Below are 144,179 nucleotides of genomic sequence, written 5' to 3' on the forward strand. Positions count from 1 at the left end.
TTTCCTCTGAGATTTATTGAAGCCCTATTACATACGGGGCGCTTTCTCGTTAGCCCATGGGAAATGTCATGAATTGTCCTATTCTTTTTTCTGAATGCTTCTGTGCTCACAGTTATAAGTAAAATGTCGAGTTTCTCCAAGTGGTAGGCTAATCTCAGAGCAAGCACCCAGCAGGGGAGGTTTGTGAAGGTCACAGCAGAGGAATGCAAGCAGGTAGCTGCCTTCTCAAAACAACTCACTTTGCAATTCTTCCAGGGTAGGCTGTGACTGGGGCGATGGGAAGTCACTGAGGGCAGACTCCCCAGGGCCGGGTAGGTGATGTGAATGGATTAAGCGGCTTGGGTGCACAGTATGCTTCAGTTCATGACCATCACGCTTAGCACTTGCCAAAACTGATACCAGGGACTCCCTCTTTAATATAGGTGATAAATTCTGCCCAAACTCAGTCATTTCTCCTGTGACTTAAAAAAAATCAAACTCTAGATTTTGAAAATACTTGTTTGTCACAATTCGGGGGAAGGGGCCAGGGCGCTACTTCTGTCTGGTGGGTAGAAGTCAGGAATGCTTGAACATCCTACAATGCACAGGACAGACCCACAACAAAGGGTTATCCAGCCCCAAATGTCGAGAGCACTGAGGTTAAAAAAACCCTGATCTAGAACAATATTCTCACTTCATTTGTAATTTTTCTTCCCTCCATAATGAAGCATGGGCTTCCATAGTTGAGGCACGCAGACTCAGTTGTGGCACATGGGCTTAGTTGCTCCGCAGAATGTGGAATCTTCCTGGACCAGGGATCGAACCCATGTCCCTTGCACTGGCAGGTGGATTCTTAACCACTGCACCACCAGGGTAGTCCCCAGGTGTTCTACAATTTTAACTTCTACCTTTACAGAGTTGTGATATAACCTAGTCAATATAAATACAATCAAATACACACCTCTGTAATATCCAATAATTCCCAGAAGGTCCTTTAAATCATGCCCCTCACTCCACTGAAAAGATGCCCAGTCATCTCCTTTGCCCATTGCCAAGTTTTGGACAATTTCCTTTGCAGAGCAGAAGTCAGAATATATCCAGCTTCTTCGGCCTCTCTGGCTTGGAGCCTTACAAATCCTTAGGACATATTATGTAAATATTTATGGGATGAATATTTAGCTTGTGGACCCAATAGCCCTACACCCTAATTTATGAAATTGGAAATAAATATGGGGGGTAGGGGTGAAAGGGAGTTTGACAGAGAAATAGTAAGAGCAGAAATAATAGCTGCTATTCAGCATACCTACAGGTATGTTACATATATCATCTCATTTAATCTTTGCAAAACCTGTGGTTTGTATGTGAGGAAACTGAAGCTCAGAGATATCAAGTACTTACTGAAGGGTGTACAGTGAACATACTTATTGATTTGTTGGCTTGTGTGTCTCCTTTACGAGGGGGTTGGCTCTGAGAGGCCAAGGGTGTCCTTTGTTATTCTCTGCCCTATCTCTTTGCTCAGTCTGGCCCACAGAAGGTGGTCAATCACCATTTGTCAAACGCATGTGTAAGTGAATGAATAAAGGAGAAAAATGAATGAATGAGTGAGTGAATGGAGTAACAGAGCTAGGGCTCATTTCCAGTTCTGTTCAAGCTCCATCTTCCAGGTTTTCCACACTATTCCACAAAATATAGTTCCACCTTTCACTCTCTGACATGAGTAAGTGTTTGGGACTATAATTTAACACCTTGATTGCTCTGGCAAAAGTGAATAGTGTTTTAATTAGCAGAAATTTTAGTGGATTTAAAATAAATATTTTAAATATTTATTTAAAATAAATATCTGATGATCGCTTAGGTGGCACATCAAATATGAAGCAAAAGAGAATTTTGCAGAGAATGCTTTTTTAGAAAGTCTCACAATGAGGGTAAATACGAGGAAAAGATAGTGTTTGATAAAAGAATTTTTTGTCATAAGTTTCACTTGAAACAGTTGCCAGAAGACAGATTCAGCACACACAATATAAAACTTCCCCACACCTGCCCCTGTTACAGTGTGACTGACTTTTCATAAGTATGTTCTGGGTCAGGGTAACTAGAATCTCTAGCTCCTGACGAGTAGCAGTGTTACTGAACTCAGATTCAGCTGCTTGTTGCTCAAGAATCCAATACTGAGAGACAAGTGTTAGGTGAAAGAAAGATAGCTTTATTGAGGAAGCTGGCAATCCTGGGGAGAAGGTGGACTCATGTCCCAAAGAACCAACTCCCAACTCCCCAGGTTTTGCTTGGAGATTATATAGGGAAAATAGGAAGGGGCTACATGCTAGGGAGGAGGTAATCTTCTATTTTCAGAGATGATTGTCTTGATTACATGGTTCCAAATAGCCATCAGGTCTCTCTTGTGGTTGGAACATTATCTGAGCCATAAATCTTTGGTTAGCTGGGAGGACTCCTCAGGGTCCTGCTTGGTTTCAGGTGCTGAGTAAATGTTACTGAATGAATGAATGTATGAATAATTAACAGATGCTTAATAAGTGCTTTCAGATGATGCAGAAGATAAATGCAAATTAATAGTTCTTTAGAGGAAAGTAATAATAGTAAGTATTCCCAGAGGGGCAAAACACTGCATGCATAGATGTAAGTTTTGTGTTGTATAAATAAAAGTTCCTGGGTGAATCTCTTTTGGGATATAATAAAAACTGAAAACTATAGAATCAGAAATTGTAGAATTTTCCTGTCTACCTCCTTCTGCAATCTCGCAATAACATTTAGCTGGAAAGAACCTTGCTTTCCTCAAGAAAATAAGAGCAAGTATCCTAACACTTTATAATTCTCTGACGTTCTGCTGCTCTCATTTTTTCCGTACTGTTACTGAAGAGAGATTATGAAGCCCCATCTGAGTTAGTGCATGTTAAAAATGATGTCAGGGGGAAAGCCACAGATGAAAGCCAGCCCTAGAGATGCGGCATTTATTTGAAACAGTTCCCGAAAGACAGATACAACACATAAAATATAAAACTACCCAATACCTGTCTCATTAAATTGTGACTGAGTTTTCCAAGTTCTCCCCAGGTTTGGAATCCAGGCTCTGAGGTACTGTCCTTGGCCTGGCCCCTTCTCTCTCTTTCCTCCTCTTGGGCCAAACTAGATTGAAGTTTTTTTTCCTCTGAATTAGTAAGCAGTGGGCTTGATGGATGAGTTACAAATCTTAGCTGAATGTACTCAAAGTACAAGAAGAATATATTCTTGGCTTTTTGTTATTAAACACCAGCAATGCTATTTTTTGGCATCTAAGTCCAGAGGCAAGTGGAAAAAAGCAAGATTAACAGGAAATCATGAGGTAAAACATTTATAGGAGAACCTTGTCTTGCATGAAGTCATTCCCTTCAAAACTAGTGGAATTTCTATTTAGAATATTTTCTCTTTCCCTCTCACTGGCTCTCTGTCTCTCTCTCCTTTTCCCTCTCTCCCTAGCTGTCTCTTACACAAATTTCAGTCTTAAGAAGACAAGGCAGTGGATGTTGAGATTGCATAAACCCATTTTTCTAAAGCATCACATGCTGCAACGTCTGTTGGTCATACAAATACATTATTTGGGGGGAACATAGTTATTTATAGAAATTTTCAGGTTAATTAGAACAATATACTCACTAACCTATTTTGTTTTAGTCTTAGTGACTCAGGGAAAAATATTCAGTGTTCTTCATAAGGAACATCTTGTCAAAGATCGAGGATTGTTGAATGACCAAGTATTGTGTACTCTGAGAATAACTGATTTCAATCAACACTTCATTTCTAATGTTACATAACCCTGATCACTTTTCTTGAAACTTAAGTTTGTTATTGTAGTCCTGTTGTAATTTTCCCTTTATTATGGTTCAATATTTAACCCAGCACTGTCCAATAGACCTGTCTGTGATGATGGAAATGTGCTGTCTGCATTGTCCAAGATGGTAGCCTTTAGCCCTATGTGGTCATTGAGCATGGCTATTGACCAGTGAGGAATGTGAAGCCCAGGGGGGTTACATGACTTACCAGGGAACACACTGGCTGTTCGTGACTGAAACTGAATGAATCTTCTGGATCCTTCTAGGATGCCCTGCTGCCTCCTGTTTAGATTTCATTTGGGCAGGCAAAGTGAGGAGCAATTTCAGAAAGGGGGACAATTTATGCATCTAATGACTCAGTGTGTGTATGGGAATAACATCACCCCCTCTGGCCTTGCATAGAACATATGGCATAGAAATTCAGTTGCACTAAATCAAAACCACAATGAGGTATCACCTCACACTGGTCAGAATGGCCATCCGCAAAATGTCTACAAATATTAAATGCTGGAGAGGGTGTGGAGAAAAGGGAGCCTTCCTACACTGTTGGTGGGAATGTAAATTGGTGCAGCCACTATGGAGAACCGTACAGAAGTTCCTTAAAAAACTAAACATAAAGCTGCCGTATGATCCACTCCTGGGTACATATCTGGAAAAAAAATGAAAACTCTAATTCAAAAAGATATATGCACCCCAATGTTCATAGCAGCGCTATTTACAATATCCAAGACATGGAAACAACCCAAGTGCCCATCAACAGATGACTGGCTTAAGAAGATGTTTTATACACACACACACACACACACACACACACACACACACAATGGAATATTACTCAGCCATAAAAAACAATGGAATATTGCCATTTGCCGCAACATGGATGGACCTAGAGAGTATTATGCTTAGAGAAGTAACTCAGAGAAAGACAAATACTACATGATATCACTTACATGTGGAATCTAAAAAATAATACAAATGAATCATATACAAAACAGAAAGAGACTCACAGACATAGAAAACAAACTTATGGTTACCAAAGAGGAGAGGGTGGGGAGTGACAAATTAGGAGTATGGGATTAACAGTTACAAACTATGATACATAAAAGACAGAAGCAGCAAGGATAGCACAGGGAATTATATTGAATATCTTTTAACAACCTATAATGGAATATAATCTGCAAAAAACAAATTGAATTACTGTGTTGTACACCTATAACTAACACAATATTGTAAATCAACTATATCTCAATTTAAAAAAAAAAAGAGAAAAGAAATTCAGTTGTGCTGAATAGTGGGACTGTAGGATTAGAACTCCAAGCCAAGCTGAACAGAATAAATCATTAGTTCCTGTTATAGTCTGCCTAAGGCTGCTCAGAACACATCTTAATATTGTGTTCTATGTTTACTATTTATTCATTCATTTATTAAACACCTACGATGGCCCAGGTAGAGTAGGTGTTGGGGGTATGAAATGGATAAAAACAGCTGAAGCATTCAGTGCCTGCAGGAAGACTGATAGCCAACCGTTTCAATCCACACTACATTATCTGTCGGGAGAGTACAGGCCCCAGAGGGTTTTATGTTATCTTTGGGGCACTGGTATGTTAGGATAATCATGGGCTCTGGAGGCCACATCTGGGTAGTGCGTCACTTACTAGCTCTGTGACCTTGGGCAAATTACTGAAACTCTTTTAGCCTTATCTTTTTTTTGTTTTTTTTTGCGGTACGCGGGCCTCTCACTGTTGTGGCCTCTCCCATTGCAGAGCACAGGCTCCGGACGCGCAGGCTCAGCGGCCGTGGCTCACGGGCCCAGCCGCTCCGCGGCATGTGGGATCCTCCCGGACCGGGGCACGAACCCGCGTCCCCTGCATGGACAGGCGGACTCTCAACCACTGCGCCACCAGGGAAGCCCCTAGCCTTATCTCTAAGATGGAGATAATACTATGCTGTTGTTGTTGCTAAGATTACATGAAATAATGCACACAAAGCACTTGGCATACTGCCTCATTTGTAGTGAGCATTCATTAAGTTTTAGCTATCACCACTGTTACTGTTGTCATTATTATTATCATCATCATCATCATCATTATTAGGAGTAAAAATGAGCTTCCTGAGGCATAATTATTTTTACTTTGCAGACAAGGAAACAGGCTCAGTGAGATTAAGCAGACGAAGTCACAGTGATGAAAAGGGACAGAGCCAAAATTTGAGGCAGGGCAGAGCTGGCTGCCCTCAGGAGGGAAGAACTCCCCTCTGGGCCCCACCCAGAGAGGGCTGCCCTTGAGCAGAAGTGCTGGGGCCTCTGGAGGTGTTCAAGCAGAGGCCCTGACCACTTTCAGACGGAGAAACAGCAGGCCTGTTTAGATGTCTCAGGGCACCATCTAACTTTGCATGCCTATAGTGCAGTTTTCAGAAGTTTCCTGAACTAGCATTTATCCAGGAAATATGCACATTCAAGATCAGTTTAAATTTCAATCAAACAAAAATAATGCTCTTTCGAGCACCTGTTTTATGCTAGATTCTGGGGTAAGTGAAAGAGCTGTTGAATTAACCTTCCTGTCCATCATTCAATTGTCAGTCTGTCCATCCTTCCATGAATCCATCAATCCATCCATATCACAAACATTAAACACCTACTGTATGCTAAACACCGTCCGGAAGGTGCTTTTCTTCCATTAGTCTTATTTTTCTTACCAGAGAGTACTCTCCACTCAAGATAGGAAGTAGTGAGTGAGGAGTGACGTGAGCACAGTTAGAAGACGGAGTGGTTGCTTCTGGCAGAAGGTCCCCACCCCTCAGCTTGAGGGGATGGCAGGCAACGCACAGCAAAGAGACCGATATGAAACGAGTAATGAAAGCTCCGTGTGCTTGGAGCCATAGCAGATGCCTGTGTACGTACATGGGAGCAAGGGCTGCTTTTTGCCGGTTTTAGAGCTCCAGCCACTAGCATTACGATTGGTACACGCTAAGGAACCAAATGATTGGGGTTTTGTTTTATTTGAGTAATTTTTTTTTAAGTCTTGGAAACTGGCAATAGAAGCGTCTAAAGCGGTAGAGGGAGTCAACCAAGGCAGGTCTGAGGTGGAACCAGAGAGATGCGAAGTTTTTAGAAGAGGAGCGGCGTTCCAACTAAACCGCTCAGCCTGCCTCAAGGAGGCGTGGGTCCTGTGGGAGGGACGTGCTCGGTTGAGCGGGGCTCTAGCCTCAGGAAATGGTTGCAGCTAGGTCCCAGTGTGTGCCCCGGGGTATCGTGGCGAAGCTGCTCAGCTGGTCCAACCGGGAGCGCGCGGGCCGAACTCCAGGATTAGCTATCTCTAAAGTACCGAGCCAGTCCCCACCCGCCACCTGGCTGCGCGCTCAGCTCTCCCGCCGCGCGCGGGTGAGTACATTTCTGGAAGCAGTGCATTGCGGCAGCCTCATCTGCGAGTCCCGCCCGGGAGCTGCGGAGGCCGCAACAGGTCCCCAAGGGTACCCTGGGCCTCTCCGGCGCGCCTCGAAGGCAGGCGCCTTTCCGGACCCGCCCCGTCCCGGGGTCTGGCCGGCGCGCGGGGCAGCGGGACAGCGGAGCGGCCTCTCCGGAAGCCATCCCGGTGGTCCCCGAAGCCGAGTCATAAATCATTCATGAGCGGGGGCCGGGCGAGCAGGGCTGGGAGGAAAGAGGGGGGCGGCAGCGGCGGCGAGGGCTGACCGGTAGCTGGACCGGGCGCACGGTGAGTAGCCGCGTCCTCACGCCGGAGCTCGGAAGGTGTCTGCGGTCCCGACCCGGGGGCTGAGTGCACCCCTTTCCAGAAAGCTGGGGGCGGGGAATGGGGAATGGAGGGGCTTGCTCTGCTCCCTTCTCCTCCCAACCCTCGGCACCCCCTCCCCGGGCCGCGGCAGGTGGTGCGAGCCCGGGAGCGTCGGGGGAACCAGAGGGGCTGCAGGGCCGGCGAGGTGGACCCTGCGAGAGTTCCGGGCAGGGCGCAGACGCACGCAAACTTTGCGGGCTGCGTGGTGGGTCTTATTTCCGCCCACTGGAGGGGAGCTGGCGGCTGTGGCCAGGTTCCGGGGCGCGAGCAGGCGGTGGTAACGCGAGTGGGACCCCAGACCCCGAGGCTACCGGCTCGTTCTCTGAGAGGGCGGCGGACGAGGCGAGGTTGGTCCGGGGCTTGGGAACTGTTCGGGGGTGAGGGGAGTCCTGGGGAGTGGAACGAGGGGTGCGGGACACTGACCTTCCCCAGCTGGGTATGGAAAGGGGTCACCTTCCTCTGGTTTGCTAAAAGAAGTACGCGGTGCAACCGACCATCACAGGAGGGGGGCTCTGAGGGTGCCATGGGAGGCCTTATCGCCTTGCCCATCTGGCAGCGCACGCACCCCTGGCTTGATGCATCCCCCGGTCTGCTTTGGGTGCACAGCACGGGGACCTTTGGCGATTGCCTGATGGAGAACTGGGTGATGGAGGCGCACCCCGCTGGGTAAGGCGCCGGCCAGGACAACAAAGGGAAGCGTGGACAGAGGAGGAGTTTCGCGGTGCGGGAGAGTCTGGGGCCCGAGGTCAGTTTCCTCGAAAGCCCTCGCCGAGAGCGGCGGGGGATGCGACCAGGGGGCCCTGGGGCACACGGCTTAGGACGGCGACCCCAGTCCACGCCAATCCGCGCCTCGGCGGGGAACCGGCGCCGACTCTCTCGCGGCAGCCAAGTTACTCCGGCAACCCCCTCCCCCAGGGCGACGGCGGATTCCTCGAGTCTCCTGGTTTCCCGCGCCCGCCTTGCCGCCTATCCTTTGTCCCGCAGCCGGAGAGAGGTTCCTGCGCGGAGGGAGCGAGGGCAAGAGCGGCCCCGGCCTGGCGGTGGGTTGGAGGGGAAGGCTGGGGGAGCGGCGCCACCAGCTTTCTGTAGCAACAGGTTGCGCCTGTAGCCCGCGGCGGCTGCTGACCTTGCTCCTGCCCGGGCTGGAGGAAGGTTTTCCCGGGTTTCTGAGAGAGGAGGCTGATCTTTGTTAACACAAGCAGGTGTGATTGAGGTCCTTGAACGTCCCCTCCCCCCATCCCAACAGAGACCCTCTGGAGACCCAAACAGCTGCTGTTCTTTGGTTGCTTGGACCGTATGAAATTGCCGTTTTCGAAAGACTTGAATAGTAGCAACTTCCTATTATTCAATGTGTGTGGAGTTACTACTTAGGCTTTTCTCACTCTTTTGTGAGTTTCCTCCTTCAATGTTCTGGAAGCTGTTCTGCCTGTCAGGGCGAGCCTGGCGGCCGAGTTGAGAATATTGCCGTTCGCAGGGGCAGTCCAGACCCTCAATCGACGGCCAGCCGTGTGTGTGCCAGGCGTCGTACCTATTCTATTTCCAACCCTCCCACACTATTTAAAACACCATTTTACAGACTAGCAAAAAGGAAAGCGTGGAGATTGTAAGCAACTGCTGTCACAGAGCTCATCAGCGGGGCTAGAGACTCCCAGTCTCGAAAGCCAGGGCTCTGGTCGCTGCAGCAGTGCCCTTTAGTTTAGTTTTGTTTTCTTAATGTATCCCATAATTTTTTAATGAACTTCCTTATGAGTTCCACCCTGGACTATTTCTGTGTATCTAGTAAGGTGAAGCAAAGTGCATCAAAGGATAGGTCGAAAATAATAAAACTTTAAACCAAATATTTTTTCGTTGGGACTTTAAAATATGAAGGAAAGCAGTTTTGCAGGGGCAGGAGTTCGCTCTGAGATTTGATCAAGGTCAGGATGCATTGTTAAAAATGACAGAAGCCAATTCTGGGTAATTTTAGCAAAAAAGGGACTGGATACTGGGTGGCTTAGCGAAGTGACAGAAAGGCTGGCTAGCCAGGCTTGGGAGCCCGGAGGAGTGGGACTCAGGACATGCAACAGGACCCCTGATGGGTGTACGGCCATGGCTGCCACCATTAGACTCCGGCTGTGGCTGCTGGCATGTTTCCATCATTGCTAGGATGAAGTGGAAACTGCCTCTGCCTCAGTGTGTCTCATGCACAAGCCCAGGAGTAAGCATCTGATTGGCTGAGCCTGGGCTCAGTTTGGGCACCTCAGCTGGCCTCACCATGGGAGGCAGGGCTGCCACCCCCTGAACTCACAAAGGTGGGCTCAGAAGTTGGGCAGCTCCCATCCGCCCTCCCACCCACCAAAAACCCTAGATGACACCTACACAGATCCTTTTAAAAGAAATTCCTTCAAAAATTCCATCAAAAAGAAAAAGTAGAGAAGAAATGAAGCTGGATGGTCATCGTATTTGCTTTTAAACCAGTGCTCATGGAAGTGCCGATCTCTGGACCCCAGGCTCAGAATCATGTGAGGTATTTGCTTAAAATTCGTGTTCTTGGGTCCCTTTCCCAGTTTGAACTCAGTGTATTTGGATGGAATCCAGGAATCTTCATCCCATAAACCAGAAAATGGTGAATCTACCTTAGTGATTAGTCTAGTGCCTGTTTGAGGAGAGAGGCCCCAAAGGAGCGATTTCCAAAGCCTGCTAAGTCGAGGATTGCAGCTGAAAGTATGCCCCCCCACCCCAGAGTGGTAGACCAGTTGTTCCGCCATGGATGAATCCGGTGAGGGGACAGTCTGCTCCCTGGGTTGGAGGAAACAGCTACAAGCAATCCAACACCTCCCTCCCGTGGGCTGAAGACTGCTCATAAACAGGTGCTTGACCAATTCTGAAATAGGTCAACACGACCATTTTGTGTCAGTCTTCTCTCTACCTGCGACCGTTTGATGTCAGCCATCCTTACTGAGTGCCTGCTGTGCGCCAGACTCCAAGGGTACGCAGAAGATGAGGAAGTCGGGGACCCCACCAAGCTGTTGGGCTAGATCAGTTCAATGCGATACAAGAAGGGCGTTTGGGTGCTTTTGCCTCACGTCTGTTGTTCTGCAGTTGTGCTTGGGAAGATGGAGGTGTCTTTGGAAAGCAGCATGGATTAGCCAGGAGGGAACTCAGGAACAGTGCTGGCTCTCAAACCTTAGTTGTCTAAGAATCTGTCACCAGGGGAGCATGTTAAAAATGCAGATTAATGGGCCACATCTCCAGAACTGAGGTCCTATAATTTCATTTGAAACACAGACTCCGTTTTACGCTGATGCGGCTGTTGGGTCGGGAGCCGTCTTGTGTTTTCTGCTGGCAGTTCCCTGAGCTGCTCTCAGTGGCTCTTGCTACCTCGTGTGCTTTCCCAGGGAAGTACCCAGACCTTCTTTTTTGGAACAACGATTCAGACTGAGATGAAAACTTCTTCCTTTTTGCCTTGACTTTTATCCATTGTCTAGTGCTTCATAAGTAGTGAGATGTTCCTAAAAGTGGTCTAAACTGTAAGAGGGACCTACCCTCTGGAGCAAGATGCACGTGCCGCTCAGGTGCTGCCCTAACTCAGTGGAACACCCCATCTTTGCATTTCCGTTGGGATTTCTTTTCCCCTGCTTCTTCACTGAGGATGTCTGGAAGTCTGTTTATTCATAGCTCTCCCGGGGGCCTTCTGCCATTTCCCTCCCGCTGTGTTTCTCTCTGTCCTCAGCTGAGGCTTGGTGGCATTACCAGGAAGTCAGCCTTTCTTAGCAGCTGAGCCTCTAATCCGTCAGCTGCTGTGCTCCTGCCTGCCCTTTAACAGATAAGATAAGATGTGAATGTGGTGTGTGCCTGTGTGTGTCAGTGTGTGGAGTGTACGTTCCTGGTGTGTGTTTCGTCTCTGTGAGTTGTGTGTCATTGTGAGCGCATGCATGGTGTGTGTGACGTGTGTGTGCATGCCCACCTGCCTGCCTGAAGCAGCACGGTCCTATTCTACCTGAATAACCACACGCCGCCTCTTCTTTCGCATCTTCCTCCTGCCCTGTGCAGCCCTGCAGGCTTCAGAGAGAAATCTTGCAAAAGCCAACTTGCTTTGTTTCCTTCTTATCTGTTCTCTCTGGAAAAGACTTGAAGTCTGAGCAGGGTGCTGATTCCTGGTAGAACCAGTGAAAGGCTAGAGCACTTCAGAGCCTGAGGACAGGTTGTTGGCAGCAGCCATGCCTGGCAGGGATTGCCCTTTGGAAACAGTCACCAGGGTCCTGGTGCGTCTGTGTCTGTGGGTGAGATGGACCTGGAAGCTAGGGGTTCCATGAGGTCGGCACTAGGTGTCACTGGGGATCTGAGTAGCCCATGATGTGATAATGGGAGAGTCGAGGGTCATTCCATTGGCAGACCTGTGCAGAAGTAATAGGAGTGGTTATGAGGCTTAGAAGATGAGGCAGTATCTAAGGGGACCTGATATGAATGAACGTCTTCATTCAAATAGCTCATTAAATCCTACCTCTTGTGTGGAGCTCTCTTCAACTTGGTGGAATATAGGTAGCGGGTCCTCTAGCCTTTTGTGCAGTGTGTCACTTTCTTGGTAGTCCCTCGCCTCCATCTTGCATTGTGTGTTTCAGGAGCACCCTGTCTTTATTTTGAAAGTTCCTGAGTGTGTATCTGATGTAGGAAAGAAAATCAGGGTGTTCCTGACCCCAGAAAAGAATGGGCAAGCAGAGTATCCCCGTTGTTTTTGATTCATCTAGCCTGTTGCAGTGGTACACGCAAAGCAGCTGTTTTGGCTTATTTGGTTTTATATTCAGCAGCTCTTACTGATAGCCAACTGTATGCCTGCCTTGTGTTCAGTTCTGGGGAGAGAAACTCGAGGAGGACAGGTCCACGCTGCCCTCACTAGACACTGGGCTGGTAGCCGATTATAGGTTCCTGATCTTTCTCCCTTTCCCCAGGGGACGGCGAGAGTCTCGCTCTGATCTGCTTCTCATCGCCTGGACCCCGAGTCATCCAGGTGGTGACTTGGGACAGAGATTTCCATCAGGGCTACCTGATGAGCGTGTTAGAAACCAATGTCACCCGGCCTTAAAGAGCTTGTTCCCTGCCCTTGAGGCCATGCTTGTCTAGTTTGGGCTGGGGGTGAGTGAAGATGGGATGAAATGAGATCAGTGAGCACATTAATAAAATAAAAGGTGGAGTAAGACATATCTCCAGAAATGGGGAGGATAACCCAAAATTGGAGGAAAGTTAAGCATCTCATCTATTGCTGGGGGCCTCTGCTTCTCTGACTGAAAGGGAGGGTTCTGTAGGGAGAGTGTCTTGGAGTTGGGAGAGTCCAAACTTGGGCTTCAAAAGCAAACTACTGGGTTTGGATTCTACCCCACCATGAATCAACCATGGCCTCGGGCAAGTTGCTGGAATTCGGAGTCAGTTTCCTCTTCTGTAAAATGGGATAATGCCTTAACCGAGGTTCTACCTGCAAAGCATGTAGAACCTGTCTGGAATGTGGTAAGTGCTTAATGAATGTCAGTTTCCAAGACCACACACTCGTTACACTAGCTGGTATTTCTGGGTCTGGCCCCTAGCATGGAACCTTCCAGCTTTCCTGCCCCTGTGCTCTGAAGCAGGCTCTGTGTTTGCTTCCTCCGCCGCGGATTAGGCTGAGGGCTTGCTCTAAAGCCTTGCAGCCTCTTCTCCAGGGGAGCTGCCGGTGCAGGCGGGCTGCAGGCATTAGTGACCCCGCCCCTTCTCTCCCTGCCAGGGATGGTGCTTTGATCGACTGACCGTCCCCCCCCACCACAGCCGAGAAGGTTCTCTGCCACCCTTCACCGCATGCCAACCCAGCCAGAAAGCCAAGGATTCCGCAGACTCAGACCTCGCCACGCCTCTACTGCACAGAAACGCACTCCTGTCTTCCCCAAGGCTTCCAGAACCTCTGAAGAGGGAGGTCCCCAGTTCTGCCTCATGTTTGGGGCATCTTGCTAGCTATGGCCCTTCTCCTCCGCTTCCTGCTGCTGCTGGGGCTTTATGGGGACACCATGTCAGAGGGGCCGCCGCCATCATCCGCATACATTGCTGATGGTTTGGAATTTGAATTTCCTCCAACGAGCTATGAGACCAGAGATTCTTATGAAGCTGGACCTACTGGCATCCTCTTTCAAATTGTGCACATCTTCCTCCACATGGTGCAGCCGAATGCCTTCCCTGAAGGTAAGTGCCAATGGCGGGACAAGATACAGTATGTCTCCAAACATACTCACGGGCGCACACACAATATTGTTTGTTAATGACAACACGATCAGTGCAGAATATATTCCGTATATTAAAGTATGAGATTCAAAGTGATTGAATTGCACAGGAGCAGAAAGTATTTAGCCAGAAGTTAAGAAAAATAAATAGGTTGTTAGGAATGTGATGATAAGAAAATGAAATCAAACTGTGTTGCCATGTTGTTTTTCCAATTCTTTATCCTTCTTCCCCTCTTCTTTTGTTTTGTTTTGTTTTGTTTTTTGGTTAGAGTATTGAATTGTTCTCAAGTTCATACCAAAGGTGGAAGTTAGGGTAAAAATGCAAATTCTCTGTCATCAAACGAGAAGTTAATAATGACCTCTCATGGCCATTGAAAGTTACAAATTTAACTCTCCTCCACCCACCGCAAAATGCAGTTTTGACACTGCTTAGGGTAAGGCCAGGGCAGACCATACCTGTTACCTGGGTAACTTGTTTGCTTCAGGTCTAAGAGTTTGAGTGTGAAGCCAGGAGGGAACATTCATGGCATCGTGCTGTTGTTTTGTGTGCGTACTCTCTGGCCTCACCACTGCGGCTCATCTGTACTCGGAAGTCTTCGGGGTATGTGTTTTCAGGAGTGGGATTATGAAAATTCAAATGGTCTGTGGGAATTGTCTGCTATTAAGGTTTGGCAGTCTAAATTTTTATTGATGTAATGTTAGATCTAGCTTAAGCTTGTTCTTTAAACTACAAAGATTTGAATATTATCATTGACTACTAAACATTATAAAATTTGTAGTAATCTTTATCATCTTCCTTAGCTGGCCAGCCATCGTTCATAAGCAGATTATTTGTGTGTGTGTGAGAGAGAGAGAGAGAGAGAGAGAGAGAGAGAGAGAATGTATTTAGTGAACTTCAGCACCTGTTTATATTACGGGCAGTTTACAGATTTTCTTAATATATATTTACATAGAACTTTTTACATTTATTTGTCTCAGATTAAGCAATTGAAACAGTCTGAAGTGTAGTTTTCAATTTTTTGTTAGTTTAAATTTCGATTCAATGAAGTAAATCTCCCTGAGCCCTACTGTCACAGAAGAGAGTCCTGAACAAGTACTGCTTACTGTTTATGTCGCTGCTTAAAAGACTAAATTTGGAAATCCAAAGGACAGAAGTAGAAAACAAACTGAGTTTATTTATTCATGTTGAATACAAATTCACTATTCTCAATATCTTTTTGTTTACTTTTGGACTTGATGTAAATATAATTGAATAAATAAACACCTACTAGTGTTTTTAGTCTTGGTTTCTTTGTCTTTTTATGTAAAAAGCATAGAATTCAGTTGTTTAATACGAATTTACAGTGACTTCTTTAAAAAGATTGTGAAGTCTCCTGTGTCATTCTAAGGCAGATCATGTAATTAATCCTGTAATCTCTTTCCATATGTCGTTTTATTTTTCTCCCTCTAGATTTCATATGAAGGCTTCCTCACACTTGTTTCACAAGGGAAAACAGTATCTTTAAAGGTCTTCATTCAAATGATCAGGTTAAAAGACATCCTGCTTCCGATGCATTCTAGGGTTTTCACCTCCAACATCATGATTAGTCTAGAATTTAAATCCTAATGTAATCTGAGGGTGTTAGCCTTGCTTGTCCCTTGACCTTCGTCAATACTTACTACTTCGGAGAAAGAAATTTCCAGAAACAGACCAGCACTACCCCTTTCAGAAAAAATTGTCAGGTTGCTAAGAGAATATAATACTGAATTTAGCAGGTGACGTCTTGGTGTGTTGGTTTTCTTCCACCATCCCATTATTCATATTCTTTCACCCAGTTACTAGGTTTCGTAATAGCCTCAAAGTGCTCAAGAGGTGCTTTGCAACATAAAGGACACTATGAGGCAATCATGTTTTTCGTGTTTTTTTTTTTCCCCTTGGCACGTGACTTTTTTTAAAAAAATTGAAGTATAGTTGATTTACAATGTCCTGTTGGTTTCAGGTATACATCACAGTGATTCAGTTATACATATATATATATATTCTTTTCCCATATAGGTTATTACAAAATATGGAGTATAGTTCCCTACGCTATACAGTAGGTCCATGTTGGTTATCTATTTTATGCATAGTAATGTGCATCTGTTAATCCCATCCTCCTAATTTATCCCTCCCCTCCCCTTTCCCCTTAGGTAACCATAAGTTTGTTTTCTATGTCTGTGGGTCTATTTCTGTTTTGTAAATAAGTTCATTTGTATCTTTTTTCTTTTTTTGAGCCCACATGTAAGTGATATCATATGATATTTGTCATTCTCTGTCTGGCTTATGTCACTTAGTATAATCTCTAGGTCCATCCATGTTGCTGCAAGTGGCATTGTTTCATTCTTTTTAATGGCTGAGTAATATTCCATTGTATATATGTACCACATCTTCTTTATCCATTCATCTGTCAATGGACATTTAGGTTGCTTCCAGGTCTTGGCTTTTGTAAGTAGTGCTGCTGTGAACTTTGGGGCCACTGCATTTCATGAGCACCAAAACAGAGGCCGATGTCTTGATAATTGAAGATGCAAGAGAGAGAGAGAGAGAGAGAAAGAGATAGATTTATATGTATTAGCTTAACTAAATACATCAACCAAAGCAGGTGACTTCAGGATGAGTCCTCTGTGGAGTAACATCTTCACAGAAGATAATATCCCACAGGTCTGTTCTTTCATGTGAGAGAGAAGTTTTGAGTGCACAGTCCCGGTGCAGGAACAGAAGAAGAAGGGACGGCCCTGGAGCCTCGGCTCCTTCTTTTCATGCTATCATTGGGGAGCTTTCCACATTTACATCCTGTTTCCAACCAAAATGGAATACCCAGTTTTGCATTTGGAACTCTCTAAAGAGAAGCCCATCCTGGTAAATACAAGATGGAAAGGTTTTGTTTAGCTGTGGCTTGAGACAAAGGCCTATTCCTGGATAGAAGAAAAGATTAGCTTAGATTAGACCAGGCAGACAGGTAACTACAGCTCGGCAGAGTGTGCTCTAGTACCTGGTGGGTATTTCATAAATCCTGCCCCGATCTGAAACTGCAAGGGAGATGTGGTGTCCTGGGCTTGGCTCACTAAGAAGACAGTGATGGCTTACATTAGGGGGGAATCGTCTGTCCATGCATTAACCTAGAAAGGGTGTTGAGGGCAGGATGTGTGTGTGTATGTGGCGGGGGTGGGGGGCCATGGGGGGAGCTGGGGAAAGAGCATTCCAGGCAGAGGAAACGGCATGTCCGTGGAGTGGAGGAGACCGTGGTTCATGGTGGACCTGTGAAGTGCGTATTCGTGGAGTAAGTCTGCCAGGGTTGGGGAGCCAGAGCTAGAGGACCCTGACTGGCAGGCCAGAGAGTTCTGTAGCGGGAAGGAAGCTAAGGCAGCATGAGCACAAGTTTCATTCACTTGACAAGCATTATTGAAAGCACTGCCTTCTGTGGTGCACCTTGCTGGGTGCTATGAGCCAGTGTGGTAGTGGACTTGGGTTTTGGGAAAAGAATCTGACAGCAGCTGATAGGATAGGTCACAGGGAGGGTGAGGTTCCTGCAGTGGTCCAGAGGGTGGTAATAATGAACTCATGTGGGTTGAGGCAAAAGTAATGGGGGAAACAGAGGCAGAGTCCATTCTGTGTCCAAAAGACTTGGTTTAAGTCCTAGCTCTTGCCTATTACCTGCAAGGTGATCTAGGCCAACTTAATTTTCAGAGCCTCTGCTCTCATAGATGTAATGTGACTCTAATCATAACCCACTCTATAGCTTTTATCTGTGAGGCTTAAATAAAATGATGCATGTAAAGACGATGTTTAAAACCATGCCTGAAAGGCACAGAGAAAAATCCTCAGTAAACGTGGCTGCTCTTAGTATTATTACTCAAGAGGAAGAATTGACCAAATTTGACGCCGAAATTGGTGTCTCGAGGGATATAGGAAAGAAAAGGTGTCTCCAGGAGGGATCTTTACAATGTCCTTGCTGCTGCTTCCTCAGCAACACTACATGGAGTTGCCTTGTAAGAAGCGACTGTGTTGCTTTTGAAGGTAAGTGGGTTGTGTCTCCCCAGCAAGCCCCACAGCAGCAGAACTGGCTCTAGAAGCCAGGATTGGGATGTAGCGCTACTTTACCAAGTAGTCTTTACTCCCACAAATATATCTGCATCTCGTGGGTTCTTGTTTCTTCTCTGTTCTCTCCTCCCCTCCCCAGCATCTGCTGTAAGGCACCCTGTGCAAAGTGTTAGCTCATTTGAATCTCCCAGCAACTTTGAGAGGTAGATGATGGAGGTAGATGGCGGTCTTATTTCTATTTATTACATCCCCCTTTACAGATTGGAAAACTAAGTCAGGACAAGATTACATGTTCAAAGCACACAACTAGCCACTGGCAGATTGAGAACCCCCGTCTCCAGGACTATTTTCCCTGTGTTCTACAGCTTACTTTGTGGGTAATTGATTTCCTTTTTATTTTATCATACTGCTTTTAAAATGATTGTGAGTTACCATGAAAAATAGTAATTTTTGCACATTGAAAGCGTACATTGCAGAAGATTATCTGGTGTGAATGGTGAGCAGTGCCTTTTCCAATTTGGGGTGTCTATGATGAATTTGGCATAAATCACGACCCAGGTCCGAGCCTTTTTAATGGAACAAGTGAAAAAAAGGTCTCCTCAGCTTTTATTTTTTTATAAATTTATTTATTTTATTTATTTTTGGCTGCGTTGGGTCTTTGTTGCTGTGTGCGGGCTTTCTCTAGTTGTGGCGGGTGGGGGCTACTCTTCGTTGCGGTGCACGGGCTTCTCACTGTGGTGGCTTCTCTTGTTGCAGAGCATGGGCTCTAGGCACACAGGCTTCAGTAGTTGTGGCACGTGGGCTCTAGGCACACAGGCTTCAGTGGCTGTGGCACGCAGGCTCAGTAGTTATAGCTTGCGGGCTCTAGAGTGCAGGCTCAGTGGTTGTGGCGCACGGGCTTAGTTGCTCCGCGACATGTGAGATATTCCCGGACCAGGGCTCGAACCCGCGTCCACTGCATTGGCAGGTGGATTCGTAACCACTGTGCCACCAGGGAAGCCCTGCTTTTATTGCTACAGAAAATTTCTAAAATCATTTTCCACTCTGTTTTGGCATATTTTTAAATTAGATTTTAGGATGGTTGACCTATTTGTAACAACATTTTCTGCTAATTTGATTTGATCCCGGGAGTTGGTGGGTCTGGGGGCGGAGCTGGGGAAGTGGTAGAAGTGGGGAAGAGGGAAGAGTTCAGCTTGGTTTCCTCAGACTTTGAGATGCCACCAGGATGTGATATTAACTGAGAGTCCTTCTGTTGCAGGTAACAGAAACCTATCAGCAAAGGCAATCAGAAAAGGGGTTTATCAACAGCAAGGTCCTACGGTATAGCACAGGGAACTATATTCAATATCTTGTAATAAACCATAATAGAAAAGAATATGAAAAAGAATATATGTATATATTCTTTTATATATATGTGTGTGTGTGTGTGTGTGTGTGTGTATGTATAACCGAATCACTTTGCTGTACACCAGAAACTAACACAACATTGTAAATCAACGATACTTCAATAAAAAAAACTTTAAAAAAAAGGGGTTTATCATGAGGACTCTGGGTTACTTCATGACGCTCAAGGGGGTTGGGGAGGGGATCAAGCCAGCAGGGACTCGACCTGGCTCCCATCTTGGCCCCTCTCTGCCCCATGGCCTCTTCATTCCTCCTCCTTCCCATCCCCCTTTCTGGGTTCTCCCATCCTGTAATCCTCCTCGTGGAGAGCTAGGCTGCCAACGTCATAGGTTTCAGGCCAGCTTCCTGGAGAGCAAGTGGCTGGGCATTCTCTCTCTTTTTGTCCCAAGTCTCAGTTCTAGTCCTGCCCGGGGCCAGTCGCCAGCCACGGGCCCTTCAGGTAACCGTGGCTACAGTCACACCTCATGCCTGGGCCGGGTGCTGTGAGCCTGGCACTGTGAGGCACTGCTGGCCCTGTGGCATCACAGGCAGGGAGGTGGTTTCCAGAAAAGGGGTTGTTGGACGGACAGTCCAATAGGTGTGTCTGTGCCAATGTCCACCTAGAATTAGGATGTTTTATTATATCCAGCACCTGTGTGTTCTTCCTTAACCAGACGGAGCCAGCACTTGTCTTCTTTACATCACGTGACTCAGGTTGGCAATGGGCCTGGACATAAATAAGGTCATGGAGGGAAAGGACTAACATTAGTTGATCCTGTCTCCCCAGTGTCACTCACTGTGCTGGGCAGTCTACGGCTGTCATCTCTATGCATCCGAACAATTAGAACAGCAAACAGCTGGTGTGTGCCGGCTCTCAGAGATTGGAACAACTCAGCAACTCTGTGAGCTTGGGGCTATTAATCTTGTTTTACAGAAGAGGAAGCTGGGGTTCAGAGAGCTAACTGACTTGACCAGGGTCACAGAACTAGCCAGGGGCAGAGCCAGGGTTTGAATTCAGGCAGGCTGGGTTGATTGTCCAGGCTCATAGTTGCCCCTTGTATTTTGCTGATAAGGGAAGTGAGACTCAGGGAAGCTAAGGGAGTGTTCCACAGTCACACACGCTGATGGCTAAGGGACCAAGCCAAGGTTTGACCCAGAGCCCTGTGATGCCCACGCCTGGGCTTGTCTCCCCTTGTGCTCCCTGGAAGGGGGTGTGTCTGGAGACTGTAACAGGCACTCCTTTAATCCATCTGATGTGTCTTCTGCTTCATAGTACAGCTTCCAGTGCTAAACTGAAAAATGAGTCCTGTTGACTGTATTTTCATAAACTTGTCCACAAAGTACTGAAACGTGCCCCTGCCTTCCCGTAAGTGAGCAGTAGAGGTAGGCTGTGCCCTTCTGGAAAATAAACATGCGCCAGTGCCGTGAAAGACACAAGAAGGAAAGCTTCCTGGTCTCCAGTGATGATGTCCTTTTTGAGGTCTTCAAATACATGCAGGAAATGAGAGATTAAGTATGAATGTAAATAAAGAGAGGCCACCCCAGCAGCTGCTGGATGAAGCCCATGTGGTATTAGACATTGCTGTCTACTGGATGGAAGTTCCAAAATGTACACTTGGAGAAGCAGCTGTCCAGTGTGGTCTGGATGGGGCAATGCTGGGGCAGAAGCATACAGCAGGAGGGACATTACAGGAGGGGTGGCCTGAGGCAGGCTTGCCACGTGCCCTCTGCTTGGCTGGGGTCTAGATTCGGAAATGAGTCCAACACTTGAGTGGTAGTGATGAGCCTGCACTCTGGAGCCTCTGCCTGGGTGTGATTCCTGGCTTCTATGTTGACAAGCTTTGTGACCTCGGGCAAGTGACTTAAACTCTCTGTTCCTGAGTTTTCCCTCTGTAAAATGAAGATAATTATAATATTGGGGATCATCATAATATTTAAATAATATTTATAAAGCAACGAAGACCTTGTCTGATAAACTAAGTGCTATATAAGTGTTAAGTAAAATATGAATGTATAAAACCCATATTCATTATAAGCTTTTAAATTCATCTTACGTCTTGATGATCACATGGACAGAAGAGCAAGTATTTTTGTGACTCCCACCGCACTGGTTTCTTAGGGATGCTGTAACAAATCATCACAAACTGAGTGGCTGAAAACATCAGAAATTTATTCTGTCATAGTTCTGAGAACCACAAAATCAAGATATTGGCACTGAGGGAGGCTGAAGGCTCTAGGGGAGAATCCTTCCTTGCTTCCTCCAGCTTCTGGTGTCTCCAGGTGTTCCTTGGCTTGTGGCTGCATCATTCCAATCTCTGCCCATCTTCACATCTGCCTTCTGTGTCTCTGGCTCACATCTCCCTTTGTTTTCTTTTATAAAGGCATCTGTCACTGGATTTAGAGCCCATCCTATATCCAGTATGATCTTATCTCGAGATCCTTAACTTAATTATATCTTCAAAGACCCTTTTTCCAAATAAGGTCACATTCATAGATTCCCGGGGTCAGGACTTGGACATATCTTTTGGGGGGCAACCATTCAGCCCATGACACCTATTACACACTTCTTTAGTTCTTCCAGAGAATAGCTCAGAGATATTAAGTGATGTGTCCAAGGTCATATTTCTGAAAAATTATGGAACCAGATTCAAAGCTGACTTGTCTGATTCCAAGTTCTTGAATTTCCATCCTATAAGTATGTAGTGAGCTAGACCTGTTGCTGTTTGGCAGAGATGGTGTCGACTGGGTTCCCCTGCTCTCAAAAGGCTGACCTTGAGCACAGAGACCTCCACCTCCACAGTCAGCTATGATGCAGGAGGGCTGGTCCATGCTGACTGTCCGGCATGAATAGTGTGCTCATGGCTGTCGAGAGGAGGGATTAGTCATGATGGGGAAATTGCAGAAGACTTCCTGGAGGAAGGAACATTTGAACTGAACTTTACGGGTGTGGAAGAGTTCAGGAAGCAGAGGAGAGCATTCCAGGTGCACAAGCAGAGGCCTGAGTGATGCAAGTTGAGACAGGAGCTTGTAGGATGTGGCCTGGTGAGCAGTGAGGCCAGAGACCTGCATGTCCGGGAGGTTGTCAGACCGTGAACTTGGGGAGTAGCTTGTGGGCAGATGGCAGACAGGCTCTGGAATGTCAGACCAATGTGTGCATGGGGTTCAGCAGACAGTGGAAAGTGGGCATCACTCAGTAAACCTGTAACCCCAATCAAAGCTACAGGAAGGAGGCAGTGGAGGGGTGGGGAGTGGGGTATGCATTGTCTGCTGTTTCTGGAAATTCTCATGTACACTTGGGCACTAGTGACCTAGCTCAGTGTTACTCCAGGTGTGGCCTTTGGACCAAAAGCATCAGGCATCACATGGGAGTTTGTTACAAATGCAGATTCTTGGACCCTACCTACTAAATCAGAATTTCCTATTTTTTTAATTTAAAAATATTAAAAAAAATTTTATGCATACAGAAAAGTGCACCTAAACCTACAGCATGATGGCTTTTCATAAACTGCACACATCTGTGCAACTAGGCCCCAGATCAAGAAAAAGAACAGGCCCCCAGAAGAGCCCTCTTTGTTTCCTGGTTACCGTCCCCAACTCATCCCAAGGATAACCCTCTCCTGATTGTTAATAGTGTAGATTTGTTATACCTGGTAGAACACAGTAGTATGGAATTCTTCACATATTTTGTAACTTGACTTGCTCACTTAACATTTTATTGTGGACATCTCTTCATTTCTGTACCTGTAAGTGTGTTGCCTAAAATAAAATTTAAAAGCAAGGAACATAAAACATTCGTTCACCAATCTTTTGATGTACGGCCAAGGCTTACATTTTTTTACTATGAGTTGTTTGAAGTTTAACATCAATTAGATATATAATTGATATAAATAGCACCCATGATGCATTCTCTATAATTTTTGGTTCTTTATTTTGATTTCTTTGAAGTGAAGCAAAACAGAGTTCAGAGCTCTGGATTTTTTTTTTTTTTTTTTTTTGCGGTACGCGGGCCTCTCACTGTTGTGGCCTCTCCCGTTGCGGAGCACAGGCTCTGGACGCGCAGGCTCAGCGGCCATGGCTCACGGGCCCAGCCGCTCCGCGGCATGTGGGATCTTCCCAGACCGGGGCACGAACCCGTGTTCCCTGCATCGGCAGGCGGACTCTCAACCACTGCACCACCAGGGAAGCCCAGAGCTCTGGATTTTTAGTTTGATTTTTTTCTCCCCAGACTTTTACAGCTTTCTCACATGTACTTCATCCAATGGACTGGCCTTTTCTAAGTCTTTATAGAACATTAGACTTAGTTTTCAATGCTCATTCTTTTTATGTTCATATTTCCTCCGTTTGTGTAATATTTAATTACACATTTGTATAATATTTAATTACTTATTATAGATAAGGAGGCAGAAAGAAGCTTGGGAGCAAACCCAGTATTATGGGTTGAATTGTTTCCCCCTGAAATTCATATGTTGAAGTTCTAACACCCAGTACTGCAGAATGTGAACTTCTTTGGGGGTAGGCTTGTTGTAGATGCAATTAGTTAAGTTGAGGTTAGACTGGGGTAGAGTGGGCTCCTAATCCACTTGGACTAGTGTCCTTATAAAAGGGGAAATTTGGAGACAGATCTGGACACAGGGAGGATGCCACGTGAAGATTGGAGTCATGCTGCCACAAGTGAAGAAAGTACTGGAGGCCAGGAGAGATCTAGGACACATCCTCTCCTAGAGTCTTCAGGGGAGCACCTTTCACACCCCGATTTTGAACTTCCGGCCCCCAGAACTGTGAGACAATAAATTTCTGTTGTTTAAGCCATTTGGGGTAACAGCTCTAGCACACTAATCCACCCCGGAAGTGAACAGGTGAACTGGTGTTTGCAGAGGGCCAAGGGTACCCAACAGAGGTGGTGATGGTGACTTCATGGTGAGGGCTGGTATACAGCCATGTTCTCTGAGGAAAGGAGTTGATGGCTGGGTCATCTGATCAGCTGCAAAGTGGGGTTTACCTCCCACAGCCTCCACTGTACGTTTGAATAGTCACACTGTCCTAGCCTTTAATTCATGAAGATTCAACTCTATGTGCTGAAGAGTAAAAAAGAGAGAAATAACTTGAATAGTACAAATATTTCTTTCTACTGTTGTACAAGCATTATGTAGTGTGAAGCCACCTCCTCTGTCAGAGCTTAAAAGTTGTCACTGCTTGCTTGAGACAAGAGATTTAAGGGACTTCCATGAATAATTCTTTTTTGCCTGCTTTCTGTTCACTGCATTTCCTGCTTGACCTGAGGACCTAACCCCCTAGAGATCAAACACCTCATTCTGTTGCTTTCTTCCTTCCACTTGCCTTTTGGCAAACTCCCTTTGTTTCTTTAAAAGTTTCTTCATGTGGTACCTATTCTGGAGATCTGGTGGCTCTCATCGCATCATTTTGTCTGTGCTATCTGTGTCATTTATACACTTTTACTGTTGCGTGTTTAACACTGCCTTTTAATAGTTTGCTGTCTTAGATTGTACACTTATTGATGCCAGTAGTGCCTGGCACATTGGAGATCCTTCATAATCTCTTGCTTTTGTTTTGGTATTTTTGAACTTTTAAAACTATTGTACTTTCTCCCCTAACCACTACAAATTTCTTTCTCTATTTACTTAACAAAGGTTGAACATTTGCTATGTGTACTTTCTTGAAATACTAGTGTCACGATGATATCACCGAACTATCATACAGTAAAACCTGCAGGGCAGTGAGCCCTTCTGAAAGAGCATGTTGCTCTGCTTTTAATTTTTTTTTCTAGAATTTCCCTTACTGTCAGATTTTTGAATTTTTTTTTGTTTCTTTATTGTCAGCTGTTAATTTATCTCCGCTTTCTTCAAATCCTAATACTTCACTTTGTACACTTCAGCTTATACAACTATCTCGGTGAGTTGCAGTGGGTGGCTTCACTTTTTCCTGTAGAATTCAAAGTGTATTCACTTTGCGACAGCTATTTATATTTCAGAAACTTAAACTTTATTACCAAGATTGCTGCTTTTTTTACTTGCATGGGAAAACTCAAGTTTATAATTCTTTAGCCAACAAGATTACCAAATTTAACAGTAATTAAATATCTATGAAAAGCTCAAGGGCGAGAAATAGCTGTGACGTGAGGAACATCTTGTGTGATTCAGACTAAAGGTGACAAGGGCTTCTGGGGATACCTGAACAGAGAAGGAATAAGTATTGGATTAAATCTGAATCATCAAGGGACTTCCCTGGTGGTCCAGTGGGTAAGACTCCATGCTCCCAATGCAGAGGCCCTGGTTCGATCCCTGGTCGGGGAACTAGATCCCACATGCAGGAACTGTGTCCGCATGCCACAACTAAGAAGTCCACATGCCGCAACTAAAGGATCCCATGTGCTGTAGCTAAGACCCAGCGCAGCCTAAATAAATAAATAAAATAAATAAATATTAAAAAAAAAAATCTGAATCAGCAAATGAGTCCGATTGTATACATTGGTTTCTTGCTCATTATTTATTAAAATAAAACTACATTTATTTTTAATATAAAAGCAATATACATACATACAAAGCAAATAACATTTTTTCTCGCTTTTTTTTTTTTTAAATTTATTTATTTGGGCTGCATTGGGTCTTTGTTGCTGCGCGCAGGCTTTCTCTTGTTGCGGCCACCAGGGGCTACTCTTCGTTGTGGTGCGCAGGCTTCTCATTGTGGTGGCTTCTCTTGTTGCAGAGCACGGGCTCTAGGCGTGCGGGCTTCAGTAGTTGTGACTCATGGGCTCTAGAGCGCAGGCTCAGTAGTTGTGGTGCAGGGGCTTAGCTGCTCGCAGCATGTGGGATCTTCCCGGACCAGGACTTGAACCCGTGTCCCCAACATTGGCAGGCGGATTCTTAACCACTGTGCCACCAGGAAGGCCCTGCATGTTGATTTAAATCTGCAGTCTCCTCCAGAAAGAACAGCCTGGACCTGTTAGCTGGTGCTCACAACCCATTTTACCAGCCACCCTGTGCACATAACTCTTGGAGAGGGTACCGAGATCTTACATCCACTTAGTCTTAACTCCTTATCTGATGCACGTTTCCCTGAGAGTAGTTTACGTAAATAGTTTAGCACTAGAGACATGCTTGAATTCGTGGTTTAAACTGATTATGAACATATGTTTTGTAGATGAGGAAAATTCAGTTGGTAGTGAAGCTTTTGAAAGGCTTATGAACCTATCAGCTAAGCCTATTAATGACTACCAGGGCTTTATAGACCCATGGATGAAGAGCAGGCAGCAAGGGTGTTTATCTGAGCTATATTGCATTGCATTTTGTAGTGATTTTTCTGGGTTCAAATGCCATTTTATGCATCCTTTTATGAATACAGAAATTCTTTTAAAAAAATAATTTTTTAAATTGAAGTATAATTGATTTACAATGTCATGTTATATATATATATATATATATCTGAACATATATATTGTTTTTCAGATTCTTTTCCCTTATAGATATTACAAAATATTGAGTACAGTTCCCTGTGCTATACAGTAGGTCCTTGTGGTTATCTATTTTGTATAGAGTTGTGTATATATGTTAATCCCATCCTCCTAAATTATCCCTCCCCCCTCTTCCTTTTCAGTAACCATAAATTTGTTTTCTATATCTGTGGGTCTATTTCTGTTTTGTCAATAAGTTCATTTGTATCTTTTTTTTCTGATTCCACATATAAGCGATATCATACGATTTTTGTCTTTGACTTACCTCACTTAGTATGATCATCTCTAGGTCCACCTATGTTGCTGTAAATGGCATTATTTCATTCTCTTTTGTGGCTGAGTGATATTCTGTTGTATATATCTACCACATCTTCTTTCTCCGTTCATCTGTCGATGGACATTTAGGTTGTTTCCATGTATTGGCTACTGTAAACAGTGCTGCAATGAACACTGGGGTGCATGTATCTTTTTAAATTATACTTTTCTCCGGATATATGCCCAGGAGTGGGATTGCTGGATCATGAATAGAGAAATTCTGATCTTTGAATGAAGATGTCTTTTAAAATCCTGGTTTATGTTAGTGCCATCCTGTTGGCTTCAGTAAGTCTTAGTCTGCTATGTTATTTATGTGTATACTTGCTCCCAAGAAAAGTGAGTTTGCCTTTGTTTGGTCAAAGCTAGCAGGTTAGGCTATTTGTAGAGGAGGCTTGCAATGGAAAATGTTGGGGGTCTTAACTGGCTAAGGCTTTTTTAGTTAGTGTAAGTGACACCATTTGCTATAACAAACAAGCCCAAATTTCGGTGAAAAACATTTCTAACAGCTCAGTCCAATGTAGAAGTGATGGAGTAGTGAGGGCTGGGCACTCTGTAATGGTTCCGTCATCCTATTGGGCTTTGGATTTCACCACTGGCTCCTCCAGTGGGTGATAGGTAGATGGGTCAAGTGAGCGACCATCAAGGGTCTTACAGGAGGCTGTAAAGGCCAGGAGTGGAAGTGATGTGCACACCTGTCTACCCACATTCCACTGGCCAGAACTCAAGTCACGGGGCCCCACCTAACTGCAGGGGGGCTGGGGAATGAAGCCGTGGGCCAAGGAAACCGAGGCCACACGTGGTTCTGCTGAGCACTCATTTGGTGCCACAGGCTGAAGAACTGGAGAGGGCAGAGCAGTGAAGCGTGTGCGGTACAAGGGTGGAGGTGAAGGACAGACGCCAACATTTTCAGGTTAGTGTAACATACTGAGCACTGCCCTAAACGCCCTTCTCAGGTCAAAATGCCACTAGCTCTTCCACACCCGGTGTCATGCCAGCACATCCAAGAAGTTCACACTTTTCAAACTGTCTAAGTTTGTGTTTTATCAGGACTTGTCAGGCATTCCACTTGGTTTGCCTACCTGCCCCTCATCCTCTCAGGAATTTGGTGTAGACGGAAGTCTTTTGTGCCTGGAAAGAAACAATTAAAGTTATGTTTTAAGTAATGTTTAATTTACTAAAGTTATGTATTTAGAAGCCCAGTGTTGGTAGGACTTTAAATTGAACTTGAATATTGTTTTATTCTACTTATAAAACTAATAGCTTTAGTAAAAATGTGAATAATCTCTTTCACTTTGACCAGTGTTGATTTAATGCACAAATTAACAGATTAAGTCATTCTTAGTACAGAGACCCCCAGACCCTGTGAGTATAAAAGAGTGCCACTGGGGGTCAATGGGGGACACTGTGGGCATCTCCACAGGGGGACACTTAACACTATTTATGCTCTTAGTTAATCACATTTCCAGGTAAACACTTTAAGTGTCCAAGAGGGCTAACTCTGTGTGTGGGTAATTTTTTATTAATAAGAGTTCTAAGTACAATAACAAATTTAACCTGACATTTAGGAAAAAATAATGATTCACCTTCTAACATTTGTTCATATAGAAAAACCTGTTCTGAACATTTTACTCTCTAATTTTAATGCTTACACCATAATACTTCTAAGTCTATAACTTAATTTTAGGTTTAATGTTAATAATCCTATAGTGTTGCATCTGGTCAAAGAAACCAGAAAACATCAGGTAGAAATTAAAATAACCTGAATATAAGACTTGACTAAAAGGTTTTTCTAAAGCCTTTTAAAACAAACCAACCTAAAATTCGAATACTTTTGGCAGAAAAATTAACAACTATGAACAAAATTAACATTACATAATATTTTAGCAAGAACTGCATTATAATAATATTGTTTTACATATAGTAGAGTGATTTACAACATACTAAATGCCTATTTTATATCAGAAATAAAAATATCTTTATCAAAAATACTTTTTAATATAGTTTCGCACTTTGGGGAGATTCTGTCCCCAGTAAATGGCAGGAACACAATTTAGAAGATGAAAGGTGTGATACATTTTTTTTTGGCTGTGTTGGGTCTTCTTCACTGCACGTGGACCCTCTCTAGTTGCAGTGAACGGGGGCTACTCTTAGTTGCAGTGCGTGGGCTTCTCGTTGCGGTGGCTTCTCTTGTTGCGGAGCACGGGCTCTAGGTGCGTGGGCTTCAGTAGTTGTGGAGCATGGGCTCTAGAGCGCAGGCTCGGTAGTTGTGGCACACAGGCTTAGTTGCTCTGCATCAGGTGGATCTTCCCGGACTAGGGATCAAAGCCGTGTCCCCTGCACTGGCAGGCAGATTCTTAACCACTGCGCCACCAGAGAAGCCCGTGGTACATTTTTTAATTAAGAGACCTAACTTAATTGAGTTGTCAAATAGATATTATCAGCAAAATCTTTCCAGGAGCACTTAAATTTGTCACAGATCTGATAAATCACCTGCCAACAACTGGGGTTTTTAAGTTCTCTATCCATTTTATGAGAGAACATTCCAAAAGTGAACTTGCACTTTGCCTGGCTTGGTTCAGAACCTACATATGTATTAAAAGAAACCAGTTAGGAACAAATAGCTTGTCGAAGATGAGGAAGATGAGTCTGTTATAGATGGATCCTGCACAAGGCACTTTTCTTATTTTATGTTGCTTGTGTAGCTTCAGACATCAAAAAACTCATAGAGAAGTTACACACACACACACACATACACACAAACACACACACACACACACACACACACACACACACACACGAAGAACCAAAAACAAAACCAAACTACTTTGTAACCTGGTGGTATAACCAAGGGGTCAGAATTCGCTCTTGCTGCAACATTTCTTAATTTCCATCATCACATGAAATTTAAAGTAAGTCCCAGATAAGAAGACACTGTAAGGTCTAGGGGCTGAGCACAGAGAGGCTGACAGACAGTCCCTGTCATTCCAGGAAGACCCACAGAGTCAGATGCTGAGAAACAGTCTTCTGCCATGAAAATAACTTTCTCATCTGCCTGCTTACATATTTCCCTCCCACTGCTGTACCTTAAGAGGCAACTATTATGTTATGGAACAGAGCATGGAAAGATACAGTGAGAAATGGAGCAGGGCATGAAAAAGGTGGCCGGACCACCCTCCGAGCTCAGGGCAAGGAGAACTCACCGGCCTCCTGGAGCTGTCCAATCCAGTGCTCGGTGCCTTTCAGGCCCCATCTCAGCAGATCCTCCCTCAGTTCTGGAAGGACAAAGGGGTCACTATTGTCCACACTGAAGTCTCATGGAGGGCAGGAGAAGACCGTGGTTTCTCAAGCAAGAGGTCTTACTCCTTTCTATCATGATCACAGCACCTGGCACCCTGTAGGCGCTTAACATGGTGGTTGAATATTGTTGAATGACCCGAAGACTAGGTCAGGTTTAAGTCACCAGGATTCGTGCAACAAACAGAACCCACTGCCATCATGACATCATTTTACAACCTGCTTTGAGCTGTGCACGCCTTCAGGGCTGAGAAGAAGCAGGTAGACACAATGGAGAATGTTAGGGTAGAATCTGTTCGTTTGGAAGCTCTCAGAGCTGGTGTTGGTCACGGTACGGTCATCTTTGGTGAGCACCAAGGCTGAGCCGAGGTTTCCAGTTTGCGTGTTCTCTGTTCGGGGCTCTGTGCCACCTGCGTGCTGATGGCTAATACCCACCAGGCAATACGAGGAACTAGTCACAGTACTCAGGGGTCCTGTCTGATCTATGGAGTGGAAGCAGCATTTTTTCTTTTTTCTTTTTTTTTTTTGGTAAAGAAGTATTGTGTTTGTGCAGCATCCGTACCACAGACAGCTCTGGAGCCCTGGAACTTGCTGAGGGATTGCTTCGCAGCCTTAGGAGGGACCCAAGTGATATCTGAAACTTGGGGGCAAGGAGGGACTGAGAAAGAGGCGGAGCCCTCCAGATGGGACGGTGGCAGGTTTAAGAAGGAAGAAACTTACGAGGCTTGTCTTGAGCAGCTGCAAGATGAGTAGATCTCCGCACCCACCTGCCTGAATCTTAAAAGTTTATGTAGTGGTCTCAACTAGATTCAGTTATGTAGCCCATTCAGATGGTCTCAACTACACATTACTCTCTCAAGATTGCATCCTTGAACCCAGTCATAGTGTGGGATGGGTGGGCAGAACGGATGTTCCACGGGCAGGGGAGGAGTGAGCAGCTTCTGAGTGCCTGGGTCCAGCTCGCAAGCCAACCAGTGGTCACATCCTGTCCACGGCCCCCTCCACCATGAGGATGCAGGCGACCCAGAGGCTGAGACGGTTTCCACCAGAAGCCTTCTATGAGCTGGCCAGGAAAGACAAAGGCAAAGGACTGGGATGCAGTAGAACGAGTGTGACACTTGGGAACCATGAAAAGTGTGGGGCAGAAGTGAGACCCCGGTTCTTCCACGTGCTTTCTGAGATGGACCGTAATGGATTCAAAGTTCTCACCAGCAGTGAACCTATTAGATCTGAGATAGAATTTCCTAGTGTGGGGTCCCATGGGCTCCCAGATGAGGTGTGAGCAGCAGAAGGTTAATGTCGGGGCTTGTCAAATAAAGATGCTTAGGTTGTGCTGTACAGGCATTTGTGATGTTCACTCACCCTGATTAAGAGCCGCTTAATTAGAGATACACAGGGAAGCCAAGGGAAAAATGGATATTGTGGTCCTGAGCGTGAAGGACGCCCATTCTGTGTTTTTGTGACAGGGGATGCTGGGAAGGAGGGGGCATTAAGGAAACAGATAGAGGCCTTGAGGCTTTGGGGGAAATGGAATTGCTCCGGGGTGAGAGTGGGCAGGGTTATCTGCCGCCTCTGGGCCTGTGCTGTCCAGTGCGGGAGCCACTAACCACGTGTGTCCATGGAGCACTTGAACTGTAGCTTGTCTGAACTAAAGGGCGTTGACACCGGCTTCTGAACTCTTAGTATGAAAATAAGACTGTAAATAGCTCATTAATATTTACACTGATGATACCTTGAAATGATACTACTTTGCATATATTCGGAGTAAGTAAAACATATTAAAATTAATTTTAAACTAATCATGTTTTTAAATGGAACTACTAGAAAATTTGAAATTACTTATGTGGCTTGAGATAGATTTCTGTAAGACAGTGCTACTGTAAACCACGGGAAGGGAGATCATCTCTGCTCCAAAGTCTTGGGATGGGTTTTTAGCCAGTACAGCAAGGATCAGCTTCGCCAGAGGGTCAGGGCCAACTGGCAGCCAAAGGACAGGGATCACCTGCCAGTGAGTGTTGTCGTTGGATGTAGTTGGGACCATGCCTGGGACACCCAGGACCACCAGCATCACAGAAGGACTCAGGAGGGGCTGGGTCTTCAAGCAAACTGATGGGGGCATCTGTTTGACAGAGAGGAATGTCACTGTTTCCCAGAGGTTGCCATGGGTACACAAGCCATGTTCTCTGGCATTGGCTCACCTCCACAGAGCTCTACTAGAGCAGCGCCTGTTACGTGTGTGCAGCAGACTAAAGCAAAGAGACTGGTTCAAGGCCGGAGAACACCTGTGATCCTGGGTTGCCCCCAAGGTACCTTGGAGAAACTCTAGGGTTCCCAGGGTTCCCTACCAGTTTGAAAATCTCTGTTCCTGCAGCACATCCTTTACAGGTCTGATCCACGTATCTATCTGCTCCGTGCAGGTGGGAAGTTGTTTTCCAGAAGACCCTGTGGGGAAGTGGCTTGCTTTGTTTCCTGGCCTGTACATGTGAATGTCTTTGCTTTAAAGAAGGGTTCACCGTGGGGTTTCATTTGCGACCCCCAGTAGTATACTTTGGAAGTGCTTATAGCGGATACAGTCCTAGCATTCCAGAAGCTCATTCCTGGGGCAGAAGACAATGTGCAGTGTGGGAAGGACCTCGCACCAGGGGAAGGAAGACCTGGGCCTGGGTCTGGCCTCACAAATCACTGATTTTAGACAAGTCACCCTCCCTATCCGGCCATCAGCTCTGCTATATCATTACTAGATGGGGGAATCAGGATACGAGGTGGCTCCTGAGCTATGTGAGAATTTTAAAATGCCCCAAATGAGCATGCCCAGAAAAAGTCAGTTTTGCTTAGCATTTTGGGTTTTTCTTGCACTGCTTGGAGAACGGAGAGGGACGTCTCATGTTCAGAGCTCTCGGATTAGGTTAATTGTAAGATTCCTTTCATTTGTAAAATATTATGTAGTAGAAGTATTAAAGAATAAATTGCATTTGTGGTTCCAAATAATTAAGAAAGCAATTTCATGGGCTATGGGGCAAAAAACAGTAGAGATAAATGGAGTCAATTCCCTAAGGAAATCTGATGTTCCTAATCTGCGTGCAAATGTTAATGCATTTTCCAACTTAAAAGAAACATCACATTTAGAGTTTAGAGATTCATTATCTCCTGTGGCTGGTGGTGCTGTCAGTCCAACTTGGCTTACGTATATTAACCAACAAAAATCATGCGCCCTGGTCACATTAAAACTTTAAACCTTGTGATTCAGTGTCCTGTCAACATGTTCATATAGACCAGGAGGGCAGCCTTTTTCTGTGAAGGGCCAGATAATAAAGCTTTGAGGCTTTGGAGACCGTATGGTTTCTGTCGCTCTGCTCTTGTAGTTTGTACGGCTGAGCAGGCAGAATCAACATATGGGTGGGGCGGTGTTGGAAATTTAATAAATAATAATTAATTAAACTCGATTTATTGACAAAAAAAGAATCAGCAATATCAATGTAACATTTTATTAGTGACTGTTAATGAGGTGTATGTAGTTTGCTGGTAAATATTAAGGTGTTCTGTGAGAAATTGAAAACTCTTAAAGATGGCAGCCCTCTAATTTTGCCACTGGCAAAATCGTAGGTCGAAAATATTTGTTCTCCATTCTTTGCTTCTGGTTAGAGCCTCATTAGGTCAATTATTTACTTGCGCTAAGAAAGAGGAATAAAAGTATAAGAATACTCTATTGAGGTTCAATCATTTGTGAGCACATATAGACCTTTATTTTCTAAATATGCATTTTATATTTTTACTGAAAAGGTAATCGTGCCATTGTTTTGTGGCTTTTTTCCCCCAGATATTTTAAGAAAAGTTGTACAGAAGGAGTTTGACCTGTCAACGGATTATGAGAAGGTAATTTTGATGGATGAATTTGTTAGCAGAAAATAAATATGAGCAAAACTTTGGCTGATTTGAAAGTAAATCTTTAAACAACCAGTTGTTTTACCTGTGAATTTAGTAACCTTTCTTGACTAATGGAGTATTGAAATGCCTTATAAATCCCATTTGAACTACACCAGAAATTTCAAAAGTAGCATTTGAAGAAACATTCGCCTTTCAAGCTGTATGTTATTGAAAAACTAAAATTTCCTTAAAGGAAGTCTTATGCTACGTTTTTTAGACAAGGGATGAGAACCCCTTAACTAAATGGAATGGTTTGAACGTCCCTAGAAGCAGGCATGCGTACTTTTCACATACACATGCATACTTGTAGAAGAAAAAGAACTAATTCTTACCAGAGCTCTTCCACAAGGAAGTGATGTGGGAGCTTGTTGTTAAAAAGATAAGCAGGGCTGAACAGGTGGGGAGGCGGCTTTGCTGGCGTTCCAAGCTGTGGGGACCACGTGAGCAGAGGATGAGGTGTGAGGGGAAGAAGCACGGGGATGGAGACGGTGGGTGAGAGGAAGGGGAAGGACAGGTGAGCTGGGGCCAGATCAGGGGAGGGCCTTGGAGGCCTCACTCAGATGAGTGGACAACAGTATTGTCAGAAAGTATCCAGGCACCTTTCATGTCTCTACTTAATACCAAGGTTAGGGTTAGGGTGAGGGCTAAGGTGCTGTTAATTCACTCTGTTTGCATCCACGAGATTAACTTACCTAAACAGAAGAGTGTGTTATTTCGATTTTGGCCTATGATGAATGTCGGCTGCCAATGAAATAAACAGACGAATGTTTTTGCATTGAATGTTAGGATAATAAAAATTAGTTGAATCTGTTTGTCAAGCTATTAGTCCTGCAGGGTCAGACGATTCGTTCCATCCTTTCCTGGTACAAAGGTGGTTGTCAAGACAACAATAAAGGTACCAGTGGACTTTTATTTATTTAATGGCCAGCACAACAAAGGTGAATGACAGTGTCTCCAGCGGGTGTGACAGCCGTGAACTCTTGCCCAGTGGTGGGAACAGTGGCTGCATATTCTCAATTTGCAATAAAATGATACTTAAGGGAAAAATGAATGCAGAAGCCAAAGAGGAAGTCCTCATCTCAAGGCCATTTATGTGTATAAAAGAGGATGAGCCAGATACACACTAGTGCCTACACCTTCCCTCCTACCACAGAAAGCATTTTCATTCTTCAATGCCACTGGCTTCATTTATATCTTCCAAACATGATTGCCCATGTGTGCCTGCTTCCCTGGGCAGAATAAAACGACCTTTGCTTTTATATTTATATTGAAAATTTGCATGCCGTTAGCACCTGAATGCCGGTTAGCTCTGGCAAGGAACGAGTTGGGCGTGAGAGGCTGGGCCCAAGCCTTAGAGGACCAGGTCCTCAGACTCTGAGGTCACTCTCAGCAGCCTGACAAGTATGAGCCGGAGTTGGCTGCCACCGTCCATGGCAGGACTCTCGGTTGGACGAGTCCTTTATGGTTGGCTCGATATTAGACTTGGAGTTCCTGTAAGCTGGGGGACCCCCTACTTCCTGATCTCCTCTCCACCTCAGGTGTCTTTACAAATGGATAAAAACCGTTTGGGTGGAGCTGGTGTAGAGAAAGGAGCCAGAACTGGGCCCACATGAATGAACGGAATCCTACCCTAGGTGTGGAATTGGGTCATGTTTCCAGTTATCCAAGGTAGAGGGATTTGGTTAAGCAAAGACACCAAAGAAGCCAGGGCTCCTTGGGAAGAGAGCTTTCTGATTGGCTTTAGGGAGATAAATGCTGGGTGTGTTTGGTCAGAGTCCCCGAAGCAGACCCGACCCTGAGTCAGGGACTCCAGGGCAAGTCACTTATTTGGGAGGTGCAGGGAACCCTGGCTGTGAAGTGGGAGGTGACACAGTGGAGGGAGGGCCGCCTGGAGAGGGTGTATCATTCCGCCACCCGCCACTGGGGGCAACAGAGCTCCATCCTGTTAGAGGAGCTGTGCTAGACACCGAAGACACTGGTGTGGGAATAAGCCCGTGGGAAGGTGAAAGAGTTGAGGTATTTATACACCAAGACTGAAGAGGCACTTAATCATAATTACGACACAGGACTTGTTTTAAAGACAGATTCCTGGTCTTACCCAAATCCCCTGACACTTCTCCAGGGGAGGGGCCTGAAGTGAGTGTTTTTAACACACACTGTGAGGGGTTTATGATTGGTGAGGTTGGGAGGTAACAAGCCCGTGGGGCCCGGACCCAGGAAGGGAGGCTGGGGTCACTCAAGATGCCCTGTGGGTCCCCAGGGGCCTGTTACATGAACTGCCCATCCCAACATTTCAGATGATGCCGCCTTTAAAGGTTATTACCATCACAAACATTGTTCTTCCGCACCTGTGAAAATCTACCAGCTAAGGCAATGGCTTCCAAACTTGGATTTCCTGGACCAGACAATTTGAGAAACGTCATCCGGGGAACACCATGGAGCCACATAATTCTATTTAACCACATGAGGACATTCTAAGTCAACTATAACAACAATAATGACTCTGTCCCTCTTCATACGTATGTCACCTCCCTCTTCCAAAAAGAAGGATAGTCTTATAAATTGAGCAAATGAGGTGAGCACTGTGAAAGAACAAGTGTAGGACTCCATGGCATCATGCAGGAGGGATGTACAGCAAACCCAGACGTTGTTATCAAGACAGACTTCCTGGAGAAAGCAACATCCAAACTCAGACTTGAGTTTCATCGGCGGGAGAGTGGTGGGAATAAGGTTCAAGCAAGAGGGAGCCCAAAGTGAGGAAAGGGAGAGAGACCATGATGCTTTCTGGGGACTCGAGTGCTCAAGAAGAATGGGGACGTGAAGCCAGCATTAAATAACATAGGACCACGTGGAGGAGTTTGAATTAAACATGGTGGGACTCCATGGAATGCTGTTAAACAAGGGAATGGTACCGTAAGACTGTCATTTTAAAAAGAACACTTGGAAGTTGGTGCCTTGGTCTCTGGGGTTCTAGGCAGCCACTGATTCTCTGTTTCATGGAGACCATGTGGTTGTGGTTAGTGTGTTAAGCATTTATAAATTTCCCTCTGGTTCCCCTTGTCCATAACTAATTAGCATACTGATTAAGAACCTTTCAAGAAATCCAGTGTAAATCCAAATGTGAGCCCTAGAGCGTGACTGTACCCAAAACCCTGTTTGTCTAATAAATGCTCCCTTTATGCTCCGGTCTTGTGTCATCCTCCCCGCCCTTGATCTCCTCTGTGTGGGATATTAATGGTCTCAGTTGCGGTTAATGACTCCAGTAATGTTTTCTGTTTTCTTGATGCACGCTGCCTCTGCTTGCACAAACTCTGCGACGGCTTTGACTTCCTCAGCCAGAAAATGTAGTCTTGATTCTGAAGGTAAAGTCCTCACTTGTTGTTTCATGTTGCTCCGTCTAAAGCCCGCGAGTGGTGTGACGCTTTTGCCAGAACTTTCTGTTCACTGTCATCTCCACTGTGATGACTTTTAAATTGTTTCCTTTTTGTTTCTGCCATCATCTTCCATCTTCTCTTTCAGCTTTTGTAGCCCATGAAAGAAGAGCAACCCATCTGCAAATTTAAACCTTGAGCTTCTCTTCAACACAGTCCATCCACAAAGCACTCCGGAGATCTTGGTATATCAGGAAATAATTTAGGTTCTTGCCAGATCTTGGCCAGACTTTGGGGTTCAGTGTTACAACTTTTTTTCTGGCTGCGCCATGCAGCTTGCAGGATCTTAGTTTCCCGACCAGGGATCAAACCCATGCCCCCTGCAGTGGAAGCGTGGAGTCCTAACCACTGGACCACCAGGAAATTCCCAGAAACAATTTCTAAAAATAGTAACAATTTAGACTATTTGCTGAGAAAGATAGCAAAGTAAGTAAGAATTTGGAGTGTCTGGAGCTGGCTTCTCAGTTGGCCAGTGATGTGAGTCTTCAAGGGTGGGTTACACACCAGCAAATAACGACTTTTCATGGCCAACTTACCTTAAGAAGACTGCATCAAAATTGCAATCACTTTTTTTCTTTTTAGCATTTTAACCTTAATATGGAAGTAGATAATATTCAAGTGCCATGTGCACCTTGCTTAATACGCATAAGCGTTTGCCCACGAGTTAGCTAATACTGACTGAACATTTGCTGTGTGCTGGGCACTTTGCTAGTTGTTTACACATTAACTCATTTAATTATCTGTCCCTCACAATATGCTGATGACATTAATGCTAATGTCACATTTCCTAGTTTAGAGAATTAAAAGCCGCCCCTGCTGGGATTTAAAGCAGGTCCTCTGACTCCAAGTTCACTGCTCTCTCCTAAGACATCACATTTGCTTCAAGGAACAAGGCTTGGGTTTCGTTTTCCTTTGCTCAGCTTGGCTTCAGAATGTATTGTTATCTAGCTGGTCCATTACAAACCATTACAGGTTGCAAACCGCCAACCTGTAATTTTCTGCCATTCTTTTAAAGTGTCTTGCTTTATGGAAATGTGAGTAACTGCACACATGAATTGGAACGAGAACGAGTTTTATCATCCTGTTGCATTAATTTTTATTTAGCCTGGAATAAAGCCATCAGTGATTATGAAAATAGGTTTAGGTCACTTGATTGTGTCTAGCTATTGTGCTAGTACCTAGGAACCTAGGAGCTATCTGAGACTTAGCTAGTGAGGCTGGGCTCAGCAGCCTGAAAGGGGCACTTAGCAAGTGTCTGCTCCACGCCAGGTACTTTCCATAGCACCTCATCACTAATCATACATTATCTGCAGTGTTCACAAGGTACGTATAAGGTACCTATTTTATTATATGTACCTTATAAGGTACGTATTTTATTCCCAGTACATGGGTGGGGAAACTGAGTGGCCTGTGAGTAACATGTCTGATCTGGAAAGTCTGAGCCTTTTTTTCTAAATTTAGATATATTCCAGATTCTTTCATAACAAAATATGAATTTGTCATTAATCGATCCAATCCAAACTACTTTGAATCCTTAATAACTATTACTAGTTCTATCTTTCTGGTGAAAAACATCCTTGGTATAGATTATTCATTATGCAAGGACTTCTGCCAAAATTTGTCATGCCGTTTAAAAACAAACAAAATACCTTTGGGGTTGAAATGACACCATTTGCAACTTGACCCTGAATTTGGCTATTTTCCCAAAGTTGAAAGAAGGTAGTAAGTGCTTGATCCCATATTCTGGTAACTCAGATCTCTGCTTCCTTTGTTTCAAGAAGGATCTTCAAAATGGACACACACACACACACACACACACACACACACACCCCTCAAGATTTAACTCATGATGGCAAATAGCTTAAAAAGCATGGAATGTGTACACTGTGGAATGTTCTACGTGTAATTTTATGTTACAGTATGTGCTGTTTCTTTTGTTTGACTTGCAGATTATCTACTATGAGATCGGGATTATTATCTGTGCTGTCCTGGGATTGCTGTTCATTATTCTGATGCCTCTGGTGGGGTTTGTCTTTAGTTTGTGTCGTTGCTGTAACAAGTGTGGTGGAGAAATGCACCAGCGACAGAAGAAAAATGGGGCCGCCCTCAAGAGCTACTTCACACTCTCCCTCTTGGTGATTTGTATATTTATAAGGCAAGTAGCATCTTGGACAACAGCTGATTGTGTTTTAGGTTGATGAGAAATCTCTTGTGTTTTAACTGTTGAGCATGAGTTGGAAACAACAACAAAATACAAAAAACAGAAAACAGAAAAGAGAACAAAAATGCTTGCCCAGCACATCACTATAAGCAGAAATTAGTGCTGTAACCAGGCTGCTCTAGTTTATGTGATAAGCCAACCCCGTGGTTTTTTTCATTTTGAAGCCATCCTGATAAATCTGGGACTGAAGAAAGCATTCACCTCCCAGGACAGCGCCTCCTTCCTCTTAAATAGCTCTCTCGAAACAGGCAGCATGCAGGAAGGCAGAGCAAGTATTTCTAGTTGATTTGTACGTCCGAAGGGATCTTTTGCAAGGAAATTTTTTTTTAATTGAAGTATCGTTGATTTACAATATTATGTTAGTTTCAGGTGTACAGCACAGTGATTCAGTTATTTATATATATATGTATGTATTTGTTTTCAGATTCTTTTCCCTTATAGGTTATTACAAAATACTGAGTATAGTTCCCTGTGCCATACAGATGGGTAGAGTCCCTGAATTGGGGAATTGGAGAATATTGTTGGATGGAGTTAACTTTCTAATTATATGCCCAGTTTTTTTTGTTTTTTATTTTTCTCATTTTTATTAGGAACTTAAAAAACAATCTTTATTTTTAAACAGCAGGTTCTTATTAGTTATCTATTTTACACATATTAGTGTATACATGTCAATCCCAATCTCCCAATTCTAGAGTTGCTGATACGAAACAGTCCGCAGGTGAGATGCAGTGAGAAAAGCAGTTTGTAGACCACGTGTAGAACACAACACCAGTGATTAAAAACAAAAAAGGAGGGGGATGTGAACACTTGGTTATGTTCGCATAGAGACCATGTGAAAGGATTGCCGAGACCCTGGCCAGGCGAGTTGCCTCTGAGAAGGAAATTGGTGGCTGTGAAGGGGAGGGAAGCGAACTCGCTTCTTACTGCAACCAGACTTCTTGTTTCTTTTGAATTATCTACCACACTCAAGTATTACTTACTGAATTAAGTACACCAAAAATTAAATTTAGAAAACCAAAAATTCCCCACAAAAAGCAAAAGCCAGTGCACTGCTACTGATTCCAAAGCAGTCAGTTTTTTTGAACAGATATCCTTCTGCTGAAAATAGTGAAATAATAGACCTTAACACAGACGTAGAGAATGGACTTCAGGACATGGGGAGGGGGAAGGGTAAGCTGGGACGGAGTGAGAGAGTGGCATGGACATATATACACTACCAAATGTAAAGTAGATAGCTAGTGGGAAGCAGCCGCATAGCACAGGGAGATCAGCTCGGTGCTTTGTGACCACCTAGAGGGGTGGGATATGGAGGGTGGGAGGGAGGGAGACACAAGAGGGAGGGGATATGGGGATATATGTATATGTATAGCTGATTCACTTTGTTATATAGCAGAAACGAACACACCATTGTAAAGCAATTATACTCCAATAAAGATGTTGAAAAGAAAAAAAAATAGACCTTAACAGTATACTTATAAACAGGATCCAAGTGAATGTGTTAGCTAATTTCATGCACCCTTGTTTAACCACTAGGTAGTTTTTGTGGGTGTGTTTCATCTGCAAGACGGGGGTGTGGGTTTCTCTGTCTCTCTCTCTCCTGTTTCCCTCTGTGTCCCTGTTCTCTCTGTCCATAATTTGAATTTAACTTCTTCTTCACATTGAATTCTGAAAGGCAGCTTAGGATGGGGGCAGTGGTAATTACAGATTTCCCCTGTCTCTCTGCTTTGTGTTTGAAGGATTTTCAGGAATGTACAGACCCTACAGCTGTGGGAGTAGTGACCTCCCCCCAGCTACCAGAAGAATGTCCGTTATAGCCCAAAGACCATTCAGACCTTTGTGCATGTCCTTTAAGCCTGAAACTTACATCCTTCATTCATCCAAAGACTTGGACAGCCGTGTGTCTTCCTTTTTGTATACCCTAGACATCAAAGATGAGGCTCAGGTGACAAAGTGCCTTTTGAAAATACTTGCCCTGAGGGCTTCCTGTTAGCATGATTATTTATTTAACAAGTTAAGAATTTTCACTTGATATAAATACATATGATGTAACTTCAGGAAAATTCTTTATTGCATGTATTCATTTACCCAAATAAATGTTCACGTATGTAATAATGGGCTTTCAGTTTTTTTAATGGAACATATGTCCTGTATTGGGTTTCTGTTTTTAAATTGCACTCTTATTTGCATTACATATAATTATGCAATATATACTTTATAGTTCACCCTGAACTGATTGAATTATTTATATGAGGTTTTAAATACAAAGATATATAAACATTAAAGTTACAATGTCAGAAGTAAACTTGGCTTTCATTTTATATAAAATGAATGCTAAATATATCTTTTATTGTTGAGAACTCAGACCCATCAAACACATTTAGGTAAGTTTTTTTTCTCCTGAGTATATTTTAGTTTAGAAAATTCTTTAAAAAGAAATCTGTGATTCTATCCTACACAGTCAGCTAAGATATTTTCCCCACCCGAGTAAAACTTATTAATTAATATAACAATTTTAAATTTCAGTACAATTAAACCAAAGTTGATCAACTATTTGAGGCTAAGTGACAAATTTAAACTAATTTATTTCACATAATACATTGAATTTATATAAGGATTATAAATAGGTCTAAATAAGAGTAGTATTTGAGATTGTTTTGTTTACTTTGAATTCAGACTAGAAGTTTAAACTTCTTTGCTTTGATTTTTTTTTTTTAATTTAAATAGCTATTTTGATGTCATCATTTTAGAACACCTACTGGTTTGCAAGTATCTTCAACAGCATGAGTTGAGTAATTGTTTTCACGTAATCAAAACTAGCCAAGAAGATTAAAGACCAGGAGAAAACAGAAATGTCCATATTATGATTAGATAAAAAGGAGAAGAAACTTGTGTCCACAAAATCAGAAGATTAGAATAAAATAAGAGGGGAAAGAATGTCCACAAAATTAGAAGGCGGAAAGAGAAAGAAAACGAGGTATTAGCCTCTGCTTCCATCGACCTCAGCAGAGCTTGGATACTAGTGATAAATAATCTTTGTATATGATTTTTAAAGAATTCTTTCAGAAGCCCAGAGCAGTCCACTTGCCTTTTATCAGGCTCAGCTCCTTTTTGTGGCTGAATACTGTTACAATTAAAAAAGAAGTTGGTTTTTAAATTAGTCTTGATTTTTCATCCATCCCATTTTATTAAAAATTTTGAAATCTTTTCATTTTAATTGAGAAAGGCATAGGTGTTAATGAGAAAGATCACCTAATGTGTGTGGAATATATGTGGTCATATTCTTTTTCCGTTTGAGCTTTTCCAAAGGCAGCTGCAGAGTGTTTGAATTCCATAGACGTTGACATATGTTTACGTAAGTCTGTTTGACCATCAGCAGAAGATTACATTTCCACGTCTCACTGTGGACTGTTTAAGCAGATGTGTCTTACTCCAGAAAAAGCCAATTTTTCTCTCCGTTCCTTTGCATTTGTCATCACTGCATTTTTCAGAATTTCAAAAAGGTTATAAGCAACAACAAAAAGGAACAGCTGTGCCTTTATTTCTCCAGAATAGAGGTTATTTCTAAGTTTCCCAAAAGTCAGCTTTTGCCAATTACTGTGGTGAAACTGAATCCCAGTCCTTTTCAGGAAGGTGGCTATTTTCAAAGTCCTTTTTTTTTTTTTTTTTTTGTCGTTGTTGTTGTTGCAATGTGATGTCAATTCCTGGTGTGGAGGCCACAAGCTTCCAGAAAAGAAATTGAGCTAGCATGCCTTGGAAATCATGAGACTTGCTTAATGAGAGAATTAGTTATATAAAGTTGAAATCGAAATTGAAAAATTATCTTTAAAAAGTAAGAGATCAGTTACAGACAGAGCATTTATTTGGCTCTTATTGGCTAATTTCATTGTCAGTAGAAATTGGTAGAAAAAACTGCTACAAATCCTAAATGTTTAGCCATACTCTAAAAACTTTAAGTATTTACTTTTAAGTAGAGAAAATCGGTCTGTCCATATAAAATACAAAAGTTATAGTGCTAATATGTCATAAAAATAAATTCCTATCTTCTGCTAAAAATTTCAAGAGATTTTGTTGTACTACATAAAATTTTCGGTAGCTTAAAGGCTTTTGTGTCAATGCCAGAGAATTGATAGTCATTTGACTATCATTTGATTGAAATTTTATTCCCTTTTTGTGTGAGGTGAATTTCCCTCATTGTCATATCCTAATAGTTGACTGGTGTTAAAAACAACAAAACAAAACATTAATTTCATGTGATTTTTTTGTGTGCATGCTTAAAGGAACATTGAATAATAAGGAATGTCTAAATCAACAACAACAAAAAGAATAACTTTTAAATTCTCTATTTGTGTTTAACTAAGGGTTTTAAATTTGGGATTACAAATGGAGACCATCAATTGGTTTGTGTAGTATTTAAAATTTTTTTCTTTGATTTGTTGCTAATATTTAAAAATGGGAAAAGAAATTTGAAATGGGAGATTTTCCATATGAATCCAGATTCTCAGATTTTTGTGAATAATTGGAAGATCTGGTCTTCTTCCATCATGGTAGCACTTACTGGAGCCACAGAGCATCTGCCCGACCCCCATCTTTATCTCCAGCTCCCACAGGTCCGTACCAGGCACTTTGCCCTTCATGCTTTCTGCCTGCCTGTGTAGGCATTTGAATTTGTTGTCTTTAATTTAAATATAAAATTTACAATGAGTTATGAGTGTGAAAATCAGCTTTGAAAGTTGCTAAATTCTATCCCAGAATTCTGTTTAGTACAGTTTTTTAAAAATGATTAATGCTTTCATGTTAATTAGATCTATAACTGAGTAACAGAAATGTGTCCTTTTAAATACGGTGTATTGAAATTCAGCATTGCATTGCAATGCTGTGTTTACTGATTGATGATTTTTGGAGTAACAGCATTTATTCAATAAAGGAACAAAGATAGTTTCTGACTTGGACATTCTGAACATATGGCTAATCTTCTAAATGGATCAGATGAAACAAGCCCAGTCCTTAAATCTGCCTTCACTGATCACCCACCAAGGACACGAGACCCTGCATTACCCAAGGTTTACAAAGAAGCAGTTTCCACCTCTTTTTCGGGAAGTTAAACATAGGTGGAAATGAAGGCAAAATAGAGTATGAAGTAAGAAAAACCCATCAGAACTTCAGGGCGAGACCTCTGGGAGTTCAAGGCAAGACGTCCTTCTCCTATCCAGGGGGTTCAGGGAAAGCCACATGGACTTGCACTTGCTGTTTGTTTCCCAAGTTCACTTTGACTTATATGACAAAAATGGGTCTGGAGCATGACGAATGACAAATAATTTGGACATGATGGGGAGAGAGCAAGGGCCCCCAGTGTGAAATCCTCTGGTGGGCAGCTATATTCAGGTGGTGATCCTGACTTGTCATGGTGCAGAATGGTTGAAAATTGGCATGGCACATAAAGGCCCAGGTACATTACTATGACTCAGCTTTTTTTCCCCTTCTGTTGACACTACTCCAAAGTCATTATTTTGGGTCGTTTGGCCTTATTTTGCATGAGTGAATCATTTAATAACTATTATTGCTGTGGTGTAATGCCAGCCTCATAAATACCAATGCAGACTTGAGACCGACAAAAATGGATTCTAAGGTGGTCCCTTCAAATGTCAGAGGATATTGTTAATTAGATCTTTTAAAGATTATCATCAACATGAACCCAAACTTAAAAAAAAATTGAAGACACCTTGTGGACATCCAGTACCCCTCTCCTTTGCAGTCTGCGAAGCACTGATCTAATCTAATTTCTAGTTTTTGCTGCCAACTGAAGCTCACAGAGGGAAGGGACATTCTCAAGCTCACACAGTATGAGTTACTGGCAGTTGTGAGACCAGAACCCAAGTCTCATGTTCCTCCTTTATTGCATATTCCACTGCACCTTGGTTGTTTTTTTTTTTTAATTTATTTATTATTCATTTTTGGCTGTGTTGGGTCCTCATTGCTGTGCGCGGGCTTTCTCTAGTTGTGGCGAGCGGTGTCTACTCTTCCTTGTGGTCTGCGGGCTTCTCACTGCAGTGGCTTCTCTTGTTGTGGAGCACGGGCTCTAGGTGCGCGGGCTTCAGTAGTTGTCTCACGTGGGCTCAGTAGTTGTGGCTCGAGGGCTCTAGAGCACAGTATCAGTAGTTGTGGAGCACAGGCTTAGTTGCTCCGTGGCATGTGGGATCTTCCTGGACCAGGGCTTGAACCTGTGTCCCCTGCATTGGCAGGCGGATTCTTAATCTCTGCACCACCAGGGAAGTCCCCACTGCACCTTGTTAACCATAAGAAATGTTGTTCAACATTGTGTTACAGACTTCGGGGGATTAGTTTGGAAAGGCAATGCACCTATGTAATATTGCTATGGGAAAATAGGTTTATTTCTCTATCTTTTAAATTTTTTTAATTTTTTTATTGAAGTATAGTTGATTTACATTATCATGTTAGTTTCAGGTGTATGGCATGGTGAGATATATATATATTATTTTTCAGATTCTTTTCCCTTATAGGTTATTACAAAATATTGAGTATAGTTCCCTGTGCTATACAGTAGTCCCTTGTTGGTTATCTATTTTATATATAGTAGTGTGTATATGTAAATCCCAGCCTTCTAATTTATCCCCCTCCCCCTTCCCCTTTGGTAACCACACGAGCAATGCTCCTTGGAATGACTCATGACAGAAATGGGGCAAATGACTCCCCAATTACCCAAGACCGAGAGGTTTCCTGGGAATGTGGGACTTTTCGTGCAAAAGTGGGCAGTTGGCCATCATACCTGTAAATATATGAATGCATCATGCTTAAGATGTTGCTTTTGGTGAAGAAGCAGAAGTATTCATATTCTCCATCAGAATTTTTCCCCAAAAGTTTGCGTATTATTTGCAAAATTTTCTTCTAGAAACATAGTTACACCTTCCATTGGATGGTTACAAACTAACAATTTATTACAAACTAAAAATTTTGTTAACTTCTGGAGGTAACTTCTGTAGGGTGTGTTATGAGTTTATATAATTTCTTGCTGCCATCTAGTGGCTAAATCCAACAGGGCCTTGGTGACTAGCAATCTTAAATGTAACATTTTAATGTTTAAAGGCCTTGACACAAAAACAAACCAGTTGGTCAAATTAATTTGTCAGGGGATTGTTAGTAATTAGTAGACATTAAGAGCTCTTAAAATGATTAAACGTAGACATTTCAGATGGCTCGAAAAATATGGTTGTTGTTTTCATGTAGTGTAGCTTTTCATGTAAGATGCCTCTCATGTGGTGTTTTTATTTATTTATTTATTTTTGGCTGCTTTGGGTCTTCGTTGCTGCACACAGGCTTTCTCTAGTTGTGGCGAGCAGGGGCTACTCTTCGTTGCAGGTGTGCAGGCTTCTCATTTCGGTGGCTTCTCTTGTTGTGGAGCACGGGCTCTAGAAGCATGGACTTAAGTAGTTGTGGCTCACGGGCCCTAGAGCGCAGGCTCAGTAGCTGTGGCCCACGGGCTTCGTTGCTCCACAGCATGTGGGCTCTTCCTGGACCAGGGCTCGAACCTGTGTCCCCTGCATTGGCAGGCGGATTCTTAACCACTGTGCCACCAGGGAAGCCCTCATGTAGTGTTTTTGAAACTCTATTGAAGTGCATTTTATATGGAGAAAAGTGTTCCTATCATAAGCACATATGTGCGAATTTCTATGAAGTGAACACACTAACTACACCATTACCCACCCCTCCCCCGAATATAACCACTGACTTTTGGCACCATCATTTTGTTTGATTTTGTACTTCACATAAAGTGGAAGGAGACGGTGTATACTCTATGGCTTGCAGCTTATATAGTATTTTAATGCTAAAGTAATTCACATTTCCTTTCAACCTGGACAATGCAGTAGCTAACAAAGACAATTAGGTTAACCAAAAACATGAGAAAGCCCAAACCATTCTTATCATTTTAGTATTTTTCCTGACAGTCTTCTTGAGGGGAGCAGAGGTATGCACGTAGTGTGTGTGTGTGTGTGTGTGTGTGTGTGTGTGTGTGCACGCCCTGCATGGAGAGTGTATACCTACATTCGCATCTGTACAGAAGTGGGACTGTATTCCACACCCTGTCTTATAACCTTTGTAACTTCTATTTCCTGAACATTGTTCCATTTATAAGACTCATATTTAACTGAGCAACGTGTCTTGAGTGGATATTGAAGGAGAGGACTTCCCTGAGAGGACTGAGTCTTGTTCTGTGGCCCACATTTGGTGGTGCGTGGATTTTGCGATGGAGGCAGGAAGCCTGTAGCAGTGGAGGGGCTGGGCTTGGGGAGCAGGGGTTCTCTGCACAGGAAGACCTTCCGCCTTCTCCCGGCTGTGGGCTGCTCTGCACCTGGCCACGGCCATGGCTCCCACAGTAAATGCTCTCCTTTCCTTTTCCTGCAGCTTTGGTATCATCTATGGTTTTGTGGCGAACCAACACATAAGGACTCACATTGAAAAGACTCGGAAATTGTCAGAAAGTAATTTCAACGACTTGAGAACCCTCCTGAATGCAACTCCAGGGGTAAGGACCACAATCTATATCCCATGACGCTTTGTGTTTGAGGCCTTTGGGAGTTCCTGTATATATTTGGAATCTTATTTGGACCTTCTGGAAACCCTATAATCATTGTAGACAGGTGTTGTCTTTTAATTTTAAAGTTAAAGGAATAAAGGCCTAGCAAGTGATTTTCAAAAGAGTACAAAGCATAATTTCAGAATTGGTGCTTTTATTTTATTTCATTTTACTTTATTTCTTTTATTAAGGTATACCGTATAATTATATTACTTATTATAAAAGTGCTTAACCATTTTAAAGGTCTCATGACTTTTTCAATTTTATTTATTTATTTTTGGCTGTGTTGGTCTTTGTTGCTGCACGCGGGCTTTCTCTAGTTGGACCAGGGCTCGAACCTGTGCCCCCTGAATCGGCAGGCGGATTCTTAACCACTGTGCCACCAGGGAATCCCTCTGCTGAGAGGTTTTTAAAAAAGATGTTCTGAATAGGCAAAGCATCAATGTGCTTCTGGGATACAGAAAAAAGGTACCCTCAGGTCACCCTGTCCCCAGAGACAACTTCTGTGCATGTGTGTGTGTGTCTCTCCTTCCCAAGGAATTTTACACATCTATACAGATATTAGCAAATAAGTGTTTATAAAACAGAAAGGTTTCATTACCGGAGTAACTTCAAGCAAACGATGGGGAGTTAATGATATTGTGAAAAAGAAAGGACAGTGGCACCAAAGATTTTTCTTTTTAAAAAAAGTCATGGGGCTTCCTTGGTGGCACAGTGCTTAAGAATCTTCCTGCCAATGCAGGGGACACGGGTTCGAGCCCTGGTCTGGGAGGATCCCACATGCCGCAGAGCAACTAAGCCCATGCGCCACAATTTATGAGCCTGCCCTCTAGAGCCCATGAGTCACAGCACTGAAGCCCGCAGGCCTAGAGCCCATGCTCTGCAACAAGAGAAGCCTCCGCAATGAGAAGCCTGTGCACCGCAACAAAGAGTAGCCCTCGCTCCCTGCAGCTAGAGAAAGCCCGCACGCAGCAACGAAGACCCAACGCAGCCAAAAATTAAATAAATAAAGAGCGGTGTGAGGTGATACCTCATTGTGGTTCTGATTTGCATTTCTCTAATGATTAGTGGTGTTGAGCATCTTTTCATGTGTCTCTTGGCCATCTGTATGTCTTCTTTGGTGAAATGTCTACTTAGGTCTTCTGCCCATTTTTTAATAGGGTTGTTTGTTTTTTTGATATTGAGCTCCATGAGCTGTTTGTATATTTTGGAGATTAATCCTTTGTCTGTTGTTTCATTTGCAAGCTAACCTTACTCTAGTAATTGGAGAAATGAACAATTAAATAATAATGCACATTTTCACTAAGAAGATGGGCAATAGTTATTTTATTTAAAAGTGGTAACATCCAGGGTTGCAGAGGGTGTGGGGAAGCAGACCCACAAAGACACGGTAGGCAGAAGGGTGAGTGGCCCCAGCAAAGGTCAGTAATAGCTGCTAAGTAAAATGACTCTAGGGTGGTAGATTTCACACGACCTCAAATTCTCTGCAGTTCCTCCTTTCAAGAGGTGGATCTGTTTTCCATCCCCTCAAATCTTGGATGTGTCTGTGACCCGCTTTGACCAAACGAATGAAGTAGACGTGACCTTGTGCTAGTTTTGACCTTAGGCTTCCAAAGGCCTTGCAGTGTCTACTCTTGTCCTCTTGCTAGCAGGACCACTACGTGAAAACACCCAGCCTGGCCGCTTGGGAGGAGAGACCACATAGAGAGAGGGATCCGTTTGTCCCCAGCCACGCCAGCGCCAACCAGGAGATCGGCATAGCCAATCCACAGAATCATGAGAAATAAATCATATTTCTTAAGCCAATAAGAAGTCTGAGCATCCCCAAAATAGAAATATCTCTAAGAACCTGCTTTCTTTTTAAAAAAACTCTGATTCAGGATAATTTTCATATGTTAAATCTCTTTTTATTGTGGCTTGGGAAACCTCCAGAAGAAGAGGTTTCAAGTAATCTTTTTTCTTTTTTTTAGCAAATTGACTATGTACTGGACCAGTATACCACCACGAAGGCAAGGGCATTCTCAGATCTGGACAGTGAGTAAAATTTAACGTTGCCTCAAATGTGTTTGTTTTGGCTAGAAGATGCTATGGCCATCTCCCATAAAACATGGACTAAGAAATGTAGTATGCTGTTTCTGCAATTTCCGCGTGAACAAAGGGGAAAAACACAACAGTAATTCCCTAGCATTATTGAAACGTGTAGTTTGTTACTCAGCCATTAAAGCCTAGCATTTTTTATAAAAATGCTTCTGCTTTCCTGCAGTCACAGGCACCTGTTCTTCACTCTCCACGCGAGAGAAGAATTGGGTCTCTGTCCGATCTGCTGTTAAAGACAGATATGGGCCTCCCGGAGAAGCCAGTGGCTTCAGGAATTAGAGGGGTGGGCGGAGCTGGTCCCCACATGCTCAGTGGTTAGCAACCATGGGCAACCATGGGCTGTTTTGCCCTCAAGATGATATCTGGCAACATCTGGAGGCATTTTCAGTGTCCCGGTTGGGTTCCATCCATTGGCAGAGGCCAGGGATGTGGCTAAAAACCCTGCAACGCACAGGGCAGGTCCCACAGGAAAGACCGATCTGGCCCCCGACGTCGATAGAGCCTGGGTTCAGAAACCCTGGTCCAGCTGGAGAGGTTAGGGACACCTGCAGCCGTGAATCAAGGTGATAAGGTGAATCTATTCCTAGTACAAAGAAACACCGAGTCTGCGGTGGTTAAGTTTTCACGGGGGGGCGCAGCTGGTGTGAGGGCTTGGAAGTGTGCCAAGAAATCTCTGCATAAGAGTCCACAGCTTAACGGGGTCTGGAGTGAAAAGTGGGATTTCGCGTCGGGAGAGACTAAACCAGGCAACGAAATCGGCATCGGGAAGAGACTGAGAGGTAAGAGGAGAATAAAGAAAGAGACCCCACCCTCACTGTCCCTTATGCTTCTTGGAATTTAGATATTAAGTTATTGCTGGGAGATGGAATTTTCAAACAGCTCAAACCTAGAGTGGTCCCTGTGCTGGATGACATCAAGGCCATGGCAGAAGGTAAGCACTGTGGCAGCAGGACCAAGACAGCGTCCACCCGGAAGGCTCAGCCTCCCAGCCTCCCTCGCCCTTTTCTCTTTTTCCCTGAGGGTCAGCTAGGGCAGAGCCACAGTCCGTCCTTCCTTCCTCCCTCCCTCCCTTTCTCCCTTCCCTCCTTCCTTTTTCCCTTCTCTCCTCCCTCCCTCCCTCCCTCCCTCCCTTTCTTTCCTTCCTTCCTTCCACACCTGGCCCCTGCCTATCTTTCCAGCCTCTTCCACCAGCACCCCACTTTCCATTCTAGCTGTGAATCTCAGTGTTCATTCTGATGTAAGTCCCCAAAGGTGTCATTCTTCCCCAGACCCTGTACTGCACAGGCTTCCTCTGCCTGAAATGCCACAGAACCTTCTTCATCTAACATACATATTAGAAAATTGTGTTCCTAGAATGTGTATTTAGCTTTGACAAAGACTGAAGTTTAAAACAGCAAGGCTTGTCTTTAGAATGAGTCTTACCCCTATGGTTGAATCATAGTCAATCACAGCAGAGGTTCAGTGGTACCTGAATAAAGGAAAATAGATGGAAGAAAAAAGAAAACAAACAAAAACATAAGTTTTCTTGCTTTTGTCCTTACTGGGATATTGTTAGTGTACAACAGTTGTCCGAAGTTCACAACAAATACACTTAAACTCAATTGAAATAAATCTTCAGCCAGTGGTTAATTTTGTTTCTATCCATTAGCTGTATTTCGGACGGAAGGAGATGGGTTGGGGAGGGGTCCTTCCTTCCTTCCTTCCCCTCATGGTGAGGAAATGAGGCCTCCTGCCACCCGTGTTATTGACCGAGGAAGCTGATGGTCCAGCCCCAGTCAGTCCTCAGACGAAGGCAGCCCCTGCTGCCAGCTTCACTGCAACCTCCGGAGAGATCCTGAGCTCAGCCACTCAGCTAAGCCAATCCCAGATTTCTGACCCTCACATCCTGTGTGAGATAATACACCTTTGTAGTTTTAAGCTGCTGACTTTTGGAATAGTATCTCCTGCAGCAATAGATAACTAATACGGTGCTCAATCCGCAGTGACAGCTATTTTCCTAAACCATCAATTTTCTATCCAGCCTTCAACCCATGGAAAAGGAGAACTAAAAGCTTCTGATTTCCTAGTCAATATACTATGCTATTTGTGACTCATCAGAATATAATACTCCTTGATTTTAAGGCAGCATATATTGTATAGACCTTTGGATTAATTAATGTCTTTTTTGGGGAAAAGAGGAAAAGTACCACATTAAATGCAAAATTGATTGCATGCTCATTTCACTAAAGTTAAAATGTAAAAAAGAAAGCAGAAGGAGGCAGTGAATCAGGGAAATACGGTAATCTTTAAAAACTGAAAGATGGCCCACTATGGAAACAAAAAATAATGAGTGAGAGAAAAAATGCACAAAAATGGTAACACAATGGACTAATAAGGGGCATTGTTTTAGATAAAGAGCTCAGTGTCCAAGGAGTGTAACCTCTTATTCCTGTTAATTAGTACATTTTCTTACAACTGAGTGTTACATGTCTTTCCTCCAATAACCCCATTTACGACACGAAATGAACTCTTTGTCATCGTGGCCGACAGATGGCCCCCAAACCGTGTGTTATTGTCCTTTATTGAAAATTAAATGGCATTAGTCATAAAATGACACCCTACATAAGTAGGGTGTCAGGTTGAAATATCAAAATACTAAAAAAGTGAATTTGCAATGGAGCACCATGTGCTTGTTTATTAAGCCCGTTAACTAGTAGTATATAGTGGAGGTTCTGATAACTACCGTAATTTCAAAGTAGTGATGAGCAGACACGATACTGCCGATATCAGCAAACACTGAATATTAAATGAAAATATTTCTGATTTCTTCAGTGACAGAGGCACTGACAGAGATTCACTGTCTACTTTCATAAGAGAATCAAAGGCTAAAGTGTAACTGGAGGGGCTAGTGGAAATGAAGATGTGGGTTTGGTTTGGTTTGGGTTTTTTTCTTCCAAGTTCACAAATCCCTTTGAGTCTGTGCACAGACCCCAGTTTAAGAACCGCTGATTTCACCTCAAATAGTTCAGGTTTGTCCAGGTAAATGATTATATCAGAAACAAGGAGCTCCAGGCTGTCCTAGAGTTGAATGAACAGTCTTCAGTGATTACTTTGTCACTTGCTGTTTGAGCATTTCTGCCACAGGAATGAAGATGAAGCCCAGACTTTTTCCCCAGCGAAGTTTCCTTCCATAGCTGCCCACCTTCTCTCCCCCTCACCCCCCCACTTCGCCCAGCCCTGTGTCTTAGCAGGAAATATCACTTAATTGGCCAGAACAAAACTATGAGGAGAGGTGGACACCTTGGTGGCTCCTCATTGCTTCACCTTGAGACTTAATCACTCATGTCTAATAGCCACGCAAAACCTTCCCTCTCCACTGCCCTCGGCATCCCTCTTGCTAATGATCTTCTGGGTCCCCTCATTATAACTTCAAGTGTTTACACTTCACTGATGGATTCATCATCATTTGGGCTGACCCTCTGACCTTTTACAATCAAATCTCTCCTGTCATCTCTCTTACTCTCTTATAAACATCTTTCGAGTAATCATGTGTCATTTACCTGATTCATACAGACAAATCTCTGTGTCGTTTTCAACTAAGTGGACTATTGTCTCATGCAACTGAAACTAGCTTCAGGTGAGGCTTGATCTAGTGGTGAGATTCTTTCCATCTAGCTGTTCTCTACAGTGTCTGCATCGTTCTAATGCAAACTCCCCTTGCAGTGCTACATAGGGAAATGGGTTGCCTGGGGGCAGTCAAGGCCCACTCCTTAAGCTGAGGGTGGGACCCGTGTTACCCAGACTCTGCTGCACCATAGGGGAGGGGTGACATGGCTTCTGAGATGCCAGCCAACCAAGTCCAACAAAGCAAGTGATTGTAGAATTGATCAGCCATGAAGTAAAAGTTAGAAAGCTATTGAGTGTTGAGGCCCTGCCCTGTGGCAACGCTATATAGCAGGTACTTTTCCTGCGCCATGTCAGTGGGTGCTCACAACAGCTCTGTGGGGTGAGTATGGTTACCTCCACTTTACCAACTCAAGAGAGTGAGGCTTAGAGTTCATGTAACTTGTCCCAGATGAGGTAGCGGGGAAGTGGCGGAGTTGGGATCCAGACCCTGGTCTGATTATAAGGCCTGTGCTGCCTGGACCATTCCAGATGGTATTTGGGTACATTTGGGAGTGTTAAGGTGTAGGGTGCTTCCGGGCCATCCACAGCAAACACAGCGCAGTGTAACTTTGAAAGAACAGTTGGGAATCTGGAGTTCAAGAGCTGGTGTGACCACAGGATGACGCCAGGCATCTCTGCACCCCAGATCCCTGTCAAGTCAGTGCCTTGGAGTGATGGTTGGCCAAGATCCCTTCCAGCTCCCAAATTATGTGAAGACAAATGCTGTGCAAGATGGTGCAGCGTGCTTGGCATGCACCTTTACTTTTTGCCCCATGGTTTGCCCAGTTTTTAATGTTTGCATTACAATTCTAGCTGGATTAAAGTCGATTAAAACAGATTTTTTTTTCTTTTCAGTGCTTCCTGTATTATTGAAGTGTTTTTATATATATATATATATATATATATATATATATATATATATATATATATATATTTTTTTTTTTTAAAGCCAGCCTGAATAAGTTAAACTTTAGCCTCTGATGTTGCCAGAGCTTCTTAAAATGTACTCAATAAACTGCTTTGGCAAGTTTTTTGCTAAAAATCCTTTGCAACCTTATGTGTCTGGTGGCCTTTGGAGAAAGCAGAAATATGCAAATGGATTTGTGCAAATCATATTTGAGCTGCAGGCTAGGACCTATAAAGGAAATGTTCTATGAACTAGTAAAATGTTAATTAGCTAACATTGAGAATCTAAAATATCTTTCCACTGACTCCAGATACATAATATATGTGATCTTAGTAGGCTTGGAATGACCCCCAGAGTTATAACCCAGTAGACATTTTAAAAAAATGCTTTGAAGCCTTGGGAAAATAAAAAAATGTATTACTTCTGAGTCCTTCTTGGGACATGATAGCATAGCACCCATAACCTAGAATGTCTGTACACGGTGCCTAAATGGACACATGTTTTCTGGGCCATCAACTCGTTTTATCATCCATCATTCTTTGTTGTTGCTGTTGTTTGTTTGTTTGTTTCTTGCCTTAAAATAACTCATCTTGAAGTCAAAGTGGAAAAGGCAATGAGCGGTAAGCCACAGAACATTAAACTGTGAGGTGTGTGATGTGAGTTATATTTTGCGATGCTCTTTTGCGTTCTGTTGTGTGTTTCTAGTTGCAGCTGTGTTCTTTGATTCTTGTTTCCCTGTGGCAGATATTTATTGAGCCTCTAATATGAGCTGGGTACTAGCTCCATGCTTTGCTGATAATCCTGGGAGGTAGGTGGAAAAGATGAGAAACTGAGCTCCAGAGTGACTCTTTGATAAAATCTTTGTTATTATTATTATTATTATCTCAAATACTGTTTAGATAGTAGTTCTTCTGCTGCCTTGCTATAGCACCTTTGGCAAACTCTTTCACCTCTCAGGACCTCAGTTTACTCATCTGTAAATTAGGAGGCTGGTTGGGTCATCTCCTGGTTACTAGGGGAACCTGTGATTCTAGGCTGTGCCTTAGCACGTTTGCTCTTAGGAGATGGCATTGCCCATGTCATCCAAGATGACACCCCAACCTAGTTTTGATGATTTACTCTGAGACCTGGGGAGGCTTCCAGGATTGGACTGTATGACCCTTCATCCCCAATTCTATCACCTTATCTGAACAGAAAATCTTGGAGTCTGCTTCAAATAATCTTTTCTCTTGAATTTTCGTCCGATCCTGGAAGGTAGTAGAACTGGGGTGAGCCCTCATAATACTTTCAGCAAGAGACCACGACAGGAAAGCATTAAAGTGTGTGTGTGTGTGTGTGTGTGTGTGTGTGTGTGTGATTTTAGAACCAAGTTTTATGTGGTTGCCAGGGAAAATTGGGAAAACCAGTTTTTAAGGGCATTTACACTTTCCTAGCAACATGCAATTGTGGCCTGATGCCCTGACATCTGTTCTGTGAGCCCGGAAGACTTATTTGCTTAGAAGAAAATCAGTGCCGTCTAATTTAAGTTTCACGTCTTTTACTGCTGTGATTTTAAGTCGCTGTAGAAAAGAGTTGTATTTTGCTACCTCCCAAGTCATGACTATGGATTTCTATACCCCAGAGAAATCAAGATAGCAAACAATTTTTAGGGATCAACTAGTATAAGGATGCGGGACTAGGCTGCGGGACTTCCACAATAAAACAGGTGGACTCACTGCTATTGAGGAATTTCAATTTGACCATTCTAATCCCCACATTTTGTGATGAACATGGTGGTGGTTTCACCATTTTTCAGATGAAGACATTGCCAAAGAATGTTCAGGAATCGACTTCCGGTTACACAGCAAGTAGCAAAGTTGGGATCTGTACCTAGACTCGCCTGAATCCAAACCTGTGATCTTAACCATCGCTGTGTCTACTTCCAGCTCTTTGAATATCCATCACCAAAATCCTCCTGGGTGTGATCAGTTTTTATGTGAATTAAAACTGCTTGGGATTGAAGAGGCTGGCCTGTCTGGGCTGACCTCTTCAAAGCTAGGCAAGGTTAGGGCGGTGACACCTTTTCCTGTGGCTTCTGCTCCAGTGCTAGCCAGTTAATGCTGTGCCCACGAGTCCCAGTCACATTCCTAGCTTGGTACTCACCCTTGCGTATTTGAAAGAGCTCCCAGGTAGGAAAGCTGAGTTGGTTGGAGTAGGCCATCAATGTCCCTGTATTCCCCTTTCAGACTGCCCCTCACAGCAGGCTCCTCTGGTTGCCTTCCAGTGTCATTTACAAGGTTATCGCAAGTTCCTTTAGGGTACTTTTGTAGATGAGAAGGGATTTTTCCATTTGCCAGCCCAGTGGGTGCCTCTGTTCTGAAGCGGGTTGTGTTCCTACAGAAATCCAAGAGACCAGAGAAACCCTGGTCGAAGTGAACAGTATCTTAACGGACATGAGACAGTTATCTGCAAATCTTAGCAACAGCCTGAGTAACGTTAAAGGGAACCTGGAGCAAGCACTCACTGACCCCATGTGCTCTGTGCATCCGGTAATGACCACCTGCAGCAACATTATGAACTCTCTAAGCCTTCTGGATGGCAGCATCGATTTTGATCAGGTGAGAAGGTAACCTGGCTTCAGGGCAGTGTCATTGGGACAGCTGGGGAGGGCTAAGCATGGGCTCACCCATCAGGTTATTTAGCCATCATGTTGGAACGGCTGCAGGAGGAGAGAAGGAATAATGGGAAATACTCCTTGAGGGTTCTCTGCCATCGATTTGATGAAATATATCAGAAAGAATTGAGCTTTTTTTTTGTTCAGATTCTTCTTTTTTTAATTTTTATTTTATTTTGACAGTTTGTGCATTTTATAAGATATTGGCTATATCCCCTGTGTTGTACAATGTATCCTTGTAGCTCATTTTATCCATAATAGTTGTACCTCTTAATCCCCAGCCCTGATATTGCCCCTCCCCGCTCCCCACTGGGAACCACTAGTTTGTTCTCTGTATCTGTGATGAATTCAGCTTTAAAAAGGAAAAAGGAAGCAAAAGCCATTTTTGTAGACCTTTAAAAATTAAAATATATATATATATTTTTTTGTTTTTTTGCGGTACGCGGGCCTCCCACTCCTGTGGCCTCTCCCGTTGCGGAGCACAGGCTCGAGACGCGCAGGCTCAGCGGCCATGGCTCACGGGCCCAGCCGCTCCGCGGCATGTGGGATCCTCCCGGACCGGGACACGAACCCGTGTCCCCTTCATCGGCAGGCGGACTCTCAACCGCTGCGCCACCAAGGAAGCCCTAAAATATATTTTTAAATGATAAGCCTAGTATATTAACCACAGGTGCCTAAATATAAGGTAATTTTTCACATTCCCAAAGAGAAGATTAGAAAACAAAAAGAATTTGGAGCAACTTGAATATATAAAGTTCTGGGATATAGATAAAATAATCATGTCTACTCATGATTTTTAATGTATCAACATAGTGATATGTACACATAGCACTTTATATAAAACACTATTTTAATACAGCTAGATTTTTCTGACTCACATTTCATGAATCAATTTTATTCAAACACTTCACATTCAACATCTGTGTTGAATCTACTACAATCACTTTTGTTGTCATTGAACAGTTTTTCAGAGTGTAGGACCTATACTTGCATTTAAATTGTTTGAAATCGAGTTCTTTTGGGGGTAACTTTTTTTTTTAACAACTTTATTGGAGTATAATTGCTTTACAATGGTATGTTACTTTCTGCTGTATAACAAAGTGAATCAGCTATACATAAACATATGTCCCCATATCTCCTCCCTCTTGTGTCTGAGGTAACTTTTAATTTTGATGGGATTTTGAAACATGCAGAAAATCTGCAAGATTAGTGTACAAGGAAGCCCTGTTTACATCTTTTACCCAGATTCACCAGTTGTCAACACTTTGCTCCATTTGCTTAATGGTATTATTTTATACATCTATCTATGTATCTATCATCTATTTGTATTATCGTATGTATGGGTACAATGCTATGCATTTTGTCCTTTTCTCAATCATCTGGAGTGAGTTGCAGACATTATGCCCTTTTACCCTTAAATATTTCAGTGCATTTCCTAACTTTACATAACCATTATGATTACCAAAATTAGGACATATGACATTGACCCAATACCACCGTCTAATCCACAGTGTACATTCAAATTTTGCCGATTTTTCTAAAAATGCTCTTTAAATTTTTTTCTTTTCTTTTCTCCAGTTTAAGGTCCAGTCTAGAGTACACATTGTCTTTAGTTGTCATGTGTCTTTAGTTCCTTTAATCTGGAACAGTTTCTCAATCTTTCTTCTTTGGCGACATTGACATTTTTTAAGACTGTAGGCCATTTATTATATAGAATGACCTTCGATTTAGGTTTGTCTGATGTTCCCTTATGATTCGATGTGAGTTATGCCTATTTATCCGGGATTTCACAAAAGTGATGTTGTGTCCTTCTTGATACGTTGTGTCAGGAGGCCCATGATATTTGTCCCAGAATTGGTAAGAGGTAGAACACGTTAAATCCATGTATAACACTATAAATGAAAAATTTATTCCAGACCACTTACCAATATAACCACTATTACTTTTAAACATGTTTTTTAAAAGGTTGTTTACAACTGTATTCAACAATATTCAGTACCTGAAATTGTGAGGTCACACGTATTCAATCTGTGTTAAATTTCTTGCCCTTATTTTTAGCTGACTGCAATAAGAGACCTTCAAACATCTAAAATTACTGCTTGTAGAGTCCATTCTGAGCTAATGTGTCTTCCTCCGACAATACACTATTGTTCAAAGGAAACTTAGATCACACCCTATAATATAGAGACTTCAGGACTTGGATTTAAGATGATTCCCTTTTTTATGACAAATAATTTGGGGGGGGTAATCACCTTGCTTTATGTCTTGTTTTATAAAATTTCAGCTCCCATCTTTGGATGAACAAATTGGTAACCTTAATGATATTCTTCAAACAAATTTGTCCAGCCTAGTCCAAAAGGTATGTTTTTTGGAAAAAAAATACACTAGATTATTTTAAAGAATAGAATAGTACATAAGGAAATAGGTAACAGCAAAAAAGCAGTGAAATTCTGGACAGGAGTTGCCAAGAAGGGTGATAGATGTTATCCTCCAGGTAATTTTGTTCATTCCCATTCAAGAATTTTTTATTATGCATCTATTGTACGCAAAGCACCTTGCTAGGACCATAAGATATAAAAAGAAAAGCATGATCTCATCTTCCTGGGGCTCAGAATTGGATGGGTATAGTGCTGGACCCCATGCTGATTCTGACACGAGATGCTCTCCCACTCTGCCGATGAGTCAGCCATGTTGATTTTGTTTCTTCCCACTTCTGCTCATGTGTACAGGCTATATGCTCTGCCTGGCACTCTCTTCTTTCTCCCTCTCCTTTGCCCAGCTTCTTGGGCTACTAGGAACTAGTTACTTTAAGCTTTATATATCACTTTCTTAACGAGGCCTTCCCTGGGCATCTTGACCAGATCAAAACCTCTTTTAATACATTCTTACAGCATTGCAAATATTCTTTGTTAAGTTCCTCACAACTTTGATTATTGCTTTCATGTCTTGATTGTGCCACAAGACTGTAAATCCTAAAACAGGAAGGGGTCACATTGATCTAGAATACTGTGATTTCCCCAGTAGCCTAAAAGGAAGAGAATAGCTTTATTCTTGACTCTGTCTTTTAGCATGGGTATAAAAAAGTCATCAGATATCTATTAAACACTCATCTACATATACTAACAAAGGAAGTGTCCCCTTAAACAAGTCATTGAAAACTCCTGGTCTTTGCAGTCTGATGTCACCTCATTTGTCAAATGAGGGAATTGAACCAGGAGATCTGCAAGTCCTCTCCCAGCCATTAAACCTCTTATGATGGGTGACCTCCCCAAGTCCAAACACAGATAAATGTAGAGGGGTCAGTTGTACCAAACCAACACAAGCACCAGTGTGCTGGGTGGTTTAGTTGCCTTTGAGGAAACAGAAGTCATGAATGTTCTTTTTATGGCATTGCTGTTGCTAGGCTAAAGTGGAAACTTGTTGGCACCATAAATCTTATAAACTTTGTAACTTAGATTGGACTGCCATAAAAGAATATCATAGAGTAAGTGGTGTATAAACAACAGAAATTTATCTCTCATACTTCTGGAGGCTCAAAGTCCAAGATCAGTTTGCCAGCAGGGTTGGGTTTTGATGAGGACACTTTCCAGGTTGCAGACAGCCATTTTCTCATTGTATCCTCGCAGGGTGAAGAGAGCTCTCTGGGGTCCCTTTTAAGAGGGCACTAATCCCGTTCATGGGGGCTCCACGCTCATGACTTAACAACCTTCCAAAGGCCCCATCTCCTAATAACATCACACTGGGGATTAGGATTTCAACATATGCATTTTGGGGAGATAGACATTTGGTTCATAAGAAGTTGTAATCACTTCAGTGTTCCCTAGCAGATGTCTAAGTATGTCAGCAGACAGTGAGAAACACAAATGAAGCCCCTTCCAGAGGAAAGGCTGTGCTGATTAGTTGAGTTGCTTGGAAATAATGACATTTTCCTGTCATGGATTTAGCTCCAAAGTGATATAGCTTGGCATGGCTGTTTGGGTTTTCGTTTTAGCCTCACTACAATTTGTATTCTTTCTAAGTTGTGTTTTAGGGCATTACTATTTTCTATGAGACTAGATCTCCAATTTTATTGTGTGATTGGGCTGGAAAGTAAGATTCTATTTTTAGAAATTCACTTTATAGCCGCACATGGTACCTTGTACAGATCAGCGTTTCTTAACCTCAGCACTATTTGGGCTGGATAATTCCTTGTGGTGGGGCCTGTGCCCTGCTGGCTATTTAGTAGCACCCCGGCTCGTGCCCACACAGTGCCAAGAGCACCCACACAACTGTGATAACCAAAACGTCTCCAGACATCTCCTGGGGGACAAAATTGCCCCCAGTTGAGAAACACTGGTATAAATACATGGAAGCTTTTAACATGAGTTAAAAGTTAAAAACTCTTAATATGATCTTCAACAGATACAATTTAAGGCAAGTCCTCACTAAAAGGGAGTTTTTTTCTAGACTTTTAATGACTGTATCATGATCCTTTCGGCCTTAAGATGAAGGTTACATTTTAGTGTTGCTTCTCTGCTCCATTCTAAGCTTACCATGAATACTAGTGAACTGCTCTTCTACTTACACTGTATATCCATTGATTCTGAATTATTTTTTAGGGCTATAGATCTTTCAATGCTATCCCTGGGATAGTGCAAAATGAAACCGTGAACGTCGTATCAGGTGAGATTCCCAAATGGAAGTAATTGTGTATCTCTTCTTGTTAAGAATTGGCTGGTTAGTACAAAGAAATGTATTGTTAAGAATTGTTCTTTTTCCCTCTTAAAAAAAATATTCCCTCACTAAAACCTTAAAAACTAAATGAATATTTCACTTATGCTACCTTCACCAACTGATATCGATTTAAAAAAATAATAATCCTATCAAACGCTGACTACCATCGTCCTGTGGCTGGAAGCTTCAGGGCCGAGGGCCACACTGCGATGGCAGCCTTCATCAGGAGCTATCACAGCTGACAACAGCCATAGTTTATGACTTGGAAGGTCACATTTTGATTGTTTTCACTGTGAATTTATTTTCTAAACGAACTTAAAATTGATTTTTTAAAAAGAATACTCTGCCTAGGGACTTACTTTGTCTCTTTAGGAAAATGTTCATATGCCTCGGAGGCTGATGTAATGCTACTTTAGGGTCTTAAACTTGCTTACAATTTTGGAGAGACAGAACTGAGGTCTGTCAGTTGAGAGAGTTCCACTGGTCTCAAATGACGGAATCACATTGAATTCAGGTTATGGTATCTGGGGTGAATGTACAGAGAAAGAATGCAGTATAAACAGTTCTTTATGCAGGAATGGGAAGAAACCTGGGTTGTTTGCTAAGGGAAGACATCTCTGAAGCTATGTAAGACTATCTTCTCTCTGTCTCTTTTTTTAAAATCATCTCAGGGCTTCTTTCTATCTGTTGACTAAGTAGTTTTAAAATGTTGTGTTAGAGGTATTTGATTATTTTTTCCCCTAATATTGTTCTTTCAACCCATTAAGACTTGGGTAAAAAGGATTTTATCCTACTACATAGTGCTTTGGAAGTTTTGTGGGTTCCCTTCTGATTTAAAATATTAAGATATTCAAAACAGAGTTCACGCTTTCCTATGCTAGCATCTGAGGGCTAACCCACGCTGTACATCTGATAACCACCTGCTTACTAATCTCTGTGTTTACTTTTTTGTTTCCCCTTTCTGGACCTCTTCTGCCAATACGTGCAGCCCTCCCTTGTAAGTCTGGCCAAGTGAGGCTTGCAGTTTGCGTGAGCGAGGCCGGGTGTACACACCGTCATCACATAAACACGAGCCAGAGTTTTCCTGAATCTCAGCAAGTGCCAGTCCATCAGACTGAAGACCAAGCGCTGGTTTTTATGTCTTTCCAAAACCCATAACCCTTAGCTCCCATGTTTTGGGCATTAGGTCCTACCCTGCACACATATTTTGAGTGCCTACTATGTGCCAGGCACTGCTGGGCTCTGGGGATGGTAGATAAAGAAGGCACGACCCCTGCCTACCCTTCAGCTGGGCATGGATACAGATGCCCTTTATCACCCTCTGGGAACCTGGTGAGGTGTGTGCAAGGGATCCGAGGTGGGGAGAGGGTAGCAGAAGGCTTCCTGGAGGAAGCGACATCCAAACGGAGGCCTGAAGAAGGCACCAGCCCCTTACAGACCCACCAAGACTGTGGAGTGTAGGAGGGCAGCACAGCCCGAGAACCAGAAGGGGCTCGATTCTGAGTTGTGGAAACTGTGCGTAGGAGAGGGGACGTCTACATACCACATCTCTCAAACCCCCAGAATTCCCAAGGTTAAAAAAGAGACCTGCAGAGTTACCTTGTGGAGGGTCCTGGGGTCTTGTGGCACACGAGCCATTTGGAGGAGACATCGAGCCACTGTGAGCTCTCCTCCTATGAGCTCTCCCTGTGAACCACAGGCTTTGAAAATAAAGTCCCACCACTGTTATGTAATTTCCTTTTGGACGAGGCTACCACCTCCCCTAAGTTCGCAGGGAGCCCTGGGATCGAATTGTGAGCCCTGCCAATCTTGTTTCTGCTGCTGCAGAGACATTTATCCGCCTTTCAGGATCAGTGGACCTTGAACCGATTAGTATGTTTTTGGTATGTCCCTGTCAAGAATCACAGTGGATAAGGCCACCTTCAGATCAGGTGTGAGTGTTGGACCACGTGACAGCTCCCACCCCTGGTGGCTTTGATCCCAGGACCTGCCATGATGGTCAGACACTGTCCAGAAAACTGGAACTTACCTCCTCTCTGACAGATTAATAGAAACTATTTGACCGCTGGGAATACTATTGCTTTTTGCATGTAAGAGACACAGGTGTGCTTTAACAAGTCTCAATTTGTATGAGTCAAATAAAATTTTAACAAAAGTGTCACCTGGGGTCACTTGTTCAAAAAATTGGTCGTGGAGAATTACTGTGTTCCTGAGTACCATTTCGTAGATGGAGGAGTTGTTATATTATTAAATTATTTTTGCAAAATCATTTAACAGAAGCTTTACAGTTAGATAAACCCGAGTTTTCATCCCATTTCTAGTGCTTTCTGAAAAAGAGACATATGGGCAAGTGATCTAACCCCTATGAGCCTCCGCATCACTGTTAGGGAAACGGGAATAAGAAATGGGTTAACATTTATAAAAGTGCCTGGTCCATTGTAGTGGCACACAGTGCATTTTAATCACCCGATCCATTTTTTTCTTTTTTTAGTGAAATAAGTAGAAGAAAACTCTGGCTTGATTTCAGCACCATGTCATTTAAGTTAGCTCTCATAGCTTGCTCTTTTGTTAAGTAATTGCTTTTTGATGGGCTTAGCTACATTCATGCTTGTTGTAGAACCTTTTCATATTTTAAACACATACATAAATCACATGGGAAAAACTAAAAGCAGTTCAAGCTTTTCACTTGAGTTCCGAGACAAAGTTTCTCGTCTCCTCTAGGTTTGAAAATGCATAACTGAGGCATCTTTGTTTTCAGATGTCAAAATGACGTTGGATTCCATTGGTTCTGATATCAAAAATATAAGCAAAAATATTCCTATTCAGGATAAGCTGTCAAATTTCATTCGTTACCTTAATGACACTGAAAATTACATCCACCGCCATTTACCCACTTTGGAAGAATACGATTCATACAGGTGAGTGCCTCCTTTGAGCAGGTACACTAAAGAGGGAAACTTGCTATGGGACGGGAGAAAAATTTGACAATATAACCAGAATAATCTTATGAGAGCAAATTGTACAAAGAGGCCATAGTGTGGTATGTATTCACTCTAGTTTATGTTCATTAAAAAAATTGAAGTGTTCACTTCGGCAGCATGTATACTAAAATTGTAACTATACCAAGAAGACTGGCCTGGCTGCTGAGAAAGGATGGCATGCAAATTCATGAAGCATTCCATATTTTTTTTTAAATTGAGGACTGAAAGTTCTTGAGCCAAATAGTCAATTATTTGCAGTTTTGATGTCATCCGTGGCTTCCGAAATCTTGGTTATAATTATCTAAGGCATGTAACAGGATTTTAAAACTTAAAAGGAATTAAAAAGGGCATTGGGATCGTAGTTTTCTTTTTGTTGGTTTATAAAAGAAATATGTAGAGGTTGGTTCTTACAGAAAGAGCATCCCTGAAACCAGCGAATTGTGTGAAGCTGCTGTCGTTCCCAGCTCTTTGCCCTTTAGAAACATGCTAGTGGTAGGCTTTGGCCTTGGGAGGTGATGGTGGACATAGATCTCAGACAAGAGCGCTGGGCAAGGCAGGACTTAGAGCCTCGAGGCATTTCCAGGCTCATGTGAGGTGTAAGACGTACTCTCCCCTCTGAAAGGCTCAGCCCCACGACCGCCCACTGGAACTATTCCTACTGCTCAAAGCCACGGAGATTCTGGACACTCCCATTCCTGTTCAGGTTATTTATTATGCAAGAACACAAGATAAATAATAAAATAATAACAATAATTGCTAGCCTTTAGGGAAGAGTCACAATGTGCCTGCCATGTGCTGTCCACATGGCATCTCATTTAATACTCAGAAAAATCTCCTGGGTTGTGTTCTGTTTATAATCCTGTTTCTTAGAGGCTCAGGGAGGTGAAGTGATTTTTCAACTCCCACCTGACTATGCCCATAATTATCAATATGCCATTTCCTACTGTGTGGCTTGGCCACCCCAGCAGGTGTCGGAACAAAGATAGGACAGACCCTTTCCCAATGAACTTACAATCTCAGAGGTCAGACTTTCACAGATGAAAAGAATGGCACAATGATCTGTCTGCATACCAGCTCCCCCTTCCTTCCACCTTCCCCTGCCCTGAGACTATAAGTTTATTTTAAAAAGAAATTTAATGAAGCAGATGAGGCTTGCATTAACGGTAAAGGATTTCTGAGGCCAGGTTCCATGGCTTATTTAATTTTGTGTCCTCAGTATCTGGAACAAAAAGTCACAGAATGGGTACAGGTGGTTATTCTAATTATCGAGTTTTTTTTTTTATAGATCTTTATTGGAGTATAATTGCTTCACAATACTGTGTTGATTTCTGTTGTACAACAAAGTGTATCAACCTTATGAATACGTATATCCCCATATCCCTTCCTTCTTGAGCCTCGATCCCGCCCTCCCTATCTCACCCCTCTAGGTCGTTACAAAGCACTTAGCTGATCTCCCTGTGCTATGCTGCTGCGTCCCACTAGCTAACTATTTTACACGAGTTTGTTCTTAGTTGAATGAAAAACTGTAGTGACAGTTTGTTTTATAGTGTTTTAAAGGTTGGGAAGCATTTCTACCCTTGAATGCTCCTGGGTTGCTGGAAAAGTTTGATGTACATTCCGGGAATGCCAGTAAGACCTAATTGAGGATCCATTCTCCTGAAACGTCTCACAGGACCATTACAAAATCGAGACTTGCATTCTGCAGGCATTTGATTTAGGATGCTCCTAGAATTCTAAAATATTCAATGCACTCATCACATAGAGTGCCTGGCTCAGTAAGGAACACAATTCAATCCCCACCGCCCCCAAATATTCCTGCAACCACAAAACATTTTAGATAAAAGACCAGAGGAAGGAGACCCCAATTTCCTTATCTGTTGTCTAATCATGATCTGTCTACATCTCATCATCATTATAATAAGCACTTACAGCCTCAGGAACCTTGAAAGAACTTACAAACCTTAAGGGCCATGGTTATCGGTAGCCTTGGAGAGGTTGAGTCAACCCTGCTTCTGGGCCTTGTGGAGGTAAGGCAAAGGAAAGAAACGACAATCCCATGACCACTGAGAGCTCTTTGAAACCAAGATAAACACTGTCTTGGTTGGATTGGAGGACTAGGGGTGAAAAGGGGTCTTTTCACAGCACTCTCACCCTCTGAGGAATTAACGGAGGAATCTGATATTTGATTGCCAAGAGTTTTTCAACCACTCCAGCCCAGGTCTAGCAGCTTTTGTGTTGTGATGATGTCACCTCTTACGTTTGCTAACACTGTGTTTGCTCCACCAGGTGGCTGGGTTCCTTGGTTGTCTGCTGTTTACTGACCCTCATAGTGATTTTTTATTTCCTGGGCTTGTTGTGTGGCACGTACGGCTACAACCAGAATGCCACCCCAACCAGACGAGGCTGCGTCTCAAACACTGGAGGCATCTTCCTCATGGTGTGAGTGTTGGCTCTTCCTTGCCATGTGTGGGGGATGCAGGGAGGTAACTCTGGTGTGACAGGGACCCGGTGACCTCTGGTAAGCAGTCTGGGTTCCAGTGACGTAGGTGGGCTGGTGTGACTGTACTTTCATCGGTCTGGGAAATTCCGTTAAGCATGAAAAGTAAAGGAAACTCTAGATTGGTTGCACTTTGATTGACAAGCTTAAAAGCTGATAGCTCTTTAAAGCAGCTATCAGGGAAATTATTTCCAGTTTGCTTTCTTAATTCTCATTGTTTTTCCCCATATCTACGTATCTACATATCTATCCATCCATCCATCCATCCATCCATTCATTCACCATACTTGCTGAATATTGACCTGACAGACAGACACTGTTCACTCTGAAACTTGATTTAGAACAGAGGTTGCCTACCTGGCACCCTTGGAGTTACACAAGTAGCCTAGTGATGCGATCAGGTGTGAAGTACCAGCAAGTGGTGAGCCTGCAGTGGACTGGAGCAGTTATCCCCATTTCAATTACATTCACATCCAAGTTCATATTTTTGGAAAAAAACAACAACAACGTTTATAGGGTATAACAAAGCAGAGGGGGCATGAGCTGGGTGGAACTGGAGATGGAGCCAGTAATGTAAACCAGTAACCAGGGGTAAAAGTTTCAAATGCTCCCTAGAGGGGAATCTGTGTGAGTTCCAACTCGATATTCTCTTTTCTGATAAGCTTCATGGAGAACCAGCGGCGAGGGGTGTGAAGGGGCTCGAGGGGAGTGTAAAGATTTGGAAGAAGCCCTTTGGGCAATAGGGAATCAAAACCACAGCCATTTCTTTGCTTATGTCACTAGTGACGTGCATTACCTTGCTTTTTTAAACTTTGGGTCACTATAATAATCATGCTGCTTATGAGCTGTGATCCTAAGGCCTTTTCCTTACACCTTCAGGCTCCGCTATAGTACACTTTACTAACATTAATACAGGCACATGAGTTTCTTTTTTTTATTGAAGTATAGTTAATTTACAATCTGTGTTCATTTCTGCTGTACAGCAAAGTGACTCGGTTATACACATTCTTTTTTTATATTCTCTTCCATTATGCTTTATCACAGGATACCAAATATAGTTCCCTGTGTATACAGTAGGACCTTGTTGTTTATCCATTCTAAATGTAGTAATTTGCATCTACTAACCCCAAACCTCCCAGTCCCTCCCTCTCCCTCCCCAACTCCCCCTTGGCAACCATAAGCCTGTTCTCTATGTCTGTGAGTCTTTCTGTTTCGTAGATAGGTTCATTTGTGTGTGTGTGTTTTTAAGTGAGTTTTAAAAATAACCTTAAAGCTAATGACATGGGAGTCTGCCAGAATTGGACAAAATTGGACAGAGCTCCACACATGGAAAAGCCTATTTGCTTACATACTTAAACTTAAGAAATGAAGCCAGCAAGGAAGAGGATATGTGCCCAGCCTTTTTGTTTAAATGTACACAGCTACAGACAGAAAATTAATTTAATGTTCAGAATTTAATAATCCTGACACTTGGCTGTTTTGTCAGTGTCTTGATGGTGAATTTATATATTACATCTATTTATTACATACATTTATGTATTACATCTATTTAATTATTTGAAAGGAGGGCGTAACGTGCTCTGAAAAGGTACAAGTTTCATAAAGTTCTATTCCACTTTTAGGGATGAAACCAAAAAATGTGATATCTAGCCTCAAAGAATAAAAAATAGGAGAGTCATGAGTAACTTGGTGGAGGCTAAGAGCAACTTCAGTTTGGCTGTAATACTCACTTCTGCAGATTAAGGAATCTCTCTAAAGGGTTAAAGTCACATGGAAACCTATGGCTTAGGAGCCATAGTTTAGTAGGATTTTAGCCATAGGTTTAGTAGGATTTATCTCAGCAGTGGGGAAAAGGCTGGTAACTATAAGCTGCTGTCAGATGCATTTTGGGAGGTCTGCAGACTGAGATTTCTGTACTGTCGAAGCCTACCACTCATCATGGCTTGCTTTGCTACGCTTAGCAGAATTCTCCATCTCTCTCTTGAGACATCTGGTAAACAACTGGATAGACTAATCAGACTAACTAGAGGAATGCCGTTTCTTCTTTATAATTGTTTACTTGCTTGTAGAAATGAGAAAGAGTATATTTAGTTCAGCTTCAACCAAAACACCACCTGCTCTTTAAAAACGGTGACGTTATCCAATCAAGAGCATGGTCTCTTTAACAACCAAGCAAGAATCCTTACCTCCCAAGAGGATCCTAGTGAAAGACCTGGAAGGAGGGAAGCAGAGAGTCCTGGCTCCTATCCTGTGTCTTCTGAGGGTCCAGGGAGCATTTTAGGGGCTGAATGGGATGCAGTGGTGAACGTACATCTACGGGGGGAATATGGATGGTTTCCCCAGAGATAAGGAGACCTAATTAAGGCAACCAGAAAACAATCTCTTGTGCCAAAGACCGTTATAAAACTTCCAATTTTAGCTCTTGAAAACAATGCCCAGATTATCGACACCTCTGAAGAGAAACTAAGATCACGTGTTGCCATGGGCATATTACATACGGCTGGTGGCAGTTTCAGTGGTTATAGATATTTCAGAGAGCAGTTTGTCAGGCTATAGCAGGTCATTCCCATTTTAGGGAATTTATTTTGAGGCAGTAGACCAAACTATGGGAAAAGCATTTTGAGCAGAGACGTGTTTTTGTGGTGTTAGTTGTAACAGTGAGGCATTCGAAGTGGCACACAAGGCAGCCACTTCGGAGGCTGGAGTAGATTATGTGGCCGCTGAAAGGATAGAGAGGTTGGCTGTCCTGGGTGGCTGACGAAAGTTTCTAAGATGTTCGACAAGGGCCCACAAAATTATGCACGTGTTTTTTGGGGTTTTTTCTGGTTTTTTTTTTTTTTTTTTTTTTTTTGGCGGTACGCGGGCCTCTCACTGTTGTGGCCTCTCCCATTGCGGAGCACAGGCTCCGGACGCGCAGGCTCAGCGGCCATGGCTCACGGGCCCAGCCACTCCGCGGCACGTGGGATCTTCCTGGACCGGAGCACGAACCCATGTCCCCTGTATCGGCAGGCGGACTCTCAACCACTGCGCCACCAACGAAGCCCAATACATGCATATTTAGAAAACAAAGGCTGGAAATGTTAACAGCATGCTCTTTAGAGTAGTGGGGTTGTTTTGAAGTGAAGTGTTCTCTCAGAGGTTTGTAACTAACACACACACACACACACACACACACACACACACACCCTCTGATGCCCACAGTTAGAAGCCTGGTGCCTGGCAGAGCCTTCACACACCTTCCCCTTCTTCACACACCTTCCCCTTCTTCACTCTTTCCCTAACGCAGTAGCCCTGTTGGTCTGAGAAGGTCCAAAGGGACTTAGGGCCCCACCAGCAAACATTCCTTGCTATTTATTTCAGAGGAGCCGTGCAGATGTTTCTAATTATGCCTGGAGCATTTGCACTGGGGGGAGCCATGCCCTTTGGGAACACTGTTGTGATTGAGAGCATCAGCCTGCACACTTCCTAGGGTCCTTCCTGGTGTGCACCAGCGATGGTACAGGGTTTGGCTATTGCATCTAGACTAAGAGTTTGCTCCCTCTGTGTCTCCGGCGGGGCCACTGGGCACTGCTAGAGAAAAGTCATACAGCAGAGCACATTAGGATCCCTACAGAATTGTGATTCCCCACCTCACATGGACCCTCCACAGCCCTTCAAGTTCCTTCTTTCCTCCCTCCCTCCCGTCCTTTATTCTGCGATTGTCTTTCCACTCTGATGCATCCATCCTCCTTATTTTCCTTTTCTCTTCGCTGACGGGCTTACCTTTCTCTTCACGGAGAAAATAGAAGCCATCATAAACTTGCCACCCCCAAACCTCTGAAGGCACCTGTGCTCACAGGCATGGGAAGCCAGAGGCAGAAGGGTCTCTCCCATCTAGGCTCCCCCGCTCCCCAGCATCCCTGCTGTGCTCTCAGCCCATCCCCACCCACCATCCCGAGGATGGAACAAAGCCTCCCTTCTTTCTCCTGCGTCTTCATTCTCTTCTCCTCTCCTAGACTTTCTTCTCAACACTTAAACATGGTCTGTTCTCTCCCCTCCTTAAAAACCGAAACAGAAAACCCCTACCAACACCCCTTCTTCCATCTAACTCCACTCTCTGCACAGACGTCTCAAAATAGAGATCTGTGCCTGCTGCCCGTCTGCTGCTTTCCCACCTCCTGCCCAGCCTACTCCACTGTGGCTTCGTTGCCGGCCACTTTCAGGTCAGCAGTGACTTCTGTGTCTCCAGTACAGTGGACTTCTTCGAGTCCTTCTTGACCGTGTCCTCACAGCAGTGACTGGAACAGCTGCCACTCCTTCTGCAAACACTCCTTCATACCCCATCAGTGACCTCACACCCTCATGGTCTCCTTCCCACCTCCCTGACCCTTCATCTTGGTCTCGTTTGCTGTCTCTCTCTCCACCACCTGTTCTCCAAATGGTGAGGTCCCCCAGGCCCAGTCCTAGGCTGCTTCTCCGTCCAACCCCAGCCCCAGGGATCAGTCATCATTTCTAAGTCACTGACTCACTAAAGTAGGTCTGTAACCCAGGCATCTGCGCTCCAAACACCTGGCGGACTCCTCCACAGCATGTCCTCCGAGATGTCTCCCAGGCAACGTGACCAGAAGCCAATCTTCTCTGCCCTCCCTGTCCCTGCTGCTGACAAGCCCTGGTGCCCCTTTCCCTCCCTTTCCTTCACCTCCAGCGCACGTCTTCAGGACGTCCTGCTGCATCTGCCTCCCAGGTCACACCTCTTTCACCCGCTGGCTCCCCTCCACCACCGCCAGCTGCATCAGGCCACCATCCAGGGCGAGAAGCAGCCTCCTTGGTGGCATCCTCCTCCACATGGGCACCTGTCCCTCCACCCTTCACACTCTGCCAAGAGGGCTTTTCTTCAGAGAGAAATGGGGGTGTGTTCCTCCGGTGCTTAAAGGTCTTCAATAGCTTTCCCTCCCTGCATCCCCCATGCCCCACCCAGCTCGCCCCTACCTGCCTCTCGAGCTGCCGTTCACTGCTCGTTCTCTGCCATCTCTCTGGATGCAGAGCCACGTCAGCCCCTTTCAGACTCCCAAGAGTACATTTCCTACTGTCAGCTGAAAAAAATGCACAACCTGAAAGCTGAGAATTGTGTTTTATTCGGCAGACAAAACTGAGGACTTAAGCCCAGGATGCAGCCTCTCAGATCTCTCTGAGGGACTGCTCCATAGAGGTAAGGGAGGAGCCCGGATACAGAAGAGTTTCTGCAACAAGGACCAGGTGGTAGGAACATCAGAAGGTGACTGTTCATTAAAGAAAACCAGACATCCCAAGTCAAGGAATTTAGCACTTTTCTATGTATGGAAGATGCAAGAGTCTGGGCTCACTGAAATCATTCCTTTGCCCTGCACCTCAGCTATCTGGGGCCAGCATCCTGCGCTTCATCTTGAGTCTCTCAAGGTGCCCCTGTTGGAAGGGGGCTGCAGCAGCTGATGACTTGATGGTGGGCATCCTGTTTTTATCCTGAGTTCCCTCAGTGCTCAGTGATGGGGCAGATAGAATGTGATGGATTGATGGCTGCAACATCCTTTGTTTACTGATATGTCAGGCAACATTTTTTCATTGACACTGCCTTACAACCTCCTCCCTCACTGGAAAGCCTTGGTTCACTCAAATGACTCCAGAGCCCATGTCTGAACCACCGTGCTGGGCTTGCAAGCAGGCGAGGGACTCAGTCCTACGTGTTCTCTAAACAAGCGCCTGGTACTTCCTGTCTGCACCCCTCGGTAGGCCGACCCGTTTAACCTGCAGAAAGCTGAAGACTCCAGGTCATTTTATACGTTGAATAGGTAGAATGAGTAAGTACTAGTAGGTAATATTGAATAATTCCTTGTAGAATTATTCACTTTATTTCTATTTTTTTCCAGCGGGGTTGGATTCAGTTTCTTCTTTTGTTGGCTATTGATGACCATCGTGGTTCTGACTTTTGTTGTTGGTGGAAATGTGGAAAAACTGGTCTGTGAACCTTACCAAAACAAAATGTTATTCCAGGTAAACATGGTTTTTGTGCCCATAACGAAGAGCTTGAGCCAAAACTTTTATTTTCCCCTTTCTCGTGGGTTTCTTCGAGAGCAAAACGATGAGCAGGTGGTTTATATTCAGTAGGTTGAGATTCCATCTATTTGTCAGAGCAAAAAAATATGGCAGTACAGTTGACCCTTGAACCCCAGGGAGTTAGGGGCGCTGACCCTCCACGCACTCAAAATCTGCATACAATTTATATTCAGCCTTCCGTGTGCATGGTTCCTCCATATCTCCTTTCTTGGATTCAACCAACCTTGGACCGTGCAGTACTGTAGTATTTACTACTGAAAAAAATCCTCTTATAAGTGGACCCTCGCAGTTTAAACCCATGTTGTTGAAGGGTCAACTGTATTTTTTTTTTTTTTAATGTAAGTGAAATCAGTACCAGGAATTAAGGCTTGCTTGTCAATGTTGATTGTAATATTTGGGGAGAATACAATTCTCCACAGCAGTAGTTCCCAAATGCAGAACATCAGAGGATAAGTTCCCGGGTTCCTTCTATACCTCAAGAGGTTTCTGACCTTTCACATAACTTCCCAGATGACAGTTGCCCACACAGATGGTTTGAGGGTCGTAAATTTGAAGTGAAAGAGACTGATAAATGACACACCTCATAGCTGAGGGTTGTCCCTGGTGGAAATCTGACGAGGTAGTTGGGAATTGAATTCAAGCTTCACTTTCTCCATCTAAGACCAACTACTTCACACTCTAGGGCACCAGGTGCAAGTTTAGCTTCATTAGTTAATGAGGAAGTTTTGATCTACATGTCTGTCTTCTAACTTTGGCTTTCCAGTGTTTTTCTCTAGATTCTGATTTAAAAAATATATTTGTTTTCCTATTTTATGGTATATATTTTTTCACCTCAAATCTGTTATAAAATCAGGTGAATGCTTGCTAAAATAAACCAGTTGTGGTGGTGGTATTTTAATTACTCGGTTGAAGAAAATTAAACCGGGAGCATCAGTTTGTCAAATTATCTCCATTTGGCCTCTTGATAAAAAATAATAATAACACATCAAACCAGATGTGTCATCATCTTTTGTACTGTGTTAAATTCTGAAAAAGGAATTCTTAAAAAATAGAGGATATTTTGAAACCATTTACACTCCGTAAGTGTATATACAGTCATATACCAATTAGCCCACCTTAAATATACATAATGGGAAGTCAAAGATCGTGGCAGATTTAATTCCTTTTGTCTAGAGGCAAGTAGTGAAGATCTGGGTCTACTGCTTCATGGCTTTCTATTAGATATTCTGAATCAAATTATCTATTTTTCTCCCATTTCTAATGTGTTTATTTTACTAAAATGAAATGTTCCCCCCCAAAAGTAGTCCCAATAATTCCTACTAATGCTATCCAGTGGTCGATATCTTTATTCCAATCACGCTATTATTTTCTAGTTTTAAGTTGAAAGTCAATGAGGAAAATCATGGTATAAAAATCCCCCAGATGCCGTATATTGAACAGAATATTCATTTTATTATATGCATGTATGTTAGTGTAAAACTGTCTTTAAAAAAAAGGTTTTTAATTTGTTCTAGGTTTTGGACACGCCATATTTACTAAATGCCGATTGGAAATACTATCTCTCTGGCATGGTGTTTAACAAACCAGATATTCATCTCACTTTTGAACAAGTTTACAGGTATAAATAATTGCATCATGCATTTTTTGCTACTTAGAATGTTGTGTTTTTACAATGAGAATTTTGCTTTCAACATGTCTTTAATTTTAACGGTCAAATTTCCAGTTTTAGAAGTAAGCTGTTCTCTGGTCTTAGCAGTAAGACCAAAAAGATAATCCTTTCCCTGAAAGCCTTCTAGGCCTTACGATGGTGCTGTCCCAAGCCGCCCTGTCTTAATTACTAGAATTCACTGGTAACAGTGACCCTAAAATGCATTCTTGTTTAAGAATCACCCTGCCCCGAGTAAATGCCATATAACAAGAATTCATTGGATGGGTCTGTTGATGGAAATAGTCAGTAAGCATGGGAATTCCCTGGAGGTTCAGTGGTTACAACTCGGCGCTTTCACTGCCAGGGCCCAGGTTTAATCCCTGGTCAGGGAACTAATATCCCGAAAGCCATGGTGTGGAAAAAAAAAAAAAAAGAAAGAAGAAAAAAATCAATAAACAGTCTGTAATAGGAATAGAAAAGTGTTTTATTTGAGCCAAACTGATGAGTATAGCCCCAGAGACAGCCTCACAGATAGCTCTGAGGAATTGTTCCAGAGAACCATGGCTTTCAGAATAGTTTTATATCTTGTCAGAACAAAGAACATTAAACAAGTCAGGGATACATTCATTAAAGGTTTCAAAAAAAAAAAAAAAAACAGATCAGGATATACACAGTGAATCACTGTGGCCTTGGCACCTGGGAAGGGAGTCTTATCATCAGAGGAGTACCAACATAGATGTCCCAGGGAGGGAGATATTTAATCTTTATTTTTAACATGGACATTCTTTACTTCTGGTCAATGCACCCTTTTCTTTCATAATTAAAGCCGATGTACAGTGTGTGTTTGACAGGCCACAAACAGCTTGTTTTAGTTAGCATAAAATTTGAGTTAAATCATGTAGAAGCCAGAATGACTTCCCGAGACCTCAATATGTGAACATTTCTTTTGTCAGGTCCAAATCTCAGACATGCTAATTGCAATGCAGCTGGAGATCCAGGCTGTACAGTCAGGCTGCCTGGGCTCCAGTCCTGGCTCTACCACCGGGGCCTTTGTGATCTTGGGCAGTTCCACTTCCTGTCGCTTCAATAGGGATGATGATAATAGTAATTTGAGTATCACCAGCTCCCCATCACCTCTAGCGAATGAGACAGCAAACAAGCGGCACAGGTGTCAATCACTCACACCTCGCCTCCATGGCAGGCAATGGTCATCAACTGTGGTCTTCTACTTTGCCCAGAGGGTCACAGGAGCCTTCTCAACAGCATGTTCTCGGAAGACATATTCAATTCATTGGAGTTTCTGTGCACAGTTAATCCATCCCTAGGCTCAGAGGAGGCCGAGCTCCTTGGCCTGGTCTGCCGGCTCTTTGTGATTCTGGCTCCCGTGGAACTCTCTGGTCTCACCTCTGTTGGTTAGTGTATAAGACTCTCTGTTCCAATGCATCAGTTGAGGCCACCCTGCTTAGCTCCTCCGAGGAAGCGTTTGTCACGTTTTAAAGAAGCACGGAGAAGTGAGGCCAAGTTAGGTTTATAGCCGAAGTGGACCGACCGTTTGGATGTTTGTTGCCCCCTCCCTATCTCCATCCTACCTTTAGTCCAACCTTAGGTTTAGTAGGTAAGCTCAACCCTGGAAATATGGAGGGAGATGGTCTGGCAGGGGCTTGATAAAGTTTTAATCTTTTATGAAATCTTTTAATGATAGTGCTTTGTAACTTACCTCTTTCTGACATCTGTTGTTTCTTTAGATTAGAGTTTATTTCTTCCCAATTTGTAAACTTGTTATTACAGCACTGGAAAGAACACAAAGGACACATAGAAGGATGTAGTATTTACCAGTCCTAGTGTATCTGTTGCAAACATGGGACATTTAGTAAAACAGGGAACGAAGTGAGGAACGGCGGGCACCCGGGGGTTCGTGCAGCCACTGGTGGTGGCCTTCTGTGTCCACACCCAGATGCCACGTCTGTGGTCACAGATTAAACAAAGACGAACAGTTCGCCTTTCTCTCCATCCTTAGCAGTGGACAGAGGTAGCCACAACTGCCTTTCTGGATCCTGATTTCTCTGTTTATTCCCTCAGTGATTGCAAAGAAAATAAAGGCATTTATGCCACACTTAAGCTAGAGAACACCTACAATATCAGTGAACATCTCAGCATTAAAGAGGTGAGTAATTAGAACCAATCAGAAAATTAACATTTCTTTACTAAATTCAGTTGTCTTTATTTTTTTTTTATGAAAGTCACATAAGATAAAAATTAACCATTTTAAAGTGACTTTAGTACATTTGCAAGGCTATGCAACTCTCACCTCTACCTAATTCCAAAACATTTGCATCACCCCCGACCAGTTGACTTTCTTGAGGCATGAGTTTCTCTAGCAGATGATGGAAGATCCTCTCCAGGGGCCTTCCTGCAGACACTTCACAGGGAAAGAGTTTATCCTTTGAGTGTCCCTGTTCCTGGAGGCACAAACCCCACTTGTTTCCCAGGGATACTGACTCTCCCAGACCAGCCATCCTTTTCTGTCACATCCCTGAGTGGGGACAAGAACCGTGGCCCACAGAGTCCTCACTCCTTATGAATGATGGCTGTGGCCCCAGGGCTCCCAGATAGGCCTTTAGCAAGAGACAGAGTGGCAACAAGGATGCAAGGGACAGAGGGAATGAATGACCTCTCCTCCTTTTCCCAGACCGGCACCCAAGCCTTGAGTGTTCAGACTCCAAGGAGAGATCCCTGTAGAGCACACTGGCTGGAGGAAGGGGCAAGGGGGCTTCAGCAGCCCAGGCCTAGGGCACCCTTAGCCTAGGCTGTGTCCACTCCCTCATACCTGGAGGCCTTCTGGCCTTCTCAGCTGTGCAGGAGAGAATCTAAGGAACCTTGTTTCTTCTGGGCTTCTGTTATAGAAGCAATTACTGAGGAAAATCAAGGGGAGAAGTTGTCCCCCAAACCCCATGGCTTACCCACTGAGGCATCACAGAAGGCTTCCAGGGTTGCCATGAGGCCACAACAGCCTGATGATTTTCAGATGTGAGAGGTTTATTTGAAAGCTGTATACAAATTTCGGATTCTCTTCCGTAAATATAGCTTGCATGTATTTATAAATAAAATATAACGTTGCCAAGCAAGCCCTAATGGATGCCCTCTACTCATTTGCTCATTATGCCATGTGCCATTTTCTTGTTGCACCATGATGAGTAGGGTGGGAGAGGCCCCAAGTCATGAACCACGTTCCCGTTGATCTCAAGTCTCTCTATTACCCAAGTCCAGTGCATGCTGCCTCCTTCCCCTGGAAAGCAGCCTGCCCAGCCCCTTTCAGCATCTCTGTTTGTCAAGACTTGCTCAGAAGTCACCTCCTCTCTGTTGCCCTCCCCAGCCTCCTGCCTTGAAAGGCTCTGCCCCTGGTGTCCCAATGCATTTCATGTGCCTTTATCACGACACTGCCTCTTCCCTTTGAGATCTTTGAGGGTAGAGGTGCAATATGATTTTGTTTTGCATTCCACCTCCTCACATAGTGCTTGGCATAGGGCAGGGAGGCGGGGAAGGAATGGGAGGGGAGAGAAGAGAACCGGGAAGAAACGCCAGTCAGGTACATGTGTATTTGTTTTGGCCAGTGTAATTTTATTGCTCTTTTAAAGCATTAAGTAGGTGATGTTTTTGGAGAAGAGTGGATTTATTTATATCTTTCCTTTTTATTATGCAGCATACCGGAAACATAAATAATAATTTTGAAAATATGAATATAAGAATTGACAATATAGTTCTGCTGGATGAGGCAGGAAGAAGAAACCTTATGGATTTCAGTTCTTCAGGAATAGACAAAATAGACTATGGTGCCTTCATGGCTGCGGTATGACCCATATGTTCGCACTTGATCTTTTGGGGAAAAGTTAGGGCATCGTGTGTGTGTGTGTGTGTGTGTGTGTGTGTGTGTGTGTATAGATATATAATATTTTTTGTTTGTTAGTTTTTTGTTCTTATTTCTGTTTTTTTATGGAGATGAGATTCACTCGACATGAAATTAACTCTTTTACCAAGTGAGCACTTCACTAGAATTTAGTATAATCACAACGTTAAATAACTATCATCTCTATCTAGTTCCAAAGCACCTTCATCACCCCAAAAGAAAGCCCCGATCCCATTAAGCAATTGCTCCCGATTTCCCACTCCCAGCCCCTGGCAACCATCACTCTGTGTTCAGTTTCTGTGAATTTACCTATGTTGGATATTTCATATGAATGGAATCATACAGTATGTGGCCTTTTGTGTCTGATAACCTTAACTGGTCCGTTTCATGTAGCCCAAGTTTTTTGAGATTCATGTACATTACAGCATGTATCAGTATTTTATTTCTCTTTATGGTTGAATACAAATAATACCGTGTGTATAAACAAGAATGCAGATGTGTCTAGCCTTAGAGTGTCTAGCCTTAGTTTATGGTTGTGGACTCATGTTCACTCTGTTGCTTATTAAAATGCTGTTAAGGTTCAAAAATCCCATATCCATAACACAACTTTTTACACCTCTTTTGTAGACTGGGAAAAATCCCACAAAAGTGAATCTTTTATCATTTGCAAATGATCTAGAAGTAAAAGCCAACCATTTGGTGAGTTCAAACGGTCCGGCTCAAGGCTGTCATTGTCGTAGATGTGAAATGTCAGTACCGTCCTTAGAGAAGCTATGGGAAGAGGTTCCTTGTACCACAAGTAACCCTTGTTTAAACACGCCGCTCTGTGCATGTTAAAAGTTCCCATCAGCAGCCATTGCCACATGGCACCACAGTCCGTGAGCGTGTGAAGGTTCCCAGGGCAGCTTCAGGGTGCAGGCTCTTCCCAGCCTCTGCTCGTGGTGCTGCTGCCCTCACTGCTTGAGCACCGGACCTGCTTTCACTCCGTCCACCCCTCCACTGCCAAACACCTGTGTGCACATTTTCTTGCAATGTAGGGAATGGTAACTGAGGACATGGGAGGGACATCCCGTTTGGTGCTTTGCATCGCCAATAATGAGCGGATAAGAGAGGGCAAAGACACCATCCAAGCCCCATAAGCTTCCCCATTACCAGCTTCTCTGCTGGTTGGTGACTAATGGCTGTAACTGGTCCCTTTCACAAAGCGGCAGACCTGGACTCTGGGGGAAGACCAGGATTTAAATCCTGAGTCAGCCTCTTCCTAACTGTGGGAACTTAGAAACAATATTTCACCCCTATGTGCCTCAGTTTCCTCATCTGTTAAATGGAGGCAGTAGTAACGCTTGTTAGACGTTACTATACTAAAAACGATTTAAGTGTGGGTTAAATAAAATTTCTCAGTTGATTGAGCCTTGGTTTTCTCATCTGTAAAATGGAGCTATAGCTACTGTAAAGCGGCTTTACAGTGGCTTTATTATGGTGAAGTGAGAGAGAGAGAGAGAGAAGGCAGCCTCAGGCACTCAGAAAGAACCGATGCGGGTGGGTTATTGCTGAGAGTTCATGGTTTGAAGGAGGGTGTCTTGGCACCGTCCCTCCAAGTTCGTCATCATACAAGAAGGGCTGCATACTTCTGTCCTGATTAGAGAGAGTGCTCCAGAGTCTGGAAACAGGTACTAATATTTATTTACTTTATTCTCTTTGTAGCCCCCAGGAAATTTGAAACAGACCCTGAAAAATAATGCAGGAATCTTAAGAAATATTCATCGTGACGAAATCATTCCTTTGCAAAAATTAATGGTAACAATCAACAACCTTTGATATTTCGCTGTGACCTGGGCAAACTCTGTTTCACCTAGCCTGATGATATATTGATATGTCGCGCGTAGGTCAAAGTTGGTTGACCTCAGGCTAAGAAACTGAGCTATTTTTTAAATAAATGATAGTAGCTGGGCTTTGAAGAGGACACGTTTTCAATTTTCACCACAGATTTTCTGCCTCTTTGTTGCCTTTTTCCATTTGAGTGTGAACAGTTATTTTAAAAATGTGGTTGCCTCCTCTGTTTTTCTCTTGTTTCCATGGCCTTAAACAGGCTCCCCTAAGCCATGCAGCAGCTGAAGTGCTGGACTCACTCTAACTTAGTTTATTATTATCAAACTCTCTGTCTTCACACTCTGCCATGCAATATGTGAGGCCAGGCGATGGCCTTTCTTTCCATGTTCATTTAGCTCTACTCCCTGTTCCGATGTCCTTTGCCCCTCTCTTCCGTCCAGCTTTCTCACTCTTCCTGTCTTTTCTTTCCTTTCGGCCTTCTGGCTTCTTTCCTCAATGCCAGAAAGGCAGTTTGTAACAGAGAAAGAACATGGGCTCTGGAGTCAGGTCGACCTGATTTCAAATCTTGCTTCTGCCTCTCTGAAGTCTTGTGGCTTTCGGTTTTCTCATCTAAAAATGGTGGGAAGGGTCCTTGCCTCACTGTTAGCTGGCTCTTGGACACGAAGGATCTGACCTCCCAGAGGGACTCTGCAAAAAGAGCCATTATTACTGTGCTTGCATGTGGGAGGGTCATGTGTGCAGTCATCAAGGGGAAGACTGCGTGGGAACCAGGTTACAGAGTCAGCCTGCTGAGGTTTGAAGAAGCTTATTCGTCCATTTGACTCCAACTTCAGAATCTTCTAGAACTAGTGTTTACCATCTCTCTCTTCATTTTTCCTCCTGCCTTTCTAATTCAGTGGAGTATTCCCAAAGTCCTCCTCTACAATTTTCTTACACGGTATGCTGCACTCACCACAGTTCTCTCTCTGCTATACTTTATGCCTAGCACAAATATGTTAACATTTTAAGCTGCTGTTGACATGTTCCTTAAATGCTTTCCTTCAAGTAGACACAGGACTCCTCGGCCTTTTCAGAGTTGGGGCAACCTACAATTAGGCAAGTTGTTCTGTGGATGTGACCTACAATCTAAACCAGAGGTTAGCAAACTATGGCCCTGAACACTGCAGCCCGTGGGCCCCCTCCGGCCTGCTGCCTGTATTTATTTATTTACTTACTTATTATTTTTTTTATTTTTATTTTGGCCACGCCGTGCGGCATGCGGGATCTTAGTTCCCTGATCAGGGATCGAACCTGGGTCCCCAGTAGTGGAAGCTCAGAGTCCTAACCACTGGACCACCAGGGAATTCCTCTGCTGCCTGTTTTTACAAATAAAGTTTGACTGGAACACAGCCAGGCCCACCTAGTTGACAGATGATCTGTGGCTGCTTTTGGCTACAAGGGCAAAGTTGAGAGATTAGGACAGGGTATGGTCCACAAAGCCTACAGTATTTACTATCTGGTCCTTAACGGATAAAGTTTGCCAATTCCTCATCTAAACCATGCAAATTAAGCCACTCTTGCTGAACAGGTTTTACTGTAAACAATGCCTGCCACTTTGAGCAAACCTGATTCAGAAGAGTTTTGTGGCTACCTTACACGTGGTGTGCTGCCCATTGAAGCTCTGGAATGTGTATCCCAATTTTCTTCTTCAGCTTTTCTTATACCCAAATATGTGAGGTACCTATTGTTCCTCGTGTCTGTTGTTTTTTCTCGAATGAAACTATTACAGAGTAAAGTCGGATTTGATGGCTGACTTATGGGTTGGGGGGATACAAAGCATGTGATCTTGCAGCTTCACGTTACAGGTCAGGAAATATGATCTGTGTTTATTCACCAGAGTGCTGTGCACCAAAAATTGAAGGAGCTTCAACAGAAAAGCAGTGGATTGGGGGTAAGGATTTGTTTTCTTTCTCTGTCTTGGGGTCTTGTTACAAAAGCACACACAGACTTTCAGAGATGTTGGGTTTTGCAGGTACTTTAAGTAAAATCAAGTCTCAGTTATCCACCCATTTTAAACACCAAATTGGGTTTTCCCACCCTCTCCTTTCTACAAGGACTTCTGTAAATGAAGACCGCATCCTGGCATGTTACGTACACAGGAGAAAGCTGTTTTGGGATGTGTAGGATGCAAGTGTAGGTGGTACATCGGTCACTTTTACAGAGATAATTCTGCTTGACAAACAGCCTCCAAATCTCAGTGCCTTCCACACACAAGCTTTCACTCTCACTAGAAAACCAGTACAGTGCCACCCACCATCTGTGCGCCATTGGCCAAAGCAAGTCACAGAGCCAAGCTCATCGTCATGGGGTGGGGACGGTGTTGGCCATCTGTATGTCTTCTTTGGAGAAATGTCTCCCGGGAAGCCAAGCCAGGGAAGGTGTCACCAATCATGAACAGCTAGTAGAGTCTTAACTAGCAAGTCATGGGGGTGTGGGGCTGAGTTAACAGTACTCGCATCAATATGCAAACTGTCTGATGAAATTCTTCTATCACTTGATACCGTGTCGACCGTTGCTGTGTTTTCCAGGTGAAAGTGGCCAATATCATTCGCTTTTTGGATTCTGCTCAGGACTTCATCACAAACCGAATCTCCACAATTATTGCTGAAGTAAGTGGTTATGCCAATAAGTGGGTGTGTGACCATAACTGCATGATCACAGAGGATGGTAGAGTCATTTTAATGGCTTTATTACTCTTTGATGTCTTTCCAGGAAAGTAAGAAGTATGGGAATACGATAATCAGCTACTTTGAACATTATCTGCAGTGGGTCAAAATCTCTGTAAGTGGTTTATCGTTGATGAACATAAGGGGGCTGTGTCTTGGGAGAGTCATTTTCTAGAATAAAATCAGGAGGAAATCAAATTAAATTCACAGAAATTAGACAGAAGGTAAGTAAAAGGACCTTGAATGTAGGAGCCACAAGTGGAGGCACCATAAGACTCAGCACAAGTGTGTCCATGCTGGGCAGCTTCCCGGGCCTGCCCACCGCGGACAGCATGCCCCTTGCATTCTCCCCCATCTCCCTTTGCTCATTGCTGGAGGGATTCTGGTCTCCTCGACTGTGTCTCCCCTGGCAAACCGTGAGCTCCTTACGTTACAGTCCATTTGCAGCCGTGGTTTGTACACGCCCTGGGCAGCACTGAACCTGCTATGTCATTGGTGTATTGGTCGACTAGGGGGCTTAAACAACAGGAGCTTATTTTCTCACAGTTCTGGAGGCTGGAAGTCCAAGGTCAAAGTGTCGGCAGGTTGGTTTCTTCTGAGATCTCTTTCCTTGACTTGTTGGTGGCCGTCTTCCCCTTGTGTCCCCACGTCGTCTTCCTTCTGTGTCTGTGTCCAGATTTCTTTTATAAAGACACCAGTCCTATTGGATTAGAGTCATCTTAGTGACCTAATTTTACCTGAATTCCCTCTTTGAAGACCCTGTCTCCATATACAGTCACATTCTGAGGTACGGGAGGTTAGAACTTTAACATTGGAACCTTTGGGGAACAAAATTCAGTCCATAAAGTTAAGTCTCCATGAATAAATCAATAGAGAGAAGTGGAGGAGCAGAGTGAAGTTTCCAGTGGCGCACGCAACCAATGGAGAATTATAGTACCTTTTCTCCACACCCTCCCCAGCATTTATTATAGGTAGACTTTTTGTGTGTGTGTGATACACCGGCCTCTCACTGTTGTGGCCTCTCCCGTTGCAGAGCACAGGCTCTGGACACGCAGGCTCAGCGGCCATGGCTCACGGGCCCAGCCGCTCCGCGGCATGTGGGATCTTCCTGGACCAGGGCACGAACCCGTGTCCCCTGAATTGGCAAGTGGACTCTCAACGACTGCGCCACCAGGGAAGCCCTATATGTAGACTTTTTGATGGTGATCATTCTGACTCGTGTGAAGTAATACCACACTGTAGTTTTGATTTGCATTTCTCTAATAATGAGCGATGTTGAGCATCTTTTCATGTGCCTGTTGGCCATCTGTATGTCTTCTTTGGAGAAATATCTATTTAGGTCTTCTGTCTTTTTGGATTGGGTTGTTTGGTTTTTTTTGTTATTGAGCTGTATAAACTGTTTGTATATTTTGGAAATTAAGCTCTTGTTGGTCACATCATTTGCAAATATTTTCTCCCATTCCGTAGGTTGTCTTTTTGTTTTATTTATGGTTTCCTTTGCTGTGCAAAAACTTTTAAGTTTAATTAGGTCTCATTGGTTTATTATTGCTTTTGTTTCCATTACTCTAAGGAGAGGGATCCAAAAACTACTGCTGCAATTTATGTCAAAGAATGTTCTGCCTATGGTTTCCTCTAGGAGTTTTATAGTATCTAGGCTTACATTTAGGTCTTTAATCCCTTTCGAGTTTATTTTTGGGTATGGTGTTAGAGAATGTTCTAATTTTATTCTTTTACACGTAGCTGTCCAGTTTTCCCAGCACCACTAATTGAAGAGACTGTCTTTTCTCCATTGTATATTCTTGTCTCCTTTGTCATAGATGAATTGACCATTAGTGCGTGGGTTTATTTCTGGGCTTTCTATCCTGTTTCACTGACCCATGTGTACCCTTACCCCACTTCTTATAAAACTAACAGTGAAAAAGCCTATAAAGAGAGTGTATACGGTTGTTTGAGCTTGGAGAAACTTAATGTTATTAATGTGGGCTGCCTTGTAAGGTAGAGGTGGAAGAAAAGGGGGAGGTGAGCCAACCAATAAAGGAAAAGAAATAAGACACACTCCCCACCCCGGGAACTAGCATCTAGCTTCTTGTACTTACTCCAGAGTTGTTTGAATGAATGAATATAGTTTTCTTAAGCTAATGGGATTGGAGCATCTGTCTGTGATTCATTAAACTTGTTTAGTCTTACCTCAGCAATGAGTACTTTGCTTTCTGTCTTCTAAAACGGGCGTCAGCAGGTCCTGCCATTTTTGTAAATAAAGTTTTATTGGCACACAGCCACACCCATTTGTTCATATATTGTCTGTGGCTGTTTTCGCCCCACCATGGCAGAGTGGAGCAGTTGCGACAGATACATCTCAGCCGAGCCTGCAAAGTCTAAAATATTTACTCTCTGGCCCTTTATAGAAAAAGTCTGCAACCCCTGTTCTAAAATGTAGACTTATTCATCACCTAACTTTCCACTTTCTTCCCACATCCTTTGTCAGACTACAAAGGTGGCGGGTAAGAAACTCAGACTGAGGCACTGTGCTGACCACATATACTCTTTAAGTCTCTGCAGAGTCCAGCAAGATACTTTTCCAAATAACAAACCAGGGAACTAAAAACCGAGGCTCAGAGAGACTCGGCGTCTTCCTTTCAAGTACATACTTTTTTATGTCGTAGAACTCATCCACAGAAATCAGCCATCAGCTCCGTATCCAGAGGGCCTAAGGATTCTTTCTGTGAACAGGCCAGAAGGGAATAGGGTGTTTAATTTTATTCTTGTGGAATTTTTTGGGTGCGGCTCCATCTAAGTTTGCCTGTTTTTCTTACCCCCATAGATCACTGAGCAAATGGCAGCCTGCAAGCCAGTGGCCACCGCTCTAGATTCGGCTATTGATGTCTTTCTGTGCAGCTACATTATTGACCCCCTGGTAAGAATTTCATCTTTCAAAAGAAGAAAACACAGTAAACTCATTATCTTTGATTTTTTTTTCCAGATGGTAGTTCACACTATAATATAAAATAGGTTTCTGCTTGGGTCTGTTACAGTTGTAGAATCCAAGACCTAAGATCTAAAATGTAGATGAATGTGTTCTGACACTGATAAGCTAGAAAAGTCAAAGTCCTCGCTGCATATCTTCACTCCTTACTTGAATTTTATTTACAGAAGTCAAGAGACCCTCATGAAGAAAACTGTTTGTCTGAAATAATTAGAAAGGAACATCACTGGTGTGCAGAGTGCCAATATTCCAAAGGACTCTCAGTGCAGCTATATATGTAACCCTAAAGCTATAGCAAACTTAGTTTGATTTTTGAGTTAACAGCCCTTTGAGATGTTACCATTGGGCTGGTAAGTTCCAGTTAACCAAGTTTATTCCTCAGCTCTGTTCACTCCTCGATATACACTGACTCTCTCTATGAGTCAATCCTCTCATTCCCTTCACTTAAAGCACCTCAGTGGCTCACTGTTAATATCACGGGAAGGATCAGGATCCTTAATGTCATGCTCTAGGCCCTGCATGATTGGGTACCTGCCCATTGGCACATTTTGTACTATTTGATCACTTTTCTCTCTGTGCTTCAGTGTTTTCTTTCATCTCTTTATATATTCCAATAAAGATGTTAAAAAAAAATCTAGATTTCCCCACCCCAGGGCCTTTGCATATGCCAGTTCCGCTGCCTAGAAATTAGACACAAGCTCCTTCTCCCTCTGTTTCTCTCTCATTCTTCCCCTCTACACCCATATCCCACCTAGCTGACTCCTCTAGGTCTTATAATATAATGGTTGAGAACACAGACTCTGAATTCAAATTCCACTTCTACATTTTCTGAACTCCGTGATATGGAAAAATTATTTATCTTTTCTGAGCTTCTTCACCTTAATAGGGTTGTTTTGATGGTTCAAAGAGAGACTACATGGAAAGCCCTTAACACCTTTCCTGGTACATTAACACACTCCATAAATGTTCGCTGTTATTAGCTGTTATTCTGTTTTTGAGTCCTAGCTCAAACATATCTTTTTTTCCAGGAAGGTTTTTCTGATCTTCCCAACTCCATTTGGCTCCCTTTTGTACACTCCCATGGAACTTTCTGCTTTTCCTGTAGAGATGTTTTTGCTGTTTGTATTGTACATTGGTGTGGCTCTTTGGTAAGACCTGTCCCCCGCAACACACACTACACTCTGAACTCCGTGAGCACGAGCTGCGTGTTCACTGCTGTGACCCTGTCATCTGGAGTGTTCTCTGGCACAGGCCGTAAGGATGATCAGATAGCTGCCTGTCACAGTACATTCAGAGTGCTCTATTGGTCCATCTCTCTGTTCCATTATCACTTGTCTCTCTGGGAGGGACTTTTGTACCTGGATGGAAATGATCCTCACACTTTCCCAGCCATGCAGATCCCCCGCCTTGGTCTCCTGGCTGCTTCCCTCCCCTCCTGACTTTGTACCCTTTTGTCTGCTGCTTGGAGCCCCTGCTGAGGGCTTTGAGTAAAGCCCTCATTAGGGGAGCCCTAGGTTAGTTAGGCTGGTTCATTCTGAACTGCTCTCCTTGTGCCCAGTCTCCACTGCCTGCCGCAGCCAGTCAGATCACCCAACTAGCAGGTGCCTCTCCAAAACCATCGGGGACCACTGGAGGGGAGGCCTGAAGGATGCTCAGGAAGACTAGGCTAGAGCTTTGTAGCAGGTGGTTTAAAGAGTAAGGAAGAGTTCTGGCCTTTGGCTCAGCCAGGAAAATAGACTCCTGGCTGGCAAACATGTTTCTTTTATATCTTGATTGTACCCAGAAGGAAAGGAATGGTTGTCATAAAGCTCTAAGCCTCTCAAAACAAGGTTGAAAGTGTAGAAATCTACCAATAAAAGAATATGTGGGAAAGGAGAACAAATTTACTGAAAATTCTGGGCCAAGTGATGCCTCTCTGTCCAATGCTAAACTCAACCAGGAACAGAGCAGAAGCGCAGTGGCTGAGACATGAGGGTCTGGGCGGTTGTTTTTATGTCCGAGCTGCCTTTTACCTCCCAGTGGGCTGGGGAGGGCTGCTCTAGTGTTACAGGGTTATCCTAAGGCAGGGGCCACAGACTTGAGCCTCTACAAGGATCTGGAAGCTTGTAAATTTACAAAACAGGCCAAGACCAGATGCTGGCTAGTGTCTGGTACCCACAGAGCCATACTGGTTGTGCACAGCCATCTCTGTTCTGATTGGTGGGTCAGGTTAAATAATGTTGGGTATCACCCCTGTAAGAGCTAGTGGTATGGCCTGCAACAGACTGAGGACAGATACCCCTCTTGAAGGAAGAACCATCACTCAGCTGCAGCTGATGTTGCCTTGTGGGAACGAGGGCTCAGCATTACAAGTTCTGACTTGAGACTTTTAGAGAAAAGACGTAAAGCCAGGTTTCTGTGTGACATCTGACTTAGGAATATAGGCAGCTGTCTTTTAAAAAATACTTTAACATTGTTTTTTAGGCAGAACAGGGTTGAATTCAGCCCATGACCATCCTTAAAGATTGGTTAAATTCATCATGGAACGTTTGTTGGGGGCATCGTTACGTACCAAGCATTGCATCTGTTTTCTTCACACAATAGTGTTATGGGATGAGGATGCTGCCAATCCCACTGTTCAGAGGCAGAGCAAAGCCAGGAAGTTGAATGAACAACCCTCACATCAAAACAACTCAGAGAAGGATCTGAGCTCAGGCCTGCAGGCTGTCCATGCTCTTATGGCTGGCCTCAAAGCCGGGGGCCATCTAGTGGGATGGTTAGCTGTTGTTTGGGGATGTCTTAGATGCTAAACCTTGCTTCAGCACTTGCTGCCTCTGTTCCTCATTTATAAAATAAATATGACAATAGGATCTATTCAAGGTTTTCAGAAAGATGGAATGAATTATAATAATAGGTAGCACTTCACACAGTGGCCAGCTCATCTTAAGTTCACAAAATTAGAATCCATTAAAAAAACTGCAAAATAAAGTTATTTTCCCCAAGCCAGTGTTGTTTTCCATTTCCCATCTTCAAGCATCTAATCCTCATGATTTTCCTTTTTCCCCGCAGAATTTGTTTTGGTTTGGTATAGGAAAAGCTACCGCATTTTTACTTCCGGCTATCATTTTTGCCGTAAAGCTGGCTAAGTACTACCGTCGAATGGATTCTGAAGATGTATATGACGATGAGTAAGTAGACAAGAGGCTGGGGAATCATTTTCTAAGTGGCGCTACCTTCTGAGCACTTGCTAAAGAGCGGCTCTGATGTGATTAAACTTGATTTTTTTTTTTATGATTACAACTATATGACATTCTTTTTTTTTAATTTATATTTTTATACAGCAGGCTCTTATTAGTTATCCATTTTAAACATATTAGTGTATATATGTCAATCCCAATTTATTTTATGATTACAACTATATGACATTCTTTTTTTTTAATTTGTTTTTTTATACAGCAGGTTCTTATTAGTTATCCATTTTATACATATTAGTGTAATAGGTCATCTCTATTCAGATGAAATTTTTATACTGGTTTTCTTATGCTTATTTTAACTTTTTTTCCCCTTGCTTAATCGTCTCAGCTTCCTTAATCAGCCTTCTTATTTCTTGTTTGCAGTTCCTCTGTCTCAGGGACTTGGCACTTTACTTTATAACTGTTTTTACTAGTTTTCATTTTGGCTCCGTGGTCCACCCTTCACTCTGTGCCTGGTGAACTTGTATTCAAAATGTGTTCATTCTGACTTCATTTACCTCCTTCTTAATATGTGTTTCTCCTGAATTTGCTTTTTCAGCATCTGTATTAGAGTAAAAAGGTGGGGGATGCAGCTGTTGAGCTGTAATTGTAATTGAAAAATCATTTTATCTCCTTTTTTGTGTTTTATAGTGTTGAAACTATACCCATGAAAAAAGTAAGCCTTTTCTTTTTTAAGCCATATTTATAAGGTGGGACTGGGGAGGGCTTTATTAGTAGATGACAAACTTTTAAAACTAAAATAATAACATTAAATTACATAACAACAACAAATACGCCCGGATAAAAATAAATGCTGATGCCTCTTAAAATGAGAGCTGGCACATGGAGAATACCAAAGACATCCTTGTTGAACGAATGAAAATCGTCTATGTTAAATTTATTACTATATAAAATGTTTGTTTGGATCTTTGGTTTTTTAAAGGGAAGAAAATGTAAATATACTTTTTTACCTTCTTTATAGATTTAACAAATTGTTATATACTTTTTACGACCATTACATTGTCTTTGTAATCCATGATGTAAATGCTTCATCTTAGAAATAACATGGTGTTTTTGGTGCATTTATTTTTGTTACAGTATGGAAAATGCTAATATTGGTTCTCGTAGACATCAAGCCTCCAGTGTGGAAAATGCCAATATTGGTTCTCGTAGACATTGAGGCACCCAGACAAATTGAACAAAGTTTTTAAACAGCTCCAACTGCATGAGTTCATGACCTGCAGCTTCTCCAAATATTGGGAAAGAAACCTTCTGTTCAGGAGCTTACAGAGTTCAGCGGGGTCACACGGAGTATGCACTGACCGGCCTAAGAGTGGAAAGCGCACATGCCTATTTTTTTAGAAGTTTTGCTTTAATCATCTGAGCCGTCTATGAAAATTTAAATATGTAAAACATTCATGAATTCCCAGTTTAGCCTTTGGAGCAAGACAGGAATTTGGGCACATTTCGTCCAATGGGAACTTCGACTCCTAGTTAGACAAAGTCCAGAAAATAGCAAATCTGTGTGTGAACAATAAAAGAATGATTTCAGAATTATGACTCTAATCCTCTTATTGAAAAATAGATCTAAACTACAGATGTCAATGAAGTCTCTGTAGTATTTTCTTAGAGCGGCTGTAACACATCACACAAACTGAGTGGCTTAAAGCAATGTGTTCTCGAACTTTTATGGAGGCCGGAAGTCTGAAATCAACATGTCAGCAGAGTTGGTTCCTCTCAGAGAGCCTGAGGGAGAGTCTGTTCCGGGCCTTTCACTGAGATTCCGATGATTGCTGCCAATCCTTGGCCTTCCTTGGCTTGTAGATTTATCACTCCAGTCTCTGCCTCTGTCTTCACATGGAGCTTCCCTTTGTGTGTGTGTGTCCCAATTCCCCTTATCTCCTAAGGAGACCAGTCACTGGGTCAGGGCCCATCCTAAGCAAGAATGAGCTCACCTTCATTTCATCATATCTGCAACCTATTTTCAAACATTCACAGGTTCTAGGTGAACATAAATTTGGTGGCGGGGTGGGCGGCCAGCGGGAGATTATTCCCCCCCCACACACACACAGTCACCCCACAGCAATAGCAAATAGCCAAAGAGATCGAGAAGTGGACACGAAAGAAAGTGACACTGTACACACAGAAATTAAGGTAAATTACCAAAATCAGAAATGGCAGAAAATAAGAAAATGTTAGTAGACATACACAAAATAGTGACTCATTCCCCTCTTAATTTTAACCTTTAAGATTTGTCTGTATCTAAGAGCACATTAATAACCCACTGCATGTGTCAATCAATTGTCTCTGCATCTAACCCAGTGATGCCAGCCCCTGCTACACAATGGATTCACCTGGGGGGGATCTTTTTAAAATTACTGATGTTTGGGTCCCATCCCAAGAGATTCTTATGTAGTTGGTTAGGGATGTGGCTTGAGCATGTGGATTTAAAATGTTTCCCAGGTGATTGTGATGTACAGCCAGGGCTGAGAAACACTGCCTCTGGTTAATTAAATCAGAATTTCTGAGATGTATCCCAGGTAATTCTCATGTGTAACCTGGGTTGAGAATTACTGATACAGCTTCTACATGCATTTCATCTGATTTATATATATATATTCATTGATCATCTACTATGTCCCAAGCACTGTGCAAGACACTGGATGGAGGAGAGGTGAGCTAACAGACTAGATCCAGCCTCCTAGGAGCTCAGTGTCAGTGGTGGAAACCAAGACGACCCATTTGATGAGTGTATGAGAGACACAGAAGGCTGTGGGGTGGTGGAAGTCAGGGGAGGGTTCTTGCAGTTGAATTTCTGAAAAATATGTGCGTGAGAAACCTATGACACATTTAACAAATCTGTTTCTTATGAAGGTTCTGTGCCTTTCACTTGTCCCCTCCTGTAATCCTCACTGCATCCCATGAGGTCAGCAGTTTTAGTTCTAATTATAAATGAAGTGGCCTGAAGCTTACGGAAGTGAGTTGTCCAATATCACCCAGCTCCTAAGTGTTTGGGTCAGAAGATGATCCAGGTCTCCCAGATTCCATAGCTCCTGGCTCTCTTGTTGAATCTGTTCCGTTAGCGCTAACCTTAGTGCTCTGTTGCCTCTGCTTAGTCATGCTGGCTTTGCATCTTTTGTAAAAGAATGTTGCCTACAGCCTGAAATATACAGGAGAGCCCATTCTCAAGGCTCTGACCTTTAGAGTTATAACACTTTGCATTCGTATAGAGATAAACAGAGAACGATATCTGTCCTGTTTTGAGGTTTATAGGAACATTGTGACCAAACCTGTAAGAACAAAGGATTCCAGCACCAAAAAGATTGCAACAATCAGTGCACCCCTTCCCCTTTTAGTATAAAACAAGCCTGAATTCTAACTCGGGTAAAATGGTTCTTTGAGACACTAGTCCACCATCTTCTGGGTCTGCTGCTTTCTGAATAAAGTTGCTTTTCCTTGCCTCAACACCTCATGTCTCGATTTATTGGCCTGTCCTACAGTGAGCAGTACGAGCTTGGACTCTGTAACATCGTCACAAGCTAGGGTGGGTTTTGGCACAGACCGCTTACTGACAGCGTTTCAAACTAAAACCACCAGATAGCTGTCTGGTGTTCTCTAAGGATGAAATGCAGTATCAGTCAGTGCTACTCAAAGTGTGGCCTGAGGACCAGAAGAATCACCTGGGGAGCTCAAAAAAGGCTAATTCTGACTCCACCCCACATACCCTGAATCAGAGTCTCTGAGGGTGAGGCCCAGGGATGTGTATTTTAACAAGCTTTCCAGATGAGTCCAAAGTACATAAAGTTGGCCAAGCATACCTCAAGTCACCCTGACGGAAAAGATCATTTAGAAACTAGCTTTCGTCCAAGAAATGTGGCTAAGCCCCAGTGCAAACTACAGATTCTTGGTGCCTATGTAAGGGCTGCAGGGGAAAGGGGAGAAGGTGGAGCCAGTCCTGAGAGCATGTTCATGGCTAACCCCCAGGCCCAAACCCACCATCCATCCATCTGAAATGCCTGTTTCCACTCCCATCTTCCTGAAGAAGGGGCTCCTGCACGCCTTCATTCCCTCCCTGAAACGCCACTGCCATCAAGTCAGATCAGTGAGACCCACCACTTCTCCACCCTCTTCTAAATGAGCATTTAGTCTTGCTGTCTCTCCCCAGCAAGATCTCAAACCCTTGCGTACAAAGCCCAGGTCTTAAGTTCCTTTGAGTCCCCATAGCCCTTTAGAGTGTTAACCACAATTTCAGAGACGGACACCTGATTAGAGAGGTGTTTATTTGGGGTTTATTAGGAGTGCATCCCAGGAGACACACATTAAAGATGTAACCAAGCAGGACCCTATGGGACCTTGCCAGGACAGTCACCCCTACCTCACCATGTCCTCTGCCTGCCTCTTGTTTGTAGAAAAACTTTAGTCTCCTTGGCCTTCCCCAAGTTGCAAATAATATCTGGAATCAGGTAAGTGAGAAAATGCAGAAACAAAGGAAAATAGTCAAGCAAGACAAAATAATTGTTTAGCAATTAAACAAAGTGTATGACCTTTCGTTCCTCCCCGGGATTCTGAGTCATGTCCTTTGAGCTGTTTTGCAGAGACTGAAACCCCCACCAGGTAGAAGAAGTTAACTGTGTGTTGCCCACAAGCCCATAGACCCCAGACCAGTTGGAACCAGAAGGTTGATGATGTTGACTCCTGATGACCTCACCACCAATTAGTCAGAAGAATGTCCATGAGCTGATGACACAGCCTGTAGCCCTCTCCCTCACCCTGTCTTTGAAAACATTTCCTGCCATTTGGGAGTTCAGGTCTTTTAAGCACTAGCTGCCTGGACTCCTTGCTTGGCACCTTGCAATAAATGCTGCACTTTCCTTCACCACAGCTGGTGTTAGTAGATTGGCTTTACTGCACACGGGTGAGCAGACCCAAGTTTGTTTGATAAGAAAGAAGCACTTGAATTGTGTTCCACCAGACTAGAAAATGGGGGAAGCTTATAAAGGCGAAAAAAACGCACGGTGACATAAAGTTGTTGGTCAGGAATTAGAATTGGAGCTGGCAAGAAGTAAAGGTGCTTGTTAAGGAAGGATTGGTTGGAGTTTGAATGAATACAGTGTTGTGAGGGGCAGAGGGGATTTTGAAACTACAAGGTTGCAACTAGCAGCTGCTAGCAGATAATGTTTTCAAATGTAATGCTGGTGGTATCCTTGAGTTTGATACCATTCAGAGAAAATTCAAGTTCTCAGGGACACAGGGACATGTCTGAAACCACAACCACAAAGTCCACCTAGCTCCATTTTGGATGTCTGAACCACACTTACTCCATTTCGATATTTAAGTGATCTTAAATATGTCATCAAGAGGCAGTATGGACTGATACTGGATTGGACTCAGAGACCTCAGTTCAAATGTGCTCTCCCTTGAGAAGCAACTCAAGCTCCTTTAGCCTCATTCCCCCCTCTGTTAAATGGGGAGGGGATTATGCCCACCTCATTGGGTGGATGTGATGGTCCTCATGATGGCTAGCACTGAGTAGGCTCAATAAATAGAGCTAATGTCACCTGCCAGTGACATGGTAGGCTTTCAATATATAGCAGATCATGTTTCTTTTTGAGGCAGTGAACTCCTTGTCACTGGGGGTTCAAGGAAGGCTGGTCAAGCTATCCTACCTGTGAGATGCCATGAAGAGGTGTCTCCATTCAGTTCAAAGAGGAAAGGAAAGGGAAGGTGGAACAGTAGGGAGTACCAGGATCTATCTCCCCACTTGAAAATGAATTGCACAGGCAGAATCTGTCTGCTATAACTATTATGGAACCCTGGAGTCTACTGAAGGCTGCCGAATTCCAGAGCAAGTCTTGGATGGTAAATTATGGTTCATTTCAGTCAATTTCAACTCTGAGCTCTGTAGCCACTACCTATTCCCCCACCCCACTCCGATGGCAGCCAGTCAGTGGTGCATGAGTTCCTGGAGTAGCCTGCACACAGACATTGAGGGCAAGAATGGGCATTAAGGACCCTGTCCTTCAGATATTGGAGGTCTGTGTTCTGACCCCTGGTTGTTGCTTCTAATCACAGAGGTGCAGATGCAGAAGTGAGCGGCCCTGGTTTCACTCCCTCTGAGGGCCAGCTGCATTAACGCTCGCCTTGTCTGGCTATGTGGTAGTCCACAGTGCCGATAGCACAGTCCGTCCAGCAACCTTTCCAGCCACGTCCCTTCTACCTCTGGATGATGCCACCAGCTGGGCATGAGAAGGAATTGGAAACGTCTGTCGAATGTCGTGTTCATTAGCCTACTGTCAGGGGCCCTTTGCTGCCAGTGGCATGGCATCTATGACCGTAAATGAGCCAGATATCCAAAAATATGGTAGAGCTTTGTCTCAAGTGCCATTATGGTGTGGCCCAAATCTGCCACTTGCACAGAATGGCAATTCCAGTTAGGGGGTTAAGTGTCAAAGGCCATTAGAAGCCATAAGTAGGGACTCCCCTGGTGGCATAGTGGTTAAGAATCCGCCTGCCAATGCAGGGGACATGGGTTTGAGCCCTGATCCAGGAAGATCCCACATGCTGAGATGCAACTAAGCCCACGAGCCACAACTACTGAGCCTGTGTGCCACAACTACTGAAGCCTGCGTGCCTAGAGCCCGTGCTCCGTAACAAGAGAAGCCACCGCAATGAGAAGCCCGCTTACCACAATGAAGAGTAGCCCCCGCTCACCACAACTAGAGAAAGCCTGTGCACAGCAACAAAGACAAAAATAAATAAACAAATAAATTTATTTTAAAAAAAAAAAGAAGAAGAGGCCGTAAGTAGCCATGAGATGGCAGCAGAGGACACATGTTGTCTATTTGCCAGAAAAGGGCAAGGCTCACCCTTAGAGCTGTAAGGGTCCCCGTTTACCTTCAGAAAGACAGATGAACTACTGACAGTACCACTTCCTGAGAGCCATTCCAGTCCCCTTGGCACACAGATGTAAACCTTCCACCCAGTGGACTCCATCAGTTTTTAGTTGGGATGAGCCTTCCATAAACCAGACCCAAGCCTCGTCAGGGCTTCCTGGGAGACATCTCCAGGTAGCCAAAATTGGCCCTGAGAGTAACCAAGGGAGATACAATGCCTCAACCTTCTTGTGTGAAGAGCACTCATCTGTGGCACCAGGCTCGATGCTCTGGAATGTTCCATTTTCATTTTTTATGAGAAATCTCTTTGCCTTTCCAACTCTGCCTTTAACATCTGAGGAGACCAATGCCGGATGGGGATCCCTGGACACAATGATATCTGACTGTCGTTTCTAAGGCCCTTGGTCTCCACAGGTGCCCAGGAGCAGGGAAGGAGCCATTTTTTTTAAGTGGGGTATTGCTGGGAACTGTGTCTCCAAGAAGCCAGTACCCCAAGGGCAGACTGGGCAGACTACCTTCCGCAGCAAAGCTCGCAGTATCAGAGAGCCGGTTTTCACCAAATCCTTGGGGTTTACAGGGCTCCAGCATAGGTAGCTTGTGGGAGCTCGAGCACACCTGCTACCTAGGTCCCCAGGTATAGTTGGCAGACTTTCTGGTCACTTTGTACACAAGGCTCAACAAAATACCTGGATGAAGCCCACATTGTCTCCTGTTCCCAAACTGCCCCACTGAGTCAGGGCTTCCTACCTGGGTTGTGAGGTCTTTAGGGTAACTTTTTCTTCACTGCCTCAGGAATCAATCTTTGAGCCTCAGTCCCCGGGACTCCCAAGAATTGACTTGGTGACTGATGCCCGATATCCTCAGGACTGCTAAGTGCTCTCTCCACCCTGCTTCGACATTAGCCAGTCTATTCCGAAGCTGCCACCACCTGCTCTTTATGAGAGCCTCTCAGCAGGAAGACATCCACGTAGTCATATCCTGAAGGGAGAAAGCCTTGTCCAGTTACTTGGCTCACCCACTGATGGCAAATACTAGGACAGTACATATGTTTTGGACATCCAAGTGATCTTCCAAGCAAACTGACCTTTGACACTTGGTACCAAAGAGACTGAGAAAAAGGCATTAGCCATGTCCAAGGCAGAATACTGACAGAATGTATAATATTTAGCTACAAGCAGACAAAGTTGACAGGCTGGGCCTGTAGAGGCAACACCTGAATTTTGTTGGCTATAACTGACTGTGGAAACGTTCATTTTGGACTTCATGTGAGGAAGAAATGACCTTCCAGTGTGTTAAGCCCCCGAGATTTGGGGCTTTATTTGTAACAGCGACTGCATTACTCATTTATACACTCTGCTACGTCACAGTCTCTAGGACTTTTAAGAGACACATGAGCTGTCTGAGCTTTATTTAGGAACATCAGTAAATATTTGTCAAATTAATTGAATGAATGGATTTAAACTGATGGCATTGAACTGTATCATCTCTCACATATACTCCTCCTCTTCCATTCAGAGACTCAAAGTTTATTTGAACGTTGGGCCAGTTTGGACACTGGGCCAATTATTGACCTTTTTAACAACAATATCACTGTCTGCAGGAAGGATTTAAGAAATGCCTGAGAAGTGCATTGGGGTAAGGGGTCTAAGTGCTTTGAGTTTAATGGCTAAGAAATATGTGAGCACAAAAAATCCCTTGCTGTGTGTCTAGTTGCAAATATATGCAGGTTTCTGAGCTCCACAGCAATGGCAATTTATAATCAGCATAAAGAAACCCTTTGAAGGACTTTTTTCTGCCTGGAGAGCTCAAGTCTGAGGCCATCCTGGAGGCAGCTGGGGTGTCTTGTGTCTGTTCTTTAACAATATATATTTTATATTCCCCTGAAGTCATGTATCCATCAATGTTTTAGAAATCAGATTTGGAGAAGACTTCAGACCTGCTAAAGATAGTGACCATTTTATGCAAAGGCATATATCCCCATCCTTTCTCCAGCCTTTGAATCATTCACCCTGCACCCACACCTCCCAGGAGCATCTGTTCTCTTTCTGCCTCTCCTTCCTTTCTCAGCCCCCAGGCTGTGAACTGAAGTCTTACCAGGATTTTCTATGTGCAGTTCTATCTCCTGAATTTTTTTTCAAGAATCCTGCACTCATTTGCTGTCAGGCTTAATCTGGGGTTGTGGTGCTACAAAAAGATGAGAAAAAAAATCTTTTTCTATCAGAGGAGAAAGAACACTGTAACTGGAGTAGGAGATCTGGGTGTAGCTGAAAGGATGGCATTCTGAGACTTCAGGGAAGTCCCGTAAGTCACTTTTCTCATCTTTATTTTAAGCATAAAAGCCACTCCTTACAGCGTTGTTGTAAAAATCTAATGTAATAATATACAGTGAAAGCATAACAATGACATGGTGCTATGTGGATGTGTAGTCTGGTTATCACTCAAGTAGAAAAGAGATGCAAATATTCAAAAAGGAAGAAAAAAACCTCCTCATTTCCCAGTGTGGTCTTCCAGGATAAGATCACCACAAGGCGGTGATATGGAGTCACCAATGCTTCTGAAAACTGGTAACAGGAGGCTTCTGATCATACTGAGGACAAAGGTCTAAACTAGCCTAAACAGAGCCCGTAGCCATGAGCATCTGTTGTAAAAGTTGGTTGTTATAAGTTGGAGTCTAAGACAAATTCAACCATTGAATTCATTCAAGTGATTGTTTTTTTTTTGTTTCTTTTGTTTTTTTGCGGTACATGGGCCTCTCACTGTTGTGGAGCACAGGCTCCGGACGCGCAGGCTCAGCGGCCATGGCTCACGGGCCCAGCCACTCCGCGGCATGTGGGATCTTCGCGGACCAGGGCACGAACCCGTGTCCCCTGCACTGGCAGCTGGATTCTCAACCAGTGCACCACCAGGGAAGTCCTGTGAGGTGATATCTCACTGTGGTTTTGATTTCATTTCCCTGATGATTAGTGATGTTGAACATCTTTTCATGTGCCTGTTGGCCATCTGTATGTCCTCTTTGGAAAAATGTCTATTCAGTTCTTCTGTCCATTTTTTAATCGAGTTGTTTTGATGTTGAGTTGTATGAGCTGTTTATATACGTTGGATGTTAACCCCTTATTGGTCATATCATTTGCGAATATCTTCTCTCATTCAGTAGGTTGTCTTTTCATTTTGTTTGGTTTCCTTCGCTGTGCAAAAGTTTTTAAGATTAATTACATCCCATTTATTTATTTTTGCTTTTGTTTCCTTTGCTTTAGGAGACGGATCCAAAAAAAATATTGTTGCGATTTATGTCAAAGAGTGTTCTGCCTATGTTTTCCTCTAGGAGTTTTATAGTATCCGGTCTTACATTTAGGTCTTTAATTCATTTTGAGTTTACTTTTGTATATGGTGTTAGAGAATGTTCTAATTTCATTTTTTTAAAAGTAGCTGTCCAGTTTTCCCAGCACCACTTATTGAAGTGTAATCTTAAAAGTAAGGAAACATAAAATAGAAGAAAAATAGATATGCCTCCCTATAACTGTAGCCTTGTCGAAATTCCCCAGGATCATAGCACCCACTGCCTTAAAGCAGTCCATATTGGGCATAGATGCAACATAATGAATAACAAATTAAAATTAAAATTAAAATAGCTTTTGGCACTTATAACTTTGCTTGATAGAATTGGACCCAATGAGCCCCCATTAAAATAGTTAATATGGGGCTCAATGTAAGTTAAAACAGGACCTTCAGAGATGAAAACTTATTATATAAAACCTAATTAATGAAAGGATGATTATCCCTACTTCTCCATTGGACAGCCCAATTTTGCCTGCTCTTAAATCTGGAAAAAATAAAGGGCACCTCCTCGTGGATTACTACAACTTTAATGCTGTGTTGCCATCCACCAAGGCCCTCATACCCAATATTCAGTATTATTAAAATTACTCTACTCCATGCCTAAAGGGAAGTCTAGTAGAGGTTGCTACTGTCTGAGCCACTGTAGAGATCAGTGGAGATTATGGCGTTCCCCAGGAGACTCTTGCCTCACATCAGTCAATCGCCTCGGGCCCCTGGGTAGAGGACCATCCTCTCCTCAGTGCTTCTTCCTGCTGCCACCTCCTGCTTACCCACACAATCTCCTGCCTTGCGTTTCCTATGCAACCCCCATAACCAGTCCTTCCCCTTAATTACACATGATACCACTAATCTTTACATATACTGTACTCACTTATTCGTTTATATCCTCTAACAGCATAACTGCCAGGCTTACCACCTTGAACCAAGGTATGTACACAAAGACATTATTGTCAAACTCTTTATGATTTCCAACTCCACCAAGGTACTGTTAGAAACCTCCCCAAATTCCAGATCTATTTTCTTGGATTACATCATATAAATTGAAAACCTGTTTATGGACTGGCCTACAAGAAATCCATACACCTCTACTTGTGTTCCTCTATTTTACTTTCATAACAAAATGTTTTCTTTGCTGTTTGGGGCAACTTATGCCCTTCTCCCTAAAAATCTCCATGATCATCACACCAAGATTTCCTTATATGATGTTAAAACATCAGAGGATAGATTGAATTAATTTTTTTTAATATTCCACATTTTATGATGCTTCCATATTTTGCAGGGCCCTGTAAACTTGAGGAGAGACTGCCCCTCCCAGGGTAGTTAATTCCTAATGATAGCAAACAACTTAATTGGGAGCATACCTCTCATTTGCAAGTTAAGCACCTCCTTTATTCAGCACTCATACATCAGGCCGATATTCTCCCTGCCCTAAATCCATCCAGGGCCTTGTACAAGATAGCTAGGGAGACCCCTGTACCCCAGATCCCACTGGAGCTATTCAAATGGCCAATCCAAAGCTCATTACCAGATGCTTCTCCATGTGGCCTGGCCTGGCATGGCATGCCCCCTTCTCGTGGAAAATGTAAGTTATAAATTCTTTTTTCAATAGCTTTATACTCTCCATATAGTCACTTAGTAAATTCCTTAAATTAAAATACCAAAGGTACATTTTGAGACAGTGGTCCTATACAACCCTTGCCTTCCATGAGTTATAAGAAACTTCCAATAAATTCTCAATTTTGTTTCTGTTGTTTTCAGTTTTTTATTATTATAATCAGAATAATCTTGATAAATACAGAATCCAGTTCAATCCAATAAACATTTGCTAAGTGCTTTCTAAGCTTCATTCTTGAGCTCTGGGCTAGGGATGTCACTAGCCAGGGTGATGATGGTGGCAAGCCCATGAATGAACCAAAACAAGGTGACACCTCAACTGTAATAATGGTGAAGTCTGTAAAAATTTATGAGAACCCAGATGAAGGAACAGTGAATTCTGTTGAAGGCACAGGGAGTCCGGCAGAGAGAGAATTTGCCAGGTAGATATGGGTGGAATGGAATTTCAGGCAAAGATAACGGTTTGGCAGAGGCAATGTGTCCTGAAACAGGACATGTGGGGAGAAGAGTGGACAGTAAGATATAGCGGGAGCCTGGGGACACATGTAGGATGTGGTGGGTATTGACCTTGAAGTTCGCTAGGATTAAGATGGGAAAGACCTCATATGTCAGACTCAGAAATTTGGACCTTTTCTGTAAGCAGCTGAAAAGCATCAGAGGCCTGAGGCTGGGATGTGATGAGATGTCGCCACTACAGCAATCCTCAGAGAGTGAGCTGTCAACTGAGCTGGCAGTCTTGAAGCTGGGAGCCAAATCACATTCACCTTGCATTCCACACAGTGACTAATACTGTGCTTTACATAGAGCGGTTACTGAGTAATCATTGAATAAATACTGTTCTTTTCTCTCTAGCCGTTGAGTGCTCTTAACCAGTTGAAAGCGCTTGAGAAATTCTCCCTGCCTTTGGCTAGGTCAGATGTCTCCACCCTGGGCATTCCAGTCTTCCCTCCAACATTTCAATCACCCCTACATTGTTGTGACTGGTATCCTTATCTTGCCCCCCTAATTCCATCTTCTTGAGGATCATGTCATTCTTGACTGCATTTCATTCAATGACAGAGTGAGCCTGGGACATGCAGTGCTTCATGAGTGCTCTCTGGATGAATGGAAGAATGAACGAATGACAGAAGAATGATAGATTGAGTGACAGAACGAATGTAGTCTGGGTAGAGGCCAGCACTGCTCTTCCTGGAGACAACAGTCTCTTATCTCTCTGCCATCCTGTCTTCCCCTTATAGCCCATAGCAGGCAAGAGTGCTTTGCTCTTTGGGCGTGGGTACCGTTTGCCCCTGTGCCATCACAGGCCTTTTCAGAGCTGTTTTCTGATGTCTTTCATCTAAACCTCTTCATCTTTTCATGTGACAGAAGCAGCAAAACATGCCCACGTGCACAGTGACTCACAGCATTAATGCAAAGGGCAACTTGTCTTCTCTCTTTTCCAGATTCCCAGGATGGCAACTGACGCTCTTTCTAAAAAAAGAGACTGAGGGTTAGAGACACAGGTTAGAGACTGATAATTCCAAAGGAAGACTCTCTGAGACCTTCTGCCCCAGGATGCAGAGGTGGCAGGCATGCATACGTTTGTGTACCCATATGTGATGTATCTGCACGAGAGTGTGTGGGTGTATGTGTATGTGTGTGTGCATATGTGTAGAGGTGCACAGCAATATGTGTGCTTTGGAAATTTTATCCAAAAGAAGCAGACTTCTTTAAAGAATGAATTAGATGTTTTAGAGTGATTTCCTTTAAAGAATAAAAAAAGATATGAAAAACTTAGAAATAATCAGTGAACTTAACTTGTATGGAGAGTTGATTATAAAACACTAAAAAAAATTTTTTACACACTACTATATTTAAAACGGATAACCAACAAGGACCTACTGTATAGCACAGGGAATTCGGCTCAATATTCTGTAACAACCTAAATGGGAAAAGAATTTGAAAAAGAATAGATACATGTATATAACTTTTTAAAACTTTTTGTTTTATGTTGGAATACAGTTGTTTAACAATGTTGTCTTAGTTTCAGACATGCAACAGTGATTCAACTATACATATATCTATTCTTTTTCAAATTCTTTTCCCAATTAAGTTGTTACAGAATGTTGAGCAGAGTTCCCTGGGCTATATAGTAGGTCCTTGTTGGTTATCCATTTTAAATATAGCAGTGTGTACATGCATGAATCACTTTGCTGTACATCTGAAACTAACACAACAATCAACTATACTCCAATATAAAATAAAAAGTTTTTAAAAAGTATATATAAGGCTTTGAAACAGCTGTACTACTTGAGAAAAAAACCTTCTAAAACCTTTAATTATTATGAGTTCGATCTATTCAAGATTGTTGATATTCTACCATTTTAACCTACCACAAACAGCAATTTCATTTGGTTTAACTTAACTCAAAAACCATGAGTTACCTTTTAGATGGATTCAGAATCAAAACCAAGCATTGCACATGACTTTGAAAAAAAATAGTTTCCATGTTATGAGGTGTGACACAGGGCACTCCTTTAAGATAAATAAAAATGAATATACTTTCCTTTTGCAGCCATACAGAATGCTGCACTATCAAGAGTCTTCACTGACTCTTACTGTTCTAACGTAAAACTTTAGTGGTATATATCATTTGATTTGCTGCACAGGAATACTTAAATCTCATGCATAATGAGCAGTTTAAATTTGTAGTGTAAATACTCTTCTGTAGGTCTATGATGAATGCTTCCTGTCAGGCTGGTTATGTTTTAGCTGAGGTTTACTTGGCCAATTTCCTCATTTTCTGACAATGAATAAGTTTTTAATGCACCAAATTTAACCAAAAAATTAATATTGCTTTGACACAGTGACGAAGCATTTTGTCTGTATATGAGGTTATTTTTGAAGGAGGGACTAATTTGTGAGCAAATTTGACCTGATAAAGTGTACAGTTAAGACTCACCACAGTACAAAATCGCACCCACTGGTATATCTCTGATGACTGCATCCCAGGGGCCAGCCCTCTGGGTCAAGGAACCATGTAGTAGTAACATGCCTGAGAGTAAAATCAGCTTTTTTTTTTTTTTTTTGCGGTACGCGGGCCTCTCACTGTTGTGGCCTCTCCCGTTGTGGAGCACAGGCTCTGGACGCGCAGGCTGAGCAGCCATGGCTCACGGGCCCAGCTGCTCCGGGGCATGTGGGATCTTCCCGGACCGGGTCACGAACCCGTGTCCCCTGCATCGGCAGGCGGACTCTCAACCACTGCGCCACCAGGGAAGCCCTAAAATCAGCTTTTGAACTTCAAAATTATCAGAGACCAGACTGCCTAAGACATGTGTTCAACCACTTGTGTTCAGACTTTCTATGGAACCCCCAAAGAAAACCTGCTATCCATCATTTAAATCTTTGATGAAAAGAAGAATGACATAACCCCAGTCTAATCACAAGAAGCACACCATACAAATTCTGAACGGGGCACATTCTCAAAGCCCCTGAGCAGTACTCCTGAAAACTGACGAGGTCATCAAAAACAAGGAACATCTGAGAAACCATCACAACCAAGAGAGGCCTAAAGAGTCACGTCTATTAAATGTCACGTGGAATCTTGGATGGTTTCCTGGACCAAAAAAAGACCATTAGGAGTTGAAAACATGTTCACACCAAAACCTGCACACAAATGTTTATAGCAGCTTTTTTCATAGGTGCCAAAATGTTGGAGCCACTGAGATGTCCTCCAAGAAGTGAATGGATAAATAAACTGTGTCACAAACAGACAATGGAATATTATTCACTGCTAAAAAGAAATGAGCTATCAAGCCAGAAAAAGACACACAGGAACCTTAAGATCATATTACTGAGTGAAAGAAGCCAATCTGAAAAGAATAAATTCTGCACGATTCCAACTCTATGACCTTTTTGAAAGGCAGAACTATGGAGACAGTAAAAAGATGGGATATATCCAGCAGTTGCTGGGAGGGAGGGGTGAATAGGTGGATCACAGAGGATTTTTAGGGCAGTGAAAATACTATGTATGATACTATAATTGTGAAAACATGTCATTATATCTTCATCAAAATCCATGGACTGTACAACACCAAGAGTGAGCTACTATGAAAACTATGGACTTGCAGTAGTTATGATGTATCGAAGAAGGTTCATCACCTGTAACGACTGTACCGCTCTAGTGGAAAATATTGACAGACTGGGCAGCTGTGCTCGTGAAAGACAGGGTTGATATGGGAATTTTCTGTACTTTCTACTCAATTTTTCTGGGAACCAAAACTACTCTTAAAAATAAAGCCTATTGGGCTTCCCTGGTGGCGCAGTGGTTGAGAGTCCGCCTGCTGATGCAGGGGACACGGGTTCGTGCCCCGGTCTGGGAGGATCCCACATGCCGCGGAGCGGCTGGGCCCGTGAGCCATGGCCGCTGAGCCTGCGCGACCGGAGCCTGTGCTCCGCAGCAGGAGAGGCCACAACAGTGAGAGGTCCACGTAACGCAAAATAAATAAATAAATAAATAAATAAAAATAAAGTCTATTGATCATTTTTAAAAAGAACATTAGGTAAAAAGTAAGGAGGGCTGAACAAAATATGGACTTTAGTAAAAACATAGCAATATTTGTTCAATAGTTTTATAAATGTAGCATTATAATGCAAAAAGTCGATGATCGGGGAACCTGGGTGAGATGTAGGGCAAAGGAACTGTCTTTGCAAACATTTTTTAATAATACTATTCTAATATTTTTAAATATATATATTAAAGAGAGAGAAGTTTACAATTTATCAAAGTGTGGGTACATTACTTTGTTTTTAATAAAAATACTAGAAGTGGCCTCCATTTCGTCTTCCTCTAATTCTATGTCATCTGTACCACAAGGATCCAGAGTCAATTCTCCAGGAGTCAGGGAACCCCTCAGTCCTGGTAGTATGGGGAGGTAGGGAGAACCTGTAGTGGGCAGCCTTGCTGGGGCTCCAAACCTGCTTCGGTTCCCCAGTGCACTGTAGTGCAAGTGTATCATTTTCTCAGTATATCGAGCTGTGAGTTAATGTGTGGGTACATCCTTAGCACAATGCTGGCACTCTGTAAGCACTCACTGGAGGAATGGCAGTCTATTTCTCTCCATGAACATCCATAAAAAGAGGGACATGGGGAAGGATCAGGGGACAAATGACACCAACAGATAGATGATATTAGATCTGGATCTTGAAGGATGAGCCAATGTGTTCCTGGCAAAGTAGGACTGGAAGGGCATTCCAAGTAAAGGGAACAGCAGGAGCAAAAGCAGGAAGGGGACAAGCTCACCAAGTATTTAGGACACGGTGGGTGAGGGGTTTAGTGTGGCCAGATTGGACTCTGTGTGTGTGTGTGTGTGTGTGTGTGTGTGTGTGTGTGTCTAGAAATGAGTTTGAAATAACAGGCTGAGCTAACAGGGAGAGGGCTCCACAGCCTGGTCTAATATTGTGTCCCCTGTTTGGAAAAGAAAGGTCAAGGCGGAAGTTGGGAAGGGATCACAGGAAGGCCAAAGGTCCATGGGAAGCCAGTGGGCGAAGTTCCATGTTCCCTGCCAAAGCTTAGAGTCACTTCTCAGAAAAGATCCTGGAGTCCACATGTTTCCTTCTAAATTTGCTTTGTGTCCTGGCCTATTGTCTTTATCCGGAAAGAATCTGGCTGCCACTTGAGGATCAAGATGATTTTCTTGTTTTACAGGAGACCACCTTGGTCTATATCTCCTTGTGGAACAAAGCATCTTTGTCTTGCTTGGGTCCAAATAATCCCTCAAAATACCACAATGTGAGTGCCTGTTTGTGCAGGTCATGGTTCAATAACGTGTTTGTCAGAACAGTGGGAATGGATCTCCAGGTGAGCCAATTTTACATGAAGCATGGAGTTTGGGGAAATAGCCTACTTTGATGGAATTCATGAAGAAACCCATTGAACCACTGAATGAACCAGTCAACATCCACAACTCTGTGACCTTGGATTCTTGAACAGGTAGAACTTGGATGGAATCCAACCACCGTTACAACTTTTTGTATCTTTTGTTTTAGAAAATTTCAATTAGAAGCCAATTCCATGTACACACAGCTGCATGTTGGGAATCTCTTAAAAATTCATGAAATGTCCATTAAAAAAAAAATGTGTATGGGATTCCCTGGTGGCGCAGTGGTTGAGAGTCCGCCCGCCGATGCAGGGGACGCGGGTTTGTGCCCCGGTCTGGGAAGATCCCACATGCCACAGAGTGGCTGGGTCCGTGAGCCATGGCCACTGAGCCTGTGCGTCCGGAGCCTGTGATCTGCAGCGGGAGAGGTCACAGCAGTGAGAGGCCTGCGTACCAACAAAACAACACAAAACAAAATGTGTATGTGAAAAAATTTCATTAGTTCTGAAGATACTGACCTCCATGCCAACATGTTTTCAGTCACCTGGCACTGAGTGTTGACATTTAGGTATCAGGAACTACACAGTTTGCCTCAGTCCCCACCACTCCTTATTGTTCCTGTCCCAAAGGCAAAGGTCACTTGCCATTTATTATTTATTATTATTATAGCTCTTGTGCTACTGTTTTCCTTACAGCTGAGTCAAGAAGAAAATGAAGAGTTTCTTATGCCCAAACATCATGAAAAGTAAAGTAATAAAACATAGTGAGGTCCACATCTTTGTGGAAGTGAGTTCTTTTCATATGCTCAACATGGAAACAAAATATATCTGTTTTTAAAGAATACAACTGAAGGCCATCTTATGCACCATATCTGTTCTGCTTCACTTGATGTTAATAGCTCAGCCTCCTACATAATTTAGTATGAAACCCTAAATGAGGTACTGTTATTGTCAGCTATCAATACATGAACACATGGAGGGTCAGAGAAGTCAGGATCACAGCTAAATAAATGCTGTATCCAGGGTTCCACGAGGTTATCCTGCTACTAGACTCTGCCTAGAGAAGGCTCACCAGAGTGAGGTCCCCACCCGTGACCAAAAGGTGAATACTTTGAACAAAAACCCAGATCAGGAATTTCCTCTTTACCAGCCTCTCAGGGCCTGAGGATTCCTCTGCCCACACAGTAACTTCAGGTGCTTCAGAGAAAACAGGATTTCAGACACTGAGATGGCTTCCCCAGCTCAGTCCCTCATTCACCGAATGTTTACAGAGTGCTGGGTAAGAAGAGATCAGACAGTGGGGCCCAGGAGTCCAGGCTTTAAACTCTAGGCTCCACATCCCCCTGGTCCTGTGAACTTGGACCAGCCCTGAATATCTCCAAGCTCCAATATTCCATCTGTAAAATGGGATGAATTATATGTTACCATATCATGGAGGGGCTGTGATAAGAATTAAGGGAAAGCTTTGAGTAAAATGGACCTATTGTTTATAACCTCCCCCACAGATTTTTCTTTTGGGATTCTCATCCCTTCATGGAGGGTCTTTGCAAGGCTGAGCTGTCCTCAACTGGCTGCCAGGGGAAAGGGAAAGGGCTTGGAAGAACCAGGTCTAATGCCATGCACGTAACCCGCCTCCCACAGGATTACACCAACCACTTTCCCTGCAGGAACTGGCTGTCTCTGAAGGGGTGTGGCTGGGAGGAGTGTGAATAAAGCTACACAAGTATATGAGCTGTAAAAACCCTGCTCCCTGGGCTCTTATATAAAGGACTTTCACTGCCTCACTGCAGATGAGACAGCAGTAAGCCTTCAAGCTCCCTCTTACATCTGGATCGTACTGGACCTGCAAACTCAGAACAAGGTAAGAGCCTGGCTTTCTTAAGAGTTTCATTACCTGTCCCCCTTCCAGCTCCCATGAGGACCTCAGGTTCCTGGGGTCTGGATCCCCTCACGGACACATGGGGACTGAGTCCCAATGCCGTGAGGAATGAGTGGGTCTTTATCGAATATCCCTAGCTCCCATCCCAGCTTCATTTCGGAAGCTCACAGTCTGTGACTGTCTCCCCTTTATCAGTCCTAAAGAGAGGCCATATGCCCAGGGTAGAATGAGATCAGACCTAGAACTGCCTCTTTTTAAACAAAATTCTGTATTCTTTTCAAATGGAGCACTGATAACATGAGTTATCATCATAAACTAAGCCAAACCAAATGAGTTGTTCATAATTGCTTTTTTATTTCTTGCCAATATTTTCTGAAAGGCAGAGTAAGGTGAAGGCAAGAGGTATGCAGTGAGGGAGGGGTGGCATAAAGGACCAGAGAGAGAAGTTCTGGCTGCCTGTCCCAGCTTTGTCACCTGCCCACTGTGGGACCTTGGGCAATTTATTTACCAGTCTGGACCTTAACTGTCACATCTGTTGCCTGGTGGTGATGGATTTTTACCTACCAGGAAGGGCTCTTGTGCTAATTAACAAGGTGAGAATGAAATACAGGTCAAGGGCTCTGGCACGTAGCTGGTGTCATATAGAAATGCTAATTCTCTTCTTTGAAATGTGGTTTTTGTTACCCACCTGATAAAATCTATGCAGTTTAGTGTAGCAGCTAAGGTCATCCTATTTATAAAATGATTTATTTTTAAAAGCATTGATTGAGGACTTTCTCTATGCCAAGCACAGTGCCTCAACAGTCTAAATGCTGTGATAGAAATTCACCTCTATTCCCCTGGTTCACTTTGCCCAGTCAATTCGGATGACCTACTCCTCCTTCATGCCTTTCCTTAGGCTCTTACTGAATCCCAGATACCCCTCCTCACAAACCCACCCATCTCAGAAGGTCCAAGCCTCATGCATGTTTAACCTTGTGTCAAGCATCACCTTTCATGTCACTTACCATGTCCTTTCTCATTGTGTGGTCATCTGAGTCCGTGTAGGACAGTGAGATAGAAATTCAGTCCACTGCAGCTGGAAGAGAGTTGACAATTATCTCATCCAGCATCTTGATTTCCAGATAAAGATTTGAGACCCAGAGCGGGAGAGTGACTTGGCCAAGATCAAGTTGGGGACACAGTTGGGACAGACTCCTGATCAATGCTCTTTAGATTCCCCAAAGAGTTACCTCTAAGTTTTTAAGATGTGAAACTTTCTTATTCACCTTGATAAATTCAACATCTAGTCTAGTGCACGGCCAGTAGTAGGTGCCCCATGAATGCTTACTGACTGGTGAATGAAGGAGTGAGGAGTAACTGAGTGGATGAGGGAGTGAGAGTTAATGAGGTTCAGAGGGTGGGGAAGAATGAGTGAAGAGTAGGAAGTTTCTGACATTCAAGACTCAAGTCATGCAGACATGTGAATACACAGGCTGCTTGTCTACTAAGTCCAGGAAGTAGAAGGTTCCTTGATCCCACTCCAAAGCAGGCAGCCATGTGTCAGGCTGGAGGGAGGGTCATCTCGCAGCCTAGTACTGCTGGACTGCTGCCCAGCACTGACTCACCTGCTTTTTGTCAGACAGGTTCCCACCAATTTGAAGCCATGAGGATCCACAGCCTCGCCCTGCTCTCCTTCCTCCTTCTGGCTGCTCCGATGCTCTTGGTGGAGGCCAAAAAGGAAGGGAGGAATAGACAGGGCAGCAAAGTCGGCCCAGATAAACTGCATACTCTAGGCGCGCCCCAGACTGAACCAAGCAGCCAGCCACCCAAGCGCCTGACCAAAGGCAAGTTCATCACCCAAGACCATGCCGACTGCAAATGGGTGGTGACCAAGCAGGAGGAGGGCATTGCCCTGAAGGTCGCATGTACCCGACAGGACAACGAGTTTTCCTGTTTCTTCACCGGCAATCCAACCTCATGCCTAGAATCAGACAAAAAGAATGCCTACTGGAAACAAATTGGCCGGAATCTGCGTTCGCAGAAGGTCATCTGTGGTGATGCCAAGAGCATCCTGAAGACCAGGGTGTGCAGAAAGAAGTTTCCAGAATCCAACCTCAAGCTGGTTAACTCCACTCTGATTAGGATCAAGAAACCCAGCCAGGAGTTAACGGAGCCCTCTCCCAAGGAGCAGAGCAAGGTCAAAGTGACCACCCCCATCAGCCCAGCAAAGACCCAGACCATGAACACCAAAGATCCTGAGTGTGTGGAAGACCCAGACTTGGTAAACCAGAGGAAGACGGCCCTGGAGTACTGTGGGGAGTCCTGGAGCTCTTTCTGCAAATTCTTCATGTCCATGGTACAGGGCAGTTCATGCTAATGAGGTCAAAAGAGAACAGAATCCATTAGGAGGTGTCACGTCAAAGCCCTTCCATATGCTGTAAAGATCTCCCAGTTCCCTGTAAGATGAACATTTGTGCTGTAGGAGTGCAATGGATTATTTAAACAGATTTTATAATTTTTGTTTCTGTATTTTGGAATTTGTTTTATATTCATTTCCTTACATGTGATTTTAAGAGGCTGTGGACCTCTCTATGCTTCCATGGCCCACAAAGCTATGTTTCTATGAGCAGTAAGGACCAGTCTTTGAGCTGAATGAGTCAGAGTGATGATTTCAGTGCAATGCTCTTTCTGCCCAATTACCAAATGTAATAAAGCTCTGTGCGTTTTTCAGGAATATGTTCAACCATTGTTTGGTTTCTCTATGTTGGTTCCAATGAACTCATAAACTGGTCCTCATATACCAGTAGAGAAAAAAATCCTGTTCATCACTCATCCCAAATCATCCCATAAGGTGGCCCATTCCTGAATCCCTATCTTCATACTTTCATGCTTTGGTCTGTGGTATTTGATACTTACTGAACTGATTTCAAGTGGGACACCTGGAGCATAATGTGATGAAGACACCTGTCAGGGGCTCACAGATAGTAAGAGGGGAGGCAAGATTTGAACCCAGGCTAGAGGAACACCCTCCTCTGATTCAAGTCCGGGCTGCCCATGACCACTTGCCATATGTGGGACTCCTGACCTCGGGGAGCTCATTTCAGGCCTGGGGGAGATGGGTCTAGGTAAGTACAGTGCCCTGAGATGAAGACTCCAATACAAGGGGGAAAGGCAGGGTGGAAAACCAGAGAGAAGAGGCAGAAATTTCTGGAAGATCTCAGGTTGAGCTTCACAGAAGAGGTGATACTGGGGTTGGAATTTGGAGAGAGTATCTTTAGGTAGGAAATGGGCAGAATGGAGGCACATTAGGCAGATGACACAGGTATGAAAGCAAAGAGATGAGAAAAATCCTAAAAGATGGGAAAGGCCACATGGGTAGAAGGTGGTGGGATGCAGGGGTGACATTGCTGTTAGTCATTTACATGTTAGTCTGAAAGATCTCAAGGGGTTTAAATTCAAGACCTGGGGAGAGAAAAGGATGTAGCCCCAGTGTCGTGTCACAATTCCACAAAGAACAAAAAGTGAGGAAGAGAAGTTGGTAAAAGTACTGTTCTCTGGAGTCTTTATAGAGTTGATGTCAGGGAGGAATGGCAGATGGAGTGGAAGAGGGGCCTCCTACACTCACCAGCCTACCAGGACCTACATGGAGGGTTGTCAATGACCACCCAGAGTGTGACCACCTCAGAGTACATTTGGATATCGTCCTCAACATCATCAACACTAATAGTTCTCTCTCACTCGCTGTGCACCAGGCACTGTGCTAAGCACTTTCCATGGAGTATGAGTGCATTCATTCACTCACTCATTCACCCAGCACATAATTTATTGTACATCAACTCTGCCAGCCCCTGTCCTAGAGGCTGGAGAGACAGTAGTGCACCAGGGATGAACGCTCTGCCTCCATGGAGCTACCAGTGGGGAAAGAGACCAAAAACTCACAAATATACAAGTGACAGAGAGGAAAAGTCAAGGGGGAGAAAGGGGTGAAAGCAATGGATGGTCACCAGCCTTAGATGAGATGGTCAAGGGAGGCCTCTCGGTGGAGGTGACTTTTGAGGTCAGACCCAAATGCAGTGAGGAATCAAGCCAGGTGACTATGTGGAGTAAGAATGTTATAAACAGTCAGTGCAAATGTTCTGAAATTAATTAATGAGCTATGAGCTCCTACTATGTACCAGGTATGGTTCTAGGGGATGAAAATAACAGCAAACAAAAAAATTTCTATCTTAGTGGTGCTTATATTCCAATGACTGGATTCTGCTTGGCGTGTTCAGAAACATTAAAGATGGTAGTGTCATTGCAGGGCAGGACCCAGGACCTGACCTGTGAACCTGACTCCCACTCTCAAGAGAACTGAACCACCACCCCAGATCCTCCCTAAGCTCCCTCTAGCCACACCACGGGAAGGACATTTCCCTTGAAGGTCTACACAGATTGTCAACCTTGTGGCCACTGCTCCCTCACTCACACATCTCAATTCTACTCACACATCTCCTGAGATAGGAAAAGACGGTTAAACAGTTCCAGGGGTCATTAAATAATAACTCTGGTCTGGTCTGGGTGACATAAATATTGGAGAACCGATTAGACCAGACCGAAAGCCATCTTATATTCCATTCCAGGCACTGAAGTTGTTGGTTCTTCTGGTTCACTACTGGCCTTTGGCCACTGGCAGAGCTGGGAGGAGGTCTGTCCAACGTGGTGGAGTCAGCTGGACCTGGGCTAGAGGTTTGCCTCTGACTTCTCCCAACTAAGGTTTCTGAGCCAATTATTTAACCCTCTGGGATCCAATAAGTTCATCTCAACAATGAGAATCATTTGGATGACGATAACACTGCTGGAAAAAGGAAGAAGAAAGAAAGAAAAAAGGAGGGAAGGAAGGGAGAAAGGAAGGGCAACAACGGGGAGCAGAATAATAATAATAAAAGTCTATTGATAGTATTATTGGATTGCTTAAACCAAAGCAATCCAGAAGCTGCTCTATCTTCAGACTTTGCAATTACCCAGGTTAATGAATCACCTTACCGTTAAACTTTTCTTAACAGGGATAATGAAATCAGCTTTAGAGCTGTTGTAACACATTCATTGGTCAATAAATCTAAAGCGCCCAGTGCCCCATGGCTTACACAATGGGTATTCTACACATCTGACCGTCTAAAGTCCATGGCACAAGAATGGCTTGTGGATGTAGCTCAGAACTTCCTTATGTAAATTCTTCAAAGTGTAAGTTTTCTTTTTTGTAACACAATAAGCAAAGGGTAGCAACCATTATTTATCAGCTGTATGTGACTGTGGCTTTGCCCCGTTCTCTCTCTCTCTTTTTTTTAAAAGATATCTTGATTTATTAATGATAATAATAAATGTACCATAATGTACCAAAATGTTCATTGCAGCTCTATTTACAATAGCCCAGAGATGGAAACAACCTAACTGTCCATCATCGGATGAATGGATAAAGAAGATGTGGCACATATATACAATGGAATATTACTCAGCCATAAAAAGAGACGAAATTGAGCTATTTGTAATGAGGTGGATAGACCTAGAGTCTGTTATACAGAGTGAAGTAAGTCAGAAAGAGAGAGACAAATACCGTATGCTAACACATATATATGGAATCTAAGAAAAAAAAATGTCATGAAAAACCTAGGGGTGAAACAGGAATAAAGACACAGACTTACTAGAGAATGGACTTGAGGCCATGGGGAGGGGGAAGGGTAAACGGTGACAAAGCGATAAAGAGGCATGGACATATATACACTACCAAACGTAAGGTAGATAGCTAGTGGGAATCAGCCGCATAGCACAGGGAGATCAGCTCGGTGCTTTGTGACCGCCTGGAGGGGTGGGATAGGGAGGGTGGGAGGGAGGGAGACGCAAGCGGGAAGAGATATGGGAACATATGTATATATATAACTGATTCATTTTGTTGTGAAGCTGAAACTAACATACCATTGTAAAGCAATTATACTCCAATAAAGATGTTAAAAAAAAAAAAAGAAAAATACAATAAAAACACATTGTAACAAGGAAATACCCCAGAAAAAATTTTAAATCAAAGATATAAGAAGAAAAGAGAGAGTATATAAGGAAATAAGATCAGTCTAGAACCTTGCTACTCAAGGTGTGGTCCCAGACCAGAAGTATTGACATCTCTTGGTACCTTGTCAGATATAAAGATTCTCAGGCCCCATTCCAGATCTATTACGTTGAAATCTGCATTTTAATAAGATCCCCAGGTGATTTGGGTGCACACTAAATTTGGAGAAATTTATAAGATCCAATACATTAGTTAGGATGCTTTTGGTTTCAAGTACGAGAAAACCATTTCAAAGCAGCTTTAAATATAAGGATAGTTTGTGGTTTTTTTTAACATCTTTATTGGAGTATAATTGCTTTACAATGGTGTGTTATTTCCTGCTTCATAACAAAGTGAATCAGTTATACATATACATATATCATCAATTCTCCTCCCTCTTGCATCTCCCTCCCACCCTCCCTATCCCACCCCTCGAGGTGGTCACAAAGCACCAAGCTGATCTCCCTGTGCTATATGTCTGCTTCCCACTAACTGTCTATTTTACATTTGGTAGTGTATATATGTCCATGCCACTCTCTCACTTTGTCCCAGCTCACTCTTCCCGCTTCCTGTGTCCTCAAGTCCATTCTCTACACCTGCATCTTTATTCCTGTCCTGCCCCTAGGTTCTTCAGAACCCTTTTTTTTTTTTTTTTTAGATTCCATAATATGTGTTAGCATACGGTATTTATTTTTCTTTTTCTGACTTACTTCACTCTGTATGACAGTCTCTAGGTCCATCCACCTCACTACAAACAACTCAATTTCACTTCTTTTTATGGCTGAGTAATATTCCATTGTATATATGTGCCACATCTTCTTTATCCATTCATCTGTCAATGGACACTTAGGTTGCTTCCATGTCCTGGCTATTGTAAATACTCCTGCAATGAACATTGTGGTACATGACTCTTTTTGAATTATAGTTTTCTCAGGGTATATGCCCAGTACTGGGATTGCTGGGTCATATGGTAGTTCTATGTTAAATTTTTTAAGGAACCTCCATACTGTTCTCCATAGTGGCTGTATCAATTTACATTCCTACCAGCAGTGCAACAGGGCTCCCCTTTCTCCACACATCCTCTCCAACATTTATTGTTTGTAGATTTTTTGATGATGGCCATTCTGACAGGTGTGAGGTGATATCTCTTTGTAGTTTTGATTTGCATTTCTCTAATGATTAGTGATGATGAGCAACCTTTCATATGTTTGTTGGAAATCTGTATATCTTCTTCGGAGAAATGTCTATTTAGGTATTCTGCCCATTTTTGGATTGGGTTGTTTGCTTTTTTCATATTGAGTTGCATGTGTTGCGTATAAATTTTGGAGATTAATCCTTTGTCAGTTGCTTCATTTGCAAATATTTTCTCCCATTCTGAGGGTTGTCTTTTCATCTTGTTTATGGTTTCCTTGGATGTTCAAAAGCTTTTAAGTTTCATTAGGTCCCATTTGTTTATTTTTGTTTTTATTTCCATTTCTCTAGGAGGTGGGTCAAAAAGGATCTTGCTGCGATTTATGTCCTAGAGTGTTCTGCCTATGTTTTCCTCTAAGAGTTTTATAGTGTCTGGCCTTACATTTAGGTCTTTAATCCATTTTGAGTTTATTTTTGTGTATGGTGTTAGGGAGTGGTCTAATTTCATTCTTTTACATGTAGCTGTCCAGCTTTCCCAGCACCACGTATTAAAGAGACTGTCTTTTCTCCATTGTATATCCTTGCCTCCTTTATCAAAAATAAGGTGACCATATGTGTGTGGGTTTGTCTCTGCATTTTCTATCCTGTTCCATTGATATATATTTCTGTTTTTGTACCAGTACCATACTGTCTTGATTACTGTAGATTTGTAGTATAGTCTGAAGTCAGGGAGCCTGATTCCTCCAGCTCCATTTCTCTTTCTCAAGATTGCTTTGGCTATTTGGGGTCTTTTGTGTTTCCATACAAATTGTGAAATTTTTTGTTCTAGTTCTGTGAAACATGCCATTGGTAGTTTGATAGGGATTGCATTGAATCTGTAGATTGCTTTGGGTAGTAGAGTCATTTTCACAATGTTGATTCTTCCAATCGAAGAACATGGTATATCTCTCCATCTGTTTGTATCATCTTTAATGTTTTTCATCAGTGTCTTATAGTTTTCTGCATATAGGTCTTTTGTCTCCTTAGGTAGGTTTATTCCTAGGTATTTTATTCTTTTTGTTGCAATGGTGAATGGGAGTGTTTCCTTAATTTCTCTTTCAGATTTTTCATCATTAGTGTATAGGCATGCAAGAGATTTCTGTGCATTAATTTTGTATCCTGCTACTTTACCAAATTCCTTGATTGGCTCTAGTAGTTTTCTGGTAGCATCTTTAGGATTCTCTATGTACAATATCATGTCATCTGTATACAGTGACAGCTTTACTTTTCTTTTCCAATTTGGATTCCTTTTATTTCTTTTTGTTCTCTGATTGCTGTGGCTAAAACTTCCAAAACTATGTTGAATGATAGTGGTGAGAGTGGACAACCTTGTCTTGTTCCTGATCTTAGAGGAAATGGTTTTCAGCTTTTCACCATTGAGAATGGTGTTGGCTGTGGGTTTGACATATATGGCCTTTATTATGTTGAGGTAAGTTCCCTCTATGCCTACATTCTGCAGGGCTTTTATCATAAATGGGTGTTGAATTTTGTCAAAAGATTTCTCTGCATCTATTGAGATGATCATATGTTTTTTCTCCTTCAATTTGTTAATATGGTGTATCACATTGATTGATATGCGTATATTGAAGAATCCTTGCATTCCAGGAATAAACCCATTTGATCATCGTGTATGATCTTTTTAATGTGCTGTTGCATCCTGTTTGCTAGTATTTTGTTGAGGATTTTTGCATCTCTGTTCATCAGTGATATTGGCCTGTAGTTTTCTTTCTTTGTGACATCTTTGTCTGGTTTTGGTATCAGGGTGATGGTGGCCTCATAGAATGAGTTTGGGAGTGTTCCTCCCTCTGCTATATTTTGGAAGAGTTTGAGAAGGATAGGAGTTAGCTCTTCTTTAAATGTTTGATAGAATTTGCCTGTGAAGCCATCTGGTCCTGGGCTTTTGTTTGTTGGAAGATTTTTAATCACAGTCTCAATTTCAGTGCTTGTGATTGATCTTGTTATATTTTCTATTTCTTCCTGGTTCAGTCTCAGAACGTTGTGCTTTTCTAAGAATTTGTCCATTTCTTCTAGGTTGTCCATTTTATTGGCATATAGTTGCTTGTAGTAATCTCTCATGATTCTCTGTATTTCTGCAGTGTCAGTTGTTACTTCTCCTTTTTCATTTCTAATTCTGTTGATCTGAGTCTTCTCCCTTTTTTTCTTGATGAGTCTGGCTAATGGTTTATCAAGTTTGTTTATCTTCTTAAAGAACCAGCTTTTAGTTTTATTGATCTTTGCTGTCATTTCCTTCATTTCTTTTTCATTTATTTCTGCTCTGATCTTTCTGATTTATTTCCTTGAGCTAACTGGGGGTTTTTGTTCTTCTTTCTCTAATTGCTTTTGGTGTAAGGTTAGGTTTTTTATTTGAGATGTTTCCTGTTTCTTGCGGTATGATTGTATTGCTATAAACTTCCCTCTTAGAACTGCTCTTGCTGCATCCCATAGGTTTTGGTTTGTTATGTTTTCATTGTCATTTGTTTCTAGGTATTTTTTTTACTTCCTCTTTGATTTCTTCAGTGATCTCTTGGTTATTCAGTATTGTATTGTTTAGCCTCCACGTGTTTGTATTTTTTACAGATTTTTTCCTGTAATTCATATCTAGTGTCGTAGCATTGTGGTCGGACAAGATACTTGATATGATTTCAATTTTCTTAAATTTACCGAGGCTTTATTGATGACCCAAGATATGCTCTATCTGGAGAATATTCCATGAGCACTTGAGAAGAAAGTGCATTCCGTTGTTTTTTGTTGGAATGTCCTACAAATATCAATTAAGTCCATCTTGTTTAATGTATCATTTAAAGCTTGTGTTTCCTTATTTATTTTCATTTTGGATGATCTGTCCATTGGTGAAAGCAGAGTGTTAAAGTCCACTATTATGATTGCATTTCTGTCAATTTCCCCTTTTATGGCTGTTAGCATTTGCTTTATGTATTGAGGTACTCCTATGTTGGGTGCATAAATATTTACAATTCTTATATCTTCTTCTTGGATTGATCCCTTGATCATTATGTTGTGTCCTTCTTTATCTCTTGTAATTGTCTTTATTTTCAAGTCTGTTTTGTCTGATGTGAGATTGCTACTCCAGCTTTCTTTTGATTTCCATTTGTATGGAATATCTTTTTCCATCCCCTCACTTTCAGTCTGTATGTGTTCCTAGGTCTGAAGTGGGCCTCTTGTAGACAGCATATATATGGGTCTTGGTTTTGTACCCATTCAGCCAGTCTATGTGTTTTGGTGGGAGCATTTAATCCCTTTACATTTAAGGTAATTATCAATATGTATGTTCTTATTACCATTTTCTTAATTGTTTGGGGTTTGTTATTGTAGGTCTTTTCCTTTACTTGTGTTTCCTGCCTAGAGAAGTTCTTTGTTGTAAAGCTGGTTTGGTGGTGCTGAATTCTCTTAGCTTTTGTTGTAAAGTTGGTTTAGTGGTGTTGTAAAGCTTTGTTGTAAAGCTGGTTTGGTGGTGCTGAATTCTCTTAGCTTTTGCTTGTCTGTAAAGGTTTTAATTTCTCCTTCGAATCTGAATGAGATCCTTGCTGGGTAAAGTAATCTTGATTGTAGGTTTTTTCCTTTCATCACTTTGAATATGCCTTACCACTCCCTTCTGGCTTGCAGAGTTTCTGCTGAAGTTTCAGCTGTTAACCTTACGGGGATTCCCTTGCACGTTATTTGTTGTTTTTCCCTTGCTGCTTTTAATATTTTTTCTTTGTATTTAATTTTTGGTAGTTTTATTAATATGTGTCTTGGCATGTTTTCCTTGGATTTGTCCTGTATGGGACTCTCCGCACATCCTGGACTTGATTGACTATTTCCTTTCCCATATTAGGGAAGTTTTCAACTATAATATCTTCAAATACTTTCTCAGTCCCTTTCTTTTTGTCTTCTTTTTCTTGGACCCCTATAATTCAAATGTTGGTGCGTTTAAGGTTGTCGCAGAGGTCTCTGAGACTGTCCTCAATTCTTTTCATTCTTTTTTCTTTATTCTGCTCTGCAGTAGTTACTTCCACTATTTTATCTTCCAGGTCACTTATCCGTTCTTCTGCCTCAGTTATTCTGCTATTGATTCCTTCTAGAGAATTTTAAATTTCATTTATTTTAGTGTTCATCATTGTTTGTTTGCTTTTTCCTTCTTTAAGGTCCTTTTTAAATGTGTCTTGTATTTTTGCTATTCTATTTCCAAGATTTTGGATCGTCTTTACTATCATTACTCTGAATTCTTTTTCAGGTAGACTGCCTATTTCCTCTTCATTTGTTTGATCTGGTGGGTTTTACCTTGCTCCTTCATCTGCTGTGTTTTTCTCTGTCTTCTCATTTTGCTTAACTTATTGTGTTTGGGATCTCCTTTTCACAAGCTGCAGGTTCATAGTTCCCGTTGTTTTTGGTGTCTGCCCCCAGTGGCTAAGGTTGGTTCAGTGGGTTGTGTAGGGTTCCTGGTGGAGGGGACTGGTGCCTGTGTTCTGGTGGATGAGGATGGATCTTGTCTTTCTGGTGGGTGGGACCACGTCCGGTAGTGTGTTTTGTGGTGTCTGTGACCTTATTATGATTTTAGGTAGTCTCTCTGCTAATGGGTGGGCTTGTGTTTCTCTCTTGCTAGTTGTTTGGCATAGGGTGTCCAGCACTGTAGCTTGCTAGTTGTTGAGTGGAGCTGGGTTTTTGTGTTGAGATGGAGATCTCTGGGAAAGCTTTCACCGTTTGATTTTACATTGAGCTGGGAGGTCTCTGGTGGACCAATGTCCTGAACTCGGCTCTCCCACCTCAGAGGCACAGGCCTGACATCTGACTGGAGCACTAGGACCGTGTCAGCCACACAGCTTTTGGGAAGTCTGAGGTCTCCTGCCAGCATTCAGTAGGTGTTCTGTAGGAGTTGTTCCACGTGTAGATGTATTTCTGATGTATTTGTGGAGAGGAAGATGATCTCCACATCTTACTCCTCTGCCATCTTGAAGGTCTCCCTGCTCCGTTCTCTTTTTTACTCCGTAGGTGTTTCATCTAACCCGTAGGTGTTTCATCCTCATTTTCTGGATGAGGAAACTGAGGCTCAGAGAAGCTGAACCACTTGCCAGGGTCACAAAGCCTGGGAGAGGCTGAGCCTAGGGAGAAGGTAGGTCTGGAGGCCCCCAAGCTCTTTCTGCCTCTGCAGCTCAGGATTTCTTCACTGGGTGAGAGAAGAGGGACATTTGTGGTCTTTAGATGTGGGCCAAGCCATAAAGCAGGATGAGCAGGATGCATCTGCCCCTTCCATGTGTACAGCCCTTCTATGTACTTACAAAGAGAAAGTTCCAGAAGCTCAAGCTTCCATTCGTGCACAGTCTTTCATCATAGTCACATCCTGGGGGGATGTTTTTAAAACACAATAAAAAATTTAAAAAGACAACACAGACTTTACACAAGCTTTTATCCAACTTGGCACTCTGTATTTTCTCTCTGAGGGCTTTCTGCATATGAAGTGAAGGAGCCAGAATGTGTGCAGTGTGTGTGTGTGTGTGTGTGTGTGTGTGTGTGTGTGTGGTGTCCCTATAGGAATTATTCTCTTGGTAACAAAACACAGGAAGCTCTCAGGTGGGTAAGAGGTGCTGAGTGGTGGAAATTCTGCATCCCCTAAAGCTGCTCAGTGATGGGAATGTCTTGTATTCCTTATAAAACTACATCTCAGCAGAAAAAAAGAAACAGGGCCTCTTCCTTCCATTGGCTCTGGCTCTGTGTTGTGGTAACTCACAACAAAACCAATGTCGTCTTGAACCTCTGGAATCCAGTGCATCTCACCTGGCATCCTACCCAGCCACCTCTTTCCCCAGCCTCTCTTCTAAATTGTTTTTGGCAGGACAAGCAAAGGAGGCAAAAGTGTTTGGTGCTGACAGCTCCCATGCAAATACAAGGCCAGGCATCACTTGCGGAGTTGGTTTTCATAGCACTTCACGTTGAATGCTCACTTTGAAATCTCTCACTCAAAAACATTTCATGAATATGCAAGAAAACACTTATTAGGAGCCCTGCTAAGTGAGGGATAAGGATGGGGGAGTGGGGAGAAGATTCTAGGGGAAGGCTCTTCGGGGTCCTGGTGAGTTTGAGGTGGGTTATCCAGGGAAGATTTTCTTCAGGTATTTGGATATGTGGGTAATAACAAAGCAAAGATGATTTCTGTCTTGTCTATCACTATAGCCCCAGCCTTTAGGGTACAACCAAGCACATAAGAGATTCTCAAAAAATACTGGCTGAATAAATAAAAGAGGAGAGAAATTATGGCAAGAGCAAAGATTATGGGCTTCAGAGTTAAAAAAAAAAAACTGGGTTTGAGTTTCTAGTTGTGTGACCTGAGACAAGTTATATTTTCTATCTCAGCCTCAGGTTCTCCATCTATAAAGTGGGTCTAAGAAAATCCATCCAATAAGAATTAGAAGTAATTTAATTAAAGTCTAAAGCATGAGGCTTACACAAATGGATCATTAAGATTTTATATCAGTGAATAAATGAATGAATGAGGCCATTAGCTGAGGGAAGAGACAAGAAGACAATTTTCTAAAAAGATTGCACAAGTCTCAAAATATGCCATGCCAAGGGCCTGACAGTCAAATGGACCCTGGCTGTTTCTAATTTCCTCCCAAAGACCACACTCTACCTAATGGCCGTTAAGCATCCCACACTCGTAGCCTGAACGGAAGGACTTTCCATGGAGTAGGAGAAAAGGTGAAGACAAAGTTTGTTCCTTAGGGCAAAATTTGTGCCTTTTTTAACAGCCTTCTAGCTCACTTGCCATGGTTCCTCCTCCTCGTCTCCCTCAGTTCTACAGCTAGGGGGCTCTGGAGCTCAACCCAGCACCTGGTTCCGGGTCATCTCTCCCAGTGTCACTGTTTTATATGTCATCTGCCCACTCATGACTCCCGCATTTATATCTCCAGCCATAGCTGTCCCCTAACCTCCAGCTGCCCTCTCAGCATCGCTGCTTGGATACCCAAAAGGTATCTTAAACATCAAACATCCATGTCCAAATGCGCTGCTGACCTTCCCCCTAGATGCCTGCTCCTTCCATGTTTTCTCCCAACTCAGTTCACGGTAACGCCATCCTTCCAACTGCTCAGGGCAGAACCCTCCAAGAGACATATCTGCCTCTTCTCACGCTGTACATCCCGTTCATCTACAAGTTCTTCCATCTCCACTTTCAGAATACAATCCGGAACATGGCTTTTTGCCACTTAATTACTGCCAGTCTCTCCTACTGGCGGATTATTGCAATTGTGTTCTGACCCATCTCCCTGCTTCTGGTCTTGCCTCCTGCAGTCTATTCCAGTACAGTAGCCAGAAACTCCCCCTAATGTACAAGTAGGACGACCTTGCTTCTCTGCTAAAAGCTCTTCAATGACTCACCATCTCACTCAGAGTAAATGCCAAAAATACTCGTGATGTCTTGCAGAGCCCTGGGTGACCCAGTCCCCTCATTCCATTCTGACCTGAACTCCTATGACATAACCCCTGGGTTACTCTGCTCCAGCCACACTGGCCTTGCTGTCTTTGGAGCTCACCCTGCACTCTCCTGCCCCAGGACCTTTGCACTTGCTCTTCTCTTTACCTGGAGAGCTCCCTTACTTCTTTCAGATCCCTACTCAAATATCCCCCTAGTCCTCAATCCTGCTTTATTTTCCCCAAACAGTTGTCACCACCTGACACAAACTCGACTTACCTGTTTCACTTGCTATTGGCTTATTGTCTGTCTCCCCTTAGAATATAAGCTCCCTGAGAGCTGACTTTGCTTTGGTCACTGCTGTTTCTTTACACCTTTTGTACAAAGACTGGATCTCAATAAAATCTCTCTCTTTTTTTGTTTGTTTGTTTGTTTGTTTTGTTTTTCGGTACCCGGGCCTCTCACTGCTATGGCCTCTTCCGTTGTGGAGCACAGGCTCCGGACGCTCAGGCTCAGCGGCCATGGCTCACGGGCCCAGCCGCTCCGCAGCATGTGAGATCTTCCCGGATCGTTGCACGAACCCGTGTCCCCTGCCTCGGCAGGCAGACTCTCAACCACTGCACCACCAGGGAAGCCCAAAATCTCTCTTTACAAAAACAGATTTAACACGAGAGTTATTTTAGTGTCAGACAGCGCTCAGCCCCAATTCCTGTTCCAGCAATGTGATTGAGGTTAAATTACTTACACTCAATAAGTCTTAATTTCCTTATCTGGAAAACGGCAATCAAAAAACTCTTCCTTATAAATTAAGTGAATCTAGGAATATAAAGTACTGCGCTCTCTGCTTGGAACATAGTCATTGATCAAAAATACATTAGTTGGGCTTCCCTGGTGGCGCAGTGGTTGAGAGCCCGCCTGCCGATGCAGGGGACACGGGTTCGTGCCCCGGTCCGGGAAGATCCCACATGCTGCGGAGCGGCTGGGCCCGTGAGCCATGGCCGCTGAGCCTGTGCGTCCAGAGCCTGTGCTCCGCAACGGGAGAGGCCACAACAGTGAGAGGCCCGCGTACCGCAAAAAAAAAAAAAAAAATTAGTTGAGCAAATATCGTATACTAACGTATATATCTGGAATCTAGAAACATGGTAGAGATGATCTTATTTGCAAAGCAGAAATAGAGACATAGGTGTAGAGAACAAATGTATGGATACCAAGAGGGAAAGGGGTGGGGTGGGAGGAATTCGGAGACTGGGATTGACACATATACATTATTGATACTATGCATAAAATAGACAACTGATGGGAACATAACTGCAGAGCACAGGGAGCTCTACCTAATGCGCTGTGGTAACCTAAATGGGCGGGAAGTCCAAAAGGGAGGGGATATCTGTATGTGTATGGCTGATTCATTTTGTTGTGCAGTGGAGGCTAACAACAACATTGTAAAGCAACCATACTCCAATAAAAAGTAATATAAATAAATAAATAAAATAGCAAAAAAAAAGTTAGTTCTTGTTTTGCTTTGACTACTATTATTGAACATCATGCTTTCCAAAGGGTGTGATCTCTAGGCTCGTGACAAAAATGACAATGTCTGTATCTCTCCCAGTTTATGTGCATTTAATTACAAAGACCCTCTCTTCATGATTTCCATCCCACTAACCTTATTATTTGATTTTACAAAGACGTTTTGAAAAGATTATAATTGAAGGAAGATATGGGTGGTAATGTGAACCCCCAGATAATCTGATTGCCAAGAGCATGAAAGAGGCCTTACTAGCGGAAAAGGGTCAGGAGAGAGCGAAGGCTGCATAGACTGAGCAGAGAGATACTGGCCTTGACTCAGAAAGGCCCAGGGTTGAGCAGGCTGCCTTCTCTGAGAGGCAGGGACAAAGGGCTCCGTTTTCTAGGAGGTGTGCTCTTCTGCCTGCAGGCTCAGAGCTCCTGCCCAACGCAGCATCTCCTCCAGGTAAGTGGAGGGAGGTGGGCTGGGGGGTGCAGAGTAGCTGTGCAGTTGCAGGCAGGGTGGCATGGAGGAAAGAGCAAGGGCTCTGGCCGCAGAGATATGGATTTGGATGCTGGCCCTGCTACTTACTAGCTGTGATCCCGGGCACATCGCTTAACATTTCGGAGACGCAGCTTCATTCATTCAATAAGCGCTAGTGGGCTTCCCTGGTGGCGCAGTGGTTGAGAGTCTGCCTGCCGATGCAGGGGACACGGGTTCGTGCCCCAGTCCGGGAGGATCCCACATGCCGCGGAGCGGCTGGGCCCATGAGCCGTGGCCGCTGAGCCTGCGCGTCTGGAGCCTGTGCTCCACAACGGGAGAGGCCACAACAGTGAGAGGCCCGCGTACCGCAAAAAAATAAAAAATAAAAAAAATAAGCGCTAGTGAGGGCCTCCCACGTGGGGCCACTTGAAGCGACCACATGAGCAATCATAATAGCCAGTGTTTATGGAGCACTTACTGCAGGCCAGGTGCTGCTCTGCACATGCGTATTATCTCATTTAATCCGCACACCCTCCCCACATGGAAGAACGACCCTATTCCCATGACGAAGTTGAGGCCGAGGAAGTTAAGAAACTCGCCCAAGGTCAAGTATTGAAGGTGGAAGTCAAGGTTAAGCATTCTGGCTCCAGGGCCATACACTTGACCACTACAGCACTTTCAAGAAGCTGGAAACGCCTATGTAAATGTCATTGGGGTGCAAGTGATGCTGTAGGGCTGGTGGGGGGTATGTGGTGCAATTGGCGTAGAGCAGCAGGTGTAGCTGGAGGAGAGGGGAGCAGCGGTCCAAAGGTCAGGGAAGGGTTCCCCAAAGAGATGATAATGGAACTAAGAACTTTAGGAGTTACCCGGTCATGGAGAGTGGCCCAGGAGGCACTGTGGACGGCGCTCTCTCAGCTGTAACAATGAAAGGGCCAGAGTGTTAATTGACAGTCTTGACAGCGCTGGGGTCCTCTGATTCTATCCCTTCCCTCCTCCAGCTTCGCCTACACAAGGAGGCAGCACCTTTAGGTCTGGGGGTTCTGGATGCCCTGGGGACCTTCCTGTGGATAGAGCGGCCTCCACCATGGCTGCTCGTAGAACTGGGTGCCCAGTGGAACCACTGAGAGGAAGCAGGACTCAGTTGCTGGGAGCCCCCGCTGGGCAGAGCCTAAGCCTGCCTGGGGCCACCTCAGCTCTCAGGATTTCGCACCGACTTGGCACATGGCAACTGCTCAATAAACAGCAGGGTTTGTCAACCTCCACACTGTCCACAGGCGGGGCTGGTGTTCCTTTCGGTGAGAGATTGTCCTGTGCATGTTAGATGGTTAGAGCATCCCTGGCCTCTACTCACTAGATGCCTGTAGCAACCTTCTTCAACCTGCTCCCAGTTGTGACAACCAAAAATATCCCCAGAAGTTGCCACAGGTCTCCTGGAGATAAAATCACCCCAGTACAGGACAACTGAACTGGGGGGAAGTAATAGCACATTGTCAATTCGCTTAGGTTTATGGAACAACATGCCTTCTGCCGGGGGTGCACGGGGTGGAGAGAGACAAGTGTAAAGGCATGAATTCTGCAGACAGTCCCATCTGCCGTGGTGCACAGGGGTGAGCATGACACGGAAAATGTGAGTTTGCTGCTGCTCAGCTGTCTCTAGTCTCCTAGTGTTTAAAGTTACCCATTTTAATTTGCTCTAAAGGCAAACCAGTGACTTTTTTTCTGGTAATCAACCAAAGAAAGGCCATAAAGGCAATTTTGACTGAAGTCAGATTTTACAAACCCAGGCACTGACTCTAGAACCTGACTGCCTGTTGCCATGCAACTCGGCAGTGGCACTCTTGTACCAAATGCTGTCAGAACTGGCTTCTAAAGACAAGTGGCAGCCCCCATTGAGACCAGCCAAGGTGGGAGCTATCCTCTTACAGTGGGGTCCCCAGAGCATCTAGGGCCCCTCAAGCCTCAAGGTGCTAGTCTCCTTCTGCACCCACTCCCATTAGCATGAGTGTTCTGGAACTGTGTTTCTTGGAACTGGGCACGGGGTTTGCCCTAAGCGAAGTACCCGCAGCCCTAGGGCAGGCTGGATTTGGCAAGAGCCGGAGTCCTGGAACCCAGATGGACCGCCGCAGAATAGACACCACTGCTGTCAGGGAAGCTTGAGGCTATAGTCCTCGGGCTCTGGGAACCAGGCAGGACCAGATGCGGAAGCGGGTGTGAGGGCCAGACAGGACAAAATCGCTATTCATAAGGTGCTTTCACTCATGGTAGGCAGTGAGACCCAAACCTGGTTGCAGATTAGAATCACCTGGGGGCTTTAGAAAACCCCAGTGTCCAGGCTGCTCCTAGACAAATGACATCAGAATCACAGGGTGGACGGCTCAGGAATTTTTCAAGCTCCAAGAGAGATTGGGATGTGCAGCAAGGTTGCACTCCTCCAGGGATGGTTCAAAGTGCTTTCCCTGTATGATTTCATCCTCACCACCATCCTATTGTCAAGATTGTCCTACAGATAAGGAACTGGGGTACAGGGAGGTTCAGCATTTGGCTGGGTCAGAATTAGTACGAGACAAAGCCCATCTTCAGAGTCCACGCTCCCAGGCATAATTACAAATATGAAAGCACCCACCATGTAGCAGAAAGATCAGGGACCTGGGTTTGAAGTCTGCTTCTGCCCCCCACTGCCTGGGAGAAACCTGGGCAAGTCATTCCATTCCTTTGATCCTCTCAGCCTCTTGTCTGCAGAATTAGGGGGGGTGTTATCATCTTTACAGATGTTGGGGGATTCAGTGAGATAATGTTTATGAAGCCCCTTATAGCATTTTGGCACAGAGTTCAGTGCTGGGTTGTTTATCCTTATTATTAGACCATGTGGCCAAATATGGGTCAGCAGCTGAGACAGTGGATGTTGAGAAGGGAGCATTCCTTGAAACAGGAGCATTGCTCAAAACATTGACGTACTGCAGGACAGACAGCAGGAATGGAATGCGAAGGCAAAGCTGAGGCCGATTCCAGGAGGAGGACCAGGTAAGAGGGGGCAATGACAGAGCAGCCAGGGGCATGTGAAGGGGACCTGCTAAGCAGTGCCTCTGTCTGTCACCCACGTCCCGTACCCCCCACACTCCTGACACTACACAAGGCATCAGCACAGTGTAGAAGGTTTATGGCCCCTCCCATCTCCCCTGGCACCCCGTTTTCTCTTTCCTCCCTTTCTCCCCAACCTGTCCCAATTCCTCCTAATTCCTGCTTGGCCAAGGTTAACAGATAATTGGCATTAGCTAAAAAGAAGTTAAGGGGTGATTCCCCACCTTACCTGATTCATACATTCCTTCAACAAGGGTAGTGTCCATTTTAAAAGGGACATTAAAAGAGGGAAGGGAGGGAGTGAGAAACAAAAGGAGATGCCATTCATTTCTGATAATTCAAAAGTAATACATGTACATGATAATAAGAAGTACAACAGTGACTTTCCTTGTGGTCCAGTGGTTAAGAATCCACCTTCTGTTCACAGATGACATGATACTACATAGACAATCCTAAAGATGCCACCAGAAAACTACTAGAGCTAATCAATGAATTTGGTAGTTTCAGGATACAAAATTAATGCACAGAAATCTCTTGCATTCCTATACACTAATGATGAAAAATCTGAAAGAGAAATTAAGGAAACACTTCCATTTAACATTGCAACAAAAAGAATAAAACACCTAGGAATAAACCTACCTAAGGAGATAAAAGACCTATATGCAGAAAACTATAAGACACTGATGAAGGAAATTAAAGATGATACAGATGGATGGAAAGAGATACCATGTTCTTGGATTAGAAGAATCAATATTGTGAAAAATGACTATACTACCCAAAGCAATCTACAGATTCAATGCAATCCCTATCAAATTACCAATGGCATTTTTTACATAACTAGAACAAAAAATCTTAAAATTTGTATGGAGACACAGAAGACCCCAAATAGCCAAAGTAGTCTGGAGGGAAAAAAACAGAGCTGGAGGAATCAGGCTCCCTGACTTCAGCCTATACTACAAAGCTACAGTAATCAAGACAATATGGTACTGGCACAAAAACAGAAATATAGATCAATGGAACAAGAGAGAAAGCCCAGAGATAAACCCACACACCTATGGTCAACTAATCTATGACAAAGGAGGCAAGGATATACAATGGAGAAAAGACAGTCTCTTCAATTAGTGGTGCTGGGAAAACTGGATAGCTACAGGTAAAAGAATAAAATTAGAACACTCCCTAACACCATACACAAAAATAAACGCAAAATGGATTAGAGACCTAAATGTAAGACCAGACACTATAAAACTCTTAGAGGAAAACTTAGGAAGAACACTCTTTGACATAAATCACAGCAAGATCTTTTTTGATCCACCTTCTAGAGTAATGGAAATAAAAACAAAAATAAACAAATGGGACCTAATGGAACTTAAAAGCTTTTGCACAGCAAAAGAAACCATAAACAAGATGAAAAGACAACCCTCAGAATGGGAGAAAATATTTGCAAATGAATCAATGGACAAAAGGTTAATCTCCAAAATATATAAACAGCTCATGCAGCTCAATATTAAGAAAGCAAACAACCCAATCAAAAAATGGGCCGAAGACCTAAATAGACATTTCTCCAAAGAAGACATACAGATGGCCAGGAGGCACATGAAAAGCTGCTCATCATCACTAATTATCAGAGAAATGCAAATCAAAACTACCATGAGGTATCACCTCACACAGTTAGAATGGGCATCCTCAGAAAATCTACAAACAACAAATGTTGGAGAGGGTGTGGAGAAAAGGGAACCCTCTTGCACTGTTGGTGGGAATGTACATTGATACAGCCACTATGGAGAACAGTATGGAGGTTCCTTAAAAAACTAAAAATAGGATTACCATATGACTCAGCAATCCCACTACTAGGCGTATACCCAGAGAAAACCATAATTCAAACAGACACACGCACCCCAATATTCATTGCAGCACTGTTTACAATAGCCAGGTCACGGAAGCAACTTAATGCCCATCGACAGATGAATGGATAAAGAAGATGTGGTGCATATATACAATGGAATATTACTCAGCCATAAAAAGGAATGAAATTGGGTCATTTGTAGAGACGTGTATGGATCTAGAGACTGTCATACAGAGTGAAGTAAGTCAGATAGAGAAAAACACATATCGTATATTAACGCATATATGTGGAACCTAGAAAAATGGTACAGATGAACCAGTTTGCAGGGCAGAAATTGAGACACCGATGTAGAGAACAAGCGTATGGACACCAAGGGGGGAAAGCGGGGGGCTGGTGGTGCTGGTGTGATGAATTGGAGATTGGGATTGACATGTATACACTGATGTGCATAAAATGGATGACTAATAAGAACCTGCTGTATTAAAAAAAAAAAAAAACTGTAAAAAAAAAAAAAAGAAAAAGAATCCACCTCCCAATGCATGGGACTCGGGTCTACCCCTGGTCGGGGAACTAATATCTCACATGCTACGAGACAACTAAGCTCTCGTGCTCTAAAGCCCATGTGCCGCAACTACTGGGCACTCTGGACGCCATGCACCACAACTAGAGAGAAGGCCATGCACCACAACAAGGATCTCGCACGCTGCAGCTAGGACTCAGTGCAGCCAAATAAATAAATGTTTAAAAAAAGAACTACAAAAAACCAACCAGAAAATGCGAACAAGTAAAAGGAAGCAAGAACACAATCCTATCTACTGAGAGACTACTCTGTTCATACTTGGGTGTATATCCCTCACACCCTCCTTTAGATCCATATAAAAATATTTTTAATTGGATTATAATATCACATGCTTATAACTTGTTTTTTCATTTAAATTATCTTGAACAAAAGAAAATCATGAACATCTTTGACAATACACTTGTTTCTGAAACACAACATCTTTCTAGGCTTAAATCATTTCGTGTGTGATATAGTAATATTATAATTTATGATGGGGACCATCCCACTGTCAGAAAATCTGATTGTTGCCAATTGTTTGTTATTATAAGCAATGTTGTTAGAAACCATCCTTAAAGATAAATCTTTTCTTTATAACATTTAGAATTCTTTTCTTTAGGATAAATTCTTAGAAATTAGACTACAAGGTCCAAGATTTTCCTTTGGAAAGACACTCTTTACTATTGAAAAATTCAAATATTCCTAAGTAAAGAGAGTAGTGCAATGAATGCCTAAGTACCCTTCACCCAGATTAAACAACTATCAACTAATGGCCAATCTCGTTTCATCTACACGAGGTCCCAATTACCCTCTCCCTTGGATCGTTTTGTAGCAAATCCCAGGCATACATTATTTCATTCATAAATATTTCAACATGTATCTCCAAAAGATGAGGCAAGAGCAAGCTTGTTTTGAAAGCTCCCAGAACATATTGCCAAACTGCCCTGCCAAAACCCCATTCCCACAATCAGTATAAGAATGTGGCAATTTCTTCTCACTTTTGTCAACCCTGAGTGTATCCATTCAGTGTCCCATGACTTATGGAAAGATATCAAACATGGAAAGCTAAAGCAGAGAGTTCAATAAAGGTGATTTTAAATAGGGAGCCAGTTACAAAGATATTGGAAAAGCTGAAGGGACAAAACAACAGAGTGAGGCAGCCCAACAGCCAGAAGCTTCCCACTAGCACCCCTGAGGTTAGAGGGGATAAAGGGAACAGGTGAAGTAACCAGAGCCCAAGGGCCAGGGCAGCCAGCTGGAGCCAGAACCCTGGAAGGAGGAACCCCCCAAGGAGAAATGGAGTCAGTGGCTGCTAGAGATGCCACTAGAAACAAGAGAGAGAGAGAGCGATGTCCTAGCTTCTCACCTCCCTCTGCTCCACTGGCCAATCCTAACATGAAGCCAGTGGACAAGAGAGTCTGGGCTATGAATTTGCTTCAGAAGCCACCTCCCGTCCCTCCCCCCAGTCTTCACCAACACAAAGCAGCTGGGACAGGATGGGGAAAGCATCTGAGAGCCAACAGGCCGATAACCAGAACTCTGAGCATTGCCACTCTACTTTAACTTTCTTAATGAACAAGAGGTATATATGGATCAAAAAATATCTGCAAGTCATCAGACAAGGCATGAGATTGACAAGTGTAAAGTGTAGACCACAGAGCGAGAAGACACGTGCCGTTGGGGAGAATGTAAATTAGTGCTCCCCATTTGGAAGGAAATTTGTCAATATTTCTCAAAATTTAAAATCACAAACCCTTTAGCCTAGTAATTTCCCTTCCAGAGTTGTAGACCGCATATACTTACACATAACAAAGATATGTGTGTGTGTGAGGATGTTCATTACGACATTGTTTATAATAGCAAAACACTGAAAAGAATTGACACAGCCATAGGTACCAGATAAAAAACATGAATGATTAGTTGGAATGATTTCTAAGAGATGCAGCTACATGAATAAAGGTTAAAAAAAGTGTGCATATCACACTTGCATGTGTTTATAAGTTAATATGTGTTTAAAATAGTTCTCAAACTGTGTACAGTTGTTTCTCAAATCACTGGCAGCAGCTGTTGCCTTTGGAGAATGGAAACAGGGATTAGAACAGGAGAGAGATCTTTGTACCCTTTATACTTTCAAAATTTGTTCCCTGTGCTTTGTATTAGGTGGAACCATATGAAATTGCCAACGTGGTGTCATTTTTGACCCACAGAACAGCACTTTCATGTGGCCCAGACTAACATTCTTTTAACAGTGAAAAAAGTAACCATATTTTACAATATCTTCAGGATGAGCTATGACATTGGAATGTGAATTTGGAGGTGATGATAAGGTGGTGATATGTCACCCCACCCAGTGTCAGGATGATCCCATATCTTCTCAGAATTAAGTTAGAAAAGCCAGGTGACATCCCATGAACTTGGTGCTTTCAGGAGAATTAGTTACACAAGGATGCCTTCACGATTATCAAGATGATATCGACTTGCTCAAAATGAAGGAGAGTTGACAGGCAGTTTGGGGCTGTGTGTGCTTTCCCATCAGCTCTGGAGGCCACCAGAGACTCAAAACAAACCCAGACTAGGAAGCTGATTCTCCCTCTGCCACTGTTTGAAGATATGTAGCTTTCTGTTGCCAGAGCTTAAGTACAATTTTCTTCACTTTGAGAGATAAAAAGAAACTTAAGCAATCTTGACAGCTTCTGATGAAAACCACCCCCAGGCTCTTCACATTCCAGAAACTGCCAGGGGCTTGGAAGGCCTCCCATGGATGACTGGACATGTTCTGATTCACGAGAAGCATCTCACTGGGGGCAGGGCGTGGGGTGTGAGAGCTGCAGCCCAGACAGCGAAGTGCAGGACGGGGTAACAATACCAGCAGGAGAAGCAGGAGATGTTGGCAGAACCCTAAGTGTCTTACTTGCATTGTCTCCTACCTTCCTCCTCTCTCCCTCCCTCTCTCCCTCTCTCCTTATTTCCTCCTTCCCTTCTTCCTTCCATCTTTTTACTCCTTCTTTTTTTTAATCACCTTTTCATCAAGCAGTTACTCTATACCAGTTACTTTTGGAGGATGAAAGTTGAGGAAGATAAGGTCTTTCTTCTTGGAGCTCATTGTCAAGAGCAAGAGGAAGACAGAAACTAAAAGCTCACAGTTACCAAATGTTTCTACAGGTCCAGTGCTGCACTGTGCATTCAGAATTCACTATTTCACTTAACCAACACTGCAATCCTACGAGGTAGGGACTTTTGCTTTTCAGAGGAAAAAATTGAGGCAGGATCAAGGTTTGAACCCAAGGCATCTGTCATTAAATTCTGTGCTCCTACCTGCTAAGATAAATGAGGAATTTAATAAGAATGCAGTAAAAGCATACAGAACCCCTAACCTAGCTTGGGACAGACAGAAACCTTCCAGGATGAGGGAATGTCTCAAAGGACCTGACAGAGGGTTATTATGTGCCAAAGACTTAGAGGTGAGGAAAAGCATGGCTCCCACAGGGAACCCCAGCAGCAGGATATTGCTGGGATACAATGCCTGAGGATGGATGGAGAAGATAACGCAGTGACCGGGCTGGGGAAAGCTCATTTATCAGCACAGGAGTGAAAGTGCTGGCAAGAGACAGTTATAAGATGCAGGTTGATTGAAGAGAGTTTAATGAAGGAACTATTACAAGGATGTGGGCAGTTTAAGGGAAACCACCACGGGATGGCGAGACACCTGGACTAGCAACACCGAGCCAAGGGTTGCTACCTCTCTTGGGCAAGAAGGGGTAAAGGGAAAGACCATTACTGGAACCCAGGAGGGCATGGTGGCTGTGGCTTTAACCCTGAGACACAGCCCCACCATCACTGGAGCTGGAGCCTTTCATAAAAGAACCCACCGCCAGCCCAGAATGAGGCAGGAGAATCAATATCTCACTTCTTTCTCTTCCTGCCCTCTGACATCCATCTGGTGCCTCTTGATGGCCAAACACAACCAGAAGCCAAAAGGCAAATTAGCCCAGCTAAGCCAGTCCAGGGAGGTCAGTCTTCCAGGTCAGAGAAGGGCAGAGAAAGGAGGCAAGTGGATCTAGAAAGACAGATGGAGACCACCTAGAACTTCCAGGTTCAGGAGTTGATATTTTATTCCATCAGGGTTGGGTATCACTGAAGAGTTTTAGATAGAGATGCAATATGGTCAGATATGAGTTTTCATAAAGACCTCCCTGGCAGTAGTTCAGTTGATAGAGCTTCAGGCAGTGAAACATGAGTCAGGGTGACCAGCTGCACCAGGGAACAGAAGGGCCAAGGTGAGAGATGGTAAGGAGCAGAAAAGGAGCATAGATGGGAAAAGATGACACTTATCCAGATGAGAGATGGCAAAGAGCTGAAATACAGCATAGATACAAAGGAAAGAATGGAGGTTAAGCCTTCCTGATAGATGGAACTTTTCATGCTAATGAAATGTCCCTCTTTGTCTCTATTAAAAATTTTTGTCTTAAAAAAAAATGAAAGAAACTGATGGGCCTCAGTGAAGACAAAAACCAGGACTCATTGTTGAATGACCAACTGAATATTTTTGCCCATAACTGAGATTTTAAGAATATATATCGAAGGAACACAAACAGGTTTAGAGAAAGGTAACTAATGAGTTTTGTTTGAAAAAAAATTAAATATAAACTATTTATGGGACATAAAATTGTAGACATCTAGCAGACTTTCTGATTTGAGTCCAAATATTGAGTAGTCTCTGTACAGAGGTTTAGATACTAAGGCCATCAGTAGGCAAATTCTAGTTAAATCCATGAGGGTAGATAAGATGTTCCAGGGAGATGCGGATGTCCAGAGAAGGGGGCCAAGTTGTCTGCGGAGCATGAACGCTGAGAGGTGGGAGGAGAAAGAATCACCTACAAGGGAGACAGACAGGAGGAAGCCCAGAGAAGACAACAGCCAGGAGAATGAAACTTCTTGAGAGCAGAGGCCGGAATGATAAACAGCATTAAACACAGTAGAAAGAAAAGGACAAGAGCGTCTGCTGGTTAGATTAGGAGGTCATAGATGACTTTAGAAAGAGTGGGTATGACTGAAGTTGGTGGATGAGTTGCCATGGGTTGAGGAACAAAGTGAAGATGAAGGAAACCCTGAGAATGCAGACTACTCTGCTCAGAGGTCTGGATGAGGAGGTAGAAAGGAAGGTGACACCTCGGAGGACCTCCAGGTCAGTGGAGTCTCATGGTATGAAGGAGGCTTTGAGGAAGAGCTGGTAGAGAAGAAGCAGAGAAGAAGGAGAAACGATGATACTTCAGAAGAGGGAAGATCACTGATGGAGTCCAGACATGGAGTCCCCAGGAGGGAGCAAAGCCAAACACCCTCTGAATTCTAATTGCCCGAATACTCGTCCATGCCCCCAGACCCCACTACTAGGCTGGGAGCTCATATCTGTTGATGTTGCCCGGTACATGGTTGTGCTCAACCAATGCTTGCTGAGTGAATAAATGCATGTGTGGATGTCTGGGTGCCATATATATATATATATATATATATATATATATATATATATATACACACACACACACATATATATATGTATATATATATATATATATATATATATATTCAGTGCTATAAGGTCAGAGCAACTTGCATGAGATGGCCAAGGTTTAAAACATGAACTCGTCCAACAGAGCTCCAGACCTCTAGAGCAAGATAATGATCGGCAGTAAGGAAATCTTCAAGATTTACTTTATAGCTACACTCTTAATAAAACCCCCAACCACGTCATGCTGGATGAATGCCCTTATGGTGAGAGTTGTTGGACTAGAATCAGAGAGGTTGGAAACCAACAATTTTTGTGTTTAAATTAATTGGAAATTTTAATAGCGCTGATTTTTATTAGCTCATTTAATTTGGATTATAAGAGGCTACCATGGCTGTGTGTCTTGCTTTTTAGCTTGGGTGAGGGATATAGTCAGATTTCTTCTCAAGGCATTTCTTTAGGTTTTCAGTTGAATTTCTCTCCCAGAGCGACTAAGGGTTTGGCCACTTGCAAAGAGAGCTGAGGAAGGGGTTCTTGTCGCTGATCGAGTTCTCTGTGGACTGTGGTCTCCATTATTCATCCCTCCTATCTGGCAATAGGAGTATCTTGAACCTCGGGTTGGCTAGATCAACCAGGGAAGTCACATGCATGGTCGGTGGCTGAGAAGATGCTGAAAAACAAAACAAGAAATGTGGTCATTTGGGGGAAAAAGTGAGGGTAAATTGAGAAAACAAAGAACCAGTATTTCTTTTGAGAAGTAACATAGAGAACAAAATGCACTCACTCCTTGGATCCCAGCTTCACATTTCCCACTGGGACAGGCAAACCCCCATGAACCTCATCTGTAAAGTGGCAATTCATTCAAATAAAATTTAATTGGTCTCTGCAGTGTGCCACACACTATTCTAGGCACTTGGAGAACAACAGTGAACAATAATATCCCTTCTTCAGAATGCTTTCAGGAGTAAATGGGATAGTACATATAGAATTACCTGGTGACAGTTTATAAAAGGTGGTGAATTAGAGGTTAGTGCAATGATGATGGTGCTTCTCATATATGGAATATAATGATACAAGGATGCGCTGGGAGAAGGAGGGTTGACGGAATGATCGTTGAGTTGAATGTCTCACTTCTCGGCTGGGTTGTGAGCTCCGCAAAGCCAGATACACTTCTGCCGTATTCACCTCTCTGAATCCCTAGCACAGTCCCTCACATGTAAATATTTAGTTATTAATAAGAAATCATTCTCAACTGACTGTTGCCAATTAAGTTACAGAATCCCTTCAAAGTTTTTCTTCATCTGTCAACACCCCATGACCTAGGGTCCTGCTGACAACTAGGGGAAGTACAAGGCATGGCTACAATGCCTGGTCCATGGAGGTGCTCAGGACCCACCTGTTCCCATGGATCACTTCCTGTTTGTAGGCTCTGCCCAGCTGAATTCACTCACCTGTTGTTCCTGAGTGGGAGAGCCTTCAGAGCTCTTCCAGCGACTCCCCACGTGCATAGGGGAGGAATTAAGCTCAGTGATGTGAAGGGAGGTGCCCCAAACCACTCACTCAATAACAGACTAAGCTAGGGCAGGGCTAAGATGCAAGAGGCGTGAGGCTGGTCAATGCCTCAAAGTATTGTCTTTAGGGAGATAACTTACTCATTGGTGAAACAGTTAAATCCATGTGGCTGATTAAGTGTTAGGAGTCCCAAGGTTGGGAAGGAGAGTGTAAGCAGGAATATGGAAGGAGGCAGTGTGGAGAAGCTGGGACTTCAGCTGGGCTTTTGGAGGGAAGAGAGGAGGTGATGGGGAGGGAACAGCATGGGCGAGACCTCAGAGGTAAGAATGGCAGTGGTCCCCCAGGGCACAAAGAGGAGAGCCAGACTATGGGAAGGAGACAAGGTTAACTGACCTGCTCCATGTCAGTTAACTGCATGCCTGCCAGTTTATCTCATCCTAGTTTATCTCATCCTTCCCATAAACTTATGAGACAGATTTTTGTTGCCCTTTTATAGATGGGGAACCAGAACTCCTTGGTATAGGACAAAGCTGGTATTTGAACCAAGTCTGTCTAATGACAAATTTTGATGCTTTTCCCCCTGGCTATGTGTCTTCCTGGAGGGACCAAATGGGGCTGTATTAGTGATGAGCTCTCCCACTAGAACTGGGGAGACCTCGGTTCTACGCCTGAATAGCTGAGTGGCCTGGGCAAGTGACTTAACCTTTTATCTTCCTCCCCTCCTCTGTCAAGAAAGGTAGTAATGGCTCCTGTTTTATAAATGGCAGTAGTCGTTCCTACCGTATGCTTGTCTCAGATCAGCCCAGGGGTTTCTTCTACGGGGTTCTCACCCAGGGCATGGGTTGAGGAAATGCCATGGTCACTTTCCTTGAGGAAGAAAAGGAACGTGACAAATTAGTCTTGGCTATTAAAGCCTCCACCCAGCGACACACTCATCTCCACTTCTTTGGTCAATGCAAGTGCAAGTCCAGTGGCTACACCCAAGTTTAAGGGGGCTGGAAAATGCCATCTTACTGTGAGCTGGGTGGGAGAAAACTGCAAGGATTAATGACTCCCACAAATAACTCATAAGTGTATCACTCTGTTTTATAAGAGCTTTTTAGATACCTGAGTTCTCTCCATTTTCAGAACTCCCCGTGTGACTCTAAACATCAGAATGAAGAATGTAGATGTGATTCTAGGTAATGGGGAGCCTTTAAGATTTCCCAGGAAGGAAGGTTATTTCCATAAGTCAATGGAGGCAACAATCAAAGCTGTGTTGGGGACCAATGACAACGGGGATAGAATGCAGGGTACCTTTGCTGTGGAAGGACCTGAAAAGATGGCAACTGTGGAAAAGATACTGGAATAATCCAGGTGCATCCTGGAATTCGGATGGTGTGAGGGAAAGATAAGGCAATTCTACAGAGACATTTTAATGCAATAAAGACTAACTGAGTATCTACTCTGTGCCAAGCACTGTGCAAGGCTCTGGAGGCACAGAGATGGATAAGAATGACTGTGGAGTCACTTCCAGTCCTGGTGTGTGAGACAGATGTGAACAACTCATCCTTTTAGGAAACAAATAGAATTAACAAACCTTGCCCTTGGACGTGGCCACTGGACTTGCTTTGGCCAAAGAAGTAGAGATGAGCAGGTCACTTGGCTGCCTCTGTTCTCAGCCCTGTCACCTCAGAGTAAGACGCAACACTTAGTTGTATCCTGGAAAAAGTAAACCTGAAATGTCCCTTTAATGAGGGGGTCCACATTTTACTGAAGATGTCGTGGGGAGTCTGAGAAGAGTCCTCCATCGCACACTGCACAACAGAATGTACGGTTACCAAGGTGACCAAACCCCATTCAATGACGCTCTTCTTCCCCCCACCTGTGCTCTGACCACAGCCTGCCTCACTTCCTTGTCCCAGGCCACTGACACACACACCCCAATACTGCTAAAGCTCTTCCTTTTCTTTTTGCAAAGCGATCTAGTGCTCCCTCTAAGCCTCTTAGAGTCTGCAGTCTGGCACACATCACAATCCTAGCAGATGATCAACCCTCCTTAGAACTCACCCTCTGTACAAGGGGAAGCAGGTGGTGAAAATAACCATCAACTTTATCCGTCTCGGCCCATTGCCTTTCCTGACACTTCACAGAGCGGAGAATTGTGGCTTCAGCTAATCTCTTACTTAACCTTTTCTCAGAGAACTCTGAGAAGACAAAGCAGGCCAGTCACTCTGTGCCAGGACCCATCTCACTCCTTGGCAGGTCCCTTCCCTCTTCCTTTCGACTCTGCTCTGTCATTTAGAACTGAGATACGTTTGCCTGGCTCCATGGGTGTCTCCGCTGAACTTGATGGCTGGGGGATCTGTAACTCTCTCTGCTTCTACACACCAGTGCTAGGATTCCAGACACCTGGGGAAGTGAACGGAGGTCCCTGCTGGGTCTCCTACTGGTCCTTCTCCCCACGGAAAGCGAAATGCAGCTCCCAATACCACCACTATGTAGGTAGAATTAGCATTCCAAATAAAACCAAATGATGAATATGTATAAATGTTCTTTCTAGAATGCTAAAGCAACTAACAAATATTGTTCATGTTTTTAAATATATCAATAAATCAAATAATGCTGAGTGAGTGACATATCATACCAATGAATAGTGTCCATTCACCAAATGATGTTGGGGTCATTTCCTACTAATTGTCCCCTATGCACAACTACTGGCTGGACTCTGCCTCATCCCCAGCACATCCTGGGGTTGGAGAAGGCCCATATCTTTAATGCCCTGAGCAGGGCTCCTGTCCTCACCTCAGTCAGGCATCTAAATTTTTCCAGGCCCTAGAGAAGGGCCTGTGACAAAGCCCTTCCTCTTCTTGGAAAGCAAATAGAATTAACAAACTTGAAGCACGTCCACCAACCTCTGTGTGTCCTTTTCCTGGAAAACAAACAAACAAACCAAAACCAGGATTGTTACGAGGAAGGAGATAACGCACCGCTTGCAGAAGTTCTTTCACAAAACCTTCTTGGGGAGACGGTGCTGGCTGAGTGCTGCATTCCTTTTAGAGACAGAAGTGAACACCCAACCCTACAGATGGTGTAGGAAAGTTGGGACTCTGGTCCAGGGAGGGCATAACAGGGCTCAGGACACCTTGCTTTCACCTTCAAGGTGGTCACCTGCTCCTTCCTTGAGGCCACAGAACTTGGCTGTCCATTGCAGACCAACTGCCCTGAGCCCATCCTCAAGCCTAGGCCACTGCCCACTGTATAATCATTTTGTTATTTTCTATATTTTCTGATGCTCTGGTATCTTGGGGCCTTGCTGCTGCAGGAGAGACTGCTGCTCCCAGGACTAGCTAATTTCTAGAAATAGAAAAAATCCACCTGCAAGTGCTCCTTTCACATGCAAACTAACCAATCCAAAGCCCACACCCCAAACATCTCTTATTGGGCTCACACAGGACTCACACTCCAGGCCAGTATTCCCCTGCCCTGATCACCCCAGGGAGGGCCAGGTACCAGACAGCTCAGGACAGCCCTTGCACTGCAGAACCTGATGAAATGTGTTGGACTAGCCAATGCTAAGCCTGCCTTTCACACAAACCCCAATACAGGCTCTTGCCATGTTTTCTTCCCACTCTCTCCTCCTAGCCTCCTGACTAGCCCTGCTGCTTCTCCCTGTGGCCCTGCATGGTGTGATGGGCCCCCTCCTCGTGGGAACTATGGGTAGCAAACTGTTTTTTCAATGGCACTCACCCCCTGGTCTGTACACCTCACCATTCCTGAATAATAATGAAACTTACATTTTCAAACACCCACCTTGGGTAGAGGGCTGGAAGTGATGTTGGCAATAGTTGAATGTTGCTTAGCTTTGTCTTGGATGGGCACAGAGTCAGTGACTAGTGTCCGTCTCTGGATGTCCTGAAACTTCTGTCTCACTGGATTAAAAAAATCCAAGTTAGGTCCTAGGGCAGAAAGGTGAGTCATTGACAATTTGACAGGTTCTAAAACAGAGAATTAGTAAGGGTTTCCATGCATCTTTGTTCTGCAGTGAAGCTTGTCAGAATCCAAAGGCTAGGTACGTTATTCCCATAAAATCTCACAGCCTTCTTAAATTAAGGTGCCTATAACACAGGTCGAGGAGCGTAAAGACCTGTGTTGGAAAACCCCGCTCTTCTCCTGTGTCTCCCCTTTACTCTCACATCACTACCCCACTCACAACACTTTGACACCACACGTGTGGGTTTTCCCCCACACCAAGCAGTTGTGTGACACCACCTGGGTGTCTTACAATTTAACTCCTTCCTGACACTGTCTACCTGGAGGGCACAAGGCTGCCCCTATGGTAGAAGCCAATTATAAGTAATAGGTCCCCGAGTTACCCACAACTTCTGTCCAACCTCTGGACAAATTGGAGGTTCCCAAAACCCCCTCCTTGAGTTCAGTTAATTTGCTAGGGAGGCTCACAGAACTCAGGGACATATTTACTTATGTTTACCAATTTATTAAAGGATATGATAAAGGATACAGATGAACAGCCAGATGAAGAGATACATAGGGGGAGGGCTGGGAGGGTCCCAAGCGCAGGAGCTTCTGTGCCTGTGGAATTGGGGTGCCCCACACTCCCACTGTGGATGTGTTCACTGACCTGGAAACTTTCCAAACCCCATACTTTGGGGATTTTTATGGAGGCTTCATCACATAGACATGATTGACAATTAACTCCATTTCCAGCCCCTTGCCCTTCTCTGGAGTTTGGGTGTAGATCTGCAAATTCCAAGCTTCTAATCATGTCTTTCTGGTGACCAGTCTCCATCCAGGAACCCACCTAGAGTCACCAAATTAGAACAAAAGACACTCCTATCACCCAGAAAATTCCATGGGATTTAGGAGCCCTGTGTCAGGAACGAGGGTCAAAGACCTAATAGTAGAACAAAAGGTGCTACTCGTGGTCTTATCACTTAAGAATTTATAAGGGTTTTAGGATTGCTTTCTTCTGAGGCCTCTCACCTTGGCTTGTACTCAACCAGCGTCTCCCTGTGTCTGCTGTGTGCCAGGAACTGGGGGCAGAGACCAGTATGTATGCCTTCTATTATTTCACAAGATCCAACCTATGAAATTTGAATCCTTTTGAATAAATGTATTTGAAAATAGATTACACACACCCCTGCTT

At 43.4% G+C, this 144,179-nt stretch overlaps 2 protein-coding genes and 1 non-coding gene across 4 annotated transcripts; all 3 read left to right on the forward strand.

Annotated features, from left to right (window-relative positions):
- The first annotated feature begins 13,551 nt into the window (after positions 1–13,551).
- PROM1 (prominin 1) lies at positions 13,552–98,108 on the forward strand. Its single transcript, XM_060013187.1, has 25 exons — positions 13,552–13,774; positions 34,150–34,205; positions 37,592–37,618; positions 39,637–39,842; positions 48,327–48,447; positions 50,469–50,532; positions 51,437–51,526; positions 57,527–57,744; positions 60,085–60,159; positions 62,399–62,462; positions 65,272–65,431; positions 67,781–67,933; positions 73,874–73,997; positions 75,575–75,678; positions 77,788–77,872; positions 79,409–79,555; positions 80,240–80,311; positions 81,317–81,409; positions 83,319–83,372; positions 84,010–84,090; positions 84,194–84,262; positions 86,969–87,061; positions 90,179–90,297; positions 90,994–91,018; positions 98,028–98,108. Exons 1-25 carry the CDS (start codon positions 13,552–13,554, stop codon positions 98,106–98,108), a joined length of 2,604 nt encoding a protein of 867 aa, XP_059869170.1.
- Positions 65,595–65,701, forward strand: LOC132426405 (U6 spliceosomal RNA). The gene has a single exon (XR_009519696.1). It is a non-coding gene; the product is annotated as a U6 spliceosomal RNA (small nuclear RNA).
- An 11,689-nt stretch (positions 98,109–109,797) lies between the features above and the next one.
- Positions 109,798–112,632, forward strand: FGFBP1 (fibroblast growth factor binding protein 1). Of its 2 annotated transcripts, none has more exons than XM_060011785.1 (2): positions 109,798–109,903; positions 111,547–112,632. In XM_060011785.1, the coding sequence occupies exon 2, from the start codon at positions 111,567–111,569 to the stop codon at positions 112,278–112,280; it is 714 nt and encodes a 237-aa protein (XP_059867768.1). In that variant the 5' UTR covers positions 109,798–109,903; positions 111,547–111,566; the 3' UTR covers positions 112,281–112,632. The 2 variants fall into 2 exon arrangements, with proteins under 2 accessions (XP_059867768.1, XP_059867769.1); XM_060011786.1 differs by having other exon boundaries at positions 109,814–109,903; positions 111,543–112,632.
- Positions 112,633–144,179: the final 31,547 nt, after the last annotated feature.

The sequence above is a fragment of the Delphinus delphis genome, chromosome 5 (assembly GCF_949987515.2).
Source record: "Delphinus delphis chromosome 5, mDelDel1.2, whole genome shotgun sequence".
Taxonomy (NCBI): Eukaryota; Metazoa; Chordata; class Mammalia; order Artiodactyla; family Delphinidae; genus Delphinus; species Delphinus delphis.

Coding starts and splice junctions, on each gene's coding strand:
- PROM1 (XM_060013187.1), top strand. CDS start 13,552: ATGGCCCTTCTCCTCCGCTTCCTGCTGCTGCTGGGGCTTTATGGGGAC. Junction 50,533..51,436: donor GGCATTCTCAGATCTGGACA/GTGAGTAAAATT, acceptor CTTGGAATTTAG/ATATTAAGTTATTGCTGGGA. Junction 67,934..73,873: donor GGAGGCATCTTCCTCATGGT/GTGAGTGTTGGC, acceptor ATTTTTTTCCAG/CGGGGTTGGATTCAGTTTCT.
- FGFBP1 (XM_060011785.1), top strand. CDS start 111,567: ATGAGGATCCACAGCCTCGCCCTGCTCTCCTTCCTCCTTCTGGCTGCT.